Genomic DNA, 122,819 nt, shown 5'->3' with positions numbered 1-122,819 from the left:
TAGTCACTATAGACTACATAGACAGGTTAGTCACTATAGACTACATAGACATGGTAGTCACTATAGACTGGTTGGTCACTATAGACTGTATAGACAGGTTAGTCACTATAGACTATATAGACAGGTTAGCCACTGTAGACTGTATAGACAGGTTAGTCACGATAGACTGTATAGACAGGTTAGTCACTATAGACTGTATAGACAGGTTAGTCACTATAGACTGTATAGACAGGTAAGTCACTATATAGACTGTATAGACAGGTTAGTCACTATAGACTGTATAGACAGGTTAGTCACTATAGACTGTATAGACAGGTAAGTCACTATATAGACTGTATAGACAGGTTAGTCACTATAGACTGTATAGACAGGTTAGTCACTATAGACTGTATAGACAGGTTAGTCACTATAAACTGTATAGACAGGTTAGTCACTATAGACTGTATAAACAGGTTAGTCACTATATAGACTGTATAGACAGGTTAGTCACTATATAGACTGTATAGACAGGTTAGTCACTATATAGACTGTATAGACAGGTTAGTCACTATATAGACTGTATAGACAGGTTAGTCACTATATAGACTGTATAGACAAGTTAGTGACTATAGACCGTATAGACAGGTTAGTCACTATATAGACTGTATAGACAGGTTAGTCACTATAGACTGTATAGACAGGTTAGTCACTATATAGACTGTATAGACAGGTTAGTCACTATAGGCTGTATAGACAGGTTAGTCACTGTAGACTGTATAGACAGCTTAGTCACTATAGACTGTATAGACAGGTTAGTCACTATAGACTGTATAGACAGGTTAGTCACTATAGACTATATAGACAGGTTAGTCACTGTAGACTGTATAGACAGCTTAGTCACTATAGACTATATAGACAGGTTAGCCACTATAGACTGTATAGACAGGTTAGTCACTATAGACTACATAGACAGGTTAGTCACTATAGACTACATAGACAGGGTAGTCACTATAGACTGGTTGGTCACTATAGACTGTATAGACAGGTTAGTCACTATAGACTATATAGACAGGTTAGCCACTGTAGACTGTATAGACAGGTTAGTCACGATAGACTGTATAGACAGCTTAGTCGCTATAGACTACATAGACAGGTTAGCCACTGTAGACTGTATAGACAGGTTAGTCACGATGGACTGTATAGACAGGTTAGTCACGATAGACTGTATAGACAGATTAGTCACCGTAGACTATATAGGCCGGTTAGTCACCGTAGACTATATAGACAGGTTAGTCACCGTAGACTATATAGACAGGTTAGTCACTGTAGACTATACAGACAGGTTAGTCACTTTAGACTATATAGACAGGATAGTTACTGTAGACTATATAGACAGGTTAGTCACTGTAGACTATATAGACAGGTTAGTCACTATAGACTATATAGACAGGTTAGTCACTGTAGACTGTATAGACAGGTTAGTCACTGTAGACTGTATAGACAGCTTAGTCACTATAGACTGTATAGACAGGTTAGTCACTATAGACTGTATAGACAGGTTAGTCACTATAGACTATATAGACAGGTTAGTCACTATAGACTATATAGACAGGTTAGTCACTGTAGACTGTATAGACAGCTTAGTCACTATAGACTGTATAGACAGGTTAGTCACGATAGACTGTATAGACAGCTTAGTCACTATAGACTACATAGACAGGTTAGCCACTGTAGACTGTATAGACAGGTTAGTCACGATGGACTTTATAGACAGGTTAGTCACGATAGACTGTATAGACAGATTAGTCACCGTAGACTATATAGGCCAGTTAGTCACCGTAGACTATATAGACAGGTTAGTCACCGTAGACTATATAGACAGGTTAGTCACTGTAGACTATACAGACAGGTTAGTCACTTTAGACTATATAGACAGGATAGTTACTGTAGACTATATAGACAGGTTAGTCACTGTAGACTATATAGACAGGTTAGTCACTATAGGCTATATAGACAGGTTAGTCACTGTAGACTGTATAGACAGCTTAGTCACTATAGACTGTATAGACAGGTTAGTCACTATAGACTGTATAGACAGGTTAGTCACTATAGACTATATAGACAGGTTAGTCACTATAGACTATATAGACAGGTTAGTCACTGTAGACTGTATAGACAGGTTAGTCACTATAGACTGTATAGACAGGTTAGTCACTATAGACTATATAGACAGGTTAGTCACTATAGACTATATAGACAGGTTAGTCACTGTAGACTGTATAGACAGCTTAGTCACTATAGACTGTATAGACAGGTTAGTCACGATAGACTGTATAGACAGCTTAGTCACTATAGACTACATAGACAGGTTAGCCACTGTAGACTGTATAGACAGGTTAGTCACGATGGACTGTATAGACAGGTTAGTCACGATAGACTGTATAGACAGATTAGTCACCGTAGACTATATAGGCCGGTTAGTCACCGTAGACTATATAGACAGGTTAGTCACCGTAGACTATATAGACAGGTTAGTCACTGTAGACTATATACAGACAGGTTAGTCACTTTAGACTATATAGACAGGATAGTTACTGTAGACTATATAGACAGGTTAGTCACTGTAGACTATATAGACAGGTTAGTCACTATAGGCTATATAGACAGGTTAGTCACTGTAGACTGTATAGACAGCTTAGTCACTATAGACTGTATAGACAGGTTAGTCACTATAGACTGTATAGACAGGTTAGTCACTATAGACTATATAGACAGGTTAGTCACTATAGACTATATAGACAGGTTAGTCACTGTAGACTGTATAGACAGGTTAGTCACTATAGACTGTATAGACAGGTTAGTCACTATAGACTGTATAGACAGGTTAGTCACTATAGACTATATAGACAGGTTAGTCACTATAGACTGTATAGACAGGTTAGTCACTATAGACTGTATAGACAGATTAGTCACTGTAGACTATATAGACAGGTTAGTCAATATAGACTTTATAGACAGGTTAGTCACTATAGACTGTATAGACAGGTTAGTCAAGATAGACTCTATAGAGAGGCTATAGTCTCTATACACAAGGTGGTTAGAATTATTAGTATACTAGTAAAATCCCATTATCCGTGTTACGGATAACATCCTGTCTCTAATGGCTACTCTTTTTTATTCATAAAAATCGATCGCGTAATTGTGACACAGGTTGGGTTTTGTGTCATATCTCCGTGGTCTTTATCTCGATTCTTTTCAAACCACCAAAAGGCACTCCTACGATGGTTACTCCATCTACATAGCAATTTTCAACTCATTCCATGAAGCGGTTTACCCTGTAGGCGTGACAACAAATCGATCTTGTTTTACGCGAATAATCGGTCATAACTCCTGAACCATTCATCGGATTTGTACCAAATTTGATGCTAGGATTCGCCTTTGCACTCCCTTTCTGTGTGCCACATTTCAAGGCGATCGGAGTACGCGTTTGCTTGTTATAGCAATTTTTGCAAGTGTGCGAAAAGACGAAGAAGAAGAAGAAAAAAAAAACGAAGAAAAAAAAACGAAACTTTGGCAGCTCGTATCTCGGAAATGGCTCGAGCGATTTCCTTCAAATTTGGAATGTAGACTCCCTTGGCTGGCGGGCAACTGTGTAGCAAATTTGGTTCCAATCAGATAAGTGATCACCGAGATACAAATGTGTGAAAATGACGTTTTCGTTCTTCCTGTCAATATACTCACGGGTGTGGCGTGCCGGTGTCACAGTGATATATGTTTCCCCGGGTAACGTGTTTCCCGCACACATATCCCTAGGGATCCGCGTTTCCCCGCACACATATCACTAGGGATCCGTGTTTCCCACCAAAAGCTGTCAGTGATATGTGTTTCCCGTACCGATTTTTTTAACATTTCACCGCACACACATATCCCTAGGGATTCGTGTTTCCCCGCACATATATCACCAGGGATCCGTGTTTCCCACTATAGCCATCGTGCAGTAACTCCAAGGTCCTATATGGCCAGTTGCAAACAGTACGCGATCCAACCATTCACTAGATATTATTGCTATCTAGCTAATAGACACCCATGCATGCATATTGCATGCAGCTGTATATAGCTATAGTTAGCTAACTAGCTATATAGCTACTATATAAGCTAATACAATAATTATACTATAGCTAGCTATACTAATAATGATAACTATAATAGTCATTTAAAATAAACTTTGCTGCTCTTCTCTGGACCTGCTCAATAAGTGTGATGTCCTTGACAGGGGCGGATCTAGGATTTATAAAAGGGGGGGCTAACTCAAGGTACTATAATCTCTTGGGTAGAGAGCATGCTGGAACTAGGGGGGTCTGGGGGCATGCCCCCCAGGAAAGTTTGAAAAATAGATGTTAAAATACTGCAATTTGGAGACATTCCCACATAAAATTCATAATATTTTCTATTATATATACTGCCTTTAGATTATAACAGAACCAACTATATGCTTCCAGTGAATGTTCTATTAGAGTAGTTAGCTGACTGCTCTATTAGAGTATCTCGATCTTGTACACCTCCAGGTCCTTGTTGCATAAACTTTAGCATATAAATCCACTGATAATACCTTGGAAAGATGTTAATAAGGTGGTTTTATATTATTGGTGATCATATAATTATGCTAAGACGAAATTTCATTATAATTCTCAGCATCATATTGATCAAGTAAAGCCTATAAATATGAAGGGGGGGGCTTCAGTCCCCAAAGCTCCCCCCTCCCCTGAATCCGCCCCTGCTTGATATGGTTATAGGTTTCCAAATCACTGAACAGTATATAACTTGCGGTCTCACTAAGGAAATATACAAAGTTCTCTTGGCTGTCACTGTTTAATGCTTGCTAAAGTTGCGATGGAGCAGTCCTAGCATTCTGTAGGTCTTAGGGATTATGTTTTTGTAGTGTTGATCCCAAGATAGGTCTGATGATATTATAATACCGAGATTTTTATGTGAACTATTTGTTAAAACCTGTGTGTCAGCTATTTTGTAATTAGTGATGACTTTTGCATTAATATAGGTGGACACTCTTTTTTGGATTAAAGAACATATTATATCTCATACTCCACAAAGTTGCTGAGTCTAAATCATTTTGAAATAGTGAAATATCTCCAGGACTACAAACAGTATTATAAATCTTGGTGTCGTCAATAATAGTAAAGTTTTACTGATGGTAACACAAGATGGTAAATCATTCATGTAAATAATGAAGAGTAGGGGTCCCAAAATACTCCCTTGGGGAACCCCAGATAGAACCGGCAAGGGGGTAAATAATGACTGACTGCATGCCAAAGCTGTAGCTACATTGATTAGTTATACATAGCTGCAATCACATGATTTTCTCTATATAGCTAGAGATATAGTATTTTATTGTATACATGTACTTGTAGCTACTGTTTTATTAAACTGATGCTATAGCTATACGTAGTTAAATCACAGCATATAGTTTAGTAGTTATATAGTTGAATGCCAGTGAATGGCTTGATTTCCTTCATCAACATGCATAATTATAGTATAGTTGCAGTGGCGGATCTAGATGGGTTTCTGGGGTTTCGACAGAAACCCCCTTTTAAATTTAGCTCAGTGGTAGTATCAATACATAAACATTGTTATACTGACAATTTATCATAGCAAACAACTATATACCACTGTATTTCAGTAGCATGCATGCAGTTACACTTAACTAACACCATTTATAGCTATTAAACCATAGCAGCACTTCACTTTTCATCTCCCACTGCATTAAAAACGATCGAGATACTCTAATAGAGCAATCAAAGCTACAGTTTGTAGTCACCATATTTGCACCATAATTGCTCTGTAGTTAGCTATATAGTATTTACATGCAGTTTAGTATGGAGCATTGAGTTGATTGTAATTGCTAACTAAAATTAGTCTAAAATCTCAAAATTTTCTGGAGAAATGTCATCAGATGCCTTGCTTAGCTAAACTAACTTTCAGAAACCCCTTTTAAAAATCCTAGATCCGCCACTGAGTTGTATAGGTAGCTATATGGCTAGCTATGATTATTAAAAGTGCATGCGCGCCTATGCTAACACTACGTAGCTACGTTGCACATGACTTTATAAAGGGGAAACATATTACCCGGGGAAACACATATCACTGTGACTTGTAGGTCGCTAGCGAGTTAGTGATATGTGTGCGGGGAAACACGGATCCCTAGGGATATGTGTGCGGGAAACACGTTACCCGGGGAAACATATACACTTGTGCTGTAAAGCATTAATAAAAAAATAAATAAATATATCACTGTGACACCGGCTTCTTGGGCCGCACGACACACTACCGTGTGTCTTGATATATATATGACAAGGGTGTGGTTATACAAAATAATAAAATAAGTAGTTATACAGATTAATTAAGTAACGTTAACTGCAGGATCCAGCCACTCTTTACTTTAGATCATCTTGCCAGAAATATTCCCAGGGCCATAGCTATAGCATGAGATATAGCTATAGGTACTGTACTGCACAGCTGCATGGCAGCTATAGAACGAATACATACCCGCATTCCTTCTATACCATCAGACTATGGAACACAAGAAATTGTGGACTTCAAAACACTTTAGAAAAATTATTCATCTAATGGCTCAAATGTCTACATTTATACCATATACTCAATGAGTTCTGCACACTATACAAATAAATAATAAATAAATAATACATCATGCATGGTTATAGGATACTCTGGTGGGCATGCAGCATCATCTAAGCACATTTTGACAAATGACTTGTCGAGTGTAGCTATATAATAACATATACGTTTTCTTCATACCCGCGTACAAAGAATATAGTATCTATGCTAATAGCTAGCAAGTGTGGAGATTTCAATGGTCTCATAGCAACTTGAGAAGTTTAACACTGTTAAAATGAAGAGTAACTGCAACTCTTAAGGAGTTCCCAGTGTAGGGAGAATTTAACACCCCTGGAGAGTAACCATTACTCTAAAGGAGTAACACATGCTCTGAAGGTGGTGTCACTTACTCTTCAGAGTAATAGTTATTCTCTTCCGGCAGAGTGTTGGTTACTCTCCAGGGGTGTTAAATCCTCCCTACACTGGGAACTCTTTAGAGTGGTGGTTACTCTTCATTTTTAACAGTGAAGTACTAGCTAGCTATGGTATGTTCCCTGTATGGTATACATACTTCACAGCATGATCATAATATCTGTGGTATGATGTACATGCTTCTGAAGTATGTGCATCTTACTGTGAAGTATCCAAATTTATGTGAAAGATGGCCATAAAGGTTACTGAAAGTCAAGCAGCATGTCAAAAATAGCTACATGTCATGAGGAGTACTATACATACATGGAAGGTTTCATAGTTTTACTGAAAAAGTGCATGGTTTTTGCATTGTGTCGCTACAATATTATAATGGTCTATCCACGTAAGCAACCAATCAACGAACCCTTATCTCTGAGCATTCCTGGAGCCCATGCAGGATCCAGAAGGATTCCACTTGACTTTTTACCAATATTAGTTGTCTTCCTGACCAGGCAGTAGCTTCTGCTGTGCTAACAGTTGAAAAGGGGCAGAACCATGCAGTTATTGGAATGTTTTGGAGTCTGGGCTATGAAGAGTTTACATGCAGGGTATTGCTGACCGTATACACAGTAATATGTGGCCTAGCTTACATGTACAGAAGTTTGGCTAAGCAGTTCACATTGCAGATTGATATTATAAAAAAGCAATTCAAGTTGATTCTATTATCTTGGTCGATGGATGCTGTTATTCCATGCAGTGCGTGGGCCTGCAATAAGCAGAGATCAATAATTGTTTGGAAAATAAAATGCAATGCTCAAGGAATTGTTTAGCCACGTAAGTCTCTTCTTAGCTACTTACATTAATTACAGCTTGAATGTAAAAAAGTTTGTGTCTGTTAAGTCAGCGGAGGTGGAACAAGCTAAAAGAGTGTATATAGGGGACAACATTGACAATGAAAGCAGCAAGTTTAAGTTTGAAACACACATTCCATACAGATATGCCATTTGGGGGTGTGTCCTAGTTTTACAGTACTTTGGCCAGCCAAATATTGTCACTGTAAAAAAGTAAGCAGCTATATACTATTGGAGTGATTGACTGCTCTATTAGAGCACCTCAACTTTTTGATATATCCATTAAAAATTGGGGACCATGGCCCCATCAGGCTGGGCCTCATGACCCTGCTTAAGGCCACTTTTATGTTTCAGATCTCCGCCCATGTTGCTATGTCTCACCACCTAAATTTGGTTGCTATGATGAGTTTTCACTATTATATAATTCATCATCTCAATATTTAATGATTGTATAGAAGCTATAAATGAGCTTGTTATCATAGCTAGGCATAGAGAAAGGAAGGCTAAATGGGCTGAAGATCAACCCTGATGTCAGGAGAAGGACTTCAATTAATTTAACCCTTTCACTTCTCAACAACAAGTTAAAAATAAAAGATCGAGATACTCTGATAGAGAACATTACCAACTGAATTTAATTTAGGAAGATGGTGCATATAGTGTGATGTGAGATTTACTTTATGTGGCTCATCGGGGGACTACAACTGCCATGGTGCATGGCTGCCCTGTGGCATTACTATACATACTGACATTACCAGGTTCTACATCTTCTGGTCTCTAGACTTGTGGATATGTTTGTCAGTTGTTCATATATCCATGTGTACGCTGACCTACCAGGCTTACAAGTTAGTGAAGGACCAAAAGCAACTGTCCCATCAAACCTGTTGATCACATCTTATAAACCATATAATTGTACGTGTTGTCTACAATTCTGAAATATTCACTATGCTTACTGGAACTGACATGGATTCTGAACATCATCACATTCAAGCAGCTAGACCTAGGAAACAAAATAAGACTGAATACTTAATTATAACTGCTTGCAAAATTTGATCGTTTACAGATTATGAGACAGTGGAAATTTTAATGTGCCGGGCCACTAGCTGTATTCAGAATTTCAACAACTTTTTGACTTCATTCAGCCACCTGTTACCATCAAATCTTCCACTCTTGATGATGCAGTTTATACATGCATACATATCCTGCAGCTGTGATGCTTGCAAAAAAATTTCTTGGCCCGAAACTGCAGTGAGTGGACACCTTAGTTTATGTATTGTGATTATGTGACAGATTTTCTATTTTTGTAGTTTGTTTTTTCCTTAGTTTACGTTATTTTCTTAACCTTGCTGTGCCCACACAGTTCTCCTTATAAAGTCTAGTTATGGTTGCACGAGGCTGAGGTCTCATCTTAAGTATTGTAGTGTATTTACATGTTTCTTCATTAATAATGATGGTTCTTTCTTTCTTCAGATAACTCTAATAAAACAATCAGATGTATGTAAGACTGTAATGAATAATGAACTGTCCTCCCACATATATGAAACATAAAATTAACAGTAAGTACCCACTATAATCTGTAATACCTCATTGTAACCTGTTGTTTGTTTATTTATTTATCTATTAATACTGCAATTGCTATAGGGGTGAATAACACTCATGTATAGCAAATAACTAGAAAGAAAGTAATAAATCAACTCTATAACACATTTTGGCTTTGGAACCAGTCACAAAAATTACCAGAGCCACCCATGATAACTGTCAACCTCTACATGAATTTCCCTGTAGTTATGTAGGAGTACAACTTTTAAGGCAGAAAGTTTCGTAATTGTATCAAAGAGTACACAACTATCGCATTATGCCGCTCTACTATATACTACACACAAGGGAACACTACCCCTTGTGACATATCTTTTTTTGATATATATAGTGTCATCGCATACTTGACCTTTGGTGACCTTTACAACCATTTTTATATTGAAAATCCATCATTTTTGTTTTTATCTCCCTAAGGTATCATTTTGCATATGGTTTCAAATTAAAGGTGCTGCTAAAACAAACTACTCAGCTTTCAATAGGTGATTGTATGCAAAGTTATGATCATTTATATTAGCCATGAAATCCTATGAATTACTTGCCCTTTAGTAATTTACATCCCAAGGACAAAGAATTGTATGACTTATAAAAATGATCATAACTTTGTAGTGGAATGAGATGCTAACTTCAAACAAAAGTCAATATAGTTCTTAGATCAGCACCTTTAATTTGATACCATGTTTTAACAATGTAAAATAATGCTTCAGGGAGATAAGACAAAAATGATTAATTTTCAATAAAAAATGGCTGTAAAGGTCACCACCAAAGGTCAAATCCGTGATGGCACTATATCAAAAGACATATGTCACTAGGAGTACAATTTATGTGGAAAATTTCTTAAATTGCATCACAAAGTGCTCATTTTTTGGTGCTGTGCTAGTGTAGTATGCTTGTAGTCTAAATACCATAAAACAATCATTTTACATCTACTGGAACATTTTATTGCAGGACCAGCTCCAGTGACCTCAATAACATGTTAATGTACATGACTCAATATTGCATCTTTCAGTTGTGGTTGCCTAAAATATAATGCAGGTAGCCATATACTCTAATAATATTGTGTAGATGGCCTATGAGTTTGTGAAATTATTAATTCACATCTAAGATACAGATATAAAGCATCGCTGTAAATACCAGTTCCATCTGCCAAAATGATTGCTCTCTTAGTAATCTATTATTTATTACACAGCGTCATTTATCAACTTTGTGCTTTTGCTAACAAGAAGTCATAGTAGGTTACAACAGATTATGGTAAGTTACAGTAGGTAAAGATAGGTTATATACACAATGGGTTACAAGACAACAGGTCACAATGGGTTACAATAGGTTACAGTAGGTAAAAAACAGGTTACAATGGGTAACAACAGGTTACAATGGGTTATAACTGCATGGGTTACAATGGGGTAATTACAGTAGGTAACAACAGTGGGATAATTATAACAGGTTAACAACACGTCACAGTATCAACAACAGATGTTTTAGATGACAGATGACTTGGCAAGAGCACCTTTGATTCCAGCATTAAATTGTTCTCAATATTTGTCATACCCAAAATGAACTTCATTAGAATTATGGCATGCAGTATGGTTTGATCTTTGAGGTCTCTAATATCGCTAAGAAACCTCCAAGTATATCAGAAACCTTCTTGAGTTGGTAATCTGCTGAGTAATTTAGTCAGACTTCGAGCACATTCACCGCGTAGTATTAATTCACAGCGTAGTATTAATTTTAGCAAAATGTACTTAAAACCTAGTTATTAAAGCTTATTTTTACTATAATGCAGTTAACATTAAACACCGAACCATGTTCTAAGTTGGTTAGAAACCTTAGCCCTTGGTTCTTAGAAACCTCGGCTTCACCTGAACCTTGGGCTGGGTTCCTAGCCTATGCAGTGGAACCTGTTAATAATGAAGACACCTGCAATCTGGGGACTTGATAATGGCCCTTAGCATGTAAACTGACCTGGAAAATCAGGACTCCTTTATAAAATCAGGACTCCTTTATAAAGTCAGGACATTTTTGGTTGGTCCCAAAGTGTCCTTAAAAAACAGGTTTCATTATAATATTATCTTCCATTAATATTAAACTCTCTTAGCTACTTAGAGCTCGTGAATGGAGGGTAAAGAATGTAACTTTTTGTAGGTGATTTCAAATTTTAGAATTTCTAAATATTGAATTAATGGATTTCTAATTAGATTTATCAGATATAATTCGCTTTATTTTCGTGTAAAATATTTTCGTATGATTTACGTAAATGACTGCTCTATTAGAGTAGTTCGATCTTTTATAAACATTTTCGTGCAAGAAATTTTTGTACAAATTTTGCATATTCCGGAGAATTAGGGACAGTGGCGTAGCCAAACCCGGGCAAGCCAGGGCATTGCCCGGGCATCAGACTTCTTTGCCCCACCATCAGCTCCTACAGTAATTATAAAGACGTGGGCTGGATAGCTCGAGATTTTGTTTAACTTACTTAACTAGTCACTGCACAACTTATACAACACTCACCGTGCCATTTTCGCCTAAACAGAGATGGGGTTATCCAAGGGATTTTCCCTACAAGTAACTTGATTGTGCACAAATAGAGGAGGCAATAAATAGAAGCAAGATCACATGATTACAAAAAACCGCGCAGCATTGTGGCAAGGAGTGAAGGACAAAGAATTGGTTTCACTATAGTTGGCCGGACGGTTTACATTTGGATTAAGTAATCATGGTAGCTATTGGTGTGGTCAAAACTCGGGAGGCAAAGCAGTCTAGAGGTATTTGTGAAATTAGCACCCATCTATCCGTGTGGATACTGCTCAGTTCAAACGGTATGGAGTACTTGTTCAGTCAGCAATTCTTTTCTTTTTGTTTCCACTTTTCTAGGCTAACAACTGTAGTGGCAGAGCATAGTCATCACGTGATAGAGCGCCTCGTGCTTTAATTCAAGAATCTTTGTAGTCTGGTATTAAGACACATGTAGCTAGATGTATGTAATATGTTAGAAGGCCAATAGCTAGCTAGGCGTTCGCTTCTATTAGGTTGATATTAGTCATCTTGCATACAGTAGTGTAGGACGATACATAGTCTAATGCATTTTAAAAATGTTATATTGATGTCCATATGAAGATGGGCATGTGTACGTGTGTTGCATGGGAAATGGCTTGCCCACCCATTGCCCAGGCATGGCGAAAAGTCTGGCTACGCCACTGATTAGGGATCATAGAAAAAGAAAAGTGGGAGGTTGTCTACACCTGTGGATATACTAGTGGACATTTAATCCCTAAATCAGTCAAGGGTAGCTATTATTACAAGTAGCTATAAGAAAAAAATTGGAATTTTAAATTAGATTAGGGACAGTGTATAATGCTGCAATAAAAAGTACTGAAACAAGCTGGATCGGAGTAGTACGTAATGTCCAGGGGCGGAGGAAGTAGTTGATATGAGGGGGGGCTGACCAGGGGTGGATCCAGACTTATGGTAAAAAAAATGAACTGAAGTACTACATTGTCTCTGGTTTGATAAGAAAAAAAGAAAAAAAAGGTCACAACCATTTGACAATGGCTGCCCACCTCACCAGCTACGAATAAACTACATAAAAATCCTTACATAGCTCACTACACACTGCTCTAATACTGTGATTGCTTTATTAGAGTGACTGCTCTATTAGAGTATCTCGATCTTAATCACGGTTTTCAGCCCCATGCACTCCAAGAAGGATAATTTCGCGTGATATCATTCTGAGGGGGGGCTTCAGCCTCCTAGCCCCCCTTTCCGCCGCCTATGGTAATGTCCAAATGCTGTAAAACAATAAGAAGTGAATATCCCTACTGTGCATTGAGTGTAGCACAGTAGGGATATTCACTTCTTATTGTTTTACAGTATTTGGACATTACGTACTACTCCGATCCAGCTTGTTTCAGTACTTTTTATTGCAGAATTATACACTGTCCCTAGTCTAATTTAAAATTCCAATTTTTTTCTTATACTTGTAATAATAGCTACCCTTGACTGATTTAGCAGTGGCGGATCTAGATGGGTTTCTGGGGTTTCGACAGAAACCCCCTTTTAAATTTAGCTCAGTGGAAGTCTAAACTACATAAAAGTTGTTGTACTGACAATTTGTCACATCAAACAACTATATACCACTGTATTTCAGTAGCATGCATGCAGCTGCACTTAACTGACACCATTTACAGTTATGAAACCTTCAGCAACACTTCACTTTTCATCTTCCTCTGCATTAAAAACGATCGAGATACTCTAATAGAGTAGTCAAGTAACTACTCTAATAGAGCAATCAAAGCTACAGCATATAGTCACCATCTTTGCCCAATAGTTAGCTATAGTATTTATAATTTAAAGCATTGGATTTATTGTAATTACTAACTAAAAGTAGCCTAAAATCCGATCTCAGAGCTTCTAAACTCTCAAAATTTACTGGAGAAATGTCATCAGATGCCTTATTCAGCTATATCAACTTTCAGAAACCCCCTTTTAAAAATCCTAGATCCGCCACTATTTAGGGATTAAATGTCCACTAGTATATCCACAGGTGTAGGTAGCACAGTAGGGATATTCACTTCTTATTGTTTTACAGTATTTGGACATTACGTACTACTCCGATCCAGCTTGTTTCAGTACTTTTTATTGCAGTACTATACACTGTCCCTAATCTAATTTAAAATTCCAAATTTTTTCTTATACTTGTTTATGAAGTTTATTTGCAAGCTCATGACCACTAAATATCTGCTGAGTTACTCACAGCACTATTATACTAGATTATGACACATACAATAACAACTGATCAGTGGGCGTGGCTCTACATAAGCCTGCAGACAATAATGGACGTGGATTCGTGCATACCTACGGACTGATGAATGGGCGTGGCTACCATATGTCTACAGAGATAGTAATTTACGTAAGTGGGCGTGGATTCGTGCATACCTACACACTGATGAATGGACGTGGCTACCATGTCTACAGACTGTAATTTACGTAAGAGGGCGTGGCTCACGAAAGAAGCAGAGCTACGCTATGACGTGTAGTAACACGTCCACTTTTAATTTAGCACGTGGGGTCAGACCCGAATAATCTGTAAAGTAGGACCTGGACGACCCGACTCGGTTTAACATTGTTACTAAACAAAGACTTACACATTGCTATATTTATTTATAATGTTTTTGAAGCAGGAGAACCTGCATCAAAGGTCTGTGGGCAATCTGTGCCCACAGCCAGAAATGTACAGCTATACATTAATTATAATTAACTACATTACAATTACTTAACTATATGTAGAGTAATATATGTACTTATTACTAATTTGTACATTAAATAGGGAGAAAATTGGTGGAGATTGGTTGTCTTGAGCATCGGTGGCATCGACATAAGAAATGAAATGAACAGGATTGATCAGAGTTGAAATTAACTGTAAAATGGTCCCATAGATGTTTTGTGAGCTTTTGTTTGATGACATAAGGTGGTAAAGATAAGTTTATAATAGGTAGATAGATGATTACAATTCAATTGAAATAGAAATGATGATGAGTGGCGGATACTGTCCTAGGATGGCATAGTTTTAAGTGACTTCCAGATCTAGTGTTGTTGGTGTTAAAAGAGATAAAATTTCTGATGTCAAAGTTGTCCGTTGGTGTGTTCAAGGATTTGATCAGAAACATTAAATCATTCGGTTCATATAGATGTACATTAACGGTAATAAATTTAGTTGTTGTAGCCTTGATTTATAAGATGACGAGTAGTCATTCAGTATGAATTTAGTAGCTCTACGCTGCACACGTTCCAGGGTAGTTATATCTCTTATTAGTTGAGGTCTCCATATTTGTGAGCAGTACATTATTTGCGATCTAACCAAGGAAATGTAGAGTTGTTTTTAGCTTCTATACAATTGACCCTAAACGTACATCTGATCAAGCCTAGAATCTGATATGCTTTAGTAGCGATAGTTTTATAGTGGTCTGCCCAATTGAGATTGTAGGAGAAAATAACACCAGGATCCTTGTGGTGTAAGAGTTGCTTTATAGGGATAAATTTATGTAGTTTGCTGTGAGTTGCTCTCTCTGATCTATATCAACAGCAAGTAATGTACACGTGTGTTTTTGGTGCAACCGGCGACAAATAACTAACATCTAACACTCTAGACTATACTAACTAATAGTCTATTAACACTCAGCGGCAGAACTTGACTGATGGCCATGGTAAAGAAGGATAAAAGGTAAGACAATAGCACAAGCATTGTATGCTTATCAATATACAAAAGGTTTTTTCTTAAGCGAACTAGAAACGTTTCTGCAAAAAAATTAGGGCTGTAGCTGTAGCCACTTTTCCGCTATGCTTGACTGAAGGTGTCAGGCAGGCAGGCAGGCAGGCAGGCAGGCAGGCAGGCAGGCAGGCAGGCAGGCAGGCAGGCAGGCAGGCAGGCAGGCAGGCAGGCAGGCAGGCAGGCAGGCAGGCAGGCAGGCAGGCAGGCAGGCAGGCAGGCAGGCAGGCAGGCAGGCAGGCAGGCAGGCAGGCAGGCAGGCAGGCAGGCAGGCAGGCAGGCAGGCAGGCAGGCAGGCAGGCAGGCAGGCAGGCAGGCAGGCAGGCAGGCAGGCAGGCAGGCAGGCAGGCAGGCAGGCAGGCAGGCAGGCAGGCAGGCAGGCAGGCAGGCAGGCAGGCAGGCAGGCAGGCAGGCAGGCAGGCAGGCAGGCAGGCAGGCAGGCAGGCAGGCAGGCAGGCAGGCAGGCAGGCAGGCAGGCAGGCAGGCAGGCAGGCAGGCAGGCAGGCAGGCAGGCAGGCAGGCAGGCAGGCAGGCAGGCAGGCAGGCAGGCAGGCAGGCAGGCAGGCAGGCAGGCAGGCAGGCAGGCAGGCAGGCAGGCAGGCAGGCAGGCAGGCAGGCAGGCAGGCAGGCAGGCAGGCAGGCAGGCAGGCAGGCAGGCAGGCAGGCAGGCAGGCAGGCAGGCAGGCAGGCAGGCAGGCAGGCAGGCAGGCAGGCAGGCAGGCAGGCAGGCAGGCAGGCAGGCAGGCAGGCAGGCAGGCAGGCAGGCAGGCAGGCAGGCAGGCAGGCAGGCAGGCAGGCAGGCAGGCAGGCAGGCAGGCAGGCAGGCAGGCAGGCAGGCAGGCAGGCAGGCAGGCAGGCAGGCAGGCAGGCAGGCAGGCAGGCAGGCAGGCAGGCAGGCAGGCAGGCAGGCAGGCAGGCAGGCAGGCAGGCAGGCAGGCAGGCAGGCAGGCAGGCAGGCAGGCAGGCAGGCAGGCAGGCAGGCAGGCAGGCAGGCAGGCAGGCAGGCAGGCAGGCAGGCAGGCAGGCAGGCAGGCAGGCAGGCAGGCAGGCAGGCAGGCAGGCAGGCAGGCAGGCAGGCAGGCAGGCAGGCAGGCAGAAAATTCTGTTGAATAATTAAAAAAAAAAATTCTGTAGCAACTTGTTGCAAACGTTTCGGGTCAATCTGAAGACACTTTTGGGCTTGGTTTTACCCAACCAATACTGTCATGTCATCGTGAGGAAAAATTGTGGCATGTTTTTGGGTTATATTATATCACGGATCGCCCCCATACCTTTGATGTCCCTAATATACAGTACTATCATTCTGTATGATGCTATCGTACTGTATGATACTATCATACTGTATGATACAGTACTACCATACTGTATGATACTATCGTAATGTATGATGTAGTTTGGTTACACCTAACCAATACTGCAAAAGCGTCAGGATGGTCTTGTGAAGCTGGGTGGTTTTTTTGAACAGAAAACCCAAATCTCCATTATCCCTAATATACGGTACCAGTATAACCCAGTTGGTTTATTTCCTTTAAATGATGGTATATAAAGAAACACACCAAGTTGTAAAATACCTTTATATTTGTGAGACAGAAAATAAAAGCAAAATTCTTCAACCAGCTAATATTACACTAGAGCCAATCAATCCATCCAGTTAATAAGACCCTATATTGCTATATGCCTTTGCAAAAACCTCTGCATACAAATTTTGTGTAGCCTACTAAAAAGGTGGACATCCAGTGGCTGTGTAGCATATAAGGTAAAAAGTTGCTTCCATAATTTAATGTATGGAATGTGTTTTAAATTGTAGGTTTATCAAAAAGCATTTTAAAATAAATAATCATGGAGTTTGGAGATGGAGAGTTCACAGTACTCCAGTGCTCTCAAATGTTTTGGGATTTATCATGAATTGCATGCATTCGTCAAGGTCTGGATTATGGTGTCATTTGAATGATATTACAATAAATTCCTTATAGTTTAGTTGAATCCTAAGACCGTAACTATTGAAGTGCATTCTATAATAAAGAACCTGCTCTGAAAATTTTATAATAATTTTACTTTCTGTAGTTGAGGTGCAGTGTATAATTTTTATCACTACTTTTGTAGTTCAGTTGAATAGAAACAGGCAATGTCAATATTAACACATTCTCCAGCTTAATTCTACAAATTTGTATGTTTTCACATATTAATTATATAAACCTGTTTAATAGCAAAATAAATTCTTTAAAAATGTTCATTGCTACCATAATACCATGTTGTTTATTTCTCCGTAACTTTGGGAACATCTGGTAGAATAGGTAGTGGATGAGCCTCAGTATTGAATACCCACTTGTCAAGACTTATCAACGAGTCGTCACAAAATATCAAATATAAATACTTGAGTGTCTCAGCTAGAAAAAAGCTCTGCTGCACATCATCTTTTGGTGAACGCTGGTCGTACACATCCTTTAGTCCACAAAAGCCAGTTTCAACTCGGCAATATTTGTCTATGGCCTGTATTGCATCCCACGCCCATTCACGATATTTGTTATCATGCATAATTCTCCAGAGGATAAAATAACTTTCTACTGTTTCTGGTCTCATAAAGTAACCCTTACTTTTCCCTATTATTGCCATTGTTTTATCTGACCCAAATGAGAATGTATCAGGGCCAATATGTGTAGCTGTACTGATGTATGACTCATGACAGGTGTTGGTAAGATCAGCACCAATTTGATAATGGTGTTTCCTTTCCTCAGGATTAGTAATATGTAGTGATGACAAAGCAAACATCCCACCTGCAAAACAAGCAAAATGGTCCATGCCAGGTTCAATCCGACCATTCTTATAGTTACCAATGTAAGCCAACCCATTAGCCGACTTTTTGAGCATTACACGTTCAATTGCTTTAATAGTTGTGAAGTACATTTCTTTAGCCTGTACATCTTTTTCACTGGTGCCGATCCAAGATTTTAGCAAGTACTCAAAGAAACTATCCCCTAGTGCCCCCATTGAAACATGCCTTGAACCCCAGTTTCCTGTACGGGGATTTAAGTAATTGTAATATAGTCCATCACGTTTCTCAACATCTTGTAACACTTGACGAATACGTTGCACTTTCTGCAAGTATAATGGACTGATGTTAGATAAGTACTGAAATTCAAGATGAAAAGTTCCAAATTCTGCCAAGATAGAACAGCCCCCAGATGCCCACCCCCAATTACGTGAGCTTCCTGTCTTTAAATTTAGAATGTCATTGGGTATCCCAGTGGGGGTATTAAATGCTGGCAACAGCTTATCAACAATTTGTACAGCTTTAATTTTGTATATCTCATCTTTGGTCAAAGCATATAGGCTCAAGAGTCCACCGACAAACCTAATATTTATTTCAAACACTGAAACATCAGTGGATGCTGATTTGAAGTCAAAAGAATGAGCTATCCACTCGCGTGCCATCTTGTATTCATTATGCAGTCCCATAATATAGAGAGTATCGGCACCATCAATTATCGTAGCACCAAGGGCACTCTGTCCAAAAATGCCAGCTGAATGGCCTGACTTGGAAAGGGGCTTTAGCTCATTCTGTCCCCAAGCATACTTGACATTAGTATTCCAAGAATGTAACATTATTTCTTTGACCTTTTCTCTTTGTTTAGTGGAGATGGGATCAGAATTTCCTGGATCAATAGGCTCATATTTCCTCTCATCTGGTAAATCAACATTAGTTTGCTCCTCTTCAATCTGATGATCATCAGGATCTTCTCTATCACTTTCAACTTCTTCCTGTCGCATCTCCACTTCATCAACAGGATTTCCGACCTTTGTATTGTCTACTTTGACAGCTTGTTTGCTATCTATGGTATTATCAAATGTGTTATCAGAGTTCACAGATGGCACATATTTCATATCCAAATGGTCACCAACTCTATCATCAGTTCCTGCTGATCTGGCATGACCTCTGGTAAGTAATACACACATCCAAGGAAAACAATCACAAACACTGCTAGAACCGCGAGTAGTAGATGTCTCCCCCTCCAGTTAAATCTTCTTGTACTGGCAGGAAACTGAGGCTTGCCACCAGAGGAATGATACACAGGAAGTTGGGCCATAGTCCGGCAGGCTCACTGACTGCCGATCTCGAATCCTGGCGAAGACTACTTCGTAGTACTAGTAAGTCTACTAAGCTACATTCGTCGAAGCATTAGCCACGGCTTTGTCGACTTACTGGGACTTACCCGGGTAGTCACTATTAATGGGTAACGCTATATTCCCCCAACTTGATGTGGCGCCTCAAAATAATAACGCACTTTGTAAGCGCTTAGTCATTAGAGTGCTCCTTTAATACACTACGCCTGCTACGCTGCAGCGCTGGATGTCAGGGGGGTGTATTATCTACGATGCCAGCATAGACTACTTCGGACTTCGCTAGAGATGGTAAGCAGGGTATACTAACATATATGACAGTAGTTTCGTGAGTTGCTAGATACACTACACTGTAAACCAGAAAGTAAAATACGAGTGGGAGGGGGGGAGAAGGAATGCAAGGTGCTGACCCGTAGTAATATGGTAGATCTGTAGCTGCAGTCAAAGGCTAAGGCTGCTAAGTTTGTGCTACAGTCAAGGATGAAGTCTGAAACCCACAATTGAAAAGTGCTTACTTGAAGTTCCACATTGGGGAAAATTTTGACTGGACAATAGTCTGATGGCAGTTGCAGATATTCCTGTGTCTATGTGACACCCCTGTTAGGAAATGTTCTATAAAGTGTGTATGCTAGAATGCAACCTTGCTAATACAATGGAGCGTAACTACTAACTCACTATTACAATGTGGTCTTTGTATGGGAAGCAGTGACTAAACTGAGGCATATACTTCATGACTTCATTAATAAGACCATCACATTGTAGTGATTGCACTGTAGGTCCAGAAGGTATCTAAGATGCACATTAGCAAGACCACGTAATTGTATCCTGGTGGTTCCCGATACAAGGAACTAGGGCTGAAATGATCATGGATTTTTAGTATTCGAGTACTCTCTAGCATTAATGATCGAGTAATCACGAATACTTACCATACCTATATTGAAGCATATCATATGCAGTTTAAAGCTTTTAAGTAACAGCGATGATAAATACGCTATATTAAAGTACCCAGTAAATGTTCCTGACAACCAAAATGCTTCAATCAAACTCCACACTGTCACTGCCAGATAACAAATGCATCATGTGAGCTCATTAATATTGGATCACATGATCTCAACGAGTACTCCAATACCAATTTTACTATCCAAATTCTAATATCCTTAATTAGTACTCATTTATTTATTTTAGCCATACAATGAACTGTGCAACTACCTTCTTCATACAACATGCATTATATGTGGAGCATTGCAAATGCAAGTAAAGTGTACGTATATAGTACACTACAATTTCCTTACATCAAATTAAGCAAGAGTTCGTAATATAATTATACTGAGGAGAGTATTCTACTCTCGTATACACCTGTAGAAAGACATATCACGATGGTACTGTGTCTTTTTGTAATTAATATTGATTGTACGCATGCCAGCAATGTCACTAGCAACTAAACTAACTCAAGCTCCTCAGTGTTTCTCACCAAACTACAAGTGTACCTTCTTGTCATGGGTTTAGACAATTGCTTATATATAGGCATTTGTTGCTTGACCATTCACAGCTGTCTTGAGCGACACAGTACTTTATGGGTTCTTGTATGTCACAAACCACACTTACTGTAGTCGTTACATCATCACTTTAAAATATGCTCTTCTACAGGGGTATATGAGAGTAGGACACTCCTCCTCAATAATTATGTTATAAACTCTTGCATTACGTAAGTCACTTACCATATATTAAAAGAAGCAAAGTATGACTATGTGAGGTGGTCTTATTGTGGTCATGAAGTACACCTTAGCTACAGTATGTTTGGAACCAGCATGGTCACTATAATTTGTGTGTGTGTATGTGTGTGTGTGTGCTTAGCGGTTTTGAGGTCGTTGTGGAAGTTTGGATTCCACGACCTCTCATTGTGAGACCTGGACAGTCCTCCTGTGGGTTACTAGCCCTGTCCCAGGAGGATTTTCCTGCACAAGGATCAAGTGTCTGAGGTGCACAGGCATCCCAGTGCTGGCTCACTGGGCGGCAATAGCTGTGTTAGTACGGCTGCCAAAGACTTTGCTTCTTTTGCTTTTTGTGTGTGCATCTATGTATATGTACAAATTTATTTTCTTATAGAATAATTTCTTTGGTGACCAAGTTGTCACAGATGATAACGTGCTCAATATGGAGTCCCCACAATTCATCACACTACAATGGACCAGAGATGGGACAGTACTCAGTAAGACTGGAACACTCTAAGGGTCTGTGCTACTGGATCATACTGCTGTGCTGTGAATGGTATCATTGTCCATTGTGCTCATATTGATGTGCAAGGTGAGTAGTGTAACGAAATCATTCCAAGGGTCTTAAAGTTATGTAGTCTTGTCTGGAGAACGACAGTTATCATACAGCAATACAGATATAGTTAAGAAAAGTGACAGTTTAGTATAACACCTATGCCTCCTTGTAATCTATCTTACTGTAATACTCTTTGGTGTGAAAAAGTTTAGCCCCTTTAACTTTATTGTATTTGTGTGAAAACCATTGATCTACGCACATGAATAGATTGTGAGATACACAATTTCAAAAGTTTTAACTTGTGATGGCCAAAAGCTCTGAATTTGAAATTTTAACCATGGATGCAGCCAATCATAGTGTTTAGTTCACGGCCAGTTAGCTACTGACGTAGCCATAATTTTGTGATTTTGAGCTGAAGTATTCACAATGGTATTATCTTTAACACAAGCATATCACTATGGGGTGGCAATTGGTATATGAATAGAATATATGGCCAAGTATGTCATATAGACTGGTCTCAAGCCCAACTGTGCCACTGAAAGTGAAAGAAAAGTATGTATAAAACAACTGGGCAACTGTGCAATGGTGTCTACGTTTCTAGCCTCGTGTTCCAGCTGGCCAGTAGCAGTTCAAGGTGTCAGATCATTTCTAGCTCATAAAAAGCAGCCAGAGCAAATCAGTGGCAGCATTTCTGTGGTGTACATAGTGTATTTCAAGGTGAAAATTGAACTTCAGTGGTGTGTGCATAGATCAACTATTGGGTTAATGTATTTGCTCTATTGAATATACGTACAGTAGGACCCCAAACTCCCAGGAATGGGGACCACTTTGTATTCAGATGACTACACATTTGTTGTGTGAAAAGTCTATATTACTTAATGTATCCTGCAGCAGTGAAAATCTTCCCCCTTGAAATTTTGGATGGTGCAATCTCCCCCTAGAAAAAAACCTTCAATACAGTAACACAAATTATGTACAGCATTTCAATCTTATCTGGACAATACTGTACAGTGGCCTCAGTTATTCAAAAACCACCTGGGTGCCCCTTAACTAGGAAATTTTTCATGGATAGCTGCCAATCCACAAAATTTTCCCCTTGAAAATAACTAGTGATGTGCAATATATCGATAATATTGCATATCACGATAAATTTCTATATCATGAATTATGATAAAATTATATCGTGATGCATAACGATGCACCACTTTTTACACAAAGTTTACTGATAATGATATTTAAGACAGTACAGCAGAGTTTATAGAGACTTCCAGGAGGTTAGGTGGGATTTTGTAGAATTCTATTGTTACTTTTCACATAGGTTCAAGTGCTAAAATCTCATTGTAGTAATTTATCACCATGCCTTCATGCAGATTTTTATATCATGATAATTTATCGTATCGTGATAAAAAAGTTTGCAATAATCATGATAGGTGATATACAAAATATTCGCACAACACTAATAATAACCCACTATACTGTATGGTTAAATGGTTACCACATGATATGGTTTGTGAATTGCTGAATGTTACTTGCTGTCACCAAAAATAGACAGCTGTTTATTCAACCTATCTGTTTTATTGTATTCTTTTGATATGTAAATACGTACTTCACATACGTTGCACATGTGTGTGTGTGTGTTTTCAGTATTGTACGAGTGAAATATTAGTGTATTAGTGACATTTGAACCAATTTTAGTATTCTCCTTGATGAAAGAACAATATTGTATCAGACATGAAGTACAATACTGAATAACACTCTGGTGATGCATTCACTGCCAATGTGAAAAAGTCATGCAGTAAAAGTACAGTTGAATTTGCTATGTATAGTTTACTGTAAATCTGTTTATAGGTGACAAGCCTGTGGATCAGCTACCTAAGGTTAGCCTAGAATACATTGGTTTAGCTGTTAGATTTTTCCAACAGCAATTACTAGTGACTATTCTTCACAAATTCTTAAGTGAAGCTGACAGGAGAGTTGTAGCTATGAAGCCTGATGGCAATTGTTGTTATAGGACTGTCCACTCCTTACCAACTATTTGAGAACACCAGACACAACATGATCCATCCACTAAGTGAGTCAAAATCGGATCTACAATACCCAGCGTTTCCAGAACTACATCAATTTATTCCTTGCTAAAACCCAATGACTTTGAATTTGTACTATGAAAACTGTCAATAGTCGTTTTGATGTCATCATATCATTCAAAAGTGGCAACAACACAACTGTATTGTAAGATGATCAGAGTGAATTGATTGACTCAACTGATTAGAGCAAGGAATTCACTGGTTGACAAGTTTCACCATGTACTTTAAAATATAACTACATATTGATATCATAGCTGAAATATTTTGCAAATCGTCACCCTCAAAAATTTTGAGGGGGGAAATTTTTGCTTCTGCAGGATGCAGTAATGCTATTTTGTGAAGTTCGAGGGGGGAAATTTTCGTGGATAGGCAGGATAGCTGCCGATCCACAAATTCGTAAAAATTTTCCCCCTCAGAAAAACACTATATGGTATTTTCTAAAATCCTTATTTACCAGATCGAGGTATGGCATGTAAGTACTGGAACCTTTACTTCTAAGTGCCTGAGTTCATCACTAAATAGTCTTTGTGGTAACTAAAACTGAATAATAACCAATTGCTACACATCGGGTTGGGTTGTATACCCAATACAGAGAAACCTCATTAGTAGTGTAATCTGTAGGACACAAAATAAGCTCCTTATTGAGATTTTTGGACAAACCAACAGCTATGTATGTGATCAAAATTTGGTCATGTTGGTGCATTTATGCATTCAGACTGTTAAAAAATATAGCAACTTAAATTTCAGTTCATTGTACGTACGCATGTATATAGGACTGTACAGTCTTGAGGTAGCAGTACGCAGTGGCTAGTAGAGTACAGATTTACTGATGTATGTAGCAGTCCCTGTAGCATGACTTCTTATGTTGTCTCTTAATGGATGGAGTACAAAGTAGCAGTGTACGTAACACCAGTTCTCAAAGTTCTCTTTAATTATCAGCTATTGATTCAACTCCATCAAGCTCATAACATCTTTGCTGTGATAAAAAAGTAAAGAATTACAGTAAAAATTCACCCACAGTTTGACGTACGTAGCAATGTAAACAGAGTAAAAATAAAATGGTTATGTTGTTACAGTTGTGACATTCAATACATGATGACACTGACATACCATATATGTAGTGCTAATATTGACAATGGAAAGTTTGACATATTGGATGATTGAGCATGTTGAACAAAAATAATCAAAGTAGTCAAAATTTCGGATGTTAAACTTTCACACTATAGGGCAGATTGCATAATGAATTTAGATATGACACTGGAAATAAAAATGCCTCAGTATGGAGTACAAAAACATGAAGTATTTATATCCTCATAGGGTTATTGAAGTATTTGCTGAAATGCAAATAAGCACAAAAGATTATCAGGCCTAGGTTCAATACTTCTTGTGATTTTGTATGAACTGTGGTCATGTATATATGCACGTGAGATATTATTGTAATGAAATAGCCTATGCTTTCATCCCTGCATGCTGTGAAGACAATCATGTGTGCAGTTTGGGGCATGAATTGGGTAATCACCAGTGTCCAGATAAACCATACATGCAGGTATACACAACCGCACTACACATTTCATACAGAATTGTATGGGGTTAAATAAATTACAATGAAACCTGTTTAATCGTTATGGACAAATATGTGTCATTTGTGTACAAAGATACCATGACTGTATCCCCTCTCCCAGAGTGCTGTTCTTCACCCCTGACATGAGTAGTCAGGCCTTCATTTAGAAAATGACTTAAGGGAGGGAAAAATACAGTTTTGTCAGAATAAGGGGGGGGTGGAAATATAGGAGAGCTAAGCTCCCCCATATCTCACAATACAGATGCATTATGAACAGCAAAAGCAACATTACAACGAATAAAATTATAGCTGAACTTATGTTTAAACTATGCCTAATCCAAGACACATTGACTTGCTCGACCAAAACTTCTATAATCAAGTGCCCTTCGCATCATGTGACGTCATAGTTTAGTACCTGCTCCACAGATGGCATGGCGAAAAGGCAAACATCTTTCACAGAGTATGGATGGGTAAAAGATGGAATATCAAATACAGCTAGAGTAAGTGAAAACTTGCCACCAAATTCAATCTCAGAGTACTAATTTCTCAAAATTTCCTGGGGGGGCATGCCCCCAGACCCCCCTAGATAGCTCGTGCTTTGCACTTCGCCAAGTGTGCTCTGCACACTGTGAAGTCATTTCTACCAGTGTGCCCCCCCCCCACTAGCAAAATCCTATAAATCCGCCTCTGGAGCCCCCCCCCCCCTACTTTTTGATAGCTGTCTCTGCCCCTGGGGGGGGGCAATACTGTAAACATCTGTGTGCATACTTTTATGGGCATGGCAGCTAGGAGCAGGAAAAATATTTGCATTTTAGACTCTTATATGTACACTGCTACTGAGGTACTTGTGAAGTTACACTACTCACCTTGCACATCAATATAAGCATAATGGACGTTGATGCCATTCACAGCACAGCAGTATGATCCAGTAGCACAGACCCTTAGAGTGTTCCAGTCTTACTGAGTACTGTCCCATCTCTGGTCCACTGTAGTGTGATGAATTGTGGGGACTCCATATTGAGCATGTTATCATCTGTGACAACTTGGTCACCAAAGAAATTATTCTATAAGAAAATAAATTTGTACATATACATAGATGCACACACAAAAAGCAAAAAAAGCAAAGTCTTCGGCAGCCGTACTAACACAGCTATTGCCGCCCAGTGAGCCAGCACTGGGATGCCTGTGCACCTCAGACACTTGATCCTTGTGCAGGAAAATCCTCCTGGGACAGGGCTAGTAACCCACAGGAGGACTGTCCAGGTCTCACAATGAGAGGTCGTGGAATCCAAACTTCCACAACGACCTCAAAACCGCTAAGCACACACACACATACACACACACAAATTATAGTGACCATGCTGGTTCCAAACATACTGTAGCTAAGGTGTACTTCATGACCACAATAAGACCACCTCACATAGTCATACTTTGCTTCTTTTAATATATGGTAAGTGACTTACGTAATGCAAGAGTTTATAACATAATTATTGAGGAGTGTCCTACTCTCATATACCCCTGTAGAAGAGCATATTTTAAAGTGATGATGTAACGACTACAGTAAGTGTGGTTTGTGACATACAAGAACCCATAAAGTACTGTGTCGCTCAAGACAGCTGTGAATGGTCAAGCAACAAATGCCTATATATAAGCAATTGTCTAAACCCATGACAAGAAGGTACACTTGTAGTTTGGTGAGAAACACTGAGGAGCTTGAGTTAGTTTAGTTGCTAGTGACATTGCTGGCATGCGTACAATCAATATTAATTACAAAAAGACACAGTACCATCGTGATATGTCTTTCTACAGGTGTATACGAGAGTAGAATACTCTCCTCAGTATAATTATATTACGAACTCTTGCTTAATTTGATGTAAGGAAATTGTAGTGTACTATATACGTACACTTTACTTGCATTTGCAATGCTCCACATATAATGCATGTTGTATGAAGAAGGTAGTTGCACAGTTCATTGTATGGCTAAAATAAATAAATGAGTACTAATTAAGGATATTAGAATTTTGATAGTAAAATTGGTATTGGAGTACTCGTTGAGATCATGTGATCCAATATTAATGAGCTCACATGATGCATTTGTTATCTGGCAGTGACGGTGAGGAGTTTGATTGAAGCATTTTGGTTGTCAGGAACATTTACTGGGTACTTTAATACAGCGTATTTATCATCGCTGTTACTTAAAAGCTTTAAACTGCATATGATATGCTTCAATATAGGTATGGTAAGTATTCGTGATTACTCGATCATTAATGCTAGAGAGTACTCGAATACTAAAAATCCATGATCATTTCAGCCCTAGTTCCTTGTATCGGGAACCACCAGGATACAATTACGTGGTCTTGCTAATGTGCATCTTAGCTACCTTCTGGACCTACAGTGCAATCACTACAATGTGATGGTCTTATTAATGAAGTCATGAAGTATATGCCTCAGTTTAGTCACTGCTTCCCATACAAAGACCACATTGTAATAGTGAGTTAGTATTTACGCTCCATTGTATTAGCAAGGTTGCATTCTAGCATACACACTTTATAGAACATTTCCTAACAGGGGTGTCACATAGACACAGGAATATCTGCAACTGCCATCAGACTATTGTCCAGTCAAAATTTTCCCCAATGTGGAACTTCAAGTAAGCACTTTTCAATTGTGGGTTTCAGACTTCATCCTTGACTGTAGCACAAACTTAGCAGCCTTAGCCTTTGACTGCAGCTACAGATCTACCATATTACTACGGGTCAGCACCTTGCATTCCTTCTCCCCCCCTCCCACTCGTATTTTACTTTCTGGTTTACAGTGTAGTGTATCTAGCAACTCACGAAACTACTGTCATATATGTTGGTATACCCTGCTTACCATCTCTAGCGAAGTCCGAAGTAGTCTATGCTGGCATCATAGATAATACACCCCCCTGACATCCAGCGCTGCAGCGTAGTGTATTAAAGGAGCACTCTAATGACTAAGCGCTTACAAAGTGCGTTATTATTTTGAGGCGCCACATCAAGTTGGGTGAATATAGCGTTACCCACTATTAATTTTAGAGTCGTTGACATTAATTGAACGCGCACCCTCCCTAGATAGCTGTAAGCGCGTGCGCCTGTTTATTATAGTGCATCATAGCATAGATTCATTCTACTAGGATTCTACCATAGTAGTGGTGTCTATTATCTATGATTCTACCATAGTAGTGGTGTCTATCATCTATGATTCTACTAGCTGGTTAGCAGTGTTGGGAGTAACGCGTTACTTATGTAACGCGTTACGTAATATTATTACTTTTGTGGTAACAAAGTAATATAACGAAATACGCTATAAAAACAGGTAATATAACGCAAGCTACTTTACTTACAAATATAACGCGTTACCTAAGTAATATAGTTACTATAACGAGTCTAATATTACGTAATATTATTACTACAAGTAACGAAGTTACTAATCTCGTTAGTTATCCTCAGAGTAACGGCTAGCCACAACGAAGTAACGAGGCCTACTGAATGAAGCTTATTCACCAGCTTCTTACTTATAACCAAAATTTGCATATTGTCCAACAACGCAATCATGTCACGTGATAAGGTGGTAGTTTCACACGTGACAGCTTAAGGCTGTGGACACAAAGTAATATAATATGTAATATTATTACAGTTACTTTATTTTATGGGTAATATGTAACTGTAACTAAATAGTTCAGTTGCAAGTAATATGTAATATGTAACTAGTTACTTTTACAAAGTAACTTGCCCAACACTGCTGGTTAGTACAAAACTAATTACATATCCAGTCTGACTACTATAAGGGAAAAAAATTAAGAGCCAATCATAGTTTGCATGTAGCTGATAATGTGGCCCACTTTATTTTAGAGATGAATAAGTAAAAAACTAGCCTGATAGCTAGCTAAATTTCCTATTTATGCTCTCGAAAGATCGTACTACTGTGCCTGGCTTTTGCATAGATCATATTTCTTTGCACGATGTATGGGCTTACCATCAACTTGTTGGTAAATAAACTAAATGTAATTATAAGCTATACAACCACAAAGATAATAATATAAAACACTTAAACAGTGGGCAGAGAGGCAAACTCTCCCCAGTCCTGGGATGATGGGGGTACCCCCATCTTGTAGCCCAGGCCACATAAATGACTATAACAACTAAGAAGTTCCAAGAGTATGTTGTTGATGTTTCAAGCACTAGCTCCTCTTTACTGCAACAGTGCGTGCCAGTGACTACTATCTGGCTTTCATTTCTACTTTAAATTCACAGGCTTAAGAAAATTTTCTTTCTGACATTGTTTTATTTGCAAATAATTCTAATTGGACTATACTAGCTACAAAACGTTACTTGTATAGCTACGTATGTTAGGTCACCCACCTATTACTTTAGCATAACTAAGCTGCAAAGTGAAGCTGAAAACTCCATGGTACAATATTGTTAATTATTTTTTGCCACTTCATCTTGAAATTGTGCTGGCACTATGTGCTGATGTCTTACTGGCAGCATGCTGGCAGATATTCTATATTTGCAGTATTAGACAGATTGCTACTCTAATTATGCATATTGACTCAAATGCTCATAATTGCACAATCATGTACCGGCGTATATATTGTATTATGTGAATAATACTGTGTGTGTCCTACCGTACGCAAGGAAATTTTGACGTCAAAAACTTTTGACGAATTTGACAAATCGGTTTAAATTCCTCAAATGTTTATAAGCGCGCTTAAAAGTACAGGTTTTGCCTACAATTTCTTGATTTTCGTCAACATTTTATTTGTCAAATCTGCTGAAGTCTGAATTTGTTAAATTTTTCTTACATCAAAATTTCCTTGCGTACGGCATAGTGCAATACAGTTAACTAAGCATAACTAATATCACATATAAAGGTACGGATCATCATGGGAGTAAGTGTAATAGTTGTAGGGTCTACTTGATGATCAGTAGTATCTGTAAGGATCATAAGAACCATTGTAAAATCATGCAGTACTATATAATAGGGATCATGGAGGTTTGGCCAAAAAATATCACCAATATACCACTTTTGACACCTCAGATCAAAGGAAACCACAGGATTATATATCACATATTGCCCTGATTACAGGGCGATATATATCTAGATATTGCCCTGACCACAACTGCCTTTGATGCTGAGGCAGTTACAAAGCATCAGTTCCCTTTGATTATTTAAGTAGAGCTGCTTAAAGTTTTGCATTGTGGATTTGAAATAGAGCTGCTTAAACTTTTGCATTGTGGGTTTGAGTTAAACATGTTGGTTTAGCTAGGGGCATTGTTGTGAAGCAAAAAGAATTGAGTGAATCAGCATTGCATAGTTCAGTTACTAAGCATCACTAAATAATCATTTTTGCAATGTGGGGATTGTTTTTCTACAGAGTACATTTCAACTACATGAAAAGATGCCCAAACACATTCACAACCTAGCTATATGTCTAAGTGTTTATTTTAGCACCTTAGGTTACTTTATTCATCCACAAAGTGGTTATTTGGTTTATAGTGGTATCACTACAACCAGTGAAATCCACAATCATTTCTTTTTTATGCCCACAATTTAAACCCACAATCGATGTTTGCAAACCTCTGTATAAAAGTAATGTGGTGCATACAGGCTTGTCTTCCTTCACCTATTAGGTGAGCATACCAGAGTGGTATATATTACTTATACCATGGCCACTCGGGATTTGCGTGACATATATGCCTGTGCCCTCAATCCTGCAGCCCTCAGACTTGGGCATATATATCAGGAAAATCCCTCACGGCCATGGTATAACTATTGAATAATCAACTTGTCCTTAATAACAGCTTGACGGATTGATTAGGAATAGCCAAGCCCAAAAATTCCTTGTATATAGAGTCACCTGAAATTCATTCAAAAAACTTCTATGAAATTTTAAAAAGTTTCCTATTTAACTGAATGTTCTACTAACTGACTGATTCCTTGCCAAGCAATGACTATAGTTATGCTACGGGCTGGATTTCTGATGTTGCTATGGTCAGAGACATGCCTTAATTTTTGTCAATAGCAACTCCATCACCTCAAAGGTCTTGACTCACAGTAATGCATGGTGGCTTTGGTGCAGCTGGCTGTCATGAGAACCATACATAATTTCTGTAGTTACTGAATCGATTGCAGTGTACGTAGTTCCTCATATGTTTGTACAACTTTATATAGAATATACTTGAAAATAGGTAAATAGTTGTTTTCTCTTCCCAGTAATTGATAGTTGGGAGCCACAATTTCTGTAGTGGCTGGATTGATTGCAGAGGTGTTTCTTGTACCCATCTTCATTTGTAACGCTGTATAACAGGCGGAACAAAGCTGATAATGAAGCAAAGTGGCAATAACATTTTCCGGTAATTGATAGTTGTGGTGTACATTATGTCTTGCCAGTGCCATTCTTTCCATTTGATGCAGTATGCATTTTTGCAAAATAGAAGTATAATATTAAAATCTTATTATGGTAGAGCGGCATAGCACCAAAAAATGGGTATTTCGTGTACTTTGTGTACAATTATGAAAGTTTCCACACAAATTGTGCTCCTTGTGACATATGTTTTTTAATATAGATCCATCACAGATTTGACCTTTGGTGACCTTTAGAGCCATTTTTTCATTGAAAACTTATCATTTTTTGTCTTTATCTCCCTGAGGCATTATTTTACACTGTTAAAACATAGTATCAAACTAAAGGTGTTGATCCAACAACTATATTGACTTTTGTTTGAAGTTCGTACCTCTTTCCACTACCAAGTTATGATCATTTTTGTATGTCATAAAATTCTTTGCCCTTGGGGTGTAAATTACCAATGGGCAAGTAATTCATAGAATTTCATGGTTAATATAAATGATCATAACTTTGGAATGCAATCACCTATTGACTTCAAATAAAATCCGAGTAGTTCGTTTTAGCAGCACCTTTATTTTGAAATTATGCAAAATGATGCCTCAGGGGGATAAAAACAAAAATGATGAATTTTCAATACAAAAATGGCTGTAAAGGTCACCAAAGGTCAAATATGTGATGACTCTATATCCAAAAAATTATGTCACAAGGAGTACAACTTATATGGAAAGTTTCATAATTGTATCAAAAATTGCACATCTATCGCACTATGCCGCTCTACTATTAGGGATCAATGGTGGTCTATACCTGATTTTATTATGATTTCTATTTCATTATAAAATTTCTACTCATTTTTCCTGTACACTTGTAGAAACTCATGGAGCTACCTTTACAGACCAGAAATCTTAGTCCATGACATCAGTAACTTGTTTTGTATCTTAAACCTTTACAGACCAGAAATCTTAGTCCCTGACATCAGCAACTTGTTTTGTGTAACAAAACATTTTGTATCTTAGGTGTTTATGCACACACAATTTTTAAATGGAAATGCAATAGGGAATAATGCTGACTATAATTGAATGACTGACTGACTGACCGATTCCTTCAGACAAGTTTGATAAAGGCTAAGACTGCGAACTTGATTTTTTCACTGTTGGATGTCGCTTCAGTGTATTGGCATGCTCAGTTTGTGGTAGCTAGTATGTGATAGGTGTAACAGAAATTGTCCATATTTTCTGTGGCAGGGGCGGATCCAGACTTATGGAAAGAGGGGGGGGGGGGGGGGTCAAAATGAACTCTGAGACACTACATTGTCTGGTTTGGTAAGGTGGGACCAAAAAAAAAGGTCACAGCCAGCTGAAACTAGCTGCCCACTGCACCAATTATACTGTGACTGCTTTATTAGAGTGACTGCTCTATTAGAGTATCTCGATCTTGGTATACTAAAAAATTTTGGAGGGGGGTCAAGAGCTCCCTTTGACCCCCTGTATCCGCCTCTGTTCTGTGGTAATAACTTGATTGATTGCAAAGGCACTTCTCGTACTGCTCTTCATTTGTAACATTGTGTGATGGGCTGAACATAGCAGAAACATAATGGCCACTTCGCATAATTGATAGTTATAGCTAGGGTGCATGTTCAGATGAAAATATTACTATTCTTTCTGTTGATGTGGTATATGCAAGCTCACCAGTCATATACAATTTCATTGCAAAAGTAGTAAACAACCAAGTACAAGAAAAAATAGATTTTAAGTTTGATTATAAGTAGTGAAACACCTATACACCTGAAGAAATACTTAATCCCTCAGTCATGACTGTATTGAATAAAGTAGGGATTAAAATTCCACTAGTACTTCTTCGAGTGCAGGCGACCTTCCTAATTTTTATTTCTATGATGCCTTAATATCATACTTCAAATTTCTTGTATTTGTGTTCTTTTGTGTTCTAGTATTCTTTTACAATACTTTGAACAGGCTGTAGGACCAGGTGTCCTACAGACCTTCAGCACTTGTGCTGTAAAGCCTTAATAAAAAAAAAACAAAAAAAACACATCCCACAAAATATCAACAGTGATTTTATTACCTTTAGATAATACAGAAGGTGTACCAATGTTCCACTTCAGTCTGTTTACTATTGATAACTGTACATCACCACCCAGTGTCATCTCTACACAACTGATCACCTCAAATGTAACAAACAAGTCCTGAAATGGTAAACACATGCAACATTAGAAATACTGTGCTCTAATAACCATAAATAAAAACTCATAGTAGTATACAAACCTTCACATTGACAGTTACAGAGGTAGACAAGTTAGCATCTTCCTTCACAGCAAACATGTGTTCTAGTCTCAACAAGAGGCTTGTCTTCTCCAGTAGTTGAACTGTCAACAGGTGAACATTTTCTGGTAACTCTCTCCTCAACCCACTGATCTGTCACAAGAGGAAACAATTGTATATACCATTTCCATACAAATCTGTTATCATTAAAGGTGCTTGTCCCAATGGTTGTAAAACAGACCAAAGATTCAGGGGAGGGAAACTTTGGCTATAAACCAGCTATATAAAATGGAATTGACACATACAACAAAATTCTGGGGAGGGGTTTGAGGACATGCCCCTAAAGCTCTGATAGTATTTAGTGAGTTTTTACAAGTAGCTACAGTTATGATATAAATTTGACTGTTCTATTTGAGTAGTTTACTGCTTTATTCAGCAGAATATCTCCATCTTTTCAGTGTTGACCAATAAAAGTGGGTAAGGTAATCGGCATTCCCCCTCTCTCCCACCGTTTCCATCACTGGCTGGTATGGTGTTGTATATTTAAGCTTTGTAACATGAGCAGATGCATAATAATATAAATGAGACCAGGTCTGCAAAAACAGGACATGTGGGTATACACCATCACCTAACAGATCACACTTCAGTACTGAAAAATAAAGTGAAATATACTATTCACAACGTGTAACTACGAGCACAACATTTCATTGCCATAAAGTTAGTTACATGCAAGTCATAAAAGTTTGAAAAAGTAGGTAAGTACTTTGTGCTACATGTGGGCCTAGCCACGAAGTATGTGAGTACGTACATACATATGTGACTCAATTTGTGTAAGGCACATTGCACAATGTAGTGGTTTGAAGTATTCAATTGATGTCAATGGCTTAAGTTGTTTAGTCACCAAATTTCATCACAATTAAGTGGAGCTATTCAGTTATTGTATTGGTAGAGTACAATGGTACCACCCACGCTTTAGACACTTTTGAAGGTTCTTTTCAATCCAGTATATTATCACAGGTGGTGGTAATAGGGGAGGTGGGTGGAAAACTTATAGGAGCAAGAAATGGAGGGAAGGAATGAGTCAGGCCTAGTTTGAGGCCAGAGGACGCTGTCTATCCACTGAGAGTACTGGGTACAGTCCCAAAAGTGATCTCTAGCCCACTGATGCTGTTTGGCTGAGTCCACAAGTTCCAGCAAAGCCAGAGTGATATATCATTCACCATGGATTATAACAGAGCTCCAGAGAAAGGGGCAAAGATAACAGACACATCAGAGCAGCAGGAATACGACAGTGGAAATCATTAGTGTAATAACCTAGCTAACTGTTTGTGACATAAGCACATTATTGATTTTAGTGAGAAAATGTCACCTTTTTGCAAAATTTGTTCACGTATTATGTAGGCACAAATCATGCTTACAGGTACCAGTATGCATATGGTGCATGTTAAAATAGGCAGAATTACTTAATATATTATACTAAGATGAGGCAACAGGAGTTCAGACAACTACTTGCACATGATTGTTTGTGTGGGAAACAGTATCTGTGTTGGTTGGTTTTGTAAAAGCATAATTTTATTATTGGAAGCCATATGACATAGTTGCCTACTTCACCTACTGAGTAACAAATGTTGCAGTTTAGACATTGTTTAGTGCAAATCCTCTAAAGCATATTATACAAAGCACTGCAATTTTAAATTCCTCTATAACTAATGGAAACAAAAAGTTCTTCTAACAGTATTCTCTTAAACAGTACGGAAACAGATTTTTAGCTACCTGACTGCTACACATAATTGGATGAGGTTGCTGTTTTTCATAGGAATTCTATAGCTCATTCGAACATACGTACTTCAAAAATTATATACTTCCATACTTTTATTACGGTTTATATTAAGGTACATAGTTTCAAGAGCATACCACTAAAACTGAGAGACCATCTAAGTTTCTCCTACTTTCTGACCTAAAACACTACACCAAGTCTTTAGGTAGTACTTCTAACTGGAGATGATGATTTTAAAGTGCCACAAGCACATCTGATACAAAAGGGAGCCAAAGCAAGCAGAGATCAATGGAAACCAACATGTAAAGTCATAGTAGTTAGTAGCGTGCCCCTTAAACAATTACATTTTCTACTAAAGCTTGAGTGTATTTAATTTTAGCATTATAGGTGCATCAAGCATAATGTTGGCATAATGCCAGTGTAATGGGCATTATTTCAAACATAATATAAGTATCATTTTGGAGAAGCTCCTCGATCTATAGTGAAAGAAATTGCACTAAATTCTCTATAGGAAAATGGCAAAACAAAAAAATACAACTGTTGTGGTGATTACTAAGGTTTTGTTTCAAAACTAACTTACCAGCATTTATTTTATTTAATAGTTATAGCATGGCCACAGGGGATTTGCCTGATATATATGCTCAAGCCCCGCAGGCCCGAGGGCGTAGACATATAGTATATTAGGCAAATCCCGAGTGGCCATGGTATAAGTAATATAAGTAATATATACCACTCTGGTATGCTCACCTAATAGGTGAACCTGCATCCACCACATTATTTTATACAGTGGTTTGCAAACATCAATTGTGGGTTTAAAATTGTGGGCACAAAAAAAAAGAAATGATTGTGGGTTTACTGGTTGTAGTGATACCATTTTAAACCAAATAACCATTTTGTGGATAAATAAAGTAACCTAAGGTGCTAAAATAAACACTTAGACATATAGCTTGTGAATGTTTTCTCATGCAGTTGAAATGTATTACCAATAAGATAACAACAACTGACTTAACCTACTTTATAAAAGAACATCAAATCTACAGATGTACAAATGCCACCTATTTAGGCGTTACAATCGACGAACACCTTAAATGGACAGACCATATTCAACAGATTGTTTGCAAAGCTAACTCAGTATATGCTTTTTTAAGGAGAAACATCACTTCTTGTCCTCTTCAGACTAAGAAAATGTGTTATTTGGCAATGGTGCGTCCCATTTTGAAATATGCATCAATTGTTTGGTCTCCATACACCAACAGCAACATACATAAACTAGAAATGGTCCAGTGTAGAGCTGCAAGGTTTATAACACACAATTATTCATCCTGGGCCAGTGTAACTGAGATGCTACACAACCTGAACCTACCAACTTTTGAACAGCGACGTAACAACCTAAAACTAGTCATGATGTATAAAATTGTGCACAGCCAAGTTCAAGTGGAAAGTGGAAATTATCTAATTCCAATAGTGAGCAACACAAGGGGTCATGATCAACGTTTCCTACAGCCACATTCCAGAATTGATGCATATCTATACTCCTTTTATCCATCCACAATTAAATTATGGAATGAATTACCCAGCAGTGCTGTTGAATCAACCACTATAAACTCATTTAAGCAATCAATAAATTATAGTTAACTAATTAATCACTTTGTTATAATTGTTGTACTATATACTCCGTATGGAGGTTTCTGTACAGTAAAAAATAAAATAAAATAAATAGTCCCCACACTGCAAAAATGATTAGTGATGCTTAGTTACTGAACTATGCAATGCTGACTACTCAATTCCTTTTGTTTCACAATAATGCCCCTAATAAACCAACATGTTTAACTCAAACCCACAATGTAAAACTTTAAGCAGCTTTACATAAATAATCAAAGGGAACTGATGCTTTGTAATTGCCTCAGCATCAAAGGTAGTTGTGGTCAGGGCTATATCATGATATTTCCCTAGCCACAGGCCCTTGTGGTCAGGGCAATATGTGATATATAACCCTGTGGTTTCCTTTGATCTGAGGTGTCAAAGTCTATAGCTTAATTTGAGGCATAATTGGAAAAGGATAGTAGCCTAATAGGCTAATTTGGCAGGAAATTCCAAAAAGCATATAATAGGTTTTAAAGCATAATATAAACTCAAGCCTCACACCACAGTATTACCAGGTTTATAGCTGTACATTCTATAATAGTTATATACGCAGATAATGTGGTACCATACCATGCCATTGTAATTCTTTGAGAAATCTGAAATAGACACTCTCCCACTGTGTATTAGAATTGTGGGAGGAAGTAGTAGTCTTTCTCCCAGTTGACGATGGAGTTTTCCAGAGTTCTCAATCTTGTCCACCAGTACTAAGTGTTTTCCCCTGACTACCAGGCCTTCCCCAAACTGGCCAGGTTCATTTAATGGTTCATACACTCCTCGTCCGTCATCTGTGACTAAGCGACGATGAACCTAACATCATTCAACAAAATGATGTACAGAGTATCAATGTACAAAATCAGCTATGAAACACTGCACAAACCACATTGGTATCCAAGGCAACACCAAAAGTGACTTACTATCAAGGTCACATAATTATTATATTTTGTGCAAAAACTGTTTGTATGCAGTATAGGCAAATTTTAACTGAATACTTTAATACTTGTAGCATTCCTCTAGCTTTTGAACACACCTTTGTCAAAGACATGGAAGGTATTGCCTACAAATGTACCCTGCAACACAAAATATACAAGTATACATACCCAGGAAAAAATATCTTGCAAGACTTGCAAGATTTGCAGTGCAAGGTCCTTACACTGTTCTTGCAAGAAACGTGCACTAATCTTGCAAGTTTACAAGAATCTTGCACTGAAAATGTCCCTTTTGTTGCAAGAATCTTGGAAACCTTGCAAGATATTTTTCCCTGGGTATACAACACAAACAATCACAACAAATGAAACAGACCAGTTTAAAATACAAACGTTACACAAAATTTAATGACAAAGTGCAGTCTGAAATGCAGTCTGAATTGCAAGGGAGTGGTTGACAAAAAGAGAGTAATGATAAGGATTGATGCTCAGCTTAATGTTACAAGTAGGTGGATATGAATGGTTGTGTGATTATGTATAACATTTGCTCACAAACTTTTTTCATGTGCCCTGTTGTACTGTAGGATGTGCTCAAATGTTCAACATACCATCAACTCCAGACTACCATCCTTTAAGCTACTCCCTCCCTGTGACCTATCTGTTAGTATAGTGAACTGAGTATTACTAGAAGTATCCTATAATATACATAATACAACTATGTGTGCTTTAGTCTACTATCCTACCTTCATGTAAATCCTACTATTGACTGGGTAGTAGTTGCCAGACACTGGTGCTTCTCCTTCCCAATCCCATGTTGGTCTGTAGTTCTTTCTGTTGGTCAAAACTTGGCAGATATATCTATTGGTTTTACACACCACTTACACTCTCAACTTCACTTCACGTCCGTTAGCATCAGTGTACCATCGCTTATTGGTAGTCATATTAGTACCGTAGTGACTGATAACTTCTTTACCAACACCACTACACATATAGTGAAACAGTTTTGCATCTAAATATATAATATAGACCCTCAGATATCCAACCCTCATTTATCCTTACCTTCTTTAATCTATCTAAAATTGGAAATGACTATTCTATTAGAGTATGACTGTTCTATTAGAGTATTACAACACAGCTTTATATATAAATGTATGGGCTTCAGCTACCCAAACAATTCACTTACTGGAATACTTTTACCATTGCCTGAGACCATTGGGGTTTGGATAACTGAAGGTCCACATTCACACATTAAACTGTTTACAGGACAACCAAATGCCACAAAGTGCATGGTCGATGAAACTGTAGAGCACATACTTCAGTGGTATTGGTCCAATGGTAAACTCCATCTCAACATGGTTGGTACCAGTATACAATCGGATCACCTGACTAACATAGGATGAGAACACCTGCCACACCTCCTGGACCACTGGACCCTATAACAATACTGTGTGATGGCATTTGTACATTTGTATGGTAAATACATCTTTACCTTGATGACTGTAATGCTAGCTTTATTATTGTTATCATTCACATCTTGAACATTAGGTGAATCGGGATGGAATATGTAAGCACCAGTAGGCTACGAATAATAGTTACACAAAATGCATGTAAGTTAACAAGTGTAGTTTGTTTGTTGTTCTATAAAGACTCGAGTGACTACCATATTATTTCCTTATGTCATAGTTGCATGTAAAGTGGTCTTAACCAAAGTTGAACCTATTGTGTTTGTATATACTTTAGTCTATTAAATAATTGATTAGCTTCAGCTGTATTTCATTAAAAGCCAGGTCAAAGACTTCATAGTTTTTACCACCGCTTTTAATTGTCTGAAAATTGCCATGACTAAAGCTACAATATTTGGTTACAGTTTGACATGAAGATGCAAGGAGTCAACTGTTACTTCATTTTGTTCACTGGCATGTAAAATGTGTGAAAAGGTACCTTTTTTGTAAATCTGGATATGTTATGTGTGATACTGCTGAAAAGTATGGACCCGAATTTGAATGTTGAAAGTCTTTAAGATATTTTAAGCAAATTGTGAACTACATTTTAACCAGCTTACATGTTACTACAATATCAGCTAAACGCCCTGCCTATACTACTACTCATACACCACCAGCTATATTACCTGTGGTCCAGTACTACCCTGATACCAGCTGAACTGTTGATCCAGATCTACACTGCTTCCTGATATCTCATTTGATATTTTCTTTACACGGCCACTAGCACTATCAACAGTTACATTGTAGTACTATAAAGTGTTTTGTACTACTTCAAACAATGTCAACAGCCAGAATAACCTTGTTTGTGATGACAACATTATCATTGGTAGAAGACTGTGAAGTTGTAGTAGCAGAACACTGATGCTGTGTGCCTTTAATAATAATACTATATTAGGTATATGATTGAGATGTGATACTTACTTCCATGTCTCACAAAGTAAGTATTGTATCCAAGGGGTGGAGCTGTTGCAATGAAGACTAGTTCATAAGGAGCATTTCCACGATCTCTTCTCACAGCTTTTGTTGCGGGGGAAACTGGTATTACCTGTTGATCCTAATTAACCTGCTAGAGTGTAGATTATGTGACCCACTCACCTGACATGTGACATCATTACTACCAGTACCCATGACAATCAAGTCCTTCCTTGACACTGGTAACCTGACCACTATGTGGTCATCATGGCGTGACAGTGGATTGTACACCATCACATCAAACTGGGACAAGTTTGCAAATATGATGAATTTAAATTATTACAAAAAATAATATTCTCCATTTGTTTATGCACATATTTTGTAGTGTAAAATTATCATACTTACTTCACCATTGACAGTTTCACTTGTTGGGGGACACACACTGATGTTCAAGTATTCACAAGTCTCCAACTTCAATGGAGCAGTGATATGTGACTTGCGTGCACTCTCTCCTACTGACTGTTCTATTAGTTGCTATATAGTGTCAAATTGATTCATCTCATAATTTATAGTAATTGTACACATGAATGCTGTACAGTATGTAGCAGCATTTGAAGTATCATTAGATCAATGTATATATTAGCACATAATATTTAGAGTACTGTATGCTATATCTTACTTATGGATGTAATGGGTGACGGTTAAATACTTACCTCACATTCCACTTGTCCAACATGCAACCACTTAGCATAGTCATCAGCAACATGCTGCCTCTCAGTGCCACTGACAGTTGATTTATTTTGTTATGACTTTTAAACAAGACACTTAACATACCTGACAGCATCGTGGTGCTGTGCTATAGCCATTGCTTCAGCTTTGAAATAGTTATGAATTAATTGTACATTAACACACTTATGCATACCAAGTTTGTGTGATGACAACAGTGTAGACATCCCATGTGCAGCTTCAAGCTGACGACAAGTCTGTTTGCAAATTAGTACTAATGTATTAGTATATGTAAATATTGCTATAAATATAGTGAAAAAGTTATAAATACTTCTTACGTATACTCAGTGAAGTTAGGCTAAATTTATTAATATAACTGGGTAAACTCTTCCTGTCAATATTGAATATATTCACCATTTGTGAAAGTGTTAATTACATACAGGTTGATTGTCATGCATATGCATATGAAACTGTACCTGTAAAACACCATTAAGGTAACGCACATATCCTTTAAGGCCGGGTCTACTAGTGTAAAAGCCAGTCCAGTAACACCATGAGCAGTCAGCATAAGGTAAGAAATCATCAGTCTTTAGAGTCCAAGTCATATCAGCTTTGTGTAAGGCATCAAGGTAGCGTGTAGGAGTGGAATAGAACATGTTCACTGAGCCATTCTGTAGGAAGCACCATAACATTATGTTTAGTTGATTCTTTTGTCATACCTTATTGACATAGTACATCAACTTGTCAAGGTTCTTGTACCAAGTGTTGGCATTCTCATAGTTAAAATCTGAACCCATTGTCAACATGATGTTGTTGGTGTGATAGCTGAAAGCCTGAATGGAATAAAAACACTTGTAATTTATGCAAACACTTATATATAACTCATGACCAACTTGATCTTTGCAAGCCTCATTAAAAACAGTGACCAACTCATTAACATTGTTGGATCTCTCATCATCCTAAGTATTTCTATGTAAGTGAGGAATACTATGAAATATTTGTACATACCATGATAGGTTGATCATGACACTTTTCGTCAAAACAGAACCCTTTAGGAGGACCATAACCTTCATATAGTACTCCAGAGAATATTTCAGTAGAAGAGCCCAAACTGTGACTACCTCTCCATACCATTTCCAGTTTCTTAGAGTCTAGTCGCCAATTTTTGTCACCATAATCAATACGGGCAAAGAAGAATCCATCAAACCCCATCTATGATCAAATGATTAAGAAGGATACTACATGTGCATGTGTTGTCTTGTAATGACATAGTCAGTTATCAGAATAAATTATGAAGTTGTTACAGGTAAAATGTTCTACAATTCACCTACCAGGTATTAGCACTTAAATGCTTTTATCATAATGAATTTCATGACAAAGTAAAACTTTATTATAGATATAACCATGACATCAGTAAATGTACAAAATTTACCATCTGAAAATGTGTGCCAGCCTGAAGTATAATGAAATGTATGCACACATAATTAATTGTAATGATATCAGAGCATCTGTTATAGTAAAAAGTTAATGAAAAGTTGTATACAATCACTGGACTGGACTAGTGGACTGGACTGGTGGATTGGACTACTGGACTCAGGTATTTTCCCCCTTTTTACAAATATTTGGGCAACTGGTTGTAACTATGCTAGTCTCATGTAGTTAGACCACTCTCCCTGCACATAAAGAAACACACACACACACACACACACACACACACACACACACACACACACACACACACACACACACACACACACACACACACACACACACACACTAAAGAAATGTGTGGCAGACTTGTCGACATTGCCCAGCTTTCATGGTTACTACATACACATGTACTGTATGGTTTGTACTTCATGATAAGACGAATGGTAGTCATAGATGGACAAGAGAGAGCTGTTGTGTAAATTGCATGCAATCCTAAGATGAACAGGCAGTACCAAGTATACAGGTTCATCTACACATTTTACATTCAATGTAACAATAGCTACAACCTGTTGCCCATATATGCGCTAAAAAAAACAAAAAACAAAAAAAACAGCCCAGTAGTCCAGTCCATTAGTCCATTGTATACAACCTTAATGAATTAATGAAATGAGTTACACAGCTGACTTTTAGATGTGTTTGTCATAACTATTGGATGAAAGGTACAATCTGTTGCATGTATGTGTAAGCCTACCATTAGAATTACCTACCATAGCAAATAATGAAGCTTGTTCTGCTGAGTGTCCAAATGGATCAATGTGCCAAGCTACTCGTGGTCGATATTGGGAGCCAAATGTGTTGGAAATAAACCTCAATCCTACAACACACATATAGCTTTACTTAATACCAGTTACAATGTACGACTATGGTATACATTAATAAAGCTGCAATGTTATATTTATCATACTAACCAAGACTCATCTGGTCTATTATAGCATTGTAGTCAGTAGTGGCCTCATCATTCATACACCATCCACCATTAATGAACTCCAACTGACCTCGATATAATAACTGCTTCACCTGTCAAAGAATTACAACGCTGATACATCAGGTACTCACTGACACTACAGTAGCTATTATGTGGTAATTGAACACTTAGTTCCTACATAACAGAATACATACAAATAGTAACACTTTTACAGAAGGAGGATTCTCAGAAAATGTATCTTTACATAGCTAGGTAATTAAAAACAGGTAGTTATCATAACCGAGCATAACTATATGAACATTCTTTACCATCATAAATCTTAACTGAAATTTTATACATTTGAAATCTCAGCTTAAAAGGCAGTTCAATAGTTACTCCAGCCCGGCCAGGATGATTTATTACAGACTTGTTACTCTAGCTATTATACACATGTCATAGACACATCATAGAGATGATCACCAGGTTTTTAGTGCTGATAGATTGCTGTCCCCACCACCTCTCAAAGTATGCCATCTCCACATAGATGAATGTCCTGTTCTCATTTTTAGCCAGTTCAGTCACCACAGAGTCCAGTATATACTGTACCCCAGCATGTTGTATGGTCGTGTTGGCTGAGGATATAACTAACTATATAAGTGTATTGCTATTAACCATTCACCTCCATAGTAGTACTGATCAAAAGTCTTTAACCATCCAACGTCGTCGTGCGTGTGAGGCACCACATGAACGTTTAACACAGCATCTCGCACAGCATGGCCCGCTTGTGCTCTCAAGAGGGCAATACCAATGATCAATACAAGGTATCTCATAGCTAATCATAACACTTTGTAAATCAAATCGACATGATCAGTACAAATAAAGCCCCTATTTTACATATCACGGATTAGTATCCGAGATCCGTGATACCTTGTCACGTGTTGAGGGCTTGGCTCAAGGTATGGCCTTAACCTGGTGTGTTCTCCTGGCTGTTGTGCTGTATGTAAAAGCTGATGTGTTGAATGTTCACGTGGTAGCTCACACACACGACGATGTAGGCTGGTTAAAAAACGTCGATCAGTACTATTATGGTGGTGAGTGGCAAGCCAGTTCCCGCACACCACTATACCCACATGGCACTGTCTTTGACAGCTAACAACACTGTGACACATGCTGGAGTACAGTACATACTAGATACAGCAGTTAGAGCATTAGGTAAACAAGAAAATAGACGATTTATCTATGTGGAAATGGCGTTCTTTACGAGGTGGTGGAAAGAACAACCAAACAAAACAAAAGATTTGGTTAGTGCTTAATATCAAGAATTCATTATGTTTTATCATGAACTCTTACTAGTATGCATCCGTACTTACATAGGCGATTCTAAGGGAGGGCCATGGCCCCCCGCTGAAAAATAACTTTTAAACAATCTTGGGGAAAAGTTGCAGTATAGATTGGCATAGCATTTTTCATGTTTTTAGCATAACTTTTAGGCTGTTTTCAAGCCGTCAAATTGCAAAAATCCTGCAACTTCTGGGGGTTGCACCCCCAGACCCCCCTGAAATTCTACTTTATATTATACAGCCATCCAACAATAGTTATGCTGTTCCATGCTTGGCCCCCCCTGTAGGCCAGGTCTAGAATTGCCACTGCATACTTACATCCCTTATCTGTACTTATTGATTTACCTATTATGGTAAAGTACGCACTGGTTGACACTATCGATTGTATCTCCATTTTCCTATGTAGTTGTTATCTTCTCAAGGTTACCGTACCATTTTATGTATATATTGTTTAAAGATCTTATGAGGGAGTAGCTAGATAGCTGCACCGATAACAATGACCATGCATGGTCTTTATCACTCTAAAATAAGTCAGTTTGATTACAGCATGGCTACCATGCTTTAACTGCAACACGTAATTAGGTAATTGGTTTTACCACAGAAAGCAAGTCAGATCATCACACCCATTATTGGTAGGATCAGCTCCGAGATTGAAATGCCCTAATAAAGCAGTCACCCTGACACAACATCCATGTGTGATATTCTAATAGATCAATAGAAGAGTCACATGTGTTATGTTATAGCGTATATTGATGTGCAAATGAAATGGATTCAAGCAAAGGAACAAGAATATGACATTACAACATATATACCCGGTAGCAATGTGTACTTTGGCTTGAAACAAATTGTAATTACATACCCATGTAAAACTATTGTCACATGGCTATGTTGTAACTCTTGATTCACTGCATTGTATCGACTGGATTCCTATATGATTAAATTAATAGATGTATGCTAGTTGTGGAAGTATATTGTATCTAATCAAAAACAGCCAAGCTGTAAAAAAAGGTGCGGCCCCCAAAAAGGCCATGGTGAAAAAAGATGTAAAATCCAAGGTGGCGGCCAAGAAATGGCTGTGATGGTAGGTTAATGGTTACATTTTAATAACAACAATTCAGGTGAATTTGGTGCCAAGACCAAGCGGCACAAAATTCACCTGAATTGTCGTTATTAAAATGTAACCATTAACCTACCATCACAGCCATTTCTTGGCCGGATTTCACATCTTTTTTCACCATGGCCTTTTTGGGGGCCACACCTTTTTTTACAGCTTGGCTGTTTTTGATTAGATATCACTTCTTTTTGTATTTGTATACTGCAAAGCCAGCCATAGGGCTGGCTTTGGGGCTTTTTTAACCCATGTGTTTTTTTCTTTACCACAGGAAGAAGAAAAGAATTTAAAGAAGATTTTTAATGCTTCAATTGTTTTTGATTTTATTAGTAATTATACACATTATATACATATGTTTATTACATGCCCATTATTCCCCACAGGATATTTTTAGCAGCTGATCTCTCTACTGGGTGACTTGAAATGTAGCTGAACTATATACAGGATGGTTTCTTTGTAGCTGAACTCTCTACAAGGTGACCTCTTCTAGCTGATCTCTCTACAGGGTGATTTGTTTCTAGCTGAACTCTCTACAGGTGATTTGTTTGCAGCTAAACTCTCTACATGGTGGTTTGTTTGTAGCAGAACTCTCTATATAATGGTTTCTTTGTAGCTGAACTCTCCATAAGGTGACTTCGTCTAGCTGAACTCTCTACAGGGTGATTTTTTTGTAGCTGAACTCTCTACAGGGTGATTTGTTTGCAGCTGAACTCTCTACATGATGGTTCCTTTGTAGCTGAACTCTCTACAAGGTGACTTTGTCCAGCTGATCTCTCTACGGGGTGATTTGTTTCTAGCTGAACTCTCTGCAGGTGATTTGTTTGCAGCTGAACTCTCTACATGATGGTTCCTTTGTAGCTGAACTCTCTACAAGGTGACTTTGTCCAGCTGATCTCTCTACGGGGTGATTTGTTTCTAGCTGAACTCTCTGCAGGTGATTTGTTTGCAGCTAAACTCTCTACATGGTGGTTTCTTTGTAGCTGAACTCCCTACATGATGGTTTCTTTGTAGCTGAACTCTCTACAAGGTAACTTCTTCTCTACAGGGTGATTTGTTGTAGTTGAATTCTCTACAAGGTAGTTTGTTTGAGGCTGAACTCTCTACATGGCGGTTTCTTTGTAGCTGAACTCTCTACAGAGTGATTTGTTTGCAGCTGAACTCTCTACATAATGGTTTCTTTGTAACTGAACACTCTACAAGGTGACTTCTTCTAGCTGATCTTTCTACAGGGTGAATTGTTGTAGCTGAACTATCTACAAGGTAACTTCTTCTAGCTGATCTCTCTACAGGGTGATTTGTTTGTAACTGAACTCTCTGCATGATGGTTTCTTTGTAGCTGAACTCTCTACAAGGTGACTTCTTCTAGCTGATCCCTCTACAGGGGGATTTACTTGTAGCTGAACTCTCTACAAGTGATTTATTTGCAGCTGAACTCTTTATGTGGTGGTTTCTTTGTAGCTGAACTCTCTACAAGGTGACCTCTTCTAGCTGATCTCTCTACAGGGTGATTTGTTTCTAGCTGAACTCTCTACAGGTGATTTTTTGCAGCTAAACACTCTACATGGTGGTTTCTTTGTAGCTGAACTCTGTACATGATGGTTTCTTTGTAGCTGAACTCTTTACAAGGTGACTTCTTCTAGTTGAACTCTCTATGGGGTAATTTCTTTGTAGCTGAACTCTCTATATGATGGTTTCTTTGTAACTGAACTCTCTACAAGGTAACTTCTTCTAGCTGATCTTTCTACTGGGTGATTTGTTTGCAGCTGAAATCTCTACATGGTGGTTTCTTTGTTGCTGAACTCTCTACAAGGTGAATTCTTCTACCTGACCTCTCTACAGGGTAATTTGTTTGTAACTGAACTCTGTACAGGTGCGTTTTTGTAGGTGATCTCACTGCAGGTTGATTTGTTTGCAGCTGAACTCACTAAAGGGTGATTTTGCTTGTAGCTGAACTCCTTGCATTGTGTCTAGTTTCTAGCTGATCTCTCTACAGGGTGATTTGTTTGTAGCTGATCTCTCTACAAGTTGATTTGTGTGTAGCTGATCTCTCTGCAGGTTGATTAATTTGTAGCCGATCTCTCTACAAGGTAATTTGTTTGTAACTGAACTGTCTATAAGGTGATTTATTTGTAGCTGATCTCTCTGCAGGTTGATTTGTTTTAGCTGAACTCTCTACAGGGTGATTTACTTGTAGCTGCACCCCTTACATTGTGTCTAGTTTCTAGCTGATCTCTCTACAGGGTGATTTGTGTGTGGCTGATCTTTCTACAGGTTGATTTGTTTGTAGCCGATCTCTCTACAAGGTAATTTGTTTGTAGTTGAACTCTGTACAAGGTGCTTTTTTGTAGGTGATCTCACTGCAGGTTGATTGTTTTGTAGCTGAACTCACTAAAGGGTGATTTGCTTGTAGCTGAACTCCTTACATTGTGTCTAGTTTCTAGCTGATCTCTCTACAGGGTGATTTGTTTGTAGCTAATCTCTCTACAAGTTGATTTGAGTGTAGCTGATCTCTCTGCAGGTTGATTAATTTGTAGCCGATCTCTCTACAAGGTAATTTGTTTGTAGCTGAACTTTCTATAAGGTGATTCGTTTGCAGCTGAACTCTCTACATGGTGGTTTCTTTGTTGCTGAACTCTCTACAGGGTGTTTTGCTTGTAGCTGAACTCTCTACAGGGTGATTTGTTTCTAGCTGATCTCTCTACAGGGTGATTTTTGTAGCTGACCTCTCTTCAGGGTGATTTTTTTCTAGCTGATTGCTCTACAGGTTGATTTGTTTGTAGATGAACTCTCTACAGGGTAATTTGCTTGTAGCTGAACTCCTTACTTTGTGTCTAGTTTGTAGCTGATCTCTCTACAGGGTGATTTGTTTGTAGCTGATCTCTATACAAGTTGATTTGTGTGTAGCTGATCTCTCTGCAGGGTGATTTGTTTGTAGTCGATCTCTCTACAAGGTAATTTGTTTGTAGCTGAGCTATCTATATGGTGATTTGTATGTAGCTGATCTCTCTGCAGATTGATTTGTTTTAGCTGAACTCTCTACAGGGTGATTTGTTTCTAGCTTATCTCTCTACAGGTTGATTTGTGTGTAACTGATCTCTCTACAAGCTGATTTGTTTGTAGCTGATCACTCTGCAGGTTGATTTGTTTCTAGATGATCTCTCTACAGGTTGATTTGTTTGTAGCTGAGCTCTCTACAAAGTGTTTTGTTTCTAGCTGATATCTCTACAGGGTGATTTTTTGTAGCTGACCTCTCTTCAGGGTGATTTGTTTCTAGCTGATCGCTCTACAGGTTGGTTTGTTTGTAGCTGAGCTCTCTACAAAGTGTTTTGTTTGTAGTTGATCTCTCTACAAGGTGATTTTTTGTAACTGACCTCTCTTCAGGGTGATTTGTTTCTAGCTGATATCTCTACAGGGTGATTTTTTGTAGCTGACCTCTCCTCAGGGTGATTTGTTTCTAGCTGATCGCTCTACAGGTTGGTTTGTTTGTAGCTGAACTCTCTACAGGGTGATTTGCTTGTAGCTGAACTCCTTACATTGTGTCTAGTTTGTAGCTGATCTCTCTACGGGGTGATTTGTTTGTAGCTGATCTCTATACAAGTTGAATTGTGTGTAGCTGATCTCTCTGCAGGTTGATTTGTTTGTAGCCTATCTCTCTACAAGGTAATTTGTTTGTAGCTGAACTATCTAAAAGGTGATTTGTTTGTAGCTGATCTCTCTGCAGGTTGATTTGTTTTAGCTGAACTCTCTACAGGGTGATTTATTTGTAGCTGAACTCCTTACATTGTGTGTAGTTTGTAGCTGATGTCTCTACAGGGTGATTTTTTGTAGCTGAACTCTCTACAGGGTGATTGCTTGTAGCTGAACTCCTTACATTGTGTCTAGTTTCTAGCTGATGTCTCTACAGGGTGATTTTTTGTAGCTGAACTCTCTACAGGGTGATTTGTTTCTAGCTTATCTCTCTACAGGTAGATTTGTTCATTGCTGATCGCTCTAAAGGTTGATTTGTTGCAGCTGAACACCCTGCAAAGTGTTTTGTTTGTAGCTGATCACTCTAAAGGGTAATTTGTTTGTAGCTGAACTCTCTCCACAGTGACTTGTGTGTAGCTGAATTCTGTGTAACTGAATTCTCTAGAGAGTGACTTAATTGTAGCTGAATTCTCTACACAGTGCATGACTTGTTTATAGCTGAACTTTCTTCAGTGTGACTTGTAATGTTCTGAATCTCTATAGTGATATATTTGCATAACTCTCCACATGGTGACTGTCTTCTTGCTGAACTGTCTATAAGATTAACTGTTTGCAGCTGAACTCCCTACAGAATAACTTGTGATGTAATAAAATTCTATAATGGAATAAATAAATTAGCCGAATGCTCTATTAGGGTGACTGTTCTATTAGAGTATCTCGATCTCGCATTTGCTACACGGAGTTGGCTTTCGAATCATAACTCAGTGGTTTGTAATCCGATTCTTCTGTACTACTGCAAGGACTTTCTATGAAGATTATTCCAGCTATACACCGATTTTCAGCTACTTGCTCTAAGCGGTTTGCCTAGTAGGCGTGAAAACTAATACTTTTTTATTCATAAAAATCGATCGCGTAATTGTGACACAGGTTGGGTTTTGTGTCATATCTCCGTGGTCTTTATCTCGATTCCTTTCAAACCACCAAAAGGCACTCCTACGATGGTTACTCCATCTACATAGCAATTTTCAACTCATTCCATGAAGCGGTTTACCCTGTAGGCGTGACAACAAATCGATCTTGTTTTACGCGAATAATCGGTCATAACTCCTGAACCATTCATCGGATTTGTACCAAATGTGATGCTAGGATTCGCCGTTGGACTCCCTTTCTGTGTGCCAAATTTCAAGGCGATCGGAGTACGCGTTTGCTTGTTATAGCAATTTTTGCAACTGTGCGAAAAGACGAAGAAGAAGAAAAAAAAAAAACGAAGAAAAAAAAACGAAACTTTGGCAGCTCGTATCTCGGAAATGGCTGGAGCGATTTCCTTCAACTTTGGAATGTAGACTCCCTTGGCTGGCGGGCAACTGTGTAGCAAATTTGGTTCCAATCAGATAAGTGATCACCGAGATACAAATGTGTGAAAATGACGTTTTCGTTCTTCCTGTCAATATACTCACGGGTGTGGTGCGCCAGCTTCTTGGGCCGCACGACACACTACCGTGTGTCTTGATACCCTATACTGGTACTACCTAACTTAAATATATGAGTAGGGTGATATCAAATAGTGATGAAGTAGGGCAATAGATCTAGATCTTGCAAGCTAAATTAACAAGTCTTGCCTTGTAATCCATAGTAAAATCATTTTGAATAAATTTGGTGGCACGGCACTGAATTCTTTCTAACATCAAAATGAGACTGGGAAGCCATAAAGGAGAACAAATTACAAGCTATAGCATGCAGTAATGACTTCGTAGTGAGAATTCCATGTTAAGTTTGGTGTAAAATTATGACAAGATAGTAAGCAGCATTGGCTGAATTGGATGTTGGTAAACAACGAACATACTAGTTAACTTTGAAGATTGTCTATTATGTCTAATGTTGTATAGGTGAAGCAGTTATTAGATCGTGGTCAGTTGGAGTTCATTAATGGTGGATGGTGTATGAATGATGAGGCCACTACTGACTACAATGCTATAATAGACCAGATGAGTCTTGGTTAGTATGATGGTCGATTATTATATACTTTTTGGTTTACTTACAAACAGTTTCTAAAATAGTTATGATGGGGTGTTTCCATATTTGCACTACCACTAGTAGCTATCATGATCAGTAATGCTATGTTGTGTCGTAGGATTGAGGTTTATTTCCAACACATTTGGTTCCCAATATCGACCACGAGTAGCTTGGCACATTGATCCATTTGGACACTCAGCAGAACAAGCTTCATTATTTGCTATGGTAGGTATCATGCGATCTGTAGTGTAGTGATGGTCCCATGTTTACTGAGTTAATTGTTGATGATGATTTTGACCACAGATGGGATTTGATGGGTTCTTCTTTGGTCGTCTTGACTATGCTGATGATGCAAAAAGAAAACAAGACAAGACAAGGGAGATGGTATGGAGAGGTAGTGAGAGCCTGGGATCATCTACTGACCTGTTTACTGGAGTACTGTATCATCACTACTCACCTCCTAGTGGATTCTGTTTTGATTCACGAACCCGCTGCACTGACCAACCCATCATGGTATCTGTAATATGTGTGTGTGTGTGTGTGTGTGCTTGTACACGTGTGTATTTGTGTTTTGTGTGTTTTGTGTGTTTGTGTGTGTAAGTGTGCAAGTGTGTGCAAGTGTGTGTAGATCTGTGCTGAATTATATGCTAAAAGAGCTCCCGGTAAATAATGTTCCTGAAGGCTCCTAGTAAATGGCTCCATAAGGTTAGCTTCCAAGAAGTACTGTTTTAATTCTAGATCTACCATTTAACATCTTTTTATATATATACAACTGGGTGGTTTTGGTCTGGCTCAGAATTGAAGTAGTGTACAGGTCCGCTTATTGTAATTTGATGTTTAGGATGATAAAAGCTTGTTTGATTACAATGTTGATGAACGAGTGGATAGCTTCATCAAAGCTTGTCAAGATCAGGTCAGCTATATATTACTATGATAATGGTTCTTCTTCTGGTCTATTGCTATTCTTTTAATACATTAGGCACTCAGCTATCGTACCAATAATATTATGATGACAATGGGGGGAGATTTTGACTATGAGAATGCCAACACTTGGTACAAGAACCTTGACAAGTTGATGTACTATGTCAATAAGGTATGGAAATTTAATTAAATTGATTATTATGTAGTGCCCCAACAGAATGGTTCAGTGAACATGTTCTATTCCACTCCTACACGCTACCTTGATGCATTACACAAAGCTGGTTTGACTTGGACACTAAAGACCGATGATTTCTTCCCTTATGGTGATAAACCATGGTCTTATTGGACTGGTTACTTTACTAGTAGAGTTGGTCTTAAAGGATATGTCCATTATCTTAATGGTCACTTACAGGTGTGATGTTGTGTAGGCAGACTAGGAAAGTGTATAATATTGGTACTCTTTAATCATCTAAACTAATACCTTTATATGCATAGCTATACTGAGTAAAATACTTCTTGATTTCTCCAGGTGTTTCATGTTACTAGGAGAATTTTATTAACTAAGACAGATCTGAGCAAGTGCCCCACCCATATTGTTTCAACAAGTTCACTGTTTGTGTGAAGTTACTCAGGGGCATATTTAGGGGGTTTCCTGGGGTTTCAGATACCCACTCTGAAATTTGAACTTGTGGGTTTGCAGCAAGACCACCAGACCATCTTAGATTGGAAGCATGCACAAATCTTAATGGGAATAGGCCAGGATAGTATGTAAATATAGTTACAGTGTAATATAGGAAATGTACATTAATTCTACAAAAGTTTGTAGAGGTTGAGATACTGTAATAGAGAAGTCAGATTTATTCTAACAAGTACACAGAAAAATTTGGAATTTCAACTAGAGTAGGGACCATAACACATCGATAAAAAGTACTGAAACAAGCTGGAGTAGTGCACGATATTAATTCACAGTAAAACAATAAGAAGTGTTATTACTTGTTTGTTAACTTTTTTTTGTAAACAATAGTTATGACTGGTGAACCCACGCATACTGCATCTGAAATGGCACTGCACACCCCAATTATCATATGAAAAGTGAAGTATCCATTACGCTTCGTTGTCAGCTATGTTCAACCCGTTATGCAGCATTTCAAATCAAGAACTGTTCGAAAAGCACCTCTGCAATCCACCCATACCAAAAGAAAGAAGTGGTGCTGCACACCCTATTATATCAATTATCGTCTGAAAATTGAAGTATCCATTACGCTTCATTGTCGGCTATGTTCAACCCGTTTCACAGCAGTGCGAATCAAGAACTGTTTGAAAAGCACCTCTGATATCAAAATAGCCACTATGACAAATACGGACGATTTCCGTTACAAAGAGAAGCCATCACGTGCTATCACCAAATCGACACTTTTCACTGTCAGCAAAGATGAATGGGACACAAAGGAGGACACTGGTAAGTCCATGAAGAAGGCATTGTATGTACTGCGGTATGCCAAAAGGCACCTGTCGGGCTGAAGCGATGTCAAACAGTGAAAAAATCTGCCGTTATCAAGTTACGCTTGTCTGAAGGCAACAGTCAGTTACTTACTTACTTACTTACTTACTCAGTCAGTAGAAAATTCCATTAAATAAATTATTTTTAAAATTCCGTAGCAACTTGTTGAAAACATTTTGGGTCGATCTGAAAACTTGTTTGGGCTTAGTTTCACCTAACCAATACTGCCTGATCATCGTTAGGGGAAATTGAGGCTTTTTTTGGGTGATATTATTTTTTGGGCCATGCCTACACCTTTGTGGTCCCTACTATACACTACTATCATAGTGTATGATAGAGCAGTCAAAATTCACAATGGAAATTCAATTTTTAAATGGGTAGTAAATAATGTTGTAAGACTATACACATTGATAAATTAGTAGATCTTAAGTTTCTTATTTTATTTGGATCACTATAATACCTAACTAGCCATAAATGACAATAAGACCAAGCATTTATTGAAAATACTTTATACCAAAATAATGGGTCTAAGTATTTTGATGTTCAACATTAATCTTGTCAGAGGCTGGGAGCTGTGCCCCCAGACTCCTGCACCCATAAGTGACTATATACCACATCTGGAAACCACCTTAGAAAAATTTTGGATATGCCCCTGTTGCTTGAATGGGAGAGGTTTCATAGGTAAATATTTTGTGTTTAATTTTGTAGTACATATGAATAGTATAGTTATAGTGTTGTTGTTGAACTTTTATCTTCAACAGACTTGTCGACAGTTAGAAGCCATACATGGAATGTTTTCAACAATGTCACCACAAAAACTTGGTATAGTGGGTGTGGTCATGTTGATAATGTGATCTTACTATATTCTGCAGCTGAAGAAATGGGTGTGGCTCAACACCATGATGCTGTATCGTAAGTTGTTCATCTTCTAATAATTCTGGTGTGGATAGCTTATCTCTAGTGGTACTGAGAAACAACATGTTGCTAAAAATTATGCTCAAAGATTACACATTGGACAAGTGGAATGTGAGGTATGTAATATAGAATTCTGTAGACAAGTTTCCAAAGGAAAGATGCACAGGTATCAAATTCACCTCCTGCCTCATAATTACAGGCCACTTTAGCATGAATTATATATATGTAATATTTAACTAACCAATTAGAAATTCAAGTTAAAACCTATTATAATATAAAACCTATTAGCATTACAAATGAAGACATCTCTGCAATCAATCCAGTCACCACAGAAAATACAGACAATTCCCATTTACAAATGGAAAGCCATGTATTGCACTGCCACTGTGAATCAACACCTTGGACTGTTAGCAAAACGAAATGGGACACAAAGGAGGACAAAGGTAACTTCATGCATTTTATGTACTACAGTATGCCAAAAGGCACATCTAGGGACAAAGTGACATCGAACAGTGAAAATATCAAGCCTGTTGCCTTAGCTGTTATCAAGTTATGCTTATCTGAAGGCACAGGCAGGCAATTAGTTAAAAAATTTCGTTGTTAAAAAAATTGTAGCTACCTATTGGAAGCATTTAGAGTTGTACTGAAGACACTTTTCAACTTGGTTATACTTAATTAACACTGCCAATGCACCAGGATGGTGTTGTGAAGCTGGTTCTTGAGTGATAATTTTGGCCAGAAAAACCCAAACTTCCATGATCCCTAATATACAGTACTACCATACTGTATGATGACTGAATTGACTGTCACATACATACCACAGCTATGCTAACATGTCATACACATGGGATAATTACCATTGGCATTTTTAGTTGCTGAGTTTTGACCACAAGATCAGAATACTTTAGATAATATTGTACATAAAAATGATCTGTACCAAGGCATTGGGATTAAGTTTATGATATCTTCAGTGGCTATACGTATGCCTACTGCTGTCAAATACTGGATCCTTTCCTAGCAGGGGACCCACAGTGGTTTTTAACATGTTTAATTCTAGCAGCTGATGAGCACATGGAATTTGAGCTATGTACATTTTAACTTAGATGTTAAGGCTAAACATTCAGGAATATAATAAAAAACCCACTATGTTTCCAGAATAATAGTAACTGTTTTATGCTTACATAAAATGTTCATAATGATTTATTTGTTCTTGTTGGTAGCAACTAGTACAGCAGTCAATAGGAGAGATGTCACGTAAGTCAAGTAGTGTAGCTCCGTTGAAGTTGGAGACTTGTGAATACCTGAACATCAGTGTGTGTTCACCAACAAATAGTAGTGAAGTAAGTCACTAAAATCATACTTCCTTAAAAGTTGTTGTGCAAATGTTTTGGCCAATTGAATGTGGTTATTTGCCTTTCCAAAGCTTGTTATCAAGCATAAACAATGAAACATGATTCTATTGACTTGGCTTAAAAAAGGACACCATGACCACATCAGAGAGACTTTTCAGTGTATGTATCTATTATATATGTGATGTATACACATACTATGTGACCAGATTCAGTGAAAAGGGGTCTTCCACACATATCCAATTTACCAACTTTAGTGATTGATAACTGGAAAAAGCTATAGACTTGAAATTTGGTTAGTAGTGAGTACCAACACAGCTTAATGAAGGGAGAAAATTTCAGGTTCATAATATTATGTTAGTTGAACACTAAGTTATGGTCTCTTAAGTTAATAGAATTGGATGTTTGTGGAAGACCCCTTTTCACAAATCTGGTTACATGGTCAGTATTTTGTACGTATCGACTATATAATGGCTGACAGATCATGCTTTTCTGTATGCATTTCCAATCTGCTATCAGTGCTAGCAATAGCAGAAGCATATAATAGCAATCATTGATTTTACAGTAGCTCAACAGAAACATGTACCATTCAATCTTTTGTGTTATTTTCATCATATTATAATTATTGATGAGTTTAGATTAGTGCTCTCATATATGTGCGTGCAGTTCCAATTTGATGTGATGGTGTACAATCCACTGTCTCGTCATGACGACCACATAGTAGTAAGATTGCCAGTATCAAGGAAGGACTTAGTTGTCATGGATACTGGTAGCAATGATATCACATGTCAGGTGAGCACAGCCACATGACCTAAACTCTAACAGGTAATCAAGATAAACAGGTAATACCAGTTTCCCCAGCAACAACAGCTGTGAGAAGACATCGGGGTAATGCACCTTATGAACTAGTCTTCATAGCAACAGCTCCACCCCTTGGATACAATACATATTTTGTGAGACAAGCCACCAACAGTAAGTATTGTAGCTAATAGGATTGCAAGTTCAGAAATGTGTGAACCAGATCATCATGTACACTCAGACAAAAAATAACACCCTAAAGTTATCTTTAAGCTCTCGGTAACAACTTTAAAATACCACTAAATCACTTAATCAATAGTCTATTTTAATTGACCACTAAAAAGCTTCAGATAAATATAGCTATATGACCTACTCTGAAAAACCAGTCTTAATTTTAGACACATCAGTTAGTAAATTTTTATTTTGTATATATTACAACCAAATGTTGTCACAGATAATGCTGCCAGTTGTTACTATAGCACATATGTACATGAAATGTATGCATAAAAACACTATCATACACTGCAATAGTAGTGTATAGTAGGGATCACAAAGGAGTAGGCGTGGCCCACAAAATAAATCACCCAAAAAACAACCTCAATTTTCCCTGGTGATGATGAGGCAGTATTGGTTAGGTAAAACTAAGCCCAAACAAGCTTTCAGATTGACCCGAAACGCTTTCAACAAGTTGCTATGGAATTTTAAAAATACTTTATGTAATGGAATTTTCTACTGACTGACTGACTGATGCCTTCAGACAAGCGTAACTCAACAACAGCTAAGGCTACGGGCTTGATTTTTTCACTGTTCGATGTCACTTCAGCCCGACAGGTGTCTTTTGGCATACCGCAGTATGTACAATGCCTTCTTCATGGACTTACCAGTGTCCTCCTATGTGTCCCATTCATCTTTGCTGACAGCGAAAAGTGTTGATTTGGCAATAGCACATGATAGCTTCCCTTCGTAATGGAAACCATCCGTATTTGTCATAGTGGCTATTTTGATAGCAGAGGTGCTTTTCAAACAGTTCTTGATTCGTACTGCTGTGTAACGGGTTGAACATAGCCGACAACAAAGCGTAATAGATACTTCACTTTTCAGACAATAATTATTGATATAACCCTGGGCATGCAGCACCATTCTTTTGATATGCGTGGATTGCTGAGGTACTTTTCAAACAGTTCTTGATTCGAAATGCTGTGTAACGGGTTGAACATAGCTGACAATGAAGCGTAATGGATACTGATGATAGTTGGGACATGCGGCGTCATTTCAGATACGGTATGCGTGGGTTCACCAATCATAATAATTATTTACAAAAAAAGTTTACAAACAAGTACACAGAAAATTTGGAATTTCAACTAGAGTAGGGACCATAGTACATCAGTAAAAAGTACTGAAACAAGCTGGAGGAGTGCACGATATTAAATCACATTAAAACAATAAGAAGTGTTATATCCCTACTGTACTGTGCACTTGTAATAGTACATACAGATCATGTACTAGTGCATAATGCAAGACCGGGGCCCAGAAATGTTGAGTTGTCCGGCCATCCATGGACTACAGTAGAGGTTGTCATGTACACTTTTTAATGATCTATCTGTATGTGCACAACATGCATAGCATGCAGTGTTAAGGGGTCTGGGTGCATGGGATCATTGCATGATGAGGTGAATGCAGCCATTAATCAACTTGAAATTGGAAAGTTTTGTTCACCAGTTATTTCCTGTAAAGATAAATGTATATAGCTGTTATACAGTACTCAGCCCTGTAGAGTAGAGACCGGTATATGCATGGCCATCTGTAATGGTAACCATAACTCCACCTCACTCAAAGCAGTGCATGCTATCAAATTCTACTCACCCAAGGGAAAAGTTTGAACATAGATGCTTGCACCTGGAGGCTATTTTACATGCTAAATCTTTGTAATTTTGTGTTACATGGTACCAATTAATTCATTTTCATGTCTAATAAGTGTATCTAATTTTTACTTCCAAAATTCTGAAAATGAAGAAAGTTTAATTCTTTGAGATTGTGCAACAATTTTGCTAAATACATAGTCAATGCCAAGCCTACGTCTATGGAGGAACTTTTGAAAAACGCACAGAAGACAATTATACATATGTAGATGTAAATGGTATATATAGACCAAGTAGTGTAATTAGAGTGGTTTCTATAATCTACTGTATGTTATAGTAGAGTATTGCATGATGACTGCTCTATTAGAGCATCTTGATCTGAAAACTGATCCGGCCAATGTTGTACCAGCCAGACCATGGGCTCTGGCCCTGAGTACATACATGAAATTTTTATAAACACAAGCACATAGAAAATGTGCATTACAATGGTTTCTTCTTGTGTTCCACTGTTAGGTAAGGAACATCAATGTGTCACTAGCACAATAAGGGAACATGTTAATGATGAACATGTTGATATTAACAATGAGGTTAGCAGTGGTTACCATGGTAATGTTCATACAGATCACATGACCCAATAGTGTTATAAGGTGTCTGTGGATGGTGAGTCTGGTGATGTGGAGAAAATAACCAATCAGATGTCAGGAATAAGTGTTGATGTGAAGCAACACTTCTACTGGTATTGGGGAAGTGATGGACACAATTCCAACAGTTCACAGGTATTGCTACAATTGTCGATTGAATATGGGACATGTGCTCTCTCCCTTCCTCTATAAGTTTACCTTGTATATTGTCAAAAGCAAATGGCATGTTCAATAGCAAATTAAAGAGGCCATTTATTATTTTAGTGCCTTCACTTCAAGTGCCATTATAATAAGAAATTTGCGAATCTTTGAGATGCAGTATTGGTACTGGCTATACATCCATTTGTAATGATATAATAACCTTCAGTTGCAGTGGCGGATCTAGATGGGTTTCTGGGGTTTCGATGGAAACCCCCTTATAAATTTAGCTTAGTGGAAGTCTAAACACATATACATTGTTGTACTGACAATTTGTCATATCAAACAACTATATACCACTGTATTTCAGTAGCATGCATGCAGCTGCACTTAACTGACACCATTTATAGCTATTAAACTCTCAGCAATACTTCACTTTTCATCTCCCACTGCATTAAAACGATCAAGATACTCTAATAGAGCAGTCAAGTAGCTACTCTAATAGAGCAATCAAAGCTACAGCTTATAGTCACCATCTTTGTCCTATAGTTAGGTATAGTATTTACAGTTTAAAGCATTAATTGTTAGCTAAAAGTAGCCTAAAATCCAAGCTCAGAGCTTCTAAAATCTCAAACTTTTCTGGAGAAATGTCAGCAGATTGCCTTATTCAGCTATACCAACTTTCAGAAACCCCTTTTTAAAAATTCTAGATCCACCACTGAGTTGATAATAATAAACACTTAAGCTTACTGAAATGTAAGAAAAATAGAAATTTCATAAGCTAGTTGCAAACTAAAAAGAGTTGAAACAAGGTACCTGAAGTGCAAATTTATTGCCTACTTTATTTAGGCCACATGTTCTCAGTACTTATCATTGTAATGATCCTTGTACCAGATTCTAAGTCCGGAAACATGCTAGTGTGTCGTGCACCCCAAGCAGCTGGTGCACCACACCATTGTGAAGACCAATAACACAATTTTCACTCATAAGTATATACTACTTTTATAGAACAAGACAATTTTTGCAGTGGAAATGAAATGGGAAAATGCTAACCTCTATTATTCTTACTTACAATGAAGTACTACTCTACTGTATATAATGTACTGTATTGCATGAATTATAATACTAGTACTGTTGTTATAGGCATCAGGAGCTTACATATTTCGACCTAACTCTTCACAAGTTTATGATGTCAACAACAACAACAATACCAAGACTAATATTAGCGTTGTTAATGTGAGCCTTGCTGTGATGTTACCATGGTAATCAGTGAGATATTATAGGGTCCAGTGGTTCAGGAGGTGTGGCAGGTGTTCTCATCCTATGTTAGTCAGGTGATCCGATTGTATACTGGTACCAACCACATTGAGATGGAGTTTACTATTGGACCAATACCTACAAAGTATAGTAAATGTTATTTCACATGACCAGGGCCTCTCAGAGAAATTAAGGGGCCCAGGGCAAAAAGTTAAAGTGGGGCCCCAGGGGCAAGGAGGTTGAATCACAACTTCACCCAAGCTGTAAGTTGAAGACCCCCCCAAAAAAAGTAATTACATGCTGACAATGACAATACCTACCCCTCACCAACCATATCTTCTTATTTATAAGCTTGCTACACTTCTCCTCTGAAGAATACTGTGACTGCTTTATTAGAGTATTTAGGTCTGACTGCTCTATTAGAGTATATAAATCTTTTAAACAGGTATTCAGGGGGCCCTTCATGAGGCCTCCTGGAGCCCCTTTCAGGCTGGGACAAAATGCCCCCCCTCCCCCCTGTGGGTGGCCTTGCACATGACAAAAATAGCTCATTCAATATTGCTATTTGAAAACTGCCAATGACTTTAATCACTTTGTTAACTATTACAGTAAAAAAGCCTAGCTGTCTAGGATTGTTGCTTGGAGGCTTTTTACCTCAGCTCACATATTACTCATTCATTTTAGCACAGACAGTGACGCTGTGCAATTTTTATGCTTAACAGCCTCAGTAGTAAGGTTTATTGTATAGTCCATCAAAGTATATTATGTACATATCAGTGTGCTTAGTTCTTTACTTAAAATTTTTTGCTGACCCAAGAAACTGCTACATACCTATGCACTAATGCTATTGATAGAGATTATCACATTAGGCTTATTAGGTTATATATTTTGTTGAGTGGGAGGGAATGAACTAGTCAGTTTGCGTTCATCTGAACCCCCGCCAAATTCAGTGATATAAAAGAGGTGAAAATGTATTCACTCCCAATGGTTTTGTACTGAAACAAGTATATATTCATGTTGTAAACATAATAATTATTTGCATGCCAGAATGGTCTATATTAAATGCATGGGATATTTTTAAAAGCCTTATTCTTGCTTGTATCGAAGCACTTTTTTGATAAACATATTGGGTATTTAAGGGTACTAAATGTTTGGGCAGTTGGCCTATTTATTGACAAAAATATCACAGCTCAGGTGAATGCAAACCAACTATGTGTAGTATGTTATTGACTGGAGTAGCTACTATATGAGAACAATATCAAACTTCAGTAGCTACAGTATTTTAAAACAACCAACAGCTAGTAACTTATATAATCTGTTGCAGTGACAAGAAAGGCAAGGAGATAATCAGTCGTTATGATACTAACATGGTTACCAACCAGGAATGGTTCACTGATGCTAATGGACGTGAGATGAAGTCAAGAGTGTGAGTGATAATGTAGCCAATCAAATTTGTCACCACCATGATAACAGGAGAAACTACAGACCAACTTGGCAATGGAACAATACAGAACCAGTGTCTGGGAATTACTACCCAGTCAATAGTAGGATTTACATGAAGGTAGGATAGTAGACTAAAGCACACATAGTTGTATCATGCATATTTTAGGATACTTCTAGTGATACTCAGTTCACTATACTAACAGATAGGTCACAAGGAGGGAGTAGCTTAAAGGATGGTAGTCTGGAGTTGATGGTATGTTGTCAATACCACATTGTTTGTCACTGTCACTAAGATTGCATGATAAACAGTCAGTCAGTCAGTCAGTACAGGTATAGACAATCAATTCAGTTAATTTACGATTCCATATAAACTTGCTCTGAAGACATTTATGAGCCTATCATGAAAAAGTAAGGCTGAATTTTGGATGATACTTTTGGGCAAGAAAGCCCAAACCTTTATGATCCCTACTATCACAGTACTACCATACTAAAAGATGGTGGGTAATGGTAAAGCAATAAGTGTGACTGAATTTTGACGATCCTAGTCGCACATGAAAATTTTTGAGATAAATGGTTAAAGAATTCAAACTTGCCAAAGATAGTGAGCACATGTATGAAATTTACACATGAGATACATCAATCCTTTTTATTTATATCACTTTCAGTACTTGTAGTTGCTTGTACAGTTTCCCACCAAATAAAGAAAATTTGAACAGTTGGACAGATGAAGTAGTATCATGAGTGCTCACAAAGTGGTGGAGGGTAGGGGTGGCAGAGTGCGTAAGAGATAGACTTCAAAATGAACAATTGAAGTCCAGACACGAAATTACAAGGCTGTGCTGGCTTCATAGTGGCTGATATGCAATAAAATCAACACAGATATCATTTCAGGCCATTCACCACTGATTCTTGTCATGCCAGTTCCTTCACAACACCAGAAACTGTCATTCGAGCCTGCCACACCACCCAGAAAAGACGTCACTTCAAACCTGCTAAAGCGTAACTTGAGGACATCATCTATTCACCTTAGAGAGAGAGCCTACCTTAGCCTGGTACGCCCTAAACTTGAATATGCAACTACAGTCTGGAACCCTCATTTAACAACTGACAAGATCGCTTTAGAAAAAGTTCAGAGGCGTGCTGCACGATATGTCAAAGGTATATACTCCTATCATGCTAGTGTAACACAGATGGTTAACGAACTTAAGTGGGAATCACTAGAGTCTCGAAGAGAACAGCTCTCCTTAACTGTGCTATACAACATTCTTAAACAAAATGTCTATTTACCACCTGAATACATACCTGAGTTTCATCTACAGACATCACAGTACCAGCTACAGACCAGATCATGCCATATGTTCAGACTCATCGAACCATTTTGTAACACTGACACCTACAAATACTCCTTTATACCATCAACATCAAGGCAATGGAACGTACTACCTCGCTACATCTTTGAAGCGGAAAACACTGACATATTCAAATCTCTGCTACGTAACTATTATTTTGCAATCAATAGCTAACATTATTTATTATATTATATCTGTGTATATTCTTCTGTTTGTGAAGTTTTCACAGCAAAATTAAAAAAAAAAAAAAAAAAAAACCAGCCTTGAGTAGTCTGAGTGTCAAATCCAATATGGTAGTGTAGCTATCCATTAGTTTGATATTGTGTGTGTGTGTGTGTGTGTGTATGTGTGTGTGTGTGTGTGTGTGTGTGTGTGTGTGTGTGTGTGTGTGTGTGTGTGTGTGTGTGTGATTTGGATTGGTTTTGTAAAATCTGGTCACATTTAGTTATTTACCACTGTTGTGGCTCAATAGGTTCATCGTCGTTTACTCCATGATGACTCACGAGGTGTGGGAGAACCATTGAATGAAGATGGCCAGTTTGGAGATGGTCTGATAGCCAGGGGGAAACATCTACTACTGGTCGACAAGATTGAGAACTCTGGTAAACTCCATCGTCAACTAGGAGAAAGACTGCTACTTCCTCCCACAATTCTGATACACAATGGCAGTGAATCGATATCAGATTTCTCCAAAAATTACAATGGGATGGTAAATATTGCAACAATAACATGTATTGTGCTGCGATGCTAAGCAACTGTACATATGATTTGCAGCTTGATAAAGTCTTAGTTTATTCACTGCTCGTTTAGTAGTTCTTTCTGCGACTGTGATTTTGCAATTAAATATATAAACTCATTGGTATATAGCACGGCAGTATTATACGACCACTAGGTTCTAACAAAAGCTATGTTGTGTGGGTTATGGTTTGTGACTTAAATACTTTAAAAACTTTGTTAAACTTATACGATCTGCATACATCTTTCCTGAAACTATAACTACTGTAAAAAAGCAATAATGATGCATCACTACTATAACAAAAACTAAAACTAAGTTTAGACATTACTGTATAGGAAAATGTGTGTCACTTTGTAGTGGAAATTAGTCAAGTATGTAGATATTGAAGTTTGAGGTTCTACGATTTAAAATAACCTTTTGCTAGTTGTATGCAGCAAACCAAGTGTGTATTTAATGGTAACTGCATGCAGCCATACTATTATATGCTAGCTAGGAATAGAAGCTACAGGTTACAATTGCATGCTAATCATAGCTAATAAAAAACAGAAAAGGAATAACGCGTACACTTTGATCTGAACCCTCAAAAATATTTAATATATGGACAATTACTTGAAATTTGGCTCATTTGTAGTAGTGCTTGACCTGCTAAAAGATTTCAAAATCTTTTATTTAAATGTCTGATGCATTATTAATTTTATGACCAATTGAAATTTTCAATATACATTGCCATGGAGAATCCATAATGTCTGCTCTTGACACCTCTACTGTCCCCACTAATCATTTGTTTGGCTGAAATGTTATAGAATCTTCTTTACTCTTTAGCTGTTTTCTCAGGGTTCAGCTCAAACTGTACATATTGTAATTTGAATCAATGCATGACAGCTGGTTATAGTTATGGAACATCCAAAAAGATTCCTTTTAAGTATAAGAAACAAATACCAGTGCAAGAGCTGAAATTGAAACTCTTTCTTGACCTACACACTGTTATCTCACTTTTCTCTATTGGTTGAATATATAGGTAGATATTTCTCCGAACTATCTTGATGTGTTTGGGTTGTTTGCAATTGATTCTAGTACAATTTTAAGCATTTGTAAAGTTAACAAGGCTGCATCAAGCTATATACATGTATCAAAATTATAAACAATTTTATGGCTTCTGGAGGTTACATCCCCAGACCTCTCGAAAGTTTAACTTAAACCATACAGCGACATTTATGCTATACCCTCTGGGTCAATTAAAAAAAAAACCTTGTGTATAGGTGTGCCTCCATGCCACCATGTAATAAGAGCATGATTTAGTGTACTTTACACACTGTTTACCTCAATTTGTTTAAATCGCCACTTTTCTTGATTAAGCTACTATACTATAAGTTTTGTTACAACATCAATATCCCTGTTAGCTAGCACTCCCTTGTGAATTTCTCTGTATCTATTAATAATAATTTATGTTGAATACTGTTAATAACAAGTCCATGTGCGACCCAGTCTGACAAATTAAGCTCTCACCTTTGTACATTACTGTTTACAGGTCAGTGGGTTGAGGAGAGAGTTACCAGAAAATGTTCACCTGTTGACAGTTCAACTACTGGAGAAGACAAGTCTCTTGTTGAGACTAGAGCACATGTTTGCTGTGAAGGAAGATGCTAACTTGTCCACTTCTGTAACTGTCAATGTGAAGGTAAGGAAGGTTGTTTGTGAATAATTGTGCAGTAAATATAAAGAATTTAACACAGGAATCATTCCTTAAACAAAGGGGTTTTCACTTGTGGGTAAAGTTGCAACAATAGTTTCTCTTCATTGAAATACTAACCTCTCTCCTCTGTAGTGATTTTCTGCATAATTGTTTGTCCTTTACTTTGTATCACATATTCCCTTAAGTCAGATGCAACGTCAGTTGATCTTGTGCTGCAGACAGCAAAGTACAGTATGATTGAGTCTCAGTGTAGCTATAGGTCTTGTTGGAATCTTTCCTATACAAGGATATTTTCTAGCTCTTTTTACTGCTGTGTTTTTATGAAAATATGTTCTTCTTACAGATGTGGAGGTGGAAGGGAAACTAAGGCTATTAAATAAAATAAAATGATTTAGTGAACTGATTTAAGTGTGCTTCATACATTGTTCTCTATGTGCAAGTGATGGTTAGAATATAGCTGAAAATCAAATTAAACAGCTACTTTGCTTATCATTCAGTTAGTGCGTGCTATTGTATAGTCTCATAACAATGTTTCCTTAGATGCAGTGTGATAGGTGTTACATCAAAAAAGTTACAATAAAAGTTTACAGTCTTGTAGAGATTGTTGGGGTGAGCCTCAGCGAGCCTCATACTAGCGGGACTTTCATAGAGTTCATGTAAAAAAGGCTATGACAAATATTGAAAAATTTACATGTACACTGCTGATAATGCAAAGAATAATCAATGTTTTTTACCGATCACATAAAAGGGCACTTATGTCATTGATAACAATTGTTGACAACCCATATAATGTCGTTGATAACAATACAATCAGTGTTGTTTGTTTACTAGCGATCCATCTATTTCTGCCACTCCAATGATGTAATGCAATCACCACCATTAGTTTTTAAAGTTATGTAGACTTCTTTCACTAGTAGTGTAGCTATGTTGTTAGACAAGTAACATCATCATCTTGGATATGATTTTTATCTTTTGTTGGTAATCTCTGCACCTATAACTATTATACTCTAATACTCACACATATGTTCCTACATTACAATCAATAGTTGCAACATAATTGATTATGGACATTTAAAACAACACTATAATAATTATTGATATTTTTAAAAAACAGTATAAAATTAGTCATGCAATCAACAGTACAAACTTATGCACTAGCACATCAACCACTGTGATATACAGTTGAAATGTATCACCTTTGATCGTGTAGATCAATGTCGATGATGTCAACAGTTGTTTGAAGATTGCTGGAACCAGCAGCTGATGCTTCACTGAATCTGGCTATACGTGCTGTGTATATATAACCTTATCATTTCTTCTAATTGCCTTTCCACTCAGAAATATAGCTAAATACACATTCATTATAAAAGAGTATATCACACATAACTACAAAAACAATCACAAGAAATAATATTTCTAAACTGTATTTATCAATAGTATGGTATAGTAGGGACCACAAAGGAGTAGATGTAGCCCACGAAAAAAATCACCCCAAACCACCCTCAATTTTCCCTGATGACGATGAGGCAGTATTGGTTAGGTAAAACTAAGCCCAAACAAGCTTTCAGATTGACCCGAAACGCTTTCAGCAAGTTGCTACGGACTTTAAAAAAGAATTATTTAACAGAATTTTCTACTGACTGAGTAACTGACTGACTGATGCCTTCAGACAAGTGCAACTTGATAACAGCTAAGGCTACGGGTTTGATTTTTTCACTGTCCGATGTTGCTTCAGCCTGAGAGGTGCCTTTTGGCATACCGCAGTACATATAATACATTCTTCATGGACTTACCGGTGTCTTCCTTTGTGTCCTATTAATCTTCACTGACAGTGAAAAGTGACAATTTGGCGGTAGTGAGATGGCTTCCCTTCATACCGGAAATCATCTTTGTCTTTCATAGTGGTAATTGATATAACTGGGGCCGCACACGTTACCATTTATTTCTTTCTTTCAGTATGCATGGATTGCAAAGGTGCTTTTCGAACAGTTCTTGATTCGAAATGCTGTGTAATGGGTTGAACATAGCTGTCAATGAAGCATAATGGATACTTCACTTTTCAGATGATAATTGATATAGCTGGGGCGTGCGGTGCCATTTCAGATGCGGTATGCGTGGGTTTACCAGTCATAATAATTATTTACAAAAAGTTAACAAACAAGTACACAAAAAAATTGAAATTTTCTACTAGAGTAGGGACCATAGCACATCAATAAATAGTACTGAAACAAGCTAGAGTAGTGCATGATATTAAATCACAGTAAAACAATAAGAAGTGTTATATCCATACTTTGCATTTTTATTGAACACAGTCACTTATAATGTCGTGCACTACTTCAGCTTGTTTCAGTACTTTTTATCGATGTACTATGGTCCCTACTCTAGTTGAAAACTCCAATATTTTTGTATACTTGCTGTTCTAATAAAGAGGAAGGTGCCCCTCAGCAACAGCAGGTGCCCCTTATTACACATTTTTGCCCTTACCTAGCAAATTATCCTTTTAGTTGCACAAGTGGTTCAAATCTGCTAATCCTTACACAAAATACCAAACACACAAAGTAGGTAACTGTATTATTATAAGCAACTCAACCCGCTTAGGCTTGCCCCACAACTTTTATATAACATTTGTCTGGTTACAAAAAAGAGTGCTGCAACAAGGGAGGTTATTGCGTTATATGTACTACTACTACTTTAGGGATGCTGGCCTCACTATGGGTTAAAGTAGGAATTGTATTTGCATGTCAGGTGTTGTTTATGTTTCTGTTTAAGAGCAGCAGCTTGTATGATTCCAATATTTTTCCTTATGTTTGTGTGTACATTTACCATTTCACATAATTTCAGGACTTGTTTGTTACATTTGAGCTGATCAGTTGTGTAGAGATGACACTGGGTGGTGATGTAAAGTTATCAATGGTAAACAGACTGAAGTGGAACATTGATACACCTTCTGTGTTATCTGGTATGATTACATCATAGATGATCATGTGAGCTCATGTGATCCTTACAGATACTACTAATCCTCAAGTAGACCCTACAGCTATTACACTTACTCCCATGATGATCCGTACCTTTATTTGTGATATTAGGTATCTTGACTAGACGTACTGTAGAAAATTATACTGTTTACTTATTTATTTATGTGGAATATATGTACTTAATGGACTGTACTACTACTATAGCCTTGATGAAAGTACTGTGCTAATGTAATTTATTGCAGAATCATCTTTGCACATTGCATACTTAGATATTAAAACAGACCGCTCATTTTCTGTTGGTCACAACATTGATATCACCGTTAAATTTGTCAGCAACCACAGCAACAAACAGTTATGCCAATCATGAAACCACCTGCATGTCAACATAGATAATATTTGGGTGTGCACACTAAAGTAACACTACATTGCTTCAGTTGTTTGCAAAATTGTTTGTCAAGTTTTCAAGCAAAATTCTCTTTCCTGTTGCAAATTGTTATTACCATTATGTGACAAGTTATCCTTGTACTTATTCTTCCATCTCCTAACAGGGCTCATATGTTTTTCACTGTAATATTGGAAGTATGAAATTCATACTGATGGTATGTCTTGATGCGGTCACTTAATATTATATATGAACTAGAGTCCATGCATAAGGAGGTCTAAAAGATTAAGTGACACATAATAAAGAACAATACTATAAGTCACAAAGCTTAAGTACCATGCAGTTTCACCATAATCTGAGTTTGTATTGGTATATAAGTATAGTCTTACTATAATGGTAAAGCAAAGCTGATAATTTTGCATAATATTGGTCTTGACTATATAATGTTATGCATATAAATTGGTGTGCTAGATGAAAGATCCGATACAGTCAGCAGTTTTGGATGAATTGATGGTATAATGTTGGTATATGTAGTGGTATAACCAAAAGAAACCTGCTATAGATGATGCATGCATAATGTATATGAGACACAAATAGCTTCTCTGCAGTTTAGCTATGTAATGATGCACTAAAATTTTCAGCTTGGTAGCTAACCAATTCTAAAGGTACCAGCCTATCATGTCTGTATATCTACTAGCTACAGTGCCCAATAATTCTGCCTGTTTTATGCACTCATAATGTTGCTCAAAATAATCTTTTTACAGTTGCTCTCACATCCCAATAGTTATATATTATTGCTTATTCAAGTACAAGTTTATAGCAGAACATGGGAACCGGCATAATTAACATTTAATCAACTTAATTGGTTGGTATGTGTTTAATACTCTCTAACAAATTGGTCATGTCAAAAGCTACTGGCCTGCCTATACTATTAGGGATACTGACTATTATATTAGAGTGGATCAATCTTTTATTGTGAGATGGTTTTTCACTGGCAAGGTTTTAAAAGTATGGCTGAGGAGTATGGCAATTAGTGTACGCTAACATTTGGAGGTAATACAACACACCTATATCTACTGTGCTCCACGGGTTAAAAAAGGGGCTAGTTGTGGCCAAAAAGCTAGTTGTAAATGACTTTTGGCTAGTTGTAAATGGTGATTTGGCTAGTTGTAAAAGTCAAGACTAAATAACAAGCTGCACCACAGAAAAGAATAAAGTAAAAAATTACATACATGTGCTGTGCATGTTTGCAGGGATTTGACTAAAAGTACCTCAAGATCCAGTCTTGAGATTACCATTTTCAAAATTTTTCCACTTGTGATCCACTAAAATTGCAACTTATAGCTAGTTATGGTCATTTTCATAGTCCACTATTAATATAAAATGATCACTTTAAAATCTTATAAAACAACAGTTTGATCTAAAAAATAATTGGTTTGTACGTCACTGTAAGATTGTTTGCTATTTCCTATAGTTCCAGGTCTCAGTCACTTATCTCAAATTGCTTCCAGATTCAATCTTGCCACAATTATGTTTCAACTATAGGTAAATATGCTCCCACATTCCCCTGAAATCTCTTCAATCATTCCCTTTACTGACATCTTGCTACACAACAACTGTGACAAAATAGAACACAAAATATGTAATTCAAACACAAAAGAAAATTTTGTTCATATGTACTACTACCCCCCCCCCGGTCTCAGGTTTGGGCTAGTTGTAAAAAATAGTTATTTTAGCCACTGCTGTGCTCACAGTGATGTCGGCATAAATCTGCTGGTGCCTAACTCCACTGGTAATTTGGTATGTTAGCAGAAACAGGACAGCATTTAGCTATTGGCTATAATAGCTATAGGTAAGCACTAAATGACCTCTAGTATAACTCGTTGAGAAGCAATAATTTCTATGTTAGTATCCGGTGTTAGTAAATGTCCGGGTTTTATCCAAGGGCGGTGCCTAATAACCGTCATAAGTATGATTGTGTTAATTGTACTGACTGCTGTCTTGTATGTACAAGTTGCAAGCTGATGCGTTGAACGTTCACGTGGTACCACACACACACGACGACGTTGGCTGGTTAAAAACTGTCGACCAGTATTATTATGGAGGTGAGTGGGCGACTCGGCATGTGCTGATGAAGTCATGATTTCAAACATTATATACAGCCAATAACAGCATACAGCACGCCGGAGTACAATATATACTGGACTCTGTGGTGAAGCAGTTAGCTAAAAATGAGAACAGAACGTTCATATAATTATGTGGAGATGGCATTCTTCACACGGTGGTGGAGGGAACAGACAAACAACACTAAAAACCTGGTGAGAAAGCCAGCCACTTTAAAGTACTGCAGGTACTTATATACATAATTTAGGCCACTTGTTAATTTTATGTCCGCCTGCATTGCTATGTCTCACCGCTTAAATTTGGTCATTATTACTGTGACGAGTTTTCACCATTACTATTTTTCATCATCTCAGAAGCTATAACCAAACTTGCTTGCATAGCTAGGCATAGAGGAAGGCAGGCTAGATAGGCTGAAGACCAACCCTCATGTCAGGAAAAGTGACTTTAATAATAATTAATTAACCCTTTCACTTCTCAATAAGTTAAGCCGGATTAAAAGATTGAGATACTCTAATAGAGCATTCAACTAACTCTAGTAAAACAGTCAGGCACATGTAAAATTCAGCTTTTGGGACAATTGCTTTTTAAAAGTAACTCATTATTACTATAACTTGCTACTATAGTTACAGTTACATATTACCCATAAAAATGAAGTAACTATAATAATATTACATAGCTATTATCTTACTTTGTGTCCACAGCCTTAAGCTGACTACCGCCTTATCATGTGATTGTTGGACAATGTGTAAATCTTGGCTATAATTGTATTCAAGGGAAAGTAACTGGTCAGCAAGCTTCATTTATTAATTTGAGGTGGGCTTCGTTACTTCGTTGTGGCTATTAGTGGATTAGTAATGAGTTGTAGTAATTTACTTGTAGTAATAAAATCACTTAATATTTGAATTGTCACAGTAACTTTATTACTTAGGTAATGTGTTGCATTTTATAAGTAAAGTAACTTGAGTTGTATTACTAGCTTTTATAGCATATTTTGTTATATTACTTAATTACCACAAAAGTAATAATACTATGTAACTATAGTTACATAAGTAATTTGTTACCCCCCAATTGGTAAAATTGTAATGAATAATTAATAGTGAGCCACCCAACCGCGTTGGTTAGGCTAACTTTTTAATCTGAAACATCATACAGTACAATAGTACTGTATAGTAGGGACCACAAAGGTTTGGGTGTGGAAAATGAAAAACGTCACCCAAAAACCAGCCTCAATTTTCCCTGATGATGATGAGGCAGTATTGGTTAGGTAAAACTAAGCCCAAACAAGCCTTCAGATTGACCCGAAACACTTTTAATAAGTTGTTATGGAATTTTTTACAAAATTATCTTAAAAAATGATTCAAGGTATATGTGTTGTTTGCTAGTTAATCTAGTTGTTAGCTACACCACATGAGTTTAATGTTGAAGTACTGAATACACCTATGTACAATTAAACGTCTTGTCAGTGTGTGACGGCTACCATTCTTCTAATTATAGGCATAGTTATTATGTAGTATTGTAGTACAAGCTATGAGAATCCAAGTCAACAAAATTAAGTAGCTGTACATGTAGTTTAACTGTCCATATACTTTGTTGTAAGTTGACAGGTCCGCCTGTAATTCTACATTCAGTGTACATGTTACAACCAGTTACCCAAATGTTAATTTACTATAAAACTTGAGTCAGTAATCCAATCCACTTCACCTCAGTCTGGTGAGATGAAACGCTATTATGAAGTAGAACCAATAGCCTATATATAGGCGTTTCAGTCATAGTGAAATGGTTTAGTGTTTGATAATTAACTTCAATTCTTTAATTATCATCCTTCATAATCAAAGAATCAAGTTTTAGTTTGGTAATAGTTGTTTTCCTGATGGCTTACAGATAATAAGAAATGATCAAATCAAGACTCATAGTGAAGCACATAATACGTATTGTTATAGAAATGGAGTATTAATTCTAATGGTATATAGCTATATCATATCATGTGGAAGACTTCTAATAGAACACACATAGATTTTTCATTGGTAGATCTATTAAGAATTTTCATTTAAGAGGTAGTGAGATTACCAGCTGACAACAGCTGTTCAGTGATGAAGGGTTTGGTAGTTTGGTTTGCTACTTGGTGACTGTTCTATTAGAATATTTTGACTCCCTCAGTTTACACCAGTTTTGTAGCTGTTTCTTAAGAACACATGTTGTATAGGTGAAGCAGTTATTAGATCATGGTCAGTTGGAGTTCATTAATGGTGGATGGTGTATGAATGATGAGGCCACTACTGACTACAATGCTATAATAGACCAGATGAGTCTTGGTTAGTATGATAGTCGATTACTGTTTTAATCTTGTTGTGTGTGTTGTAGGATTGAGGTTCATTTCAAACACATTTGGCTCCCAATATCGACCACGAGTAGCTTGGCACATTGATCCATTTGGACACTCAGCAGAACAAGCTTCATTATTTGCTATGGTAGGTATCATGTGATCTGTAGTGTAGTGATGGTCCCATGTTTACTGAATTAATTGTTGATGATTTTGACCACAGATGGGATTTGATGGGTTCTTCTTTGGTCGTATTGACTATGATGACAAAAAACATCGACTACAGTCCAAGAGGATGGAGATGGTATGGAGAGGTAGTGATAGCTTGGGATCATCTACTGATTTATTTTCTGGTGTGCTGTATAATCTTTATCAAGCACCTAGCGGATATTGTTATGACCAGCACTGTGCTGATCAGCCAATCATGGTATGTGCGTATGACATATAGAACCTTTTCACAGTCGCATATCAGCATTAAAATAGTAATTATTTGAACACAAAAGGTCCAGGTGGATCCATGTCCATTATTGTCACCATAAGATGGCTATATCTTTGGATTATAAGAGTAGAGATTGTAGTTTTACTTGGCCTCACAACCTAAACTTTTTCAATCAAAAAAACAGTACCTTTTATTAAAGATGTCATGCCACACATTATTCATTTATTTATTTCTGCAAGTGGCCAGCTATCAGCCCACCACAACATGATCTGTATATGCAATGCATACATGTAGCATTCATACCGTATAATAAACCATAGCTATAAGATGCATGTAATTACACCAAAGAGATTGATCAGTTTGACAAACACTCATCTGAAGATGCGATTTATATACTTTTATATTTGTGACTGTTTCAGCAATAGTTCACACCACTGAACCATTAGTGAATTTGCTCATGAATAACAAAACTGGATACATTGAAAGCAAGCTACAATCAATATAATAGTTTAATTTGTGATTACTACAAACTGTCTCACGTGTAAACAACACTGGTTTCTGAGAAGGCCTCATATGAATACAATTGTGTACTATGTATAACATGTACGCGTTGAGCTGGATCCTCAAAAACATTTAATAACTCATGGATGGAATTACACACAATCTTGAGATTTGGCTCATTTGTAGAACTGCTTGACCCGCTGAAAATATTTCAAAATCATTCGTTCAAATGCCCAACTCAATATTTGTGGCCAATCAAACTTTTCACCATACATTTCCTGTGAGGAAGCCATAAAAGCATAGCATCCATATGACCCTTTAAAAGGCTCCAATACAAGTTAGGAAAACTTTTCCTAACTTGTATTGGAGCCAAACCACATGTGTCTGTTGTTGACACCTTTGCTGTCACCACCAATCATCTGGTTGGCTGAAATGTTACTTTACCTGAGAAAAAATCCACTTTTTATTTTTAGCTGTTTTCAAGATCTATCTCAACTTGTATATACTATAGCTGAGATTTAATTTGTTTGATGTGGTTAGGATGATGAGAATTTGTTTGATTACAATGTTGAAGGACTGGTAGATGGGTTTATCAAGGCTTGTCAAGATCAGGTTGGTATATATGTAGAAGTAGTAAACATGGTATTATTATCTTTGTAAGGCTATCAGCTATCGCACTAGTAACATCATGCTGACAATGGGATCAGATTTTCAGTATGAGAATGCCAACACTTGGTACAAGAACCTTGACAAGTTGATGTACTATGTCAATAAGGTATGGCAAAATAATCAACAGAATCTGTATTTTGTGGTTCCTACAGAATGGCTCAGTAAACATGTTCTATTCCACTCCTACACGCTACCTTGATGCCTTAAACAAAGCTGGTTTGACTTGGACACTAAAGACTGATGATTTCTTCCCTTATGCTGACTGTCCATGGTGTTTTTATACTGGTTTCTTAACTAGTAGAGTTAATCTTAAAGGATATGTGCGATATCTGAATGGCCACTTACAGGTTTGTAGGTGGAGAATTATTATTATTTATTTCAAATTAACTATCTAAGCAAGTTTAGACAATTGTGCTTTAACACATAATTGTGTTTTCACAGACTTGCCGACAACTAGAAGTTATACACGGAATATTTCCAACTATGTCACCACAACGACTTGGTATGATGGGTATGGTCATGCTGATCACGTGATCTTACCATATTCTGCAGCTGAAGCAATGGGTGTGGCTCAACACCATGATGCTGTATCGTGAGTTGTTCATCTTCTAATAATTCTGATGTGGATATTGTTTTTCTTTCTGATTATAATCAGAGGAACTTCAAAGCAACATGTGGCCAATGACTATGCTAAAAGACTACACATTGGACAAGTGGAATGTGAGGTAGGGTGTGAAGTTTAATTAATTATTTATTAATGTATGTTACTGCCCAACTGGCCATGGATTAATAGAATTAATTTGTGACCCATTCTGGAAAACCGGTCTTATCACCTATTTAAAGTATTGAGAAATGCCGGTTTTACGTATTCAGTATGTTGTAGCTTGCCAATGGATGAAGCTATGTGTACTAAATTTTCACATTTTACACCAATCCCTTACCTTCCAGAGCATCCACTGTACAAGTATCCAACAGCTACACCATTTTAGATAGTGTAAGCGAAGTACTTGACACCATCATATAGTGGAGGACCTGGCTTAAATTTGTATGCACTTAATTTAGGAGAGGATAACTCAACTGTTCTAGACTAATTTGACCCCAAGGAATAAGATGGGATATGTGCCAAATGCTCTATCCGGGGCAAAATGCCCCAAAATGGCCCCGCCCTTTTTTTGGAAAACATGTCACTGTATCTTCTAAAACATTGCTACTGTAGAGTTCCTGTGGTGCTCAAAATGTTTAGAATGGCCATATGTAGGGGGTAAATGAAGAATATAGAGTATATATAGATATATTATTGAGTTTAGCATTACAATAAAATGCAAAGATGATTATAAATAATGTTATGTTTATTCAGTAATTGGGTTTTGGCAACTGTCACCTCCCTTACATTTACAGTACTTGCAGCACTTAATTCCAGCTACTCTACAACAACACCCATTCTTGCGAGCACACTTGCCACATGTGCAGGGATCTGGCAGGCCTTCAGGTTTAGAGCTAGATCACAATCTCAGGTACCATTATATTTTCCCTTCTTTCAAAACCATAAGCCTCAGCATCCATGGTCAAAGTGGCATCTCTAAATGGTGCTTGAACCCACAGCTGCACTTGATAGTATGCTCTATGAATATGCTTCCTTGCATTGGTTGAGGTGCAAGCAGTTCTTGCAAAGTCCAACTTGAGGGCATTGCTATTGAATGCAGCAAGTCGTAGGTCATCAAATGTCTCCAGATCCGTTGTTGGTTTGAGACATTTGACCAAGAATGTCTCTGCCATCTGTATTGAGCTTTCTGTTAGCTCTGGAGAGTTCAAATCAAGCACCAAAGAAAAACTTCCTGGTTTCTGAACAGCATTTAGGGCTGCAGACTTGGTTGCTATCTTGCTGGTGGTATCACATCCAGTTAGCGCATGAATTGCTGGAAGGCACTCGATCAAGTCATTTCCCAATGCACTGCAAATGTCGTGGAGTGGCAAGATCACTCTTCTCATTCCAGAATTGCAAATTAGCCAGAGTTCTTGTAGACCAAAGTCTCTCCAATTCACTGTAAGGTGGTACAGTAGGCACACAAAGACATCTGTATCACCTGATGACAGTGTCATGGATGTAGGTCCCGACCGGCGACTTAAGATGTCTTGTATATGAAACATCATCCTGTCATCAGCTTCCTCATGTGTGCAGTTGAGAAATACAGAAGCACAACCAGCCGACACTATCCATGCTTGTGGTGATATACCAAGATATAAAGGTTTGGAGCCATGATAATTGGTGGTGAGCCATTCAACATAGAATGCTTGGAAAGCACTTTTGCTGGTAGAAGATGACCAAAAATTCTCTAAAATCACTGGAACAGTCTGACATCCATCAGAGATAGGTTAAATGAAGGTTCAGCTATTAGTACAAAGTACCATCTGGGATTTTCGTTTATTACTTGGGTATGTAAAGCAGACAGCATGACCATATAGCTCAATGATTAATTGCTTCACAGATCTGTTAGACACTATATCAGCTGAACCTTCATTTAACCTATCTCTGATGGATGTCAGACTGTGTGCTGACTTGCTGAAATCAAGGTTAAGGGCCAAGAATCTAGCCTTGAAAGTATCATCTTTGGCAGCTACCGAGTCCTCCATTTCAAGGTTCCCCATTATATCTGCTATTTTAGCCTGATATTTATTGAAATATATAGGCCTTACAACAGTAGTCATGGTACAAGATATCAGCTGCAAAAACATCATTTACATCACACATTGCTGCTGTCTCAGTGTAGACTTGGTCTTTAAATAACATAGCTGCATTCAATAGTTTTTGGGCCATTGGTTTTTCACAGACTCTGTATAGTATGTGAATCTTTTTTTGCTTGACAGTCTTGCGATCTGCTCCACAAAAAATGCAGACATTTATAGCTTCACTAGGCTTAAATCTTTTGCATCGCTGTTCTGTTTGATCATTTCCAAGTCCCTGGGCCTGCTCAGGTGATTCAGATTGCTCTGGTTGAGCTAATGTGCTAACAGTTTTTGTCACATCCCTCTGAAAACTTCTGTAGCATGAAGAGGCATGGTATTTAATGATACCTTGCTCTGACACTGTCAGTTGGAGGACCCTAGCTGCCCGAATGTCACTACTCTCTATTTGTTTGGCAAGTGAAACAATACAACTCCTGCCAGTTTCACCACTAGAGAGGTATTCAGATCGCTTCTTTTTTGACATAGGATACACTCATCAAGGTTGATTGCCTTTGGTGCAGCACAAGGAGCAGTAAGTCGTACCTCATCCTGTAGGGAAATGTGTTTCTCAACATGGAGTATCACCATTCACTACTTAAAATCTAGCCCACAGAAATTTCATGCTTATTTTGTCTTACCATTACACTGGTGATGGACCTTTCTCTCTCCAGATGTAGTTCTTGCTTTATTATATAAACAAGGGAGCCTCTTTCACTTTGCCAGAACCAAAATGACAGATAAGCAGCTGTACTGCTCATTTAATAGAACCAAAAATAACAGGCATGTAGCTGTGCTAGTATTTATCTCATTTAATAAAATTTTAGGCATGCAGCTGTGCTGGCATTTATCTCAATTTTTAGGCATGTAGCTACATGCATGCCCAGCTGACCTCCTATAACTAGATTTATCAGGTATATGCATGCAGGTGTCACAGTTGCATGTACTAATTAGGTCCTAACATGCATTATTTACCCTTACTTAATAAATTTAACATCAAATTGCAAGTATACATTTTGCATCCTTCAATGTTCCCCCTAAATATGGCCATTATAAACATTTTGAGCACCTTAGCAAGTCTACAGTTGCAGCGTTTTAGAAAATACAGTACAAGTGAAATGTCTTCCAAAAAAAGGGCGTGGTCATTTTTGGGTATTTCGCCCCGGATAGAGCATTTGGCACATATCCCATCTTATTCCTTGGGGTCAAATTAGCCAAGAACAATTGAGTTATCCTCTCCTAAATTAAGTGCATACAAACTCAAGCCAGGTCCTAGACTAATACACGTGTTATCCAACAAAAGACTTTCGTACAAAAGAATGTATCCTTATATACTGTGTGCATCATTTACAGGTCCTTATGCTAATTGTTCACTATGTACTAATTACTTCTTACAAAACTAAATAGCTATAATTTGTCCATAAACAATCTATATTACAATAGTTTTTAAACTGGGGTTGACTGTATCAGGTGAGCTCCAAAAGGAGTGGGAGGTGGAGGCTAAGTAGCTATTTAAAAAAAATTAAAGAGAAAGTCATCTTAGGGATGAATTAGGCCAAGTTATGGGCCATTCAGGTCTCAAAACTGGCTAAATGAAAGTACATTTACAGCACAGCTCTTTATTCAATACCATTGAGCTGTACGTACAGCCACATAATTTTATAGCCATCCCTAGGGCCTCAGACCGCTTGTACAGATTGCCTCTGTGCCAGCCAGCAAAAGCAGACCACTCAGATTCAAGTGTATCTGATTTTGATAATGAAATTTGATAGTTTATTCATGTAGCATTGTGTTCTTGTAAAAAAAATCAAATCTGCTGTGATGGGTGATAAGACCGGACCCAGTCACACATTAGAGGTGCCCTTATAATTTTATTGATTGTTGCAAATACGTTAAATTGTCTTTGTTTATCTGATTTGTAATTCTATTTATATTAATAATTGAATCATTGACAAAAAAATCAAATACTTGGAAGTGTGAACACACCGGCTATTGGATAATGCTATACATAATTCATATTAGAAAGCATTGCACATATTGTGCCTCAAATAAGGGTGGTGATTTGATAGTGTAGTGTCACCAATGTAGTTCCTTATCTTACCAGAAGTAATTGCTCTGTATGACATTGACACAATTTTGTCCAGAAATTGAACAATATATAGCAATAAAACACATAATTTATTGATAGGTAATTTTGGTTGACATACAAAACAATTTTCAATATAATAATCACAGCTGTATCATTTTCATCCAAGTACCTGGTTTATTGTTAATAGCAACTGATGCAACAGTCAATAGGGGAGATGTCCCGTAAGTCAAGTGGTGTGGCTCCATTGAAGTTGGAGATTTGTGAATACTTGAACATCAGTGTGTGTCTCCCAACAAGTGGATTCCTTGATAATGAAGTGAGTAACAGCATAGTTAGTGTACGTCAGCATGTTGTACCAATTTTAGTGTCATTAAAAGCCTCAAAACTGAGCTGCATATAAAATGCATTCTATATTAATTGTGACCAGATTTGAGATAGCTCAGCTTTCATACACACAATATATTTTAACACAAATTGATTGCTGGCTTAATACACTATGTGTCGTAATTACACTCAGAGCAGATTATAATGGTATCCATTGGACATTTACCTAGCTTGAAGACCACCCAATTACCTACTGAACTGGTCAAGGATGGCTGACCACTTTCTGATAAAAAGATTGATATACTCTAATAGAACAGTCAGCTACTCTAATAGAGCAGTTGAAGAACTTCTAAAACGGTGTACCTAAAGGGTCCAAAAAAGGTCAATTGGCTTGGGGAATCAAACTTGCACCTTTTAATGAAGTGTAATTTGCACCATTCTACCACATGTTCACGCACCGTTTTAGAGGGTCTTTAAATATAATATGCGACCATAATTGCAAAAGGTTGTGAACCAAGTATATACATGTCACAAAGCATTGCATTGCATTGGATAATATCATATCAAATCATCATAATGTTATTATTATAGATTTTATTATATGTATGTGGCTTAAAAAAGATGCAGTGCATGGCTGCTAAAGGAGTTTTGGGTATCAAAATACTGATCATTTGTGACCGGATCTGCGAAAACCCGGTATAATGGTGCAAGCCTAAATTTTCAGTATAGGCTATTGATTGCAATGGGTAAAATATTTATGTAAATGAAAAAAAATTCGTAAAATTTTAAATGCTTTGTTCTTTGTGAAGAAGGGTGTAATGATAAAAACATGAATATCATCTTTTTCGCCTACTCAAGGGGAGTTCAAAAATATTTGTTTTGTAGCAGTAGCCTAAAGGATATGTGAGTTATGGGCGTTTGTTTACGTCACGTTGGAGCGATCGTACGCGATCAATTTTTCTTCACTGGTTTCGTCTCTGTATATATGTAGTGAAGAAAGGTGGTAGGAGAAAAAACCTACCACGTAATGGGTTCCCCTATTCATGGCAAACACGATGGTACAAGTTGCAACTCTGTACTACATTGCGTTTGTAAGTTACAGTTGTTTTTGTAAGCACCTATAATATATTTTCCCAATACTTGCTGTACAAATCGATCTTTCTGTTGCTGCTACTTTGTAGGGCTGTAACTCCAAAAGTCGTCGGCATACAAGGCTGAAACTTGGCCAGAGCATACACTCGGCTAAGTAGATTCTAAATATTCAATAATAAAGGATTTGCAAAATGCACCATTATGTTAGGTTTTTGCAGATCCGGTCACATTTGCAATCTCCAAGCATTGAAAATCCTCAGGAGGAATGCCCCAGATCCACCTAGCTTGGCATGCTTATGTATGCTGCTGCTTACTGTGCTTAGCACATGAATTTCCATACAATGTCAATGTCAGATCATGTCAGATCAACATTGACTTTGATGTGACATTATGTCACATCAATGAAGACTAGTTATAATCTACTCTGCTATCTTTTCTTCAGATGTAGCAAGTGTGGTTTCTGCAGCAGCTTTTATCATACCCTGTGAAAGCCATGATTGGAAGTTTGGTGCCATGGCTTTGTTCGAATGATGTGTAGTGAGCTGAGAAGTCTCAGAAAGTTGCCCATTTGTATTTACCTTCACTTGGAAGTGATTTAGGAGGGTACATAGAGAGTGCAATTTGGACCTCTGGATTCCAGTCACCATCTACTCCATTTTATACTTCTATATTAAATCCCTCCATCCCTATTACTACCACCTGTGATACTATTGCCCACACACTGAAAAAGCTGTCCATATTTTGGCCATATGTACTATAGTTTGTTTGTGTTCACCTGAACCCTCATTTCTTGTCAACAACTCTTGTTGCATGAGCCAGCTGCCCAAACATTTAGTAGCACTTTTAAATGTCAGAATTGTTTATCAAAAAGTACTATGATATGGGCAAGAACAAGTGTGCAATGAGGCTTTAAAAGATATCCTATACATTTAGTACATACCATTCAGATTTAAAAACACGTTTACAAAATAAAATCAGTACAAAATCATTGGGAGCCACCTATTTGATTTGGTGGGGGCTCAGGTGGATGTGAACTGACTATAATGGAATTTGTGTGTCAAAGCCAGGTTTTGTCAAAATTTTGTCACATTGAAATCCTGATAGCTACATAACAACAATGAAGTATCAAATAGAGGTTATACTATCATGATAACAGCTAGGTCCCTAAGCATAATGCTAGTAAAATGGGCAGAAAATAATAACCCTCATAATATTAACTTAATTTTCATTAAAACATTATAATGTATAGTAATATTTAAAGGTTGTTTGCAAGTCAAAGTTTACAATAATAATCATGTAGGAAGTGTTAACAAAACATGGAAGTTAAGACATGAATAATATTATTTCAGCACTGCAGCAAAGTGTAATAGGTAAAAGTTAAATGCATTATCAGGTGCCTACATGGGACAGTGAGATTAAATAGAATGACCGCATAGTTTCTCTGTATTTTTCTAGCTTTTACTGTTGAGTTTGTCAATGTCCATTCACAACTAAGAAGTATTATGCATGCAATGTACATAGTATTAGTATGGAGGCAATCACATGTACTGTATGCTTGATAGTGCACTAGAACTCCTGACTTGTTTATTTATATGATTTATAATTATTCTCAAGTTTTCATTAACGAGTTTTGATACGTGTACAACAGTTATATGAAACTATAGCTGCATGTGTTAATATTTCAGTTTGATGTAATGGTGTACAATCCACTATCACGTCATAATGACCACATGGTGGTAAGGTTGCCAGTGTCAAGGAAGGACTTGGTTGTCATGGATACTGGTAGTAATGATGTCACATGTCAGGTGAGCAAGTCACATGATCTAAACTATAACAGGGTAATCAAGATGAACAGGTAATACCAGTTTCTCCATCTACAAAAGCTGTGAGAAGAGATCATGGTGATTCTCCTTATGAACTAGTCTTCATAGCAACAGCTCCACCCCTTGGATACAATACTTACTTTGTGAGACGTGGAAGTAAGTTATTTGATGTTTATATATGATAATAATGCTCCACTGATAGATAGGGAACATCAATGTGTCACTAGCACAATAAGGGAACATGTTAATGATGAACATGTTGATATTAACAATGAGGTCAGTAGTGGTTACAATGGTAATTTTTATACAGATCACATGATCAAATAGTATTACAAGGTGGCCGTAGATGGTGTGTCTGGTGATGTGGAAAAAATAATCAATCAGATGTCAGGAATAAGTGTTGATGTGAAACAACACTTCTACTGGTATTACAGTAGTATTGGCTACAATTCTAATAGTACTCAGGTAAATTCTTGCTACTGTCATAATTCAGTCTGGTTAGTTAATGCATGTTAAATCTATAGCTAGCTTACGCTGTATCAATTTAAGCTCTGTATACTGACTATAATATGCTACTGTATTAACCAGGTAGACTTGATTTAACATTTTGCTACTCATTTATCATACCATATTATTGCTGTAACAATGTTAGAATGGTCACATTGAAGTAGAATTTATGTGCTTTCAAACAAGATTAATGCAACAATAGTTAATGTTATGGGCTTGACCTTTGGCACACTAATGGAAGTGCAGTACATGGATCATTGACTTCTAAATTTATTTTCATTTATTTATTTATTAAGGCTTTACAGCACAAGTGCTGAAGGTCTGTAGGACACCTGGTCCTACAGCCTGTTTAGAGTTGTTACATAAAGTGTGTTTGAAAAGGTAGAGAAAGGAGAAAAAATCCATGACTGGACCTGGGCAGCCTTGAACCTGCAGCCATCCGATTAATGCTCGAACGTTTACTTTGTCCTCATTTGTGGTCTATTTGTTTTGTTTGCAATAAAAGGTGTTGAAATGCATTAGTGCCTTGATGTGTTGCCTATCAATAAGAATTATAACAATGTGTATACATTCACACTAGCAACAGTATGCAGATTGACTCTACAACAACTTTACGTATTGTTCTTCATGTGTAAGATTGTGCAAAAAGCAAAGCATAGCTGAAAACTAAGTGAAATGGTTACACCATTGTGTTCTTTTATGGGCTGTTATACCCAGCTCACCAGTTTTGTCACAAAAAATGTTAATAAACAAATGTAAGGAAACTTGCAAGCCAGTAGCTATCACCATGTGTAAACAAGGAGAATCATTACCTGAAGGACAGTCAGTTAGTAAATCAGCCAGTAGTAATTATCAGGGCCGTAGCAAGCAGTCCAGCTGGTCCGGTTTTGGCTGGACTACTTTTCAGCCACTTGGAATTTTGTTGAAGATCAAGATACTTTAATAGAGCAGTCAATGCGATACTCTAATAGAACAGTCAACACAATAACTCTAGTAGAGCAGTCAGCTATAGGTTTCAGTTACCAATCTTACAATTTGCATTAATAATTCTAGTCAGAGTTGTTTCCAAATCTCAGGGGGCTAATATTTCAAAACGTTCCTGTGGGGGTATTCCCACAGTTCCCCTAGTTTGACATAGCCTGACCACTTTTATGGCTTTGATTATAATGAAGTTCATAGCAATTTACTGGAAGCATTTTAATTTTGGATTGCACTGCATAAAAGCATACTTTTGGACTTGATTGTGACTAACCAATGCTGCCAAGCTGCCATGTAGACATCATGAGTCTGGTTGTTGTTGTAGTTATTTCTTCAAGAGATTCCTATACAGTACTATCATACTGTAAGATAACTTTATTTTCAGGCATCAGGAGCTTACATATTTCGACCTAACTCTTCACAAGTTTATGATGTCAACAACAACAACAATACCAAGACTAATATTAGTGTTGTCAATGTGAGCCTTGTTGTGATGTTACCATGGTAACCAGTTAGATATTATAGGGTCCAGTGGTCCAGGAGGTGTGGCAGGTGTTCTCATCCTATGTTAGTCAGGTGATCCGATTGTATACTGATACCAACCACATTGAGATGGAGTTTACTGTTGGACCAATACCAATTAAGTGTGTATGTTTTATAAATCAGCATCTTCTTGACTTGTAACCACCATAGCTACATTATGTCTGTTGTTTATGTAAACTTGTGGTTAGTTAATTTGCCATATGCATATCTGTAGAGATTATAAAGGCCAGGAGATAATCAGTCGTTATGACACTAACATGGCTACCAACCAGGAATGGTTCACTGATGCTAATGGACGTGAAATGAAATCAAGAGTGTGAGTGATAATGTAGCCAATCAAATTAGTCACTATCATGATAACAGGAGAAACTACAGACCAACTTGGCAATGGAACAATACTGATCCAGTGTCTGGGAATTACTACCCAGTCAATAGTAGGATTTACATGAAGGTAGGATAGTAGACTAAAGCACACATAGTTGTATTATGTATATTATAGGATACTTCTAGTAACACTCAGTTCACTATACTAACAGATAGGTCACAAGGAGGGAGTAGCTTAAAGGATGGCAGTCTGGAGGTGATGGTATGTTACAGTACCACTGTTTATACCAGGCCTGAATCAAATATGCTCAAAATTTTGTCCAAAATGCTTTCAGGAGTTTCCCAAAATTTTCATATATTATGCTCTTCAGTGTTCCCATTAAGCTTGCATTATGCTCCTAGGTTGGTAACATTATCTTGGAACATTTTTTAATCAGTGAATGCTCTATTAGAGTATTTTGCTACAAAGTGACTGTTCTATTAAAGAGTATTGATCTAGGGAGCTATGAACAATGCTTTTGAGTGCTTTATTGCAGTTTGTGGTTTCCACTGACTATAGGGAGTATGAAAATATTTTCATGAAATTAAGCTCCATAGTTTGAAATACTTACCTAATGCGCTAGCATTATGCTGGCATAGCACTCCAGCCTATTATGCTTTTATTACTGATGCTGGCATATTTGATGCAAGCATAGTTTATGCAATATATTGTCACTATAAGATTGCATAATAATTTGGAATTCCTTTCTGTGTTTGACACTATTCTCATAACATGCCAGCATGTGTATGTTTGCTAATAGCACACATTGGATAGTGATATGATCAGTATATGTACTATCTCTGGGTAAACTAGTCTTAATGCTTCTCCTACACAAGTGATAAAGACTGGTTACTTATAATCAATAGACATGGTTGCACTTGAAGATTGTCAGGTATTAGGTACATCATGTTGGTAGTGATTGGTGGTCAAAATGCTATAAAGGTATGGCCAGCAATTTTTTTTTACATTAACACTTTTTAAATTATGCATTGTGTGAATAAATTGCATACAGCTAGATTTTCCATCATAGTAAATATCAGTGGTGAAGGGAACTGGTTAATGGGTAGGTAATGGTATGGTAAAGCAATATTTATTTACCCAATATTATTGAGACCTTCCTCAAGGCTGCTTTGTTGTCGCACATCTCAATGACAGTGTTCCTATGAACATAGGTGGAATTATTCACACTGTATTGAAGTACAGAAACCCTAAGGGCAAATAGAAGACAACAATTATATATTCATTAGGTCTAAGTCCTTGAAATTAGGTTAGGTAATCCTAAGGCTGCAGCACATGTTGCTGTCAGACCTTCGGTGCTGGTCTCTGTAAGGTGCTAATAATAATATATGCACTTGAAACTGTACCATGATGAAGAAATTGGGTTTGATTTTTTGTGTCAAGATAAGAGAACACTCACCACTCGAATAGAACAGTCATCACTCTAATAGAACATTCAATTGCTAATAATTTATTAATCAATTTATAGTCTCATTAAAGCATTTTTGATAGTTATTTACTAAGTGTGCATGCATTTTGAAAAACTAGTTTAATGAGATAGAATCTGTCTCTCAGATTCAAACTTAGGGAACATAATTAAAAAAAAATTCAGAGCTAGAGTCTTTGAATGTAAGTGTCCTTCATTCATAAAATTATACCAACTAAAGTTGTGACAGCTTGTGTACCATGGAGCTCCAGCTCATAGTGGAATTAACACTGTTTTATCTTGCACTTCCTTAGGTCTTCTGTGCTCCCTAACAGTGCCTCCTAAATCTGCCTATAACTATGAATTTGTGGCGTAACTTCATAATCACTCTTTGTACTATACTTGGTAAATCAAGAACTTATAATGCAATATGTTTATCAGTTTGTTCCTGAGTATATAGCAATTGCATTGTATTAATGATTGATATTAATCAGTATACTGTATAGCTGGAAATTCCTAGGGAATTTTTTTGCAAATTTTATGAGCAATGACAGCTTCACACAACTATATACTACTGTAGATGACATGTATTGTTTCATGAATACATAAAGCGAAATTTGCACTTTTCCATGAAAATTTTGTGCCTTCATCCTTCATGTTATACATGTGAAATATATTAAAGTAATTATCATCATGACAGGTTCATCGTCGTTTACTCCATGATGATTCACGAGGCGTGGGAGAACCACTAAATGAACCTGGCCAGTTTGGAGATGGTCTGATAGCCAGGGGGAAACACCTACTACTGGTGGACAAGATCGAGAACTCTGGCAAACTCCATCGTCAACTGGGAGAAAGATTATTACTTCCTCCCACCATTCTGATACACGATGGCAGAGAATTGATATCTGATTTCTCCAAAAATTACAATGGGATGGTAAATATTGTAACTGTTGTGTGTGTGTGTGTGTGTGTGTGTGTGTGTGTGTGTGTGTGTGTGTGTGTGGGTGTGTGTATATAGAATAAGCTTTAGTATACAATAAAAACACACGATTCATAGAGAATATCATGTTAATAAGAGTTTTAAAACAAATTGTATACTACTGATTATATTCACTACTCAAATAATAATTCTGCCATTATACTTTGCAGCTCAACACAACTTGATTGAAGGATATTAATGGCACTGCAATTTAAGTGTAACAAAAGCTATATGTTGTATTGTAGACACAAAAGGCTCACTGCAGTAAAAAGAAGTGTAAAACATCCAACAGTATGTACACTGAACAGAATGGATAGCTACAATGACTCTATAATTATATATACACACGTTATAGAGTTGTATTATCCACCATATCCATATAGAAAGAAATTCCTTGTGATTAATTAATGCCTAACTACGTAAATAAATTGAACTTCATTGGTTTCTGTCATTTATTTCTATGTACTACTCATATACAGGTCAGTGGGTTGAGGAGAGAGTTACCAGAAAATGTTCACCTGTTGACAGTTCAACTACTGGAGAAGACAAGCCTCTTGTTGAGACTAGAGCACATGTTTGCTGTAAAGGAAGATGCTAACTTGTCCACTTCTGTAACTGTCAATGTAAAGGTATGAAGTGTGATATTAACATTTAACATTTATTAACAAGCATGGCTATTGGTGTGCACCATCTCTATTGTTAACGTTGCATGTGTTTACCATTTCAGGATTTGTTTGTTACATTTGAGATGATCAGTTGTGTAGAGATGACACTGGGTGGTGATGTACAGTTATCAATGGTAAACAGACTGAAGTGGAACATTGGTACACCTTCTGTGTTATCTGGTATGATTACATCATAGGTGATCATGTGAGCTCATGTGATCTTTACAGATATTACTAATCCTCAAGTAGACCCTACAACTATTACGCTTACTCCCATGATGATCCGTACCTTTATATGTAATATTAAGTATCTTGACTAGTTTAGAAAAGTTATTGGATGGAATTTTTGTGTACCACATTACTTACACTGTAGCTAGCTAGCCATAAGGAGAGAACCATACACAGAATCTATCACAAGCCATAAGAATCTATGTTGCACATAAGCACATACGCAGAGATTTAAAAATATATGTGTATATACTTGTGGTAGCGATTCTGGAATTCTGTAAATTTTGTATAGAATTTTATCCAATCTTCCATTGGAGAGTTGGCATAATCAGTTCGCTGCTGTACGAGTGATTGATCAAGCAATTAGATAACTGTTAGGGTTCTGGGGGCAAGGAATACGATGGTGCAGTTAGTTTTCTGCTGTAAATATGTTTGTGTGGAATTTTATGCCAATTTTAAGATTATTTTGCAATATAGCCACCACAAAATTATGTTCTCATTGCAAGAAATGACCCAGCACATGTTAGTTACACCAAGGTGAACATTTTTGTCTTTGTAGTTTTCAGTATTACTATGCTAAAAGTCAGTGAATTTTCACCACAAGTAGCTTATCTGTTTGACGCACCATTTTGAGGGAGTTGTACATTAAGAGCAACAATAATTATATAAGCAGTGATAAATCAACAATACAACTCCTTATTTTACATGCACGTTGTATTTTTGGGTGGAGGTGACTGGTACAGAGTGGTTGCACTCCACCATGTGTATGCTGTTTTTGCCATTTGTAAGATGCTAAATGCATGTAATTATTTAACAGCCTTCTATGGAGGTGACCTTTATTCAGAGGGTCTTACAATTAAGGTTATGCTGTGTTCCATGTATTAAGATATTTAGTAATATAAAACTATATCAGTAGGGCCATAGATACTACACCCTCCAGTGGGTGTGGTATCTATGGTAGGGCACACAAAAGTAAGTTTAGGCTTACAAAGAAAAGTATCCATAGTGTTGTTCTCAGCATAGTCCTCCTTTGGATTAAATTCATCTATGCATATATAGATAATATATACCTCATAAGTTATATATTATCTATGATTGAATCAGACACTTAAACGGAGTAGTATCCGGAGCCGTGTAAAGTTGTCACGTGCGCAATGAGTGCAATCGGAGTCTTACTCCTAGCAGCTGTGTTGTACGTACAAAGTGAAGCGCTAAACGTTCACGTGGTACCGCACACACACGACGATGTTGGCTGGTTAAAAACTGTCGATCAGTACTATTATGGCGGTGAGTTGGCAGGTGACCTTTCAGTCACGTGATTCACTTCCTTATTGCAGCCAACACTATCATGCAGCATGCTGGAGTACAATACATACTGGACTCTGTGGTGAAACAGTTAGCTAAAAATGAAAACAGAACATTCATATATGTGGAGATGGCATTCTTCATGCGTTGGTGGAGAGAGCAGACAAACAACACTAAAAATCTAGTAAGTGCTTCCTGGGGTGTCATGTACACTGATTCTGCCAGGTCCTATGTTTTTCTGGGAAAATATGCGCATTTTCCGTAACATTTACTAATTCCTTGTCCACTACCTGGATCAGTTTTTATTATGGATTTCATATTTCTAATTTGAAATACAATAATCTTATTGGTAGGGCTGTATTTGTAGTAACTAAAGTTATTCCTGTCATTGAAATAGGTATCAAACCTGAAGTCTATACATCTCATAAATTAAAGATAGTGATACTTTAATAGAACAGTCAACCATTATTCTAACGGCAGAATCATTCCAACTACTGGGACTGCAGCAAATCTTCAGTTTGTCTGGATAGTAATTAGAATTTGGTATCCTGATATTTTATTATTCAGATATTTGTTTAATAGTAAATTACAAGTGTGAAATGACTTTGATTACCAACTATATTTCAACAAGATGGCCTGTTGTGCTATTTTAAACTGATTATAAAGACAACTATGCCATTAATTTTACTTCAGGAACAAAGTGGAAAGTATGTGGCAATTATTTGAAATGTTACCAAATAGTTTGGTATTCGTTCATAATTCCCTACTAACTATGACATACTACTTTAATAGAACAATCACAATTACTTAAACTTTAAAAGGGCAACCTATGTAACAATGATGATAGGAATAATGTAAGCTACTGCTTTGCAGCATAATAGCTAGCTGTGTACCGTGACTATAGAATGCAACAGAATCTACCAGTGTGTCAAGAATGCACCAATACTACCTAACACAAAGCCTATATGTCTACAGATTAACAACCCCTCACTGTCAACGATATGTTGTAATAATCTTCATACTTATTTAAATTTTTTTTGCAAATATTTCATTGTTATCTACAGAATAATTTCTTTACCATAATAACCTCCCACCCTCACCAGCTTTCAGGATTGCCCTGGGCACAAGGTCTGACTCTCCATGCATGCAACTACTGGAATGAAGGTCAAATTTTAACCTCCGAAGCTTTTTGAGAGAAAGCTACCAAAACTGTGAAGCTTTGTTGAATATGTCATGTTAGTATTTACTAATCAAAATTGATGGGTCTATACTCACATTTAGTACAGGCTCTAACACAAATGCTTAAATTGTAAATATACCAAAATTTATCAAAGTTGGTTACATGCTTCCAGCTAGCAGTTTAAGGAAGCACATACTTTTGACTGATTAGACATGCCAGTATCCATGGTTACGAAGCTTTGGAGGAATAAAACAACCTTCAATAGTTGCAAAACCTTTGAAGTTCCAAAGTTTTGTCCCAGCCCAAGTATTTTGCAAGAAACATGAGCCCATCCATGTGGACTCTTTATTACACATTTGCTTTAAAGTACTGTTACAAGTGCATGTACCTAGCTAGCTACTGCACTGGTGTTTGTGTAGCTTATTAGACTAATTAAAGCTAGTTATTGTGATTGTGCTGGCAGGCCTGGGTGTACACCCCTGGCTGGTTATGTGTCAAACTTAATTTTGTCCGAGGGGTCAGCAACGGGGTAAAACTCACGTACAAGATTTTAAATCTTGAGATTTACAGAAATTTATAAAGATTTACAGAGATTTATATAGATTTTCAGATTTACTGATTTTTACAGATTTGTCAAGATTTTCTCAGATTTATAAAGACTTACTCTGCAGATTTATCAAGATTTTCAAGAGTTTTGTTGTTGACAGGCATAAGCTGCATGTTTATATAGACTATATATCATCACATAATTTCATATGTAAGAAATAGTCTTGTAGAACCATTTGCGACCGGGATCCTTGCTGCAATCAAAAGCAATCAAAAGGTAAATTTACACTAAATCAAGCAATCAAGAGGCCCTAAAATTGGATGATCAAGTACCTTAGCCAGCACACGAGAGTAAGACTTAGCTAAATCGCAAAGCAATCAAGGCACCTTTTCGGATGGAATCAAATGATCAATTTCACCGATCAAAAATCTTTATCCCAGTTGCAAAGACTGTGGGTAATGACTACCCCTTGTACTATGAAAGTTTATACCATGTGTTCTATTAATTATTTTACATTTAATTGCAACTAAATTAATGAAGTCTGAAAAGTACATCAATATAACAATAAGCTACAAACTCTTTTGACAGTTAGCTATTATATACAATGCCACTTATTTCCTTTCTTAACTGTACTGCTAATGCAGCTCAGATGATATCACTCTTTACACTTGTTACATAATACCATCTTGGTTCCATCATCTGAGTTTCTGTAGCAGCAAAATACATCTATTGTGATTGCATTAAGAACTCCAATTCTCCTCTGTCTTACCACAGGGAATGGCTGGATAACACCATTTTCTAAACATCTTAGTGATTTCTCATAACCTATTGCCAGTTGTTGTACACAAAAGTACTGGAGTTTTCACCATGAGCAAGTGCTGCACAGTATGCAGCAGCAAACACACCACAGTCATTTTCTCCAGCCTGCTTGTAATTAGTATTAGCAAATCTTACTGTAATGTGCTTCTTTGATGTTTTTGAAGTGATTTTGTGCTTTGGTGCAATGAAAAATCATATATAGTTACATCATGTCAGAACCTGGATCCATTGTAGCTAGCTAGATACCGTTATCCAGTGGTTTCCGTTTCCATGCAATTTTTGCGCTACATCAGTGTGGAAGTTGCTGCAAGCTCGGCTGAGTGTCTCAGTGTTACTAGTGGGGTCACTCGATCGAGGTGTCACTTTCATTGCAATTCACTCCATCACTGCTTCTATCGAATTGTCCCTTGGATTGCCCACACCTTCACCGCCAGATGATTAAGCAGGCAATAGCCTTGTTGAATTCATGCATTGAATTGATGCCTTGCTTGATGCTGCTAGCGTAAGCGACCGATTATCGAACACAATTCTTACTATCGTCTGTAAAACCCACCTGGAATGTCATGTTAACTTGCAATTTTCACCAGGAGTTATCACTGTTCTCAACGAGAGTCTATGTAAAACTTCAGCATTCAACTCCGTTTACTTTCCGTTTTATGAACGCATTTTCAAATGACGTGAATTACCGATTATTGAACAGCATTACCAATTATCGAACATGCATACATTTTCCATAGATGAATTATCGAATAATGCACACCTTTACTACCACACTGATTGGAGCGCAATCTCTACAGTCGTCATGTTATAACTATGTGATAACGGAAGTATCATGATAATGTAGTTCAAATATGATTGTGATACAAACGCGTGCATGTGAGTTAGCTATATATTTACAAATAACACTATGCGTGCACAGATAAAGTGTCAATACAAATAGGACAATAACGCTCCCTGTGGTCTTTGTCCACGACACATTCCTCTGCACAATCTTCATGCAGCCATCTTCCACATGGGCAAGGTATCCAGACTGCTCCATCTCTGGCCAGCACGTCTTCTTCATAAGTTACAAAGCACATACAGCAAGTGTTAGGGTTGATAGCTTCATTATCGTTGGCTAATCTCAGGGTGTCATCATCAGCTGTTGAACTATCTGCTACAGTTGAAGATTGTGTTTCCAAGTCCTGGTTATCACTCCCTTCTTCTACAACCGGTGGTTGATCTGATACAGGGGTTCGTTTTGAAGCAGGTACTTCATCATCAGTTGTTGGTGGCCGTTTTTTGCTACGATTACGAGTCACACTTCTAGAACTACCAGCTTTCTTAGCCTTTTCATTTGCTTTCTTCTGCTTGTCTTCAACCTTTCTTCTCGTTTCTTCTTTTTTCTTCCAGCATTTGCAATCTTGCTTTCCTCTTCTCTTTCACGTTTCTTCCTTTCCTTCTCCTCAGCTGCTTTCTTTTTATCCTCCTCCTTTTTCCGTGGTTGGGCTAAGCAAGTTTCACTAGTAAGCAGTCGGGCTTTGGGAAGAGACTTTTTAGCTACATTAGCCTGCTCATTGATAGTAGGATGCACAAGATATTGTGACAGTGGAGAAACTGTAGAACTGCTACTGATTAGTACTGGCTGAGTAGCATCGGTAGCATTACCAGAACTGGTTACTTGCTGTGAGGTTCCATTTAAACCTATAAGCATCATGCATAAATAATAGATAAGCTATTGTTGAACAACATGTCTTTTATATCACCTTCTGATGTGTGTGTTGTATCACAGGTTATATTACTGGAATGGGCTACACCTGCTTGACCATCAAGCAAACTTGACTCAGGGTGATTAGCCTTCAGCCACTGGATATAGTCTGGATCAATGGAAAGGTCGAAACCTTCCCTGTATCGCCTTTGAAAATGTTCTTGTTCCAGAGTGAATGTATTGTCCAGAATAGTTTCACTTGCATCATCACAATTGTCATCATACACACCTGCAAAGTACAGTCAAAACAATTAATGTATAAGCTAATAGAACTCACATATTGGCTCCAACATAGACACATCTTCAAAATAAGCAGCCGATGGTAACCCCTCATCAACATTAGTTGTAGAATTTGGCATTGCAGGGTTATCAAAACCAACTATGACTGTGCTCAGGGAGTTTGATTGGTGTGAAGTGGGCAGCTCGACTGATTGCTGAGAGGCAGGTAGCTCTACTGAGTGGCAGGAAGTGTGCATCTCAATTGACTGGCGGGAAGTGAGTGAGTTGGCTAAGTTGCCATCATTTACTGCAATCACAGAAGCATTAAAAGGATACATCCCACACTTTCTAAAACCAGCAATCAAATTAGCTGGTGTTACTGCATTTAGCCTTGCCTTTGAAAAAAGACCATTGAAATTAAATTTGGTGATGACCCTTCCTGGATTCTGCTGAATAAATTGGTGGCATATACTTCTCCAATGCGACTTCAATGGTGAAAACACACTACAATCTAGAGGCTGGGCATCATGCGTAGTATGAGGAGGAAGACAAAGAATTATAACATCTCTTTCACAAGCACTCTGGATCAGCTCATACTGATAGTGTGTGCTATGCCCATCCAGCAAGAGAATAAGTGGGCGTGCTGCAACAGCATGTTTCAAAAAATGTTGAGTCAGCCAGCTTTGGAACAATTCAGTAGTAATCCAACCCTTATCACTCAGTCCATAACTTGTTCCTGGTACTTCACCTCTTGTCCATGCATGACACAGCTTTTTTGCATCAAAAATGATCATCGGTGAAATCACTTGACCAGCAGCATTGCCACAGGCTACCACTGTTACTTGCCCCTTCCTTCCTGTTGACCTCACTCGTACCTTCTTACTGCCTTTCTTAGCCACCACATTCAGTGCTTTCAGGTCCAGTGGAACACCACTTTCATCAACATTATAAATCTGGTGTGGTGCATTCATCAATCCATTCTTGTCAAGGACATCTTTAAGCAAATTGAAATAATGCTGCATTGTTTCTGCATTAACTGCATCCATCCTACTATGAGCTGTGTTATCTCCTCTCCTCAAAGATAAATCTCCCTGCCTTTCTATGAAATTCCTCCACCATCCCTGGCTGATTTTGGTGCCTCTTAATGTATTCTTATCACGTGCAACTCCTTCTGCAATAGCCAATACTTCCTTTCCAGTCTTCCCATAGCCTACCTCAGAACAGTGTTTCAAGAACGTTGCCAAAGTGTTCTCCTCCACTGGATTCAAGTACCTGACTGGTCCGGGGTTCACATTGTGAACAACACGTCTGCTAACTCTATCGTACAATGTGGTGGAAGGAACATTGTTACGCTCTGCTGCTTCATGAACGGACATCAAGCCAGATGCTGCCATTTCCATGGCTCGCTGCATTTGCTCCAGTGTATACTGTTTTCTTTTCTTTTTAGGTGGTGAAAAGTGACTGATTGCTTGTCGTGTAGTGCAATTTCTTCGGCATTTCCTCCTGTTTCTTTTAGCCTTTCTTCGTCCACCTGCCATTTGGAACCGATTTTCAAAACACACCCTACAAAAATACGCATTTCTTATAAAATTTATGCTTATAAAACTCCTCTAGAGTTAGTACGCTATAATACCTTGATGGGTAAATCTGGTGCTGATTTCCTGTTACACCCGCCAATTAACAGCTGCCGAATAATTCTGTAAACTTCTGAATTTGTTACGGTTTTAAAAAAAATTTAATTTGTTTGATATTAGGTACCGTTCGATAATAGGTCACTTATGCTACTTGTTTCCTCGAGCATAATTCTTTCTTCTCCATTTCATAGACAACTGCAAACTGAATAGGATGTGAGAGTGTAATTACATAAGTGACCTAAACCTTCTATCAATCTTACACTTGCAACTAGCACGCGGTAACACCTTCAAAAACGTGCTGCGACTATGACGCATTAATCACGTGCAATGCGTTTACGTAAAGTTACGGAAGATTGCGGATAATTTTCATTAGAGGATTTAAGATTTACAAAGATTTATATCTAGATTTTTACTGTAGTGTACGAGATTTACGCTTGGTTGCGGACCCCTTGATTTTGTCATTTGTTAATAATTGAGATATTAGTGCAGTACTAGTGCATAGAGGATAACATGGCTATGCTATAACAAAGAAGTAAACAAACCAGTGCAATTAGGGTTCTAGCAATAAAAAGTAGTGAAACAAGAATATGAATGATTGTAGCTATTGCAACACAGCTATGTAGGAAAATTCCTACTTTGGCATTGAACAGATAGTGGTAACTTGCCAATGTAGGGATTTTGCCACAAAGTTATGTTGTAACAGCTACCATCACTCATAATTGTTGTTTCACTACTTTTTACTAATGGAAATCATTTTAAATTTTAATTGCACTGTAATAATGAGGTCAAGCTATACTATATTCATGTTGTATAGGTGAAGCAGTTATTAGATCGTGGTCAGTTGGAGTTCATTAATGGTGGATGGTGTATGAATGATGAGGCCACTACTGACTACAATGCTATAATAGACCAGATGAGTCTTGGTTAGTTTAAAGTGCTAGTGTAGTATTGTAATGCATTTGCCTATGTACACATCTCCATGTTTGTGACTGGCTGAACAAATGTGACTGGCTGAGCAAATGTGACTGGCTAAGCAAATGTGACTGGCTGAGTAAATGTGACTGGCTGAGCAAATGTGACTGGCTGAGTCATTCTATTTTATTGCTTCTCTGTTATCTATTTATACAAGTACAAGAAAAAATTAGGAATTTTAAATTAGAGTAGAGACAGTGTATAGTACTACAATAAAGAGTACTAAAACAAGCTGGATCGGAGTAGTACGTAATGTCCAAATGCTGTAAAAAATAAGAAGTGAATATTCCTACTGTGCATTGAGTGTAGCATAGTAGGGTTATTCATTTCTTATTGTTTTACAGTATTTGGACATCACTTTTATTTATTGTTTATTTATTAATGCTTTACAGCACAAGTGCTGAAGGTCTGTAGGACACCTGGTCCTACAGCCTGCTCAAAGACTTTAGCTACATAAGGTGTGTTTGAAAAGTTGGAGAAAGGAGAAAAAATCCATGACTGAACCTAGGTAGCCTCGAACCTGCAGCCATCTGATTTACGCTCAAACGCTTACAGGAGTCTACCAGGTGGTCATTACGTACTACTCCGATCTAGCTTGGGTCAGTACTTTTTATTGCAGCACTATACACTGTCCCTACTCTAATTTAAAACTCCTAATTTTTTCTTATACTTGTTTGTGGAGTTTTTTTTGCAAGCTCATGACCAAGAGTTAATCACAGCACTATTATACTAGATTATGACTCATACAATAACAACTGATCAGTGGGCGTGGCTATACATAAGCCTGCAGACAATAATTGACATGGATTCGTGCATACCTACGGACCGATGAATGGGCATGGCTACCATATGTCTACAGACAGTAATTTACGTAAGTGGGCGTGGCTCATGAAAGAAGCAGGGATATGCTATGACGTGTAGTAACATGTCCACAGTTAATTTAGCATGTGGGGTCAGACTCGAATAATCTGTAAAGCGGGACCTGGATGACCCGACTCGGTTTACTAAATAAACTATATTTATTGACTTGCACATTGCTATATAGTTCGCCGTGAGTTGCTCTCTCTGATCGATATCAACAGTGAGTCATGTACGCATGTGTTCAAATAGTTTGGTGCAACCTGTGTCCACGTGTGTTCGAATAGTTTGATGCAATATACACTGGTAGATGGAAGCCGTACTGTAGTCTATTAACACTCAGCGGTAGAACCTTGACTGATGGCCATGGTAAAGAAGGATAAAAGGTAAGACAATAGCGCAAGCATTGTATGTTCATCAATATACCAAAGGTTTTTTCTTAAGCGAACTAGAAACGTTTGTGCGAAAGAATTAGGGCTGTAGCTGTAGCCAGTTTTCCGCTACGCTTGACTGAAGGCGTCAGGCAGGCAGGCAGTAGAAAATTCCGTTGAATAACTTTAAAAAAATTCTGTAGCAACTTGACAGAAACGTTTCAGGTCGATCTGAAGACACTTTTGGGCTTGGTTTTACTCAACCAACACTGTCATCTCATTGTAAGGAAAAATCGCAGCAGGTTTTTGAGTTATATTATATCACGGATCGTCCCCACACCTCCGATGTCACTACTATACAGTACTATCGCACTGTATGATGTGACCATCTCAGCAAAAACCTGACTTGTTTGCACAACTTCCAAATTTGTTTTATTTTCCCAGCATTATCTGCAGTATTCAAGGAATGGATCACCAAAGTTTCAGCCTTCTGTAGTGGAATTATAGTGCTAGACAGTATGAAGAGCAAGATAATCGATTTGTATAGCAACTATAAAGTACAGGTGCTTACATTCGCAGTGATAACTTTTGGGTTTTGTGTTAGTCTATAAAATGCAATTTGACTTAAAATGTTCACCATGGATTAGCAAATCAGCCAAGGTAGGGTGTTAGCCCTGTAGTCACTTACGCGTATGGGTATGAAGGCATTTTGCTGAAGAAATGACGATGATCTTGCTTACGTTTACCGCATTGCGAACAAATGCACGTGACACAAATACTGTTGGGGCTACAGAAAGATTTTCGAACTCTCCTTGTGCAGGTGAATAAGATGGTGTATAGTTTTAATCAATTTGAATCTTCCTTCTCTGATTATTAGCCCAGTAAAACTCGCATATTTTTCTTTGTGGCATGTGTAATTTTACGAATTTCTTTAAATTTCAATTTTCTTAATATGCATGCTTGTCCGAACAAGTTGGGTTTTTGCTGAGACAGTCACATATAGTAACAAAGGACTTGACAGTAAAAGTTTCAGCCTATTATTATGAATAGCCTTGGCAACAGAAGCAAGAAATTTTGTTTGTACAACCACAATACTGCAATAAATTACAGTCACTTAGTTAATCAATCATGACTCATGATTGAAGCATGCTCATTGTGTGTACTATGTAGTGAAAATTTCACTGTCAGTCAAGCATGTGAAACACATCACTACAAAAGCATTGGATGTACACTAGGGAGGTTAAATGTACAGTGTCATTTATTGAAATATTCCACTATGAACTGTTTGGGACTATCTGTATAATATGTTTTTGGACAGGGTTGAGGTTCATTTCAAACACATTTGGCTCGCAATATCGACCACGAGTAGCTTGGCACATTGATCCATTTGGACACTCAGCAGAACAAGCTTCATTATTTGCTATGGTAGGTATCATGTGATCTGTAGTGTAGTGATGGTCCCACATTTACTGAGTTAATTGTTGATGATGATTTTGACCACAGATGGGATTTGATGGGTTCTTCTTTGGTCGTATTGACTATGATGACAAAAAACATCGACTACAGTCCAAGAGGATGGAGATGGTATGGAGAGGTAGTGATAGCTTGGGATCATCTACTGATTTGTTCACTGGAGTATTGTATAATGGATATGGTTTCCCTGGAGGATTTTGTTTTGATCAAGCTTGTGCCGATCAGCCCATTATGGTAAGATCATATACAACTGCTTATACTGCAGCTATAAATAGATGTGTGTATTTGATTACCCATTTGTACGCATATGATATGTGTAACTATTACATGTATGTGTACTGTACATACAGATATGTATTCTCAAATGCATACAACGTCGCTCAACATGTTGACACTTGTGCAATCCCTTTGGAGAATGTTCATGTGTAGATTGTCACCATTACCACTACTCATTGTTTAGGATGATGTGAACTTGTTTGATTACAATGTTGAGGAACGAGTGGACAGTTTTGTAAAGGCTTGTAAAAATCAGGTTGGTCTATTAGTGTATGATAAGTTGTGCTATTGATTTGTCCTTTAAGGCACAGCATTATCGTACTGATAATATTATGTTGACAATGGGTGGAGATTTTGGTTATGAGAATAGCATTATTGATTACAAGAACATTGACAAGTTGATGTACTACATCAATAAGGTATGGAACTGTAAAGGAAGTGTGGAATGGGTATCCCTCTCTGGAATGTGTTCCACTGATGATGTTAACTTGTGTGTGTGTATGTGTGTGTGTGTGTGTGTGTCTGTGTGTATGTGCTGTACATGCTTGATGCCTGGTTATGGCTAGTTGCTATTGTTGTACTGTACTTCAGCAAGAAACTTGACTTACAATGCTCCAGTCTACCCAACTGTTTAAACGGGAACTTTGAGACTTCGGGAAGTAGCCCACCCAGCTCTAACATTAATCTGGTATTAACTGAGTAAGCAAATGCCAACCTTTCATGTCTCACACAGCAGGTTAAAGTCTTCGGGTGCCCACACCCTCATGGTACAGCCTTCTGTAGGTTACTGTCCTGTCTCAGGAAGATTTGCCTCATAGCACCTGAGTAGCTCACAGAAGTTCCAGTGTTGGTTCACCAGACTCAGCAGACTGTGTCAGCACAGTAGGCTGAAGGCTTTGCTTTTGTGCTTTTGATTATATGTATGTATGCATATCTGACTGCAATGTAAATTACGATACTGCAACACATTTGCAGCTAACCGTGTAACCCCATGTTCTTATGAATTATTATTAAGGCCAAACAGATTGGCTTGAAGTGACCAGATCAGAGATTCCACTGTGTGTAGCATCTATTTATTGTCTCTATCTTTCCCATGTGCAGAGACATGGATCAGTGAACATGTTCTATTCCACTCCTACCCGCTACCTTGATACCTTACATAAAAGTGATTTGACTTGGACATTAAAGACTGATGATTTCTTCCCTTATGCTGACTGTCCATGGTGTTTCTGGACTGGTTACTTTACAAGTAGAGTTGGTCTTAAAGGATATGTCCGTTATCTTAATGGTCACTTACAGGTATGCGTGTGTGTGTGTGTGTGTGTGTGTGTGTGTGTGTGTGTGTGTGTGTGTGTGTGTGCGTGTGTGTTGACTAACTGACTCTAAATTAAGCATGTTCATAGAGTAGCAGCAGTGCTAGAAAAACACTGTTGATAACAGCATTATAACAGTTGTGACCAGACTTGACATAGTTATGCAAGCTTATTTGTGCAGATAGGGACCAGCGATAAAACCTGGATGCTACCTTATTTCTCCTGCTCAAGAGGACTTCAAAAATCTTTGTTTTGTTGCAGCAGACCAATGGGCATATAAGTTACAGTATGGGCATTTGTTATCGTGATGTTGAAGAGAGTAATGTGATAGATTTTTCTTTACTAATTACATCTTTGTCTATCGTAACACACACAAAAAAAAAAAATTACTAGCAAATTCACAGTGAGCATGATTGTGCTAGTCTTAACTCGCTATGTCATTACATTGTAAGTTACAACCATTTTAGTAAGTGCCTGTAATTTATTTTCCCTATATGTGCTGTATAAATGATCTTTCTGTTGTTGCTACTGTAACTCCAAAAGTTCTTGACATATGAGGCTGAAACTTTACCAGAGCATAAGTAGAGTATATGATATAGAATTCAAATTATGTTGGGCTTTCCTGGTCACAATTTGTAATGTAAAAGAATTATATCCATAAAGATTGTTTGGTACACAAAAGGTTGTACTTGTTTTTACATGATTTGTATATCTGTATGCGGTGCTGTTTCCCTCGTGGTGCTGATCCAGTGGTGATATATATGCAAAAATACAGCTGATATAGAGTTTTTCGGATAGCCAAACCAACTAGTGGTGCAACGCTAGTATTGTGTGTTATATATTATTGAATATTGATCCACCCTTATTGTTAACAGACTTGTCGGCAACTAGAAGCCATACACGGAATGTTCCCAACTATGTCACCACAAAGACTTGGTATGGTGGGTGTGGTCATGTTGATCATGTGATCTTACCATATTCTGCAGCTGAAGCAATGGGTGTGGCTCAACACCATGATGCTGTATCGTAAGTTGTTCATCTTCTAATAATTCTGGTGTGGATAGCTTATCTCTAGTGGTACTGAGAAACAACATGTTGCTGATGACTATGCTAAAAGATTACACATTGGACAAGTGGAATGTGAGGTGAGAATGTAATACTGACTTGAATGTGTAGCCTATGTGTGTACTCATGTGCATACTCATACATTACATGTAAATGCCTACATTACTTAAGCTCTACTGTGTGTCATTAATGATCTCTACTGTGTTCTTGTTGGTAGCAACTAGTACAACAGTCAATAGGGGAGATGTCACGTAAGTCAAGTAGTGTAGCTCCATTGAAGTTGGAGACTTGTGAATACCTGAACATCAGTGTGTGTCCCCCAACAAGTGGATTCCTGGACAGTGAAGTGAGTTGTAGTGATGTACATAGTGTATTGGAATCTCTTACCATGTATTGGGAAATTTACTACTCATAGTTTATCATACAGTACGATAGCACTGTATAGTAGGGGTTGGTAAGAAATCATATGGTTTTGTGGATTTTCGCACTTTAAAAAACGGCCTTGCAATATGTTTTACCCAAAAACACCACCTGGAATGCATTAATACTGTTATAATGATGCTGTACCTTGGGTAAACGATGTGAAAAGTCGAATGCTTTGATGTACAGTGAATTTTTTTTAAATTCAAAATTTTTAAAATTCAAAATTCACCTACATTTTGTCTGCCAGCCTGCCTGCTGTAAGATCTGAGGTGTACAGCTCCAGAAATTTCAGATGGTCAAGGTAATGACAGCGGATTCACGAATCTGTTGTTCTGACTACGTTCTGTCCATTGCACCATGCTGTTTGCTTTCATCATTCATTCGCTTCTTTGTTCTTCTCGATGGATAATAATAGTTGAAGCGCTTAATAGTTGTGGCACGTGCCAGAACACAAACATGTGATTTTAATGAAGTGTGAGTGTGTTTGTGCATAAGATGAGGGTGATTGGGTGTAGTACCCAAGGCGTTGTTTATAGCATTTATTAATGCTGGGTAGTCATTTTATATAGTCATAATTACCAGTTTAGCTTTTTGTGAGGTAGCTAGCTAATAATGTCTTTGAGGGGCGGATCCACCTCGGGATTCAGACTTCTAAAAGCGAGGGTTCCACTCTTAGTGGTTGGCTCTCCAGCAATGTTTTACTGTAAAATCATCAACATTTAGGCCATTAAAAATGCAGCTGAAGCCTTTAATAGTTGCTGTAATTGCTTTAAAAGACAAGATGATAATTATTTTTAGAGGCACTTATTGCATACGAAGGTAAAAGACAGCTGTTTAAAGTGGTATTTATACCATGTGGAAAACAAAAGAGTATAATATAGCTAGCTAGCTAGACAAAAAAGTAAACAAACTAGCTATTAAAAAATTTGTGACTGGATCTGCGAAAAAGGGACATAATCGCACAAGCCTAAATTTACAGTTTGAATACATTGGGTGAAATACTTGCGAAAAAATTCCGTAAATTTTTTGAACACCTGTTTCTTGAAGGAACTAACAATAAAAACCTAGATACCATCTTATTCGCCTGCTCAAGAGGAGTTGGAATATCTTTGTTTTGTTGCAGTAGACCCAAGGATATGTAAGTCATGAGCGCTTGTTTATGTCATGTCGAAGTGATTGTATGCGATTGATTTTTCTTCACAAATTGTGCCTTTGTATGCAATGAAGAAGGGCGAGTAAAAGAAAAACTTATCCAGTAACTGATTCCCCTGTACATGGCGAACACGGTGGTGAAAAGTTCAGCTCCGTACCTCAATCCGTTGGTATGTTACCTCCATTTTTGTAAGCACCTGTAATTTATTTTCCCTATACTTGCTGTACAAATCGATTTTTCTGTTGTTGCTACTTTGTAGGGCTGTAACTCCAAAAGTTATTGGCATATGACACTGAAACTTTGCCAGTGGGTACACTTGGCTAAGTAGATTATAAATATTTAATAAACAGGAATTCGAAAAAAATGTGGTTATGTCCTGTTTTCACAGATCCGGTCACATTTAAAATTTTGAAAGGAAGTAAGGATTGGTATAATATACATGCTACAAAAAGTAAAGAAACAAGCTCAAAATCTTACAGCTGAAATGAGAAATGATCCAGCAGTAAAAAGTAAGGAAACAAAATTAGACAACTACTTGCTAAAATGAGACACACTTTAATCCCTACTTTTGGCTAATCTGATGGTCTCGTTTCAAGATGCTAGCCAAAAGTAGGGATTAAAGTGTGTCTCATTTTAGCAAGTAGTCATCTAATCTTATTTCCTTACTTTTTACCGCTGGATCATTTCTCATCTCAGCTGTAACATTTTTGAGTTTGTTTTCTTACTTTTTGTAGCATGTATATTATACCAATCCCTACTTCCTTTTAAAATTTTAAATTTTTTTGATAGCTAGTTTAATTTCAAATTTCAATCAGGCATGTAGTGTGTGTATTCAGATTTAATAATTACAGTAAGAAATAGCAAGTAAACTGTTGGGGTTTTCCATTTGTCCTAGTCAGGAAAAGTCTGCTATATAGAATGAATGAAGGGTCACCTAAATGAAACCAGATAGTGTGCTTCAATAATGAAGTACGTTGTTAGGTTTGAGATCTGCTTGACATAATTATAGTCAATTATAATAAGGTGATCTTATTATGAGGTTGCAAAGTACTACTTGAGATGTCCTTAACATGACCCTATAAATGAAGTTATGAAATACACCTCTCTTTTGTCTGGAACCTGCTTGAATGGTTGCTGAGGTCTTACATTGTATTAAAGAGGTGGCTGGTGCTCTGTACTTGTAAGTCAGAGGCAGTTCAACACATGTTAAGCTATCAAAAAGAATTCATGTTAATCGCATATTTTGTCTTATAAACTGATACTAAATCTGGCTTTACGGGATTATTTCCAATGCTATTCTCTTCCATTGTTTCCGTTTGCCTCCATTTTGTATGGTAAGCTCTTCCACATGATTACGTCTCCAATCGCCCTGTATACTTACTACTATCAAACCACTGAGGTTCAGTGGGATTCACTACACTATTCAGTTACACTTAAGAAAAGCTTTCTTTAGCACCTAGTTTTAATGAAACCCTGCTTTTTAATTGCTCTATACAAATCCTATGAGCTCACATGAGTGTGTCATACCTCCTCTGTGCATAAGTGAAGACGTATATTGATTGTAAGGGTATCTCACTTATTGTTCTTACACTTGTTGTTGTTCCAGTTTGATGTGATGGTATACAATCCATTGTCACGTAATGACGACCACATAGTGGTAAGGTTGCCAGTGTCAAGGAAGGATATTGCTGTCATGGATACTGGTAGCAATGATGTTACATGTCAGGTGAGCAGGTAACATGATCTAAGCTATAACAGGTTGATCAAGATAAACAGGTAATACCAGTTTCCCCATCAACAAAAGCTGTAAGAAGAGATCGTGGCAAAGCTCCTTATGAACTAGTCTTCATAGCAAAAGCTCCACCCCTCGGATACAACACTTACTTTGTGAGACATGCCAGTAAGTCACATACATGCGTTTTGGTATGTGTGTGTGTGTGTGTGCACTAGCTCACCTACGTAGCTATATCACTATTTCAGGAGAAGCAATAGAATTACAAGGACATAACCTTGTAGCTTTTGCAGGAGTGCATCAAATCCTATGAAGGAGGTGTGCAACTCTTGTACACTACTAGAATTACCAAGCAAAATTCAAATATGGTGTCTTATGTCAGTGATGTGTATAAAATGCTTATTCACAGCCGGTATACACAGAATGGGCTGTCACTCTTTTGCCTTATACAAAGGGAGAAAGCTACTTATGTGAGTCTTTAAATCATTAGCAAATAGTGAAATGGTGTCCTGAAATGCCTGTGTTTCCATTTGTTCTGTCATGCCATTCAGCTTTGTTTTCATAGCTTCAGTTTGTGGTGTTGGTATCATGACGTACTTGAGCATGTGACTCTGTGTAATGTCCTAGTAAGGAATTAAAAAAAAACTTTTTTTATACAAAATATACATAGCAGCCATATTTGAATATTTGTGTTTACCGAGTTACGTACACACTCCCTTGTCCATAGGATTTGATGTGCTCCAGACTTTTGTGTAGCATGAAAATCCCAAACATGTGCTCAAGTGACCCAAAACACTGTGGAATTGTACTTATAGTTTAGCTAAAGCAATCAATGTCCACTTTGCCATAAAGGCTCACCAGGTACACAAGCAAATTGAAAAGTAGACAAGATCATCAGGCTAGTCTGAACATGTCACCGCCTTAAAGAAGAAACAACACACAATCAGACAGAACATGAAACCAGTTATAACACTTTTGGCGGTTATTTTTGGTAGTGCTTTATTCACTACTCCTCACACCTAATTGACTCACAAGTTTATCACAAGTTTATGGAATATGTTATTTTGGTCAATGTTGGTGTTGCAGGATGACTCCTTCATCTAATTGTATATGTGCTCTACTTTGCAAAAGTCCATGAACCAATGATGAATTGCTTGAAGAGATTTGTGAGGATGAACAAAGTCAACTTTGTTGCCCCACAACCACAGAGGCCTTTTAATGACTATGTATCTTATCATATATGAACTGTGTTGACTGCTATTGTATACGTTAATAGTTTGACCCAATGATGTAACACAATTGTAAACTAATGCCAACTGCTATTAATTAATGATCACAGAAAAATGCTGCAGGATCTATAATATCGTTTAGTGATGTTTAGGCTTAGGAAACCCTTACAGAAACTTCAATGCAAAAATTGTCTAAACCTTTTTCTTTGTCCTGCTTGCCTAGGTTGCCTGGTATTTCTTCTCTTCCTCTCATCTTGATTATCTGGTTGCAAATTGATTGTTTAATTAGAGTGTTTTATTTTCTATTGTGTTCTACTAAGAAGATTAACCTGGCATAACCATAGATAATACACGTAATAAAGGATTGGCAACGCGCATAGCAACTATTAGACAATCCTCGTTACAGTCGCATGACTTATTATGTAACTTATGCACGTCTATCGTCATAGATACGGCTACCCCACAGAATGAATGCTCCGCTTTATCGTTCCCAGTTCTGTTATTTCGCTATCCAGTAGTAGAGAGGAGCTACTTATGAAACCAGTATCGATTGTAGTGGGCTATCAGCTAGTGGATTTTGGGTGCTGGGAGCAACTTGTAAGTCGTGGGGTTGGAGTCTTATTGAACCGTGGCACAGGAATATCGAATCCTATGAAAGATTCGATGCGCTCCTGGTAGCCAGTTGCAGTAGGTCATAATAAGGATGGGCTATGTAAACCAGGGTTTAAGCCGATTGGCTGTTCTTAATAGGGCTTTAGCAGCATACTACCTTATGTATCCAGTGGCAATGTATTTTTTTAATGGACTGATGGATATTGTGTGTATATTGGGCATTTGTTTCTCCAGTAAACACCAGGTACCCACTGATGTTGCTGTGACAGCTCACCATGTCCCCAACTGTATACAGCTGGAACAATATGAGTAAAGTTTGTTGCTCAAGGAATCACCAGATTGGCATAACTGGGAATCATACCTGGAACCTTTCAATTGCCAGGCCAGTGCTCTAGCCACTTGGCTATGCTGCCTCACTGTCCTTCTCTCAACTTTGTGGTCATTGTGTAACTTTGGGTTCTGCGACTTCTCCTTGTGAGATCTAGACCTGGACAGTCCTGTGGATTACTAAACCTGTCCCAGGAGGATTCTGCACAAGATTCTAGTGCCTGAGTGGTACACAGGCATCCCAGTGTTGGTTTGCTGGGTGGCAATAATTGTTTCACACAACTTCTGGCTTAGGCTGTGTCAGTGTGTGTGTGTGGGTGGGTGGGTGGGTGGGTGGGTGCGTGTGTGGAGGACAAGAGTTTTGATTTGATTTTTGATTTTTAAATTAGCCTCAAATCAGTCGGCAATGCCGTTCTTCCCTGACTGAGGAGGAAACACAAAAATAGCATACATATACACATATAAATTACAACAGCACACACACAATAACTGAACAAAAAATTACAACACACACATAGCACATACAAAACAATTAAGCAAACAATTTACAAACACAAAAATCATCAACAAATTTTACACAAATAAGAAAATAAATCGTCAACACTCCATTCTATTTTCGTAATGTTGTTCACATGTGATGTGTTGATTCATTAGGTCATGGTATGTGTTGTATTGTGTCAGAATGCCAGGGGTCGGTCACTCAGAAAATCCTTGAAATTTGGCTATCAAAATTGCAACAAGTTTCAATGATGATATTTCAGAAAATCTCCTTTTATACCTGGGGCTAATTGTTTGTAGGAAACCATACCAAGGGGCCATATTTACTCCAGAAACCATGGTAGATCTTGCAATGGCTGTTGTTTTAGGTATGTGGAAAGTATTCGAAAAAAAAAATTGACAAATTTCTGAACTTTGATCAATATTTCACTGAGTGAGAGACCTCTCGACCAACATCCCTAAATTGTGTAATGTTTTAGGGATTTCAAGTATTTGATTAGAATTTCAGTAATATAAATCTTTATCTAGGTGTTTACTAGGATCATTTCACTGCTACTATTGCATGAAATGAGTAGCCGACAGGATCTCAGGAACCTCAATGGAGATGCAGGTGTGCTTTGCACAAATCAATTAATGGAGCATCCATCAGTCAATTATCTAGCTAACTCTAAGCCATCCTGGAAGCCCCAAAGGATGTGTCTGTCACACATGGTTCTTATAATCAAGACAGAAGCAAAAATAACTGATTTTATATGTGATTCCAGAGTTCAGAATTTTTAAGATTTTCTTTCTGAGATTGTGTGTGAGAGTCCTATGTCATTTGTGACTCCTAGGGTTGTGATTTTGCTGCTGTTTTATCTGATCTGAATATTTGAATTCATTGAATGCTTTATTAGAGTAGCGAGTGTTCTATTAGAGAAGTTAAAAGATTTTTTTTCATGTTATGCAAATGTGTTTAGAGATTTTGTACAAAACTTCATTTATCAGGTATCTGAGCTGCAGGTGGTCCCTAGGAGTTCAGATGTGTTTGCATTGTTTATATCAATTATTATAATATTGCAGAGTCTAGCTAGACGTTAGTCCACAACATCAGTTTCCAGCACTGTGACAAACACAAGAACGTCACTTGATATCCACTGGGTGGTATTTGTTGTGAGCTGCTACATTTACAAAAACGTTCATTATTCCCTTGAAGTCATGGTACACTACTCTTTACCACCACCAGCTCCTTCATGTTGATAATATGCTCCATTCCACTACACCTTTTATACTCCATTTTCACATACTTTGATGGCTAACGCCACATCTGAATTTGAGCTAGTGCATATTTACGTTCCACCACCATAACATTGAGCTCTCTTGTGCTGAATAGTAACTTGATGTTTCTCCACATGGTACCATGATAAAACTCCAAAACCCAGCACAATGAAACAGCTTCAAACCATAGTTTGGTAAGTGGTACACCTACACAAAACAAAGCATTCCACTCTATTAACGGTTACAATTAATTCTGTATACATTGTTCGGAAAAAAGCACTTTAGTTTCCTTGTTAAAACTTCAAAACTGAGAAAAACCATGAAGCAGTGGGCCTTATCTTGCGCTGGGTTAAAAATGACTGTGTTTCACTATTTTATTACATCAGATACTCACCTTAGTAGTTGTACGTTCATTTGAACTAAGCTTTACGTCTTTACTGAGTAGTACTCTGCTACGGCACAAGGAACGAAGCGGCCTAGTGCATTTAGTAACGGGTGAGAGGGCGCGTTAACTGGATGACGTACCGTAACGAGGATTGTACGTGACATCACTACAGGTTTAATAGGTGCGTTGCCAATCCTTTATTACGTGTATTATCTATGGCATAACTGACCTGCATGTGAGCACGAGGGTCTGGTGGCAGTTACATGCAAGTCTTATGGAAAACTGGTGCAGTTCTGCAATAGCCAGCCACAATTTTTCCACACACACCACACAACTGGAACATATTGGCATATAGCAGCCTCCTGGGTGAGTTTGTTATATCAACTCTACATCCATTTCCACAAGTGCTTAATGTGGCTGTCAGCAGACTCTTGTGTTCATGCATGAGTAGCTATGCCAGACCATTAAAAGACCTCTGTTAATAAATAAAAGGGCTTTTATTCATAATACTTTTGTCAAACTCTGGGAACAATGGTATACAGTATGTAATTTCTACTGCCTTGTGTTCCACTGTTAGGTAGGGAACATCACTGTGTCACTAGCAAAATAAGGGAACATGTTAATGATGAACACGTTGATGTTGACAATGAGGTCAGTAGTGATTACCATGGTAATGTTTATACAGATCACATGATCCAATAGTATTACAAAGTGACTGTGGATGGTAAGTCTGGTGATGTGGAGAAAATTACCAATCAGATGTCAGGAATAAGTGTTGATGTGAAACAACATTTCTACTGGTATGCCAGTAGTAACGGGGCCAATGTCAATAGTTCACAAGTAAGTGTGTTTTGTTCTGTTGGAACCCCTCAATTTCTGTTCCCTGTTACCTTTGTGCTTCAGTGAATGGTATCTGTGGGTCACATTATGTATGTTGTATGTTTGTAGCTATGCGTGTGCGTGCGTGCGTGTGTGTGTGCAATTTGATGCAAATATATATGTATCTTTGGTAAATGTAATTTTAGCTCCTTATTCTTTCCAGGCATCAGGAGCTTACATATTTCGACCCAACTCTTCACAAGTTTATAATGTCAACAACAACAGTAACAAGACTGTCATTAGTATTGTTAATGTAAGCCTTGTTGTGATGTTACCATGGTAACCAGTGAGATATTGTAGGGTCCAGTGGTCCAGGAGGTATGGCAGGTGTTCTCATCCTATGTTAGTCAGGTGATCCGATTGTATACTGGTACCAACCACATTGAGATGGAGTTTACTGTTGGACCAATACCGCTAAAGTATGTACTTGCTAGTAGTAGAATCTTATTGAAGTCCCTGTTATTTGGGCTATCAAATAGTATGACTGAGTACTTTATTTATTGTGATTTTTACTGTATAATGGAAGTTTGTACTTTCTCACAAAAAATATCATCCCAAAACCAGCCTCACAATATCTTCATGGTACCTTAGTAGGATTGGTTTAGCTCAAAAGTGTCCTCAGTGCAATTCAAATACTTTCAATAAGTTGCCACAGATTTTTAAAACAGTTTATTGTTAGTGGAATAGGGGCAATGCGCTGTTTACATGCTGTATTATGTTTTGATGTATGGAAGCCACTCAACACTTGTCCAAGACCAGCTGGTTGCAATGTGTATCTTGTCAAGTTCATGTTGCAAGTGGTAAAGTACAAGCATCACATGATTTTTATTGGGCCCAAAATAATTAAATGTTGTAAACAGCACATTGTCCCTTTAATCAGTGGAATTTTCTCCGCAAACATAACTCAAATCAGCTCTGGCTACAGGTTTAATTTTGACTGTTAGATGACTGTAAAATTATCATGATTTGTTGGTTACCATAATATTTTCACTGTTTTACTTCAGCCCAACAGGTGCCTTATAGTACACTACAGTATGAACCATGCCTGCATCATGGACTTGTACATTAATTTTGTCCTCTTTTGTGTCAGTATTTGTAGACAATGCAAGGTGTTGATTCGCAGTAGTACAAAATGGCTTCCCTGTGCTAACTATCATGTTACAACAATCGTCTGTATTTTCCGTAGTGGCTGGATTGATTGCAGATATTCATCTCGTATTGTTCTTCATTTGCAATGCTGTATAACAGAGTAAACAAACATAGCTAAAAAAAGCGTGATGGCCACTTCAATTTTCAATAATTGGCTCAATATGTTCAAGCACAAAACTAATGTTATTATACTGTATGTGTTTGGTGTTGGTTTTCTATTGATGTATTACATGGGTTCACCAGTCATAATTATGTTACAAAAATAAAGTACTAGGAATTTTAATTTTGATTAGGATCATAGAAATACAAATAGAGAGGTTGCCTATACCTACAGAGACCGGCCGATTATGCTGGCATAATTTTGAGCATAATAGGTGCCTGAAAGCATTGAGCATAATGCTAGCATGATAGGAAGAATATTTGAGCCATACTACAAATCCTTGATGGTCAAAGTACATGTCACAGAAAAAGATTGATATACTCTAATAGAACAGTCAACAACTCTAATAGAACAATCTGGCAGCTGACTGTTCTATTAGAATGTATTGATCTTTTCTGTCACATGCATTTTTAAGAGCAATAATGTGCTCCAGCCATTTATTATGTGCCCATAACTGCACATTTATTGGGAAATGAGGCTTGAGCATAATTTGAGCATAATAGGTAAAAATTTTGAGCAGTGCAGCATAGCATAATAGATAAAATTTTGAGCATAATAGGTGGGTCCCTACTGCAGATATACTAGTGGAGATTTAATTCCTAATTCAGTCATATAGACTGAATTAGGGATTAATGTCCACAAGTATATCTTCAGGTATGGCGACCCCCCTTATTGCATTACATTTTATTTCTGTGATTTGTAATCAAACTTTAAATTCTTAATTATTCTTGTACAGTGAAACCTTGATTATCTGAACTAATTGCAGGAAAAGGGTGTCGAATAATATGTAAAATCGAACATCCATACATTTATATACAGAGCTTTGCTCAACTACTCTAATATAAAGTATACACTTGTTGACAAAATACTCTAATTGAGCAGTTGACTTGGTGCTTGGATAATCAAGTGTTCGGTTAATCAGTGTTTAGATAATCGAGGTTCCACTGTACTTGTTTAATTAATTAAATGGGCTTTGTATATAAATAATCTAATGAAATGATGTGTGGTGCAGTTATGTACATTGCAGTGTTTCTCTTTATGTGGGTGTTATTTGATGGTGGTGTTGTCAGATTAGTAGAATTTTGTACATCTTCGTGTACTGTAGTAAAGACTGTGTAGCTATCTGTTTGCATAGGAATGGTAAAGGAAAGGAGATAATCAGTCGTTATGATACTAATATGGTTACCAACCAGGAATGGTTCACTGATGCTAATGGACGTGAGATGAAATCAAGAGTGTGAGTGATAATGTAGCCAATCAAATTAGTCACTATCACGATAACAGAAGAAATTACAGACCAACTTGGCAATATAACAATACAGAGCCAGTGTCTGGCAACTACTACCCAGTCAATAGTAGGATTTACATGCAGGTAGGATAGTAGACTAATGCACACACATAGTTGTATTATGTATATTATAGGATACTTCTAGTAATACTCAGTTCACTATACTAACAGACAGGTCACAAGGAGGAAGTAGCTTAAAGGATGGTAGTCTGGAGTTGATGGTATGTTACTATGTGTTACTAGTTGTGTATACATTTGAAAGTTGTACATTTGAATCTGTGTGGTCCCTTGAAGATGGGGATACCTGCATCAAGAACATCTTTACTTTTAAACTCATCCGCTAATCAGAGTAGTGGCAAATCTTGACCTTTCAATATTCTGTTCCTTGAGTCATCTACATTGAATTTGTTATTGAGATCCAGGACGTGTGTTGAGCATCATTTGCTTTTTAATTTCTCTACAATAATTGCAGTGTAAAGGAAGGCTTAGCTGATATTTAGATAGCATTTTCATGTAACACCCTGTTCACACTACGTACCTTCTAACCTGGGTAGAGCACGGCACAGCTCGAAACAAATTGCAGTGTGAATTGGTTGAGCCATGCCAAACCGGGTCCAGCATGGTATGACAAGGAGACGTGGGCTGGCACGGGTTGGCCTAGGATAGGATACGGTGTGAACGCATTCTGAGCTGGCCACCTACTTCTGTTGGCGCACAGTGAGTATATTCTATGTGCTAAAACTTCAAAATAGCTATGACATACTGTAGTTCTGGTAGAGTTTGTGACAGTTACACTTGAACAATGCATTAATATTCCTGGCGAAAGGAGCACCCACTAGCTTGAACATGGCGGTTATAACATTGTATGCCTTATTTCAGTTGATTCTATGGTTCTATGTTTTCTCACTACAATTCTAGTGCCTTTTTTTATTAAGCACCTAAATAATGCGAGTTGGCACTTGTTCACACTACTGCATCTCAGATGAGCTCAATAGTGCGAGCGCCGAATACTGATCAACTAAACAAGCACATGAGCTTTTTTAATACCGAGTTCAACAACCCAAGTTGAAAACACTCTAACTATCCTGGGATAAGTGTGAATGAGGTGTTACTAAGCTTTAAGTAAGTACACTTTTGAGTCCTGGGTTAATGGTGATAAAAGAATATTTTTAATTTTGCCAAGAATCCAGGGGCTCCTTCAAAACAAAATTATGCATCCTGAAGTTTACTTGAAACTCTAGCTAAACATCTTGTCTACCTCATCATTTTGTTTGTTTAGTATTGTGACTATCATACAGTACGATGGTACTGTATAGTAGGGACCACAAAGGTGTGAGCGTGGCCCACCCAGCTTACTTGCCCCTGATGATGATGAGGCAGTATTGGTAAGGTAAAACTAAGCCCAAACAAGCCTTCAGATTGACCCGAAATGCTTTCAACAAGTTGCCATGGAAGTTTATTTGAAGCTTATTTAATGAATTTCCTAGTCACTGACTGACTGACTGATGCTAATGGCTAAGGCTACAGGCTTGATTTTTTTTTGCTGTTCGATGTTGCTTTGGCCCCGGAGATGCCTTTTGGCATACCACAGTACATACAATGCATTTTTCATGGACTTACTGGTGTCCTCCTTTGTGTCCCATTCATCTTTGCTAACAGTGAAAAGCATCAATTTGGCAGTATCATGTGATGGCTTCCTTTTGTAATGTAAATCGTCTGTATTTATCATAGTGGCTACTTTGATTGCAGATGTGCTTTTTGGACAGTTCTTGATTTGTGATGCTGTGTAACGGGTTGAACATAGCTGACAATGAAGCATAATGGATACTTCACTTTTCAGATGATAATTGATATAAAAATGATGTCGTTCACCATTTCTTTCTTTTGGTATGTGTGGATTGTAGAGGTGCTTTATAAAGAGTTCTTGATTTGTAGTTTTGTGTAACGGGTTGAACATAGCTGACAATGGATGCTTCACTTTCACAATAATTGATATAGCTGGGGTGCACGGCTGATGCGGTATGCGTGGGTTCACCAGTCATAATGATTATTTACAAAAACTTAACAAACAAGTACACAAAAAAAAACACTGGAGTAGGGACCATAGCACATCAATAAAAAGTACTGAAACATGCTGGAGTAGTGCATGATATTAAATCACAGTAAAGTAATAAGAAGTGGCGATCATATCCCTACTGTGCTCAAGATACCATAACAAAAATGCACAGTAGGGATATAACACTTCTTATTGTTTTACTATGATTTAATATCATGCACTTGTTTCAGTACTTATTATCGATGTGCTATGGTCCCTACTCTAGTTGAAAATTCCGAATTGTTTGTGTGATTGTTGATATTATATACCGACTAGAAATTAAGCTAGTTGTAGTGTAAGTGACTAATTATTGACCATACCTGGTACCTTAACTTCTAACTTGGTAAAGGAAGTTCCTACAAACTTCCAATTTCACCATCCACTCTGGCTGTCTCTCAGCTATAAAGTACGTAAGTGTGGTCTCATTTTTGTAGACCAATTCATTTTAATGCTCTGCGTGCTAGACCGAGACCATGTAAAGTACATATTATCAACCACCGGTAAATATTATTGATTTCCAAATGCGAATTATCGACTAGTTGCTAATATCACTGTGCCTGAAAACTCTGCCACATCCTGCCATATATGACGTATGACGCAATTCAGCATCTAATAATGTACACACCCACCAATTTTCAGATTAATCGCATGATTATAATATGAGTTATACCAGTTTATTAACACATAAAATGCCATCTTTTCAATAAAGCAACAATAAAAACTACAAGCCTTTAGACTGGTCTTTGCTTGAAACCTTCTTTAAGACTAAATAGAACAACCTGGCTGCTTTTGGCAGTCCATCACATGAGTGAGCAAGGGCGAATTTGATAGCATCGTGTATCATTGGGTCCAGCGTATCATTCAGACTTGTTTCAGGCTTCACCACTACTATAAGACTTTGTAGAAACTGGGCCAATACATTTCCACTGTGTACAGCACTGGTAGTGATGTCTTGGCCGACTTATCTGCTTCTTCTCCATCCGAACATAGCTAAATAGTCTTCACATGATCATACAAACTTGGAATCGGAAGCACTCGGCCAACTACATTGTAAAACCATTCTCTGATGATGAAAAGCCTGTCAAAGAGGACAGAAGCCATTAGAACAGTCCAATAAACAAGTACGAATTTATGGAGGTGTTCATTGTTTTTACGAGATATACTTAAGTCGATAATATATACCGGGTGATAATCGGTTGCTTACGCTATTTCTTGATCTAGAGAGCGTAGCAGCTCTGTTAGAGTATCTTAACCATATTGCACTTCAGATGTTCAGTTGTTATCAATGCTATCCTTGAGTACAGCTATAAGGGAACCAAAGCAATTCTTCCCCTACATTAGCTTTGTAGTTGGGGCACATTTGGTTTAACCCAAGTTGTAGTTTTTGTGGGGTTTTGAATGTCATATCATTTTTACAATGATCTCAGGTTCATCGTCGCTTGATCACAGAAGATGAACGAGGTGTGGGGGAGCCCCTGCTGGAGTTTGGCCAGTTTGGAGATGGTCTGATAGCTAGGGGAAACCACCTACTACTGGTGGACAAGATTGAAAACTCTGGTAAACTCCATCGTCAACTGGGAGAAAGACTGCTACTTCCTGCCACAATACTGATACACAGCGGCAAGGAGTCCATTTCAGAATTCTCCAAAAATTACAATGGGATGGTGAGTGGACCTTCAACTATAGCTAGTTCGCATTCATCTGAGCCAGTACCCTCACCAAAGAACACCAATACCAAAGTGATAAACATACCAACCTGTAAACATGTTTGCTTGCCTGAATCTGAATGTATGAGATATTTTACAATCACTTGTTCTTGTCTGTATCAAAGTGCATTTTTGATAAACAATTCTATCATTTAAACTTCTTCACATGCAGCATATGTAACAAGAGTTATTAACAAGAAACTGAAGGTGAACCCACTCTTTACCTGAGTTACCCAAAGGTTATCACTTACAGTACACTTGAATGGGAGCACAGGATGTTAGAGATTCCAAATAAGCGTGTGCAGTACATGTTACTGTATCTCTGTACTGAACTGGATGTGTCTTTGTATACAGGTCAGTGGGTTGAGGAGAGAGTTACCAGAAAATGTTCACCTGTTGACAGTTCAACTACTGGAGAAGACAAGCCTCTTGTTGAGGCTAGAACACATGTTTGCTGTAAAGGAAGATACTAACTTGTCCACTTCTGTAACTGTAAATATGAAGGTACTAACTATAGGAAGTGTTATTTGTGAGTGGATCTTAACAAGCTTTTGGAGTGCATAATTTAATTGTTTGTTTACCATTTCAGGACTTGTTTGTTACATTTGAGATAGTCAGTTGTGTAGAGATGACACTGGGTGGTGATGTACAGTTATCAATGGTAAACAGACTGAAGTGGAACATTGGTACACCTTCTGTGTTATCTGGTATGATTACATCATAGATGATCATGTGAGCTCATGTGATCCTTACAGATACTACTAATCCTCAAGTAGACCCTACAACTATTACACTTACTCCCATGATGATCCGTACCTTTATATGTGATATTAGTTATAGCTAAATTTTTGGATAATATTTTATATTATATATATATCACTTACTGAACTTTGTTCTAGCTATGGGAATCTTTTATTTTTATTTTTAATCTCTTATCTAGAATATTTTGTGTAAACATGGTCAACTCAAGATACTGACTTCTTACTACACGAGCTTTCAGACTTCTTGTTGGTCCCTGGATCAATAGTTACAGTAACGTACATAATTGTAATTTGCCAAAACACATTAATGTTATAATGAAGGGGAAAAAAAGGCATAATGAGGTACCTATTGAGGTTGTGAAAGATGATACAGTATGTTTGACCTATTAGTGGTCCATGGCAACATGTACTATAACAAAGTGGTCTCATAAAAGTTTCAACTACTAAACAAAACTTTACATTACTAAAGATGATTTCCATGCGCACAACCCATCTGTTGCTTTAGTAGTTATATGTCTTCAAAAGTTTGATTCGGTGTTGAAGAATCTTAATATCTATATACTTGATCATCAAATGCAGGATTTTCATGGCAGCATGCATGTGACACACTGGAGAGGGGTTCTTATATAGCTAGATCTGTACACCAAACTGGGACCAGCCTATTATTCCAGCATGATTTTGAGCATAATAGGTATGGTACCCAAAAGCATCAAGCATATTTCATATGTGGCTGGATTTGACAAAACCAGGCACACATCCAGATTGCTGACTTTAAAATTCAATGTAGGAGTGTGCTATAGCTATCTCTTTTCAAATTTTGACCTGTTGTTGCATAAAGCAATGGAAATATTATGTGAAAATTGTAGGTTAGTAGCATACTGAATTGTCAAGGTCATTAAAAGTTGAAGAATTGGATGTATGTACGTGGAAGCCTGGTTTTGTCAAATCTAGTCACATATATAATAATGCTAGTAGTTAGGTTGCTTAAAGCCAAATTTAAAACTAATGTGGACACAAGTGACAAAGTACCAAACTTTCTCCACATATGTAGTACAACCTTAACTTCAATTTTTTGATAGGATCCATCTTATTCTAAAAAGGGCCTTTCCATAAAAGCCTTTATAGTTATGTAACTAAAGAATATTTTTAAAAATTGGTAAGCCATAAAAGTGCTAATTTTACTCTATTCCATGCAAGAAAACATTATGCAGGTTTAAACATTAAACCAAGACCTGATAAACAGTAATATTACTCTCACAAGCTTTATTCAATGCAAACAAGTAATTTTTCATTCATATTATATAGCTTACAGCATACAGCTTTTATGATACACAAACTGTAGCTATAGAGGAATTTCTCTATAGTCGCTCACAATGGAAATGAATATACATTGCAATATTTGCAGTAATTATAGTTTGTGATATATAATGAAATATCTCTTACATAATATGCTGTAGTCATTCAGATGTTACAGGATGCATCTTACAGAATTCATTGTGAAGTAGCTATTAATATAGCTTGATAACATACCAGATTATACTATACCAGCTCTTGTTATTTAGTATGAAAACATGTTTTATTGCTGCATGTATGACAAAAGTGTTTATGCTGAAATCACATGCATGACCACAACAGTATAAGGTTCTTCATACCATTAATCCCAGCTGTATACCATGTACAGTTGTACATTAATTCCTTTACTCAAGTCTCAAGCTAAATTAATGTGTATTTGTAGTAGTGGATGCTATGTATAGGATTTCACCAGGATTTGTGAAAGCAAAGTGTGGTTTAAGTACAGTTTATAATTATAACTATGGGATGCAGTCACAATGGATTTTTAAAATAATTTTCTAGATAGCTTTCATTAAGCAATAGTAGAGTATAAATGACTAACTACATACACGTAAGTATAATTGCCTTGCTTCCAGAACCTGACTGGACAGGTATGGTATCTCCACAGTACATATATATCAAATGCTATAGTTTTAAAGATGCTTCGACATATGATGCAATCTGATGGAGTATTGCAATCTTAGAATCAAATTCTAGCAGTGAAAAATAACTTTTAGTATTGCATGTTTACATTCACCATTACCGTGAAACTTAGTAGCCAAAGGTTACACATAGATATTTTTGGCATACTAGGTTAGGATTTAAAGAACACAGAATTGCAATATTTCATTGACCAGGTAATCAAAAGTGTAGAATTTCTACTATGATATGTTTGGCACAATTGGGATAGCTGTGCTGAAATCAAATGCAAATTAAGAACAGTTCAATTGCAACTAGCACAGTGATATCGTTGTAATTTTATTACTGTGTAGCAGAGCTTTATAGATGTTGACTGTTCTAGCAGTTTTATTCTTACAAATTCCCACATTCAATAAATCAGTCCTGAAAATATAAATTTGCACTGATTAGTTTTCAGAAGAGCTTAGTTCTTTTCCTTGCTATTTTTATCTTTCTGTTATGATACGAATCATAAGCAAACATGTACTCTACTAGCTTTTCCCATAGCAAGTACATGGTTAAATTTCTGAGGGAGTAAACACTCTTAGATGTGGGCCCTTAGGCTGGAAATTGTACACTTCAGAGCAAGCTATACTACTCTAAATATTCCATCTGTCAAAATACGTACATATGTACATGCTTGAGGAGAGTGCATAATGAATTTCTCTGTGGGGCACAACACAGCCTAGGGATACTTTTGGTAGTGGTCTGGTAGTTTATTGCATGCTTTAGCTAAGTGGTTGTAGTTCAAGTGCATGTAAAAAGCAGAGCGGAGATGTACTTATCTTTATATTACAGGAGGCAACAGTACTGTCTGACTGCTCTAACAGAGTAATTGTGAATAAAACACGAAAACATAGACATGTGTTGATAAATATTTAAATTTAATGACATAATTTATAATTTAATGACATACTTTATAATTTAATGTCACTTGAAATACTCTAGATTATTATAAAGTTTCAAATTACTATTTAAAACACCAAAATTGCAAAAATGCATATTTCTGAGCCTTGAATGGCTTCCCAACAGGCATGCCTGAGGTGGATCCTATCAAAAATTTTAATCTTATGTGGTAAGGAACTCACAGAAAAAAAATTGGTGCTTTTGTCAGTTGTGTCCACATTTTATGTACTAAGCCACCTAACTATAGCATAATGGATATAGAATAACCTCAGCTTTTCAGGAATCTT

At 37.5% G+C, this 122,819-nt stretch overlaps 4 protein-coding genes, 2 long non-coding RNA genes and 1 pseudogene across 11 annotated transcripts; 4 read left to right on the top strand and 3 right to left on the bottom strand.

Annotated features, from left to right (window-relative positions):
• Window positions 1-17,848: 17,848 nt before the first annotated feature.
• LOC136260928 (mannosyl-oligosaccharide 1,2-alpha-mannosidase IA pseudogene) lies at window positions 17,849-19,920 on the bottom strand (annotated as a pseudogene).
• A 94-nt stretch (window positions 19,921-20,014) lies between these two features.
• On the top strand, window positions 20,015-24,741 carry LOC136262279 (uncharacterized). Of its 2 annotated transcripts, XR_010704161.1 has the most exons (5): window positions 20,015-20,133; window positions 21,949-22,146; window positions 23,806-23,911; window positions 23,959-23,987; window positions 24,033-24,741. It is a non-coding gene; the product is annotated as an uncharacterized lncRNA (long non-coding RNA). The 2 variants fall into 2 exon arrangements; XR_010704160.1 differs by lacking the exon at window positions 23,806-23,911.
• Window positions 24,224-28,787, bottom strand: LOC136262280 (uncharacterized). The gene is made up of 3 exons (XR_010704162.1): window positions 28,630-28,787; window positions 26,622-26,819; window positions 24,224-25,170 (listed from the first exon to the last, which is right to left on the bottom strand). It is a non-coding gene; the product is annotated as an uncharacterized lncRNA (long non-coding RNA).
• A 1,790-nt stretch (window positions 28,788-30,577) lies between these two features.
• On the bottom strand, window positions 30,578-45,162 carry LOC136261853 (lysosomal alpha-mannosidase-like). Its single transcript, XM_066055934.1, has 25 exons — window positions 44,963-45,162; window positions 44,764-44,915; window positions 44,288-44,396; window positions 44,087-44,193; window positions 42,897-43,100; window positions 42,782-42,847; window positions 42,608-42,721; window positions 42,365-42,559; window positions 42,085-42,145; window positions 41,997-42,036; window positions 41,876-41,945; window positions 41,568-41,696; window positions 41,346-41,465; window positions 41,172-41,295; window positions 41,049-41,122; window positions 40,877-40,999; window positions 40,238-40,327; window positions 40,063-40,181; window positions 39,631-39,729; window positions 39,492-39,579; window positions 39,357-39,443; window positions 38,396-38,632; window positions 34,408-34,557; window positions 34,208-34,328; window positions 30,578-30,713 (listed from the first exon to the last, which is right to left on the bottom strand). The coding sequence occupies exons 1-25, from the start codon at window positions 45,111-45,113 to the stop codon at window positions 30,625-30,627; spliced, it is 2,919 nt and encodes a 972-aa protein (XP_065912006.1). The 5' UTR covers window positions 45,114-45,162; the 3' UTR covers window positions 30,578-30,624.
• Window positions 45,163-45,216: 54 nt separating this feature from the next.
• LOC136261850 (lysosomal alpha-mannosidase-like) lies at window positions 45,217-70,321 on the top strand. The gene is made up of 25 exons (XM_066055929.1): window positions 45,217-45,374; window positions 45,433-45,584; window positions 52,308-52,416; window positions 52,553-52,659; window positions 52,738-52,947; window positions 53,276-53,347; window positions 53,414-53,527; window positions 53,573-53,767; window positions 55,618-55,678; window positions 55,729-55,768; window positions 55,818-55,887; window positions 56,992-57,111; window positions 57,787-57,912; window positions 57,963-58,092; window positions 60,291-60,364; window positions 60,416-60,553; window positions 61,700-61,792; window positions 61,840-61,958; window positions 63,138-63,239; window positions 63,287-63,374; window positions 63,423-63,509; window positions 65,078-65,314; window positions 66,870-67,019; window positions 69,876-69,993; window positions 70,042-70,321. Exons 1-25 carry the CDS (start codon window positions 45,242-45,244, stop codon window positions 70,131-70,133), a joined length of 2,937 nt encoding a protein of 978 aa, XP_065912001.1. The 5' UTR covers window positions 45,217-45,241; the 3' UTR covers window positions 70,134-70,321.
• Window positions 70,322-72,330: 2,009 nt separating this feature from the next.
• LOC136261854 (lysosomal alpha-mannosidase-like) lies at window positions 72,331-90,451 on the top strand. Its single transcript, XM_066055935.1, has 25 exons — window positions 72,331-72,496; window positions 72,554-72,709; window positions 74,719-74,827; window positions 74,877-74,983; window positions 75,059-75,262; window positions 76,316-76,387; window positions 76,437-76,550; window positions 76,597-76,791; window positions 76,886-76,946; window positions 76,997-77,036; window positions 77,100-77,169; window positions 81,442-81,570; window positions 84,356-84,475; window positions 84,526-84,653; window positions 84,700-84,769; window positions 84,821-84,958; window positions 86,364-86,456; window positions 86,504-86,622; window positions 86,736-86,837; window positions 86,885-86,972; window positions 87,021-87,107; window positions 89,009-89,245; window positions 89,770-89,919; window positions 90,018-90,135; window positions 90,184-90,451. The coding sequence occupies exons 2-25, from the start codon at window positions 72,623-72,625 to the stop codon at window positions 90,273-90,275; spliced, it is 2,730 nt and encodes a 909-aa protein (XP_065912007.1). The 5' UTR covers window positions 72,331-72,496; window positions 72,554-72,622; the 3' UTR covers window positions 90,276-90,451.
• An 860-nt stretch (window positions 90,452-91,311) lies between these two features.
• On the top strand, window positions 91,312-119,810 carry LOC136261851 (lysosomal alpha-mannosidase-like). Of its 5 annotated transcripts, none has more exons than XR_010704035.1 (25): window positions 91,312-91,470; window positions 91,521-91,672; window positions 98,449-98,557; window positions 101,154-101,260; window positions 101,339-101,542; window positions 101,769-101,840; window positions 101,890-102,003; window positions 102,686-102,883; window positions 103,773-103,833; window positions 103,884-103,923; window positions 103,973-104,042; window positions 104,180-104,308; window positions 107,145-107,264; window positions 107,315-107,438; window positions 112,156-112,229; window positions 112,281-112,418; window positions 112,621-112,710; window positions 112,758-112,876; window positions 114,902-115,003; window positions 115,051-115,138; window positions 115,189-115,275; window positions 118,577-118,813; window positions 119,210-119,402; window positions 119,445-119,562; window positions 119,611-119,810. XR_010704035.1 is itself a non-coding variant. In XM_066055930.1 (25 exons), the coding sequence occupies exons 1-25, from the start codon at window positions 91,338-91,340 to the stop codon at window positions 119,697-119,699; spliced, it is 2,925 nt and encodes a 974-aa protein (XP_065912002.1). In that variant the 5' UTR covers window positions 91,312-91,337; the 3' UTR covers window positions 119,700-119,810. The 5 variants fall into 5 exon arrangements, 4 of the variants coding, with proteins under 4 accessions (XP_065912002.1, XP_065912003.1, XP_065912005.1 ...); XM_066055930.1 differs by having other exon boundaries at window positions 119,210-119,359; XM_066055931.1 differs by lacking the exon at window positions 119,611-119,810 and having other exon boundaries at window positions 119,210-119,384; window positions 119,445-119,565.
• Window positions 119,811-122,819: the final 3,009 nt, after the last annotated feature.

Source organism: Dysidea avara, chromosome 7, assembly GCF_963678975.1.
Source record: "Dysidea avara chromosome 7, odDysAvar1.4, whole genome shotgun sequence".
NCBI classification, from domain to species: Eukaryota; Metazoa; Porifera; class Demospongiae; order Dictyoceratida; family Dysideidae; genus Dysidea; species Dysidea avara.
The sequence above is the reverse complement of the archived record's forward strand: the minus strand, read 5'-3'. Positions and strand labels throughout refer to the sequence as shown.

Coding starts and splice junctions, on each gene's coding strand:
- LOC136261854 (XM_066055935.1), top strand. CDS start 72,623: ATGAGAACAGAACGTTCATATAATTATGTGGAGATGGCATTCTTCACA. Junction 76,792..76,885: donor ATCTGAATGGCCACTTACAG/GTTTGTAGGTGG, acceptor GTGTTTTCACAG/ACTTGCCGACAACTAGAAGT. Junction 77,170..81,441: donor TTGGACAAGTGGAATGTGAG/GTAGGGTGTGAA, acceptor TATTGTTAATAG/CAACTGATGCAACAGTCAAT.
- LOC136261853 (XM_066055934.1), bottom strand. CDS start 45,113: ATGAGATACCTTGTATTGATCATTGGTATTGCCCTCTTGAGAGCACAA. Junction 44,194..44,287: donor AATAGACCAGATGAGTCTTG/GTTAGTATGATA, acceptor TGTGTGTTGTAG/GATTGAGGTTTATTTCCAAC. Junction 41,123..41,171: donor TTACTTTGTGAGACATGGAA/GTAAGTATCACA, acceptor TTATTATTAAAG/GCACACAGCATCAGTGTTCT.
- LOC136261851 (XM_066055930.1), top strand. CDS start 91,338: ATGAGTGCAATCGGAGTCTTACTCCTAGCAGCTGTGTTGTACGTACAA. Junction 107,439..112,155: donor TTACTTTGTGAGACATGCCA/GTAAGTCACATA, acceptor TTCCACTGTTAG/GTAGGGAACATCACTGTGTC. Junction 112,230..112,280: donor ACGTTGATGTTGACAATGAG/GTCAGTAGTGAT, acceptor ATGATCCAATAG/TATTACAAAGTGACTGTGGA.
- LOC136261850 (XM_066055929.1), top strand. CDS start 45,242: ATGGCCTTAACCTGGTGTGTTCTCCTGGCTGTTGTGCTGTATGTAAAA. Junction 61,793..61,839: donor CTAATATTAGCGTTGTTAAT/GTGAGCCTTGCT, acceptor GAGATATTATAG/GGTCCAGTGGTTCAGGAGGT. Junction 65,315..66,869: donor CCAAAAATTACAATGGGATG/GTAAATATTGCA, acceptor TACTGTTTACAG/GTCAGTGGGTTGAGGAGAGA.